This window comes from Macaca thibetana, chromosome 8 (genome assembly GCF_024542745.1).
Source record: "Macaca thibetana thibetana isolate TM-01 chromosome 8, ASM2454274v1, whole genome shotgun sequence".
Lineage (NCBI taxonomy): Eukaryota > Metazoa > Chordata > Mammalia > Primates > Cercopithecidae > Macaca > Macaca thibetana.
The window spans coordinates 96,652,537-96,774,432 of NC_065585.1; the positions used below are offsets into that span (position 1 = coordinate 96,652,537).

The 121,896-nt window shown below is 43.2% G+C and overlaps 1 protein-coding gene across 1 annotated transcript; it reads right to left on the bottom strand.

Annotated features, from left to right (window-relative positions):
• Positions 1–53,983: 53,983 nt before the first annotated feature.
• Positions 53,984–109,375, bottom strand: UBE2V2 (ubiquitin conjugating enzyme E2 V2). Its single transcript, XM_050800185.1, has 4 exons — positions 109,305–109,375; positions 75,771–75,919; positions 67,993–68,118; positions 53,984–54,878 (listed from the first exon to the last, which is right to left on the bottom strand). Exons 1-4 carry the CDS (start codon positions 109,318–109,320, stop codon positions 54,732–54,734), a joined length of 438 nt encoding a protein of 145 aa, XP_050656142.1. The 5' UTR covers positions 109,321–109,375; the 3' UTR covers positions 53,984–54,731.
• Positions 109,376–121,896: the final 12,521 nt, after the last annotated feature.

The window sequence follows — 121,896 nt, forward strand, 5'->3', positions numbered from 1 at the left end:
GCTCCAGAATCACACTCTCTTCCCTTTCCCTCAATGACATTCAAGTAGCATTGAAATTGGTCCTGTGTAAGTATTTTGGAAAACTTTATTTCTATAAAGGTAAAGGCTTAAATAACCTCAGTAAATGTTGAGCACAAGTTTCACATTTTGAAACTTAAATTAAAAACTAAAACCAGCAGAATGATCAAACAATGACACATAATATCATTAGAAAATATATGTAGCATTGGCCGGGCGCAGTGGCTCACGCCTGTAATCCCAGCACTGTGGGAGGCTGAGGCGGGTGGATCACCTGAGGTCAGGAGTTTGAGACCAGCCTGGCCAACATGGTGAAATCCCATCTCTACTACAAATACAAAAACTAGCTGGGCATGGTAGCAGGTGCCTGTAATCCCAGCTACTTGGGAGGCTGAGGCAAGAGAATTGCTTGAACCCAAGAGGCGGAGGTTGTAGTGAGCTGAGATCATGCCATTGCACTGCAGCCTGGGGGACAAGAGCAAGACTTTGTCTCGAAAAAAAAAAAAATATGTAGCATCCTAGCCGGGTGCAATGGCTCATGCTTCTAATCCCAACACTTTGGGAGGCCATAGAGGGTGGATCACTTGAGGTCAGGAGTTCAAGACCAGCCTAGGCAACATGGTGAAACCCCATCTCTACTAAAAATACAAAAATTAGCCAGGCATGGTGGTGTGTGCCTGTAGTCCCAGCTACTCGGGAGGCTGAGGCAGGAGAGTCGCTTGAACCTGGGAGGCAGAGGTTGCAGTGAGCTGAGATCACACCACTGCACTCCAGCCTGGGTGACAAAACAAGACTCTGTCTCAGAAAGAAAAGAAAAGAAAAGAAAAGAGAAAAGAAAAGAAGGGAAGGAAGGAAGGAAGGAAGGAAGGAAGGAAGGAAGGAAGGAAGGAAGGAAGGAAGGAAGGAAGGAAGGAAGGGACATATATGTAGCATCCATGATCAACTTACTTTGAAGTCATTTTCCCTCTGTTAACTAAGATTATTTAACCAGCCTCCAAAGTAGATGACCTAAGTACTAAAATGTTAGAACCCGAAACCTGGACAGTCCCATAATTTTCAGAAGGACAAAAGGGTCCTTGTGCTTGCCTTACTGCTATGGTTTCCTGAAGTCACTGCCTGGGCAAGGAAAGGATGTCTCATGTGCTGTGCACTTAAAGGATATGGGCGAGTGGCTGTTCATTTCTTCTCTGTAATAAAGAAGTGATAAGAGTGGAACTTAAGTCCTAATATCGGTGGTAGCCTGGACAAGGACAAGATCATAACATGAGAGAAACAGCCTTCACAGCGACCTTTCCTTGAAACTCACATCTGTGCCCCTGCACACAGTGTGCAAGTGTACACACACACACACACACACACACACCCCTGAACTAACCCCAAAACAGAGATAGAGAGATCTGAGCAGAACTAAGTCAGACGCACAGCTCCAGCTGCAGCATGCCCTGGAATCAGGCTCATCCAAGTCATAACAGTTTGTTCCAGAAAAGAACAAGGTTTGACTGTAGCTATTCACGTTCTCTACAGTCTTTCCCTCAGATCCCAAGCTCATTTTGTCCATCAATTTGAGCATCAGTTTTGGAGGTAAAAACGTTGAGAAGCAGGACGGCACTACACGTGCGCTCTCGGGACAGCCGTGATTCTGTAGGGAGGGAAAGACACAGAAGAACAGTGAACATTATCTGTGCCATGTGGAGGACTGAGGCTTGCTCTACTAATTCCAGATGAGGAATCTAGCAGGTTGACTCTCAGATTTAAACAGTAAACAAAGAGTCAAAAACTTAAATAAAAGAGTAACTGTGACTGGATCAAGGCGACATCTGCCTTGCTAGGCTGATGACAGTGAGAAGCTCCTCCCTACCCATCAGAGATGAACAAATGAGTAAAGGAGAGTGCTGTGGACTGAACTGTATCTCCCCCAAATTCATATGGTGAAGCCCTAACCCCAAATATCATTGTATCTTTGGCAATGGGCCTTTGGGAGGGGTTAGGGTTAGATGAGGTCATGAGGGTAGGCTCCTCATGAGGGTTGTCTCTCTCTCCTCCATGTGAGGACACAATGTGGTGGCTGGCTGCAAGCTAGGAAGGGGTCCTTGCCAGATAGCAAATCAGCCAGCACCTTGATCTTGGATTCCCAGCTTCCAGAACTGTGAGAAATAAATTTCCATTTTTAAGTCACCCAAACTATGCTATTTTGTTATAGAGACTCAAGAGAATTGATACAAGCAGCAATCACAGAGCTGGGTCTTAACTGAGCCCTATGTGTCTTTTCCTACAGATTTGCAGAGGAATGATTGGAAGCACTGTCACTTTCATGGGACTACACCGTGTGTGTGTGTGTGTGTGTGTGTAAATATGTGTAATGGCTCTGATCTTAAAAAGGTCAGGACTCCAGCCTAAGCAACATAAGAAGACTCCAGTTCTACAAAAAATTTAAAAATTAGCACAATGGTGCACAGCTGTAGTCCCAGCTGTTCAGGAGGCTGAGGCAGGAGAACCATTTGAGTCCAGCAGGTTGAGGCTGTGGTGAGCTATGATTGCGTCACTACACTCCAGCCTGGGCAACAGAGTGAGACACTGTCTCAAAAAAGAAAAAAAAAATAGAGGTTAGGACACGGCAAAGAAGGATATCAATATAAAGTAAGAGTATTATCCTACCTTCCATTTTCTGTTATTGCAGATGCTGAGACACATACAATAATCACACAGTCCAGCAGGAAATACTTGCGAACTTACAATTATCTTACTAATAGGACATGCTAACCTCACAAAAATTTCCTAGAGGCATTTTTATAGCACATATATTTTCATAGCAGCATTTCCCAGTGGATAACACTATTGTATAATCAATCTTATTGATACTTTGAAGATAAATGTAACATGGACCATGGGAGTCTATAAGTTACTTTCTCGTTGGGAGCACATCAATCTAGAGAAGGAAAGAGTGTCCCAAGATGTCTGATTAGAGTGTTTTAGACCAGCAATTTTCAAATCAGTTGGTGCAGAATTCCTCACTGCTTTAGGGAAGTGGAGCCCTGGGGTGGGAGGTCAGGGGAACGGCTCCATGCTCCTCCAGCACCGCCCCTCACTCACAGCTGAGCCACTTGCATCTGGTTCACATACTGGACACAAAAATTGTGGGGTTTATGTGTATCTTACATTGTATATACTTTATCTTTTCATGTTACATATTTATATACTTATATCTCTGCTAGAACTCATAAATTGACATAAAATACTATTTATAATAGGATAAAAAACTAAAAGATTGGGGGTACACTGAAACTACTAAATATTGTTGACAGAAATCAAATAAAACAAAAACAAATGGAAGGCCGGGACTGGTGGCTCATGCCTGTAACCCTAACACTTTGGGAGGCTGAGGCAGGCAGATCACTTGAGGCCAGGAGTTCAAGACCAGCCTGGACAATGTGGTGAAACCCAGTCTCTACTAAAAATACAAAAAAAAAATTATCCAGGCATGGTGGCACACACCTGTAATCCCAGCTACTCAGGAGGCTGAGGTGGGAGGATTGCTTGAACCCAAGAGCCAGAGGTTGCTGTGAGCCGAGATTGCATCTCTGCACACTCCAGCCTGGGTGACAGAGCAAGACTCCATCTCAAATAAATAAATAAATGGAAAGATACTATATTAGGGTTCTCCAGAGAAACAGAATATATATATATATATATATATTCTAAAAACATATATATTCTGAGAAAGGGAGAGAGAGAGATTTATTATAAGGAATTGACTGGGCCGGGCGTGGTGGCTCATACTTGTAATCTCAGCCCTTTGCCCACAAAAAAGAAAAAATGAAAAAAAGAAAAAAAAAGCTATTGGCCTGTGTGATTCTGGAGGCCAGCCAATCTGAATATCTGCAGGGTGAGCCAGCAGGAAGGAGAGCTGGGACTGAGAGCTTCAGGCTGAGGCTGGGAGGCGGAAGACCCAGGAAGAACCAGTGTTTCCGTTTGAGTATGAAGGAAGAAAAAAGCCAATGTCCCAGCTCGACGGCAGGCAGGAGGAACCTTCTCTTACTTGAGGAGCCCTTGTGTGACTCTTTTTCCTCTTGGTGTTTCATTGTGGATTCTTTCTATTGCCATGTAGTTAACTTCACTACTACTTATTCTGCAGTGTCTAATCTATTAATCCCATTCGGTTAGGATGAATTCCTAATCCTATCAATTCTACTTTTCATCTCAGACATTGTGGTTTTTACTTCTAGAAGTTCAACTTGAGTCTTTTTTATATTTTCTATGTCACTACTTAACATGTTCAATCTTTCCTGTAGCTTCTTAAATGTATCAAATGCAGTTATAACTGTTTTAATGTTCTTTTTTTTTTTTTTTTTTTGAGACGGAGTCTCGCTGTGTCACCCAGGCTGGAGTGCAGTGGCCGGATCTCAGCTCACTGCAAGCTCTGCCTCCCGGGTTTTTACGCCATTCTCCTGCCTCAGCCTCCCGAGTAGCCGGGACTACAGGCGCCCGCCACCTCGCCCGGCTAGTTTTTTGTATTTTTTAGTAGAGACGGGGTTTCACCGTGTTAGCCAGGATGGTCTCGAACTCCTGACCTCGTGATCCGCCCGTCTCGGCCTCCCAAAGTGCTAGGATTACAGGCTTGAGCCACCGCGCCCGGCTTTTTTTTTTTTTTTTTTTTTTTTTTTTTTTTTTGAGAGGGAGTCTTGCTCTGTCGCCCAGGCTGGAGTGCAGTGGCCGGATCTCAGCTCACTGCAAGCTCGGCCTCCCAGGTTTACGCCATTCTCCTGCCTCAGCCTCCCGAGTAGCTGGGACTACAGGCGCCCGCCACCTCCCCTGGCTAGTTTTTGGTTTTTTTAGTAGAGACGGGGTTTCGCCGTGTTAGCCGGCATGGTCTCGATCTCCTGACCTCGTGATCCGCCCGTCTCGGCCTCCCAAAGTGCTGGGATTACAGGCTTGAGCCACCGCACCCGGCCTTGTTTTAATGTTCTTGTTTGCTCATTCTATACCTATGTTATTTCTGGGTCAGTTTTGATGATTTTTTCTCCTCATTGTGGATCTTATTTTCCTATTCCTTTGCATGCTAGGCACTTTTTTTATTACCAACGTGATTGTCAGGTGCTAGACTTTTTTGTATTCCTAAAATAATCTTGAGTTTTGGATATAGCTCGTTTCTTTTTATTATTTATTTATTTATTTATTTATTTATTTATTTATTTATTTTGAGACAGAGTCTAGCTCTTTCGCCCAGGCTGGAGTGAAGTGTCACGATCTCGGCTCAATGCAAGCTCCACCTCCCAGGTTCACGCCATTCTCCTGCCTCAGCCCCCTGAGTAGCTGGGATTACAGGCACCCACCACCACGCTTAGCTAATTTTTGTATTTTTAGTAGTGACGGGGTTTCACTGTGTTGGCCAGGCTGGTCTTGAACTCCTGACCTCCTGATCCGCCTGCCTCAGCCTCCCAAAGTGCTGGGATTATAGGTGTGAGCCACCACGCCCAGCCATAGTTTATTTCTTAAAAACAGTTTCATCCTTTTAGATCTTGCTTTTAAACTTTGCAAAGCAGGACCAGGTCAGCATTTAGTCTCTGGTCAATTTATCCTCATAACAAACTGGCTTTTCCCCGTTTATCCAGTAGTCTTTCAAGATTAAAAGTTGGGGTTTTCAAGGCAAAAATTATCTTCATGACTGAGGCAACACCCTTCTGTGTGTTCCGCCTGACTGCTGGGGGAACAAGCTCTGTCTCAGGTCCCAGGTGAGCTCTGAGGAGTGGGCTTCAGATCATCCCAGGTGTCTCTTTCCCCAGTCTCAGGTGCTTTTCTCACACTCGTGCTCATCTGTACCGAGCTGGATACTCAATGCGGACATCTGTAGACCTCCAGAGTTCTTTCTTACTGTGCAGCTGTCTCCTCTCCAGCACTCTGCCCTGCAAAATCCAGCCATCTTGGCCTCGCAGATTCCCAGCTCTGCCTCCCAAGTCAGGGAGGCTGTGGGCTCCTCCTGGGTTCTCCCTCCCATGCCACAACCTGGAAACTCCCTGCACGCAGCAAGCTGGGGCAGCTGCGGGACTCAGCTCCCTGGTTTCCCATCTTCATTGCTTGATATCCGTGGTTTTATATCTTCTGTCTGGATTTTTGGTTCCTTCAGGTAAGAGAATATATTTGGTCCCTGTTAAAGAAATGTCTGTCCTTATCTGTGCAAGTACCCTATAGCGAAACAAGTGAAAATTATGAACAACTATTTCATCATGAACTTTTTCATATTGTTGAAGCAACTGCCAATATGATGCAGGAGATTCAAACCCCTACAAAGAGAAAATACGAGGACACAGAAAATATTTGATAAGGAAATAGTGTATTTTTTTAATGACTGGCAGACCTTGGAAAAGAAGTAGAAGGAAAGAAAATCACAAAAATAAAAGCAAATTGGAAGTAACACAAGGGAGACTAAGCATTGCCAAAAACCCAGGAAGAGCCGCAGAAGAGAGAATTAGGAAAGCAGGAAAAAGAAAATGGAAGCAAATAACTAGAAAAAAAAAAATCAGAGAGAAACTAACTGCTACGGATAAATGGCAATGGTGGCCCAATTTAGGTATAAGATGAAAACAAAAATAATAAGACAAACTAAATGTTTAAAAATATAACTCAAGAAACTGTTCCAGAACTAGGAGAAGACATAAATCTACCGAGAAAAAATTAACACAAAGCATTCAACACTGAGGCATATTCCGAAAAGCCTGTATAGCTCACGCCTGTAATCGCAGCACTTTGGGAGGCCATGGCGGGTGGATCACCTGAGGTCAGGAGTTCAAGACCAGACTGGCCAAAATGGCGAAACCCCATCTCTACTGAAAATACAAAAATTAGCTGGGCATGGTGGTGTGTGCCTGTAATCCCAGCTAAACAAAAGGCTGAGGCAGGAGAATAGCTTGAACCCTAGCTAGGAGGCAGTGGTTGCAGTGAGCTGAGATCACGCCATTGCACTCCAGCCTGGGCAACAAAGTGAGACTCTGTCTCAAAAAAAGAAAAGAAGAAGAAAACAAAAAGCCTGTGTACATCAAGGTAAAAAGTTCAAGTCACCCATAAGTAGAGGCAGCAGGGAGTGAATGAGGCTGACGCCAAGGCTCTGCCCATCAGTGTTCAATGCTGGAAGACAGTGGAGTAATGTATAAATGTGCTCAAGGAAAGAACAAATAGCCTGAGAACTTTATATACAGCCAAGCTGTCATTCAGGAGCTAAGGTAAAAGATTAAAAAGCCTCAGCTTCCTGTTTTCCGTAAGTTTGTCTTTAGAAACTACCAAAGAATGAATGTCAGCCAACCAAACATAACAGGAAAAACTATTGCAAAAAAGAAGCCGGTTGTGGTGGCTCACACTTGTAATTCTAGCACTTTGGGAGGCTGAGGGCAGGAGGATCACTTGAGCCCAGGAGTTCGAGACCAGCCTGGGCAACATAGTGAGATCCCATATCTACAAAAAAAATACAAAAATTAGCCAGGTGTGGTGGCACACACCTGTAGTCCCAGCTACTTGGGAGGCTGAGGTGGGAGGATCAATTGAGCCCAGGAGGTTGAAGCTGCAGTGAGCCATGATCAAGCCACTGCACTTCAGCCTGGGCAACATAGCAAGACCCTGTCTCAATAAAAAGCAGGGGTGGGCTGAGTGTGGTGGCTCACGCCTGTAATGCCAACACTTTGGGAGGCTGAGGCAGGCAGATCATGAGGTCAAGAGATCGAAACCATCCTGGCCAATATGGTGAAACCCCACCTCTACTAAAAATACAAAAATTAGCCAGGCATGGTGGCACGCACCTGTAGTCCCAGCTACTCAGGAGGCTGAGGCAGGAGAATCGCTTGAACCCAGAAGGCAGAGGTTGCAGTGAGCCAAGTTTGCACCACTGCACTCCAGCCTGGCCACAGATCAAGACTCAGTCTCAAAAAATAATAATAATAATAAGCGGGGGTGGCAAGAATAGGACTAACATTAAAACAAATATTATTACAGAATAATACAAATATTATAAATACTGGCAACTAAATATAATAATCAAAAATTGGAAAGGGAAGGGAGAGAAGTTGGCAGCTGACAGCTTTCACATGAGATCCCCCTGCCTGAGGTTAAGTCCTTTCCGGGGGCAGTCCACATGCAATGCTAGTCCGTGCATGGGTCCGAGGGCCCAGTGCCCTCCCTGGATCCGCAGCACTCTAAAGGGCCTCCCGAGCTTCAGAGCACCTCAGGGACTGGCCGCAGCTTCTACTGTGACCACCTCACATCTCAACCCTCTTCTAGGCTGCAGAGGCCCTGCCACTTGGGCCACACAACTCAGGAAGCCTATGATATTAGAGGTATCTGCGGTGAGGAAAGACAGCGGGTGGAGCAGTGTCTTAAGGCAGGTCCCCAGGCCTTAAGCAATGCCCTGTTGGCAGGAGCAGACAATTACACATTTTGAGAATGGCTCTTGGTGCACTACTGGCCCTGGGAGACAGAGTGTGCGTGATCATAGCCAACCAGGTGGCCCAGCAGCCAGGGCTGCCACGATGGCAGGCTCTGTCAGACCTACCAAGCCACAGGTCCAGTGAGCCCATCACCTCACCTTGCAGGGAGCAAGCCACTAGGAAGAGAAGGGGTGCCCGGGGTCGGGCACAATCCGGACCTGAAGGGGCAGCGAACCCACAAGCCGGTGCTCTGAACATCACACCACCCCCATCATCACCTCAGTGTCCTCCTCCGGTGCACACCTGTGGCCACACTGGGAAGCAGGAAGTCTCTGGAGCAGCTCTTCATGGAAGAGCAAGGCCACACAGCTCCAGTGCTGGTCCCTGGCGTGTCATGCACCACAGCCCCACCGAGGACAGCCCTGCGAGGCGGCAGCCCCTGGCCCACACCCACCGTCCCTGCGGCCTGAGGTTGGAACACACAGGGACTTGTGGAAGAGGCAGCAGGCTCGGCTGGCAGGGAGCAGCCTGAAGGAAAACACGGGAAGCCAGAGACATGGAGGACGAAGGAAGGGGCCACGGCGGCCCTGTGGGAGTGGCACAGAGCGTGGGTACCATGCCCACCACAGAAGAGACACCCAACACCCAGGCAAGCAGAGCAGTTCAGCAGCCAATACCAGCGGGTCTGTCATCAGCCACCTTGGAGCCAGCATGGCAGGCGCATGCAGAGAGTGTCAACAGTGGAAGGAAAGGTGGAGGCCGCAGGGCCACAGCCTGGGCTTCCACTCCCCAAGGTCACTCTTCCAACCACCGCTGTTCAGTGTCCCACCCACTTGTGACAGCGACCGACACAGGGCTCTGTACACCACCACTCCAGAGATGGTCAACCAGATCCCTGGGGCACAGAGGGTCCGCTGGAGCCCTTCCCCTGGGAAGGGTGGCTCCACCCCGCCTGGAACAGATATCCCCTTGGGATGGGTCACCCCTTCCTGCCTCACACCCTGTTCCTAGCGGCAGCCAGGACCACGGCTGTCTCACGGACATAAAGGCCCAGGTCCCTAAATTCGGACGGTTCTGAAGGGCCGTCCCTCTGTCGTGACTGCATCACAGCTCACATTCTCCCTCTGCCCATTCCTGATCTTTTTACTCCCAGGAGTGTTGCTCCCGGGAGCAATTCTCAACAACCTCCCTGCATGAAAAGCTCCACCTCATAGCCTGCGTCCTGGAGACTGACTTGCCACAGGAGGCCAGGCTAGAGACAGAAAGATCAGACGAGGCCAGTGTGTGTGGGTACCTCACTGTTGGTCTGGACCAGACAGCTAGGCATAGTCTAGTGTTAGGTTCCCAAAGACAAAGCAGTTGATTCTGATCTCTCAGTTTCCATCAAGGGATCCAGGCAGCCGCTCACAGACCTGAAGGTACATCCAGAGCCTGGATCTCTGGCTTAGAGAATCAGGATTCCAAGAGAAAATAAGAAGAATTCTGTTAAACTGGCAAATACACTTAACAACAACAAGGGCCCCATTTGCAGCCACAGGCTGTGATGTAACTTGCATTAAGTAAATAAAAATCATAAAATAAAATGCACCCGGCCGGGCGTGGTGGCTCAAGCCTGTAATCCCAGCACTTTGGGAGGCCGAGACGGGCAGATCATGAGGTCAGGAGATCGAGACCATCCTGGCTAACACAGTGAAACCCCGTCTCTACTAAAAAAATACAAAAAACTAGCCGGGCGAGGTGGCGGGCGCCTGTAGTCCCAGCTACTTGGGAGGCTGAGGCAGGAGAATGGTGTAAACCCGGGAGGCAGAGCTTGCAGTGAGCTGAGATCCGGCCACTGAACTACAGCCTGGGCGACAGAGCGAGACTCCGTCTCAAAAAATAAATAAATAAAAAATAAAATAAAATACACCCTGTGTGAATTTTAAAACAACCAGAACAGAGGCTGGGCATGGTGGCTCACACCTATAATCCCAGCACTTTGGGAGGCTGAGGCGGGCAGATCACCTGAGGTCAGGAGTTTGAGACCAGCCTGGCTAACATGGTGAAACCCTGTCTCTACTAAAAATTCAAAAAATTAGCTGGGTGTGATGGTGCATGCCTGTAGTCCCAGCCACTCAGGAGGTTGAGGTAAGAGAATCGCTTGAACCTGGGAGGTGGAGGTTCCAGCAAGCTGAGATCGCACCACTGCATTCCAGCCTGGCAGACAGAGCAAAACTCTGTCTCAAAAAAAATAAACACTGAACGGCTTGGCTTGAATATGGCAGCAAGGATGAGAACATTAGTCTTCTGACTTGGAAAATGGGTTGTGTCTGGAGGAGAGCGTATTATTAAATGGGATTAAACCACACTAAAATAATGTCTCTGCAGTCAGCTAGGTGATCCCTATCAACAGCCTTCAGTGAGTCGATCCATAGTGACACAAAGCAAGGTGCTGTTTTTATGGTGCTATTCGCAAGGTACTATTCTTAATCCCCGCAAAACATGAAAATAGGCAGTCATACAAATCCTGAAATGACTTAAATATGGCTAATATGGCTCACTAAGAAAACTGCCAACTCTGATAAGTCAAGGAGAAATAGAGATTTAGTTACTGTATCCCCCTTTCCATTCCGCTTTCCCTTTCTTTCCTTTTTTTTTTTTTTTTTTTTTTTTTTTTTTTTTTTGAGATGGACTCCAGGCTGGAGTGCAATGGCATAATCTCGGCCCACTGCAACCTCCATCTCATGGGTTCAAGCAATTCTTCTGCCTCAGCCTCCTGAGTAGCTGGGATTACAGGCACCTGCCATCACGTCCGGCTAATTTTTGTATTTTTGTAGAGACAGGGTTTCACCATGTTGGCCAGGCTGGTCTTGAACTCCTGACCTCAGGTGATCTGCCCACCTCAGCCTCCCAAAGTGCTGGGATTACAGGCATGAGCCACCGTGCCCAGCCTCTTCCCTGTTTTCTCAGAGGTCTCTTTTCCTGCCACAAAAGCCAGAAATTACCAAATAAAAACAAGTCCTTGAAATCATATAAGGTATTTGCAGGGCCTGACACAAAAAGATGATTCTGATATCTGTCTTCCTAGAACTTTAATTTTTATACATGCCATAGTTATAAACGTCACGTTAATCCTAATATCTCTATTCAATTTATCAAATGAGTATAACAAGATATCTAAGCAATTCAATATTGCAAATTTTCTTATAATTTTATCACACTTCATTAAATGACCTTCAATATATTAAAACAAGATAAATCCTGTAGCTATAAAGACATAGCCAAATCCCTGTTGAGACATAACCAAATAAGGTGGCAAAGGTGGTAAAATCATAATTTAGGGCCCTAGAGAAAATATGGGTTCTAATTCAATACTGGAAATACTAGAAATTCAATCAGAAAGCAGATAACAGCCCTCCTGGCGTTTGGTTTTCTCAACCAATATTCTGATATTAACCAACAGTTTTATGTCCCTGGGTAACTCTGGTACATTCTCTGTTTGCTTGTCTAAGATCAGTCTCTGTTTACAATGGGTATTCCTTTTTTTTAAAACTGCCAGGGGCCAGACACAGTGGCTCATGCCTGTAATCTCAGCACTTCGGGAGGCCGAGGCAGGCAGATCACCTGAGGTCAGGAGTTCTAGACCAGCCTGGCCAACATGGTGAAACCCTGTCTCTACTAAAAATACAAAAATTAGCCAGGTGTGGTGGTGCGTGCCTGTAATCCCAGCTACTCGGGAGACTGAGGCAGGAGAATCACTTGAAACCAGAAGGCGGAGGTTGCAGTGAGTTGAGACGGCACCACTGCACTCCAGTCTGGGCGGCAGAGCAAGCTTCCATCTCAATCAATCAATCAATCAATCAGTCAATTAATAAAAATAAAACTGCCAGGATCATTTGAGGAAACTCTATCCATAGTTTCTCTGAACATGGTTGCCACATATTGAAATGGCACATAGCATTCCATAAAAAGAAGTATGGGCATGCTCCTCTCACAGGTTTCTGAACCCTCATCCCTGCCTCCCACAGCCAGGCTGGCTCCACCTCGCCCTGTGTCTTCTGCCAACAGACTCAGAACTAGAAGGGAAGGGAGTCATACTCAAGGTAACCTACTTTTTTAAGAGCAACAGAGGAAGACAAAGGGCTTCAGAACTATGTAGGTTTCACTTATGTGTTCACAGCACGATATAAAAAGTGAATCTTCAGGAGAATCAAAAAAGAAAAGCACCTTCATGCTCTAAGGACATGCATTTGGTTTCTGATGAGTCTCTCTAGAGACCTGTGTTTTTATGCACACACTCGTCTCACCCAAGCTGGACTCCCTCCATGTACACAGCGCTGAATGCTATGGTGGGCTCTGATTTCTATTGTGTCACATGAAAGGCAATTGCAATAAAACATATATGCACATTTTTACATTTATAAAGTGCCTGATACTAAACAAGTCAGGTATTTGCAAACTTTCAGCTTTTACTTAGCAAAACCAAAAGTAAAACAAACAAATGCCCTGTTTCTCTTAGGAACTGCCTACTGGCAAAACAGTTCTGGTCAAACACAGGAATTTTTGCTCCCAGAAGGCCAAGATAACACACGTGCCTATAAATAGCAAATAAGCTGTTCTGGAAAGTAATACATGAAAACGGGCTATGTCAAGCTTCTTTCTCTCTGAGTCTTGCATCAGCCGCAGTGAATTTCCTCAAATGGCTGCCTTGCTGAGCCTGCTTATTTTCAAGTCAGTCTGAAAATAAGTCACCTCCAGCTATTACATTCACTACCAGGTCAGAAGAAACAGATGGGCTTTTTGCAGGTAATCCTTTATCCAGAGCGCTGCCAAGTAACACCATTACTCACCCAGATTAGTACTGTTTTTCTCTGAATCGTAAAGGCTGTTAACCGTAACAATAGAATAGAAAGCACTATGTTATTCAGATGTTCTTTATTTAGCTTAAGTTTGAGATGTCTCCACTGCTTCCCAATTCAGCTGGATGGGAAGTGACAACTTACTTGATGAGCTGGCACTTCAGAATTCAGTCAGCTCCAGTTTTAGCAATATTCCACTCCTTTCTTTGCATACTGCCAACCAGGAAAGTTAGTCCTGGAAAAACCAAGGAGGCAGAGTAAGATGGTAGAACAGATGGCTCCACCAATCTTCCTTCCCCTGCAATGACACCAGTTTAACAACCGTCTACACACACACACACACACACACACACAACCTTCGTGAGAACCAAAAATCAGGTGGACACTCACAGTAGCTGGTTGTAACTTCTTATCACTAAAACAGGCACTGAGGAGTTAAGAAAAACAGTCCTGAATCGCCAATGCCACCCCTCCCCAACCCCTAGCAGTGGCTGCATGGTGCCCAGAACATCTCTGTGCACTGGGGAGAGGGAGAGCACAGCAATTGTGAGGCCTCGAACCCAATGCTGCCCTGTTATGTCAGAAAAGAAAGCCAGACCAAACTCAGCTGATCCTCACCCAGGAAGGGAGCATTTAAATCAGCCCTGGCCAAAGGGGAAACGCCCATCCCAGCGATCTGAACCTGAGTTCCTACAAGCCTTGCCACCATAAGCTGAAGTGCTCTAGCACCCTACATCAACTAGAAAGGCACTCTAGGTCACAAGGACTGCAACTTCTAGGACAGTCCTAGTGCTCAACTGTGCCCAGAGCCAGAGGACTGGGGGGCAGAAGACATACTGAGACATCAGCCAGGGCAGCTAAGGGAGTGCTGGCATCACTCCTCCCTTAAACCCAGGCTACACGGCTCGTGGCTCCAAACAAGACCCCTTTCGTTTGCTTGAGGAGAGAAGACAGATGAGTGGGGTGGACTTTGTCTTGTATCTTAGATGTCAGCTCAGCCATAGCAGGATAGGGCACTGGGCAGAGTCTTGAGGCCCCCTTTCCAGGCTCTAGTTCCTAGATGATATTTCTAGACACACCCTGGGCCAAAAGGAAACCTGCTGCCTTGAAGGGAAGGACCCAGTCCTGGCAAATTCATCACCTGCTAACTGAAGAGCCCTTGAGCCCTGAATAACCAGCACCGACACCCAGGTACTGCAACAGGGCCTTGGCTGAGGCTCTGAGACTCAGCACATTCCCAGCTGTGGTGGTTATGGGGCAAGATTCCTTCCACTTGAGTAAAGGAGAGGAAAAAGTAAAGGGGATTTTGTCTTGCACCTTAGGTACCAGCTAGGCCACGGGGGAGTAGAGCACCAAGTGAGCTGTTGGGGTCCCTGATTCCAGGACTTTTCTCTTGGACAGCATTTCTGGACCTGCCTTGGGCCAGAGGGGCGCCTACTGCCCTGACGGGTGAGTCCTTGGCCAGACAGCTTTCACCACAAGCTGAATGAAGAGCACTTGGGACTCAAGGGAACATTGGCAATAGTCTGACAGTACTCCCCATGGGCCAGTGGAGGTGGTGGTCATGGGGTGAGGCTCTGCTACCTTGGAAAGGGGAAGGAAGAGTGGGAAGGATTGCATCCTATAGGTTCAGTGCCAGTTCAGCCACAGTACAATAGAACACAAAGTAGACTTCTAAGGTTTTTTAATCTAGTTCCTGGCTCCCAGACAGCACCTTTAGACCAGTCCAGGGCCTGGGAGAACTTGCCACCTTGAAAGGAAGGTCACAGGCCTGGCTGGCTTTGCTACCAGCTAATTGTAGAGTCCCAGGGCCTTGAGAAAACATAAGCAGTAGTCAGGGAGTGGCTACAGCAGGCCTTGAGCAAGACCCAGTTCTGTGCTGGCTTCAGGTCTGACCCACCACGGTCCTAGTGGTGGTGGCCACAGGGGTACTTGTGTCACTCATCCCCAGGTCCATGTAGCTCAGAACCAGGACAGAATTTTCATCTGGGAGAAAGTAAGGGGAAAGAACAACAGTCTCTGCCTGGTAATCCAAGGAATTCTTCCAGATCTTGTCCAAGACCATCAAGGCCATACCTCTACAAGTCTACAAGAACCACAGGGGCTTGGGATGACCCCTAATGCAGATACATCTTAGATAAAAACACTTAAGTCCTTTTGAATATCTGGAAAGTATTCCCAAGATGGACAGATTCAAACAAGCGCAGACTGAGAAAACTACAATAAATACCTAACTCTTGAATGCCCAGACACAAACAAACATCTACAAGTATCAAGACCATCCAGGAAAACATAACCTCCCCAAATGAACTGAATAAGTCACCAGGGATGAATCCTGGAGAAACAGAGATATGTGACCTTTCAGACAGAGAATTCAAAATAGCTGTCTTCAGAAAACTCTAAGAAATTCAAGATAACACAGAGAAGGAATTCAGAATTCTATCAGATAAAGAGACTGAAATAATTTAAAAGAATCAAGCATACTAAAGAATGTATCAGAGTCTTTTAAAAGCAGAACTTATCAAGCAGAAGAATTAGTGAGCTTGAAGACAGGCTATTTGAAAATGCACAGAGAAGGTTGGGCATGGGGGCTCATGCCTATAATCCCAGCACTTTGGGAGGCTGAGGCAGGTGGATCAACTGAGGTCAGGAGTTCAAGACCAGCCTGGCCATCAGGATGAAACCCATCTCTACTAAAAATACAAAAATTAGCTGGGTGTAGTGATGGGTGCCTGTAATCCCAACTACTCAGGAGCCTGAGGCAGGAGAATTGCTTGAACTCAGGAAACGAAGGTTGCAGTGAGCTGAGATCACACCACTACACTCTAGCCTGGGCAACACAGCAAGACTTCATCTCAAAAAAATAAAAAGAAAATACACAGAGGAGACAAAATAAAAAAAGATTTTTTTTTAATGAAGCACACCTAAAGGATTTAGAAAATAGCCTCAAAAGGTCAAATCTAAGACTTACTGGCCTTAAATAGGAGGTAGAGAAAAAAATAGGGGTAGAATTTATTCAAAGGAATAAAAACAGAACTTCCCAAACCTAGAGAAAGATATAAATATCCAAGTAAAAGAAAGTTAAAGAACACAAAGCAGATTTAACTGAAAGAAGACAACCTCAAGACATTTAATAAACAAACTCCCAAAGGTCAAGGATAAAGAAAGGATCCTAAAAGCAGGAAAAAAAAAAAAAAACATGCAATGGAGCTCCATTACGTCTGACAGCAGACTTTTCAGTGGAACCCTTACAGGCCAGGAGAGAGTGGCATAACATATTTAAAGTGCTGAAGGAAAAAAACTTTTACCCTAGAATGGTATATCTGGTGAAAATATCCTTCAAACATGAAGGAATAATAAAGATTTTTCCCAGACAGACAAAAGCTGAGAGATTAAAGCTGAGAGATTTCACCAATGCCAGGCCTGTCCTACAGGAAATGCTAAAGGGAGGACTTTGATCAGAAAAAATAAAGGACATTATGAGCAATAAGAAATCATCTGAAGGTTCAAAACTCGCTGGTAATAAGAAGTACTCAGAAAAACACAGAATATTATAATACTGTAACTGTGGTGTTTAAAGTACTCTGAAGTAGAATGACTAAATAATGAACAAGAAGAAAAATAATAATAATAATAACTACAACTTTTGAGACATGGACAGTACAATAAAATATAAATAGAAACAACAAAAAGTTTAAAAGTCAGGAGATAAAGTTAAGGCATAGAGTCTTTATTAGTTTTCTTTTTGCTTGTTTCTTTATGCAAACAGTGTTATCAGTTTAAAATAATAAGTTATAAGATAGTATTTGTAAGCTTCATAGTAACCTCAAATAAAAAAAAAATACAGTGAATACACAAAAAATAAAAAGCAAGAAACTAAATCGTATCACCTGAGAAAATCATCTCCACTAAAAGGAAGACAGAAAAGAAAGGAAAAGAAGAACACAAAACAACCAGAAAGTAAATAACAAAATGGCAGGAGTAACTTCTTACATATCAGTAATAACATTGAAAGCAAAGGGAATAAACTCTCCAATCAAAAGATATAGAGTGAATGAATGGATAAAAAAGTTAAAAAATTTTTTTTAAAACACACAATGATCTGTTGCCTACAAGAAACACACTTTACCTATAAAGACACACATAGACTGAAGGGATGGAAAAAGATAAAATTCCACGCCAATGGAAACCAAAAAACAACAGTAGTAGCTGTATTTATATCAGAAAAAAATAGATTTAAAGACAACTATAAGAAGAGACAGAGAAGGTCACTAAATGATAAAGAGATCAATTCAACAAGAGGCTGTAACAATTTTAAATATATATGCACCCAACACTGGAGCACCCAGATATATAAAGCAAATATTAGAGCTAAAGAGAGTCATGGGTCACAATACAATAACTAGAGACGTTAACACCCCACTTGTAGCACTGGACAGATCTTTCAGACAGAAAATCAACAAAGAAACATTGAACTTAATCTGCACTATAAACCAAATGGACCTAATAGATTAATAGATATTTACAGAACATTTCATCCAATGGCTGCAGAATACACATTCCTTTTTTTTTTTTTTTTTTAAGATGGAATCTAACTCGATCACCCAGGCTGGACTGCAGGGACACGATGACACGATCTTGGCTCACTGTAACCTTTGCCTCCCAGGTTCAAGCAGTTCTCGTTACTCAGCCTCCCAAGTAGCTGGAATTACAGGAGTGCACCACAATGCCCAGACAAATTTTGTATTTTTAGTAGAGACTAGGTTTCACCATGTTGCCCAAGCTGGTCTCAAACTCCTAAGCTCAGGTGATCTGCTGGCCTTGGCTTCCCAAAGTGCTGGGATTACAGGCATGAGCCACCACACCTGGGCCAGAATACACATTGTTTTCTTCAGCACATACATCATTCTCAAAAATAGACCAGATGTTAGGTCACAAAACAAGTCTAAAAGCATTCAAAAAAAATGAAATAATATCAAGCATCTTCTCTGACCACAATGGAATAAAATTAGAAAAATGACAAGAAGAATTTTGGAAACTATACAAATACATGGCAATTAAACAATATGCTCCTGAATGACCAGTAAGTCAATGAAGAAATTAAGAAGGAAATTGAAAAATTTCTGGCAACAAATGATAACCAAAACACAGCATACCAAAATCTTAGTACTGTAAAAGCAGGACTAACAGGAAAGTTGATAGCTATAAGTGCCTCTATCAAAAAAGAAGAAAAACTTCAAAGAAACAATCAAAGAATACATCTTAAAGAATTAGAAAAGCAAGAGCAAACTGAACCCAAAATTAGTAGAAAAAAAGAAATAATAAATATCAAAGAATAAATAAATGAAATTGAAATGAAGAAAGCAATACAAAAGATCAACGAAACAAAAAGTTGGCTTTTGTGGGAAGTTAAACAAAATTGGCAAACCATTAGCCAGACTAAGAAAAAAGAGAGACGATCCAAACAAATAAAATCACAGATGAATGATGATACATTAACAGCTGAAATGATACATTAACAGCTGATACCACAGAAATTCAAAGGATCATTAGTAGCTACTATGAGCAACTATATCCCAATAAATTGGAAAATCTAGAAGAAATGGACAAATTCCTAGACACTTACAACCTACCAAGACTGAACCATGAAGAAAACCACAATCTGAACAGACCAGTAACAAATAACAAGATCAAAGCCATAAAAAAAAGTCTCCCACTAAAGAAAAGTCTGGCACTTTGGGAGGCTGAGGCAGGCAGATCACCTGATGTCAGGAGTTCAAGACCAGCCTGGTCAACATGGTGAAACCCCATCTCTATTAAAAATACAAAAACTAGGCCAGGCGCAGTGGCTCAAGCCTGTAATCCCAGCACTTTGGGAGGCTGAGAGGGGCGGATCACGAGGTCAGGAGATCGAGACCATCCTGGCGAACACGGTGAAACCCCGTCTCTACTAAAAAATACAAAAAACTAGCCAGGCAAGGTGGCGGGCGCCTATAGTCCCAGCTACTCTGGAGGCTGAGGCAGGAGAATGGCGTAAACCCGGGAGGCGGAGCTTGCAGTGAGCCGAGATCCTGCTACTGCACTCCAGCCTGGGTGACAGAGCGAGACTCCGTCTCAAAAAAAAAAAAAAAAAAAAAAAAAAACACAAAAACTAGCTGGGAGTGGTGGCACACACCTGTGGTCCCAGCTACTTGGGAGGCTAAAGCAGCAGAATTGCTTGAACCCAGGGAGGTAGAGGTTGCAGTGAGCTGAGATTGCGCCACTGCACTCCAGCCTGGCGCTGGATGACAGAGCGAGACTCATCTCAAAAAAAAAAAAAGAAAAGAAAAGAAAAGAAAAGAAAAGAAAAAGAAAAGCCCAGAACCCAATGGCTTCACTGCTGAATTCTACCAAACATTTAAAGAACTAATACCAACCCTACTCAAACTATTCCAAAAAATAGAGGAGGAGGGAATCCTTCCAAACTCATTCTATAAGGCCAGTATTACCCTGATAACAAAACCAGATAAAGGCACATTAAAAAAGAAAGAAAGGAAGAAAGAAAACTACAGGTCAATATATCTGATGAATACTGTTGCAAAAATCCTCAACAAAATACAAGCAAACTGAATTCAACAATACATTAGAAAGATCATTCACCATGACCAATGGGATTTATCTCTGGGATGCAAGAATGGTTCAACATACAAGAACCAGTCAATATGATACATCATATCAACAGAATGAAAAACGAAAACCATATGATTTAAAAAAAAGAAAACCGGCTGGGCGCGGTGGCTCACACCTGTAATCCCAGCACTTTGGGAGGCCAAGGCAGGTGGATCACGACGTCAGGAGATCAAGACCATCCTGGCTAACACGGTGAAAACCCATCTCTACCAAAAATACAAAAAATTAGCTGGGCATGGTGGTGGGCGCCTATAGTCCCAGCTACTCGGGAGGCTGAGGTGAGAGAATGGCATGAACCCAGGAGGCGGAGCTTGCAGTGAACCAAGATTGTGCCACTGCACTCCAGCCTGGGCAACAGAGCGAGACTCTGTCTCAAAAAAAAAAAAAAAAAAAAAAGAGAAAACCATATGATCATTTCAATTGATGATGAGAAAGCATTTGATAAAATTCAACATCCCTTCACGATTAAAAACTCAAAAATGGGATATAAAAGGAACATATCTCAACATATTAAAAGCCATATAAAACAGACCCACAGCTAGTATCATATTGCATGGGGAAAAACTAAAAGCCTTTCCTCTAAGATCTGGAACATGACAAGGATATCGCTTTTACCATTGTTATTCAAGAGAGTACTGGAAGTCCTAGCTAGAACAATCAGAAAAGAGAAAGAAATAAAGGGCATCCAAATCAGAAAAGAAAAAGTCAAATTATCTTTGTTTGCAGATGATATGATCTTATATTTGGAAAAACCTGAAGACTCCACAAAAAAACTATTAGAACTGATAAATTCAGTAAATTTGCAGGATACAAAATCAGTAGCATTTCTACATGCCAACAGTGAACAATCTAAAAAAGAAATTTAAAAAGTAATCAACGTAAAATAGTCACAAATAAAATTAAATACCTAGGAATTAACCAAAGTAATAAAAGATTACTATAATGAAAATTATAAAATGCTGATGAAAGAAATTGAAGAGGACGCCAAAAAATGAAAAAATATTCCATGTTCATGAATTGGAAGGATCAATATTGTTAAAATATCCATACTACCCAAAGCAATCCACAGATTAAATGCAATCCCTATCAAAATACCAATGACATTCTTCACAGAAATAGAAAAAAAAGAACCCTATAGTTTATATGGAACCACAAAAGACTCAGAACAGCCAAGGCTATCCTAAGCAAAAAGAACAAAACTGGAGGAATCACATTACCTGACTTCAAATCATACTACAGAGCTATAATAACCAAAACAACATGGTACTGGCATACAAACATTCACATAGGCCAATGGAACGGAATATAAAACTCAGAAACAAATTCACACATGTACAGTGAACTCATTTTTAACAAAGGAGCCAAGAACATACACTGAGGAAAAGACAGCTTCTTCAATAAATGGTGCTGGGAAAACAAGATATCCATATGCAGAAGAATGAAAGTAGACCTCTATCTCTTACCATATTAAAAAAAAAACATCAAATGGATTCAAGACTTAAATCTAAAACCTCAAACTATGAAACTACTATAGGAAGACAGCAGAGAAACTCTTCAGGACATTGGTCTGGGCAAAAATTTCTCCACAAGCACAGGCAACCAAAGCAAAAATGGACAAACAGGATCACATAAAGTTTAAAAGCTTCTGCACAGCAAAGAAAACTATCAACAAAGTGAATAGACAACCCACAGTATGGGAGAAAATATTTGCAAACTACCCATCTGACAAGGGATTAATAACCAGAATATATAAGGAGCTCAAACAACTCTATAGGAAAAAATCTAATAATCCAATTTAAAATGGCCCAAATATTTGAAATAGCCATTTCTCAAAAGAAGACATACAAGTCCTCGCGCAGTGGCTCATGCCTGTAATCCCAACACTTTGGGAGGCCGAGGTGGGAGGATCACTGGGAGGCCAGGAGTTCAAGGCCAGCCTGGGCAACATGGAGAAACCCTGTCTCTACAAAAAATACAAAAATCTGCCAGGCATGATGGCATGTGCCTATAGTCCCAGCTACTCAGGGAGCTGAGGTGGGAGGACTGCTTCAACCTGAGAAGTGGAGACTGCAGTGAGTCAAGATTATGCTAGTGTACTCCAGCCTGGGTAACAGAGTGAGACTCTGTCTTTAAAACCTACAAGCAAATGGCAAACAGGCATATCGAAAAGTGCTCAACATCACTGATCATCAGAGAACAGAGAAATGCAAATCAAAACCACAATAAGGTATCATTTCACCCTATTTAAAATGGCTTTTAATCAAAAGACAGGCAATAACCAATGCTGGTGAGGATGTGGAGAAAAGGGAACCCTCATACGCTGTTGGTGGGAATGTAAATTAGTAAAACTACTATGGAGAACAGTTTGGAAGTCCCTCAAAAAGCTGAAGAGAGAGCTACCATATGATCCAGCAATCCTACTGCTGGGTAGATACCCAAAAGAAAGAAAATCAGTATATCAAAGAGATTTCTGCACTCCCATGTTTGTTGCAGCACTGTTCACAATAACTAAGATTTGGAAGCATCCTAAGTGTCCATCAACAGATGAATGGATAAAGAAAATGTGGTACATGTACACAATGAAATACTATTCAGCCATAAAAAAAAGAAAAAAGATGAGATCCTGTAAATTGCCACAACACGAATGGAAATGGAGGTCATTATGCTATTGAAATAAGCCAGGCACAGAAAGACAAACATCTCATGTTCTCACTTATTTGTGGGATCTAAAAATCAAAACAATTGCCTGAGGTCAGGAATCCGAGACTAGCCTGGCCAACATGGTTAAACCCCATCCCTACTAAAAATACAAAAATCAGTCAGTCATGGTGGTGTGCGCCTATAATCCCAGCTACTGGGGAGGCTGAGGCAGGAGAATTGCTTGAACCCGGGAGGTGGAGGCTTCAGTGAGCTGAGATTGCACCACTGCACCCCAGCCTGGGCGACAGAGCGAGACTTTGTCTCAGAAAAAAAAAAAACAATAATAATAATCACATACTCTTTCAAAATAAACAAAGGCAGTACATATTCAAGACAGTAGGAAATAAAGTCATACTCAAAGGAAAACTTGTAACAATGATTTCATGAAAAACAAGAGTGAAAATAAATTAACTCATCTTCCACTACAAGAAAGTGGTAATAACAATAGTAGCTAACATGCATGGAGGGTTCGTATGTTCTAAGTGTTTCATGTGTATTACTTCATTTAATTCTCATCCCACACTACAACACAGGCATGATTATATTGTCATTTTACTGATGAGGGCACTGAGGCTCAGTGTCTACTAAACATACTGGTACAACAAACTGAGAGGAAGCTTCCACAGCCCAAGCTGTTAACACTGAACTGTCTATGACTCTAATAAAAACAGCAAACAAAGCCAGAGCAAGCAGAGAGCAGATAATACAGAAAAAAACAGAAGCGAATGAAATGGAAAATATAATTTTCAAGAAATACAGAAAGAACCAAAATATATTTGACAAGTAGTATAAATACTAAAGAAAACAATAACCTCAGAAGTTTAAGGTTAATTCCCAAATAGGTGATATATTCTGAATGCTCTAAGGGAGAATTATACCATAGCTTTAATGAGCCTATTATTATTATAAACTGTCCAACAGAGCAGAACTTGTTGGGAAGCTTCTAAATTCATTATATTACTACCACAAATCCTAGTATAACCCTGATAACCAAATTATACTATAACAGAACAATTAAGAAAAACTCAAAAATGCCAAAAAATCAACAGGTAAATGTCCCTATGAATAAAACTGCAAATATTTATAAAAAGTAGCATACAAAAGCCATCAATATATTAAAATTATTACAGTACAGCAGTAATGCATGGGAAATTTATCATTACTACATTAAGCAATATAACTCGCCTTATTAATAAATATTGCTTTCTAGGCTGGGCACAGTGGCTCATGCCTGTAATCCCAGCACTTTAGGAGGCTGAGGCAGGCAGATCACCTGAGGTCAGAAGTTCAAGACCAACTTAGCCAACATGGTGAAACCCCGTCTCTACTAAAAATACAAAAATTAGCCGGTCATGGTGGCGGGTGCCTGCAATCCCAGCTACTTGGGAGGCTGAGACAGGAGAATCGCTTCTTTGAAAAATATACAGAAAGAGTTCATACATAAGATGAATACCTAAACAGAAAAAACAAACAAGGAGTAAATAGCAAGGGAAATACAAAAGAATAAGCTTATTAGAAGATGACCAGGCAGGGTATGGTGGCTCCCACCTGTAATCCCAGAACTTTGGGAGGCCATGGCAGGAGGATCACTTGAGACCAGGAGTTTCAGATCAGCCTGGGCAACATAGCAAGTCCCCATGTATACAAAAAAAAAAAAAAATGAGCCAGGTGCAGGGGTGCATGCCTGTAGTCCCAGCTACTCGGGAGGCTGAGGTAGGAGGATGACTTGAGACCAGGAGTTCCAGGCTGCAGTGAGCTCTGATTATACCACTGCACTACAGCCTGGATTGAGGAAATGGATTATGTTGTCTACTCTTGGTTCAACCTTTGAAAAGAAAATTCGGCAGCTTTCTCTTAAATTTTTGGGTTTGCCATTTCTAGGGAATGATCCTACAGAAACACACATTTATAAGAGTATGTACGAAAGCTGTTCACTGCAGAATTATTAAGAAAAAAATAGATATTCACCAATAGCAGTTTATTAACCTGATACACCCATAGCATGGAATGCTGTGAGCAATGAAAAAGAATAAGGTAATTTATATGTATAAACATGGAAAGATCTCCAAGACAATGTAAAAAACAACAAAAACATGTGCAGAATATATAGTCAATATGGTACCACTTAAGTAAAAACACACAAACTCCCAAACTCTGTTTCTAACCTTACATAAATATGTATGTAAATATATAGAAACCAATCTGAAATAACAAAGGCAAAATTGTTAAAGGTGGTTATTTTGGGAGAGAAATGGAATTAACAAGGGAGAGGAGGTTGATGTAGGAATAGGGGCTTGCATTTTAACATTTTTCTTAAAAATAAGCAAATATTATCTCATATATATATATACACACACACACACACACACACATATATATATATATATATAAAATTTAGCAAAATGAGAAAGTCCTAGAAATATGCAGACATTTAAAAAACACTATTGGCAAAATAAAGGCTCAAACCAAAAGAGTGACAGACCAATTTTTGGTTCAAATAATGGTTCTCAACCCAGGTGCCATAAAGTGAAAACTATGAATTTTATAGCATATTAAAATTAAGACATATGGCAAATGACTGGGGGAAATTATCCTCAATACATATGACAGATAGCAGCTAATTTCCTTAGGAAGGGATGGTCACAAAACAGTGAGGGGGGACAAATGAACGACTGAAAAATGGGTGAACAGCCAGGCATGGTGATGTGCACCTGTGGTCCCAGCTACTCAAGAGGCCAATGCAGGAGGATTGCTTGAGCCCAGAAATTGGAGGCTTCAGTGACCTATGACTGTGCCACTGCGCTTCAGCCTGGGTGGCACAGAGACCTTGTCTCTAAAAAAAAAGTTTTTAATTAAAAATTTAGGCCAGGTGAGGTGGCTCATGCCTGTAATCCCAGCACTTTGGGAGGCCGAGGCAGGCAGATCACCTGAGGTCAGGAGTTCAAGGCCATCCTGACCAGCATGGAGAAATCCTACCTCTACTAAAAATACAAAATTAGCCGGGCGTGGTGGCGCATGCCTGTAATCCCAGCTACTCGGGAAGCTGAGGCAGGAGAATCACTTGACTCAGGAGGCAGAGGTTGCAGTGAGCCAAGATCACACCATTGCACTCCAGCCTGGGCAACAAGAGTGAAACCCTGTCTCAAAAAAAAAAAAATTTAGAAATCAAAAAATGAGTGAAATATTTGAGAAGGCTATGAACAGAGAAATGACAAAAAGTTATCAACTATGATCACCTTTATTTTTAGCAATGAAATTACAACCGGCTGGGTACAGTGGCTCATGCCTGTAATCCTAGCACTTTGGGAGGTCAAGATGAGTGGATCACCTGAGGTCAGGAGTTCAAAATCAGCCTGGCCAACATGGTGAAACCCTGTCTCTACTAAAAATACAAAAATTAGGCAGGCATGGTGGCATGCACCTGTAATCCCAGCTACTCGGGAGACTGAGGCAGGAAAATTGCTTGAACCTGGGAGGCAGAGGTTGCAGTGAGCTGAGATCATGCCACTGCACTCCAGCCTGGGGAACAGAGTGCAACTCTGTCTCAAAACAAAAAAAGAAAGAGAGGAAAGAAAAAGAGAGAAAGGAAGGAAGGAAGGAAAGAAGGAAGGAAGGAAGAAAGAAAGAAAGAAAAAGAAAGAGAGAGAGAAAGAAAGAAAGAAAGAAAGAAAGAAAGAAAAGAAAGGGAGAGAAGGAGGGAGGGAGGGAGGAAGGAAGGAGAAAAGAAAGGAAAAGAAAGAAAGAAAGAAAGAAAGAAAGAAAGAAAGAAAGAAAGAAAGAAAGAAAGAAAGAAAGAGAAATTAAAACCAACATCCTTTTTACCTATCAAGTTGACAAAGATGATACATTTTTATTATAAGTCCAGTGATCCTCAATATGTGAGAAAATAGGCCTTTTTACATTATAGGCTGAGTGGAAAAAAACAAAAACTTTTTCCTCTGCTCTCACACCACAGTAATCAACACAGAAGACTCTATGACCACACATGTGGGGATTTCTCTCCATCAAACAAGCACACAATCAATTCTTCGGTGGACACCACCTGGGTGTCCTCCAATTCAACTGGAACACTATCTACCTGGACATAGCATCAGGTCCCAGAGGCCCACAAGACTGGCCTCCACTTCCAACGACAATGGCAAGCCCCAGTTTGTTTTACCTGTGCTTCTGACAGACTAGCTATAAACCAGGTTTCCACCACCCCCTCTTTGAATTCCATTAATCTGCCTAGAGCAGCTCACAGCACTCAGGGAAACACTTACATTTACCAGTTTATTATGAAGGATATTGCAAAAAGTACAGATAAAGAGATGCATAGGGCCAGGTATGGGGGGAGCCAAGCACATCTTCCAGGAAGTTCTAACCAGAAGGTCTCTAAATCCAGTCCTTTTGGGGTTTTTATGGAGGCTTCATTACATAGGCATGATGGATTAAACCATAGGCTACTGGTGATCAACTCAACCTTCAGCTTCTCTGCCCTCCATGGAAATTGGGTTTGGAGCCGAAAATCTCACCCCTCTAATGTTGCCTGGCTCTTTCCTGTGAGCAGCCCCATCCTGGAGCTACCTAGGGGCTGCCAGCCACCAGTCAGCTCATTAGCACGTATCCAAAAAAAGACATCACTTTAAAGATTGCTAGGATTTAGGCCATGTTGCCCAGCCTGGTCTCAAACTTCTGGGCTCAAGAGATTCTCCCATCTCCAACTCTCAAAGTGCTGAAATTACAGGTGTGAGCCACCATGCCCCGCCACGGGACTGCTTTTTCATAAATCATGGATATACTCCATGATTTTAATCGCATTAAGTCCAAGCATTTATATGACCACCCCTCCTTTGAAAGTTACAATAAAATATTCAAAGTAATGAATGATAAAAACATTGTTATCAGTACCGGAAAATACAAGAGTTACGAGCTTTGAGACATTTCTGCTGCATTGTAGAGATGCGCATGGTTCTCAGTCCCAAGGGAGCAGCACAAGGTGTAGTAATTACCAATCCCAGAGGATGACTCTAAATGCGTCTATCCATTGTATCTTGGTATAGCATTCACCAAGTGAACATAATGCAGACAAGCACTGGATGGAACGAGGCTTTACCTACATGCAGAGAGAGGAGACAGTGGAAGCGGAATATCAGCTTCAGTGGCGTCCGTCAGTCCCCCATGGTTAGCAGCCAACCCTAACACCACTCCAGGACAGACGGCAATTTGGCTGCTCATACCCCTCTCCTGCAGCAGCTCCAGAAGGACCTTGACTTCTGTCAGTACAGTGTGAAATACTGAACGCTCGGGGTACACCTGGGAGTCATTGATGCACACTCTGAAGCTAAATAAAGGAACAATGAGTCTGAAACAGGGCAAGTGTTACTTGGAGCGGAAGTATTCTGGGCTCCAGGTCCAGTCTTACGTGGCCCAGTGGGGTCAAAGATTGCACACATGAGACTGTTTATCCCAGGCAGTTCGACGAAGTTCTGAATGAGTCAAACTTGTTTTGCACCATTTAAGAGTAAAATATGCTCAAATTTAAGCTGACATATTATTTATACAAGTCATATAAAGGAAGAAATGATGCAGTTGAATGTTAGATTTGCTGGTTTAATGACAATTTCAGTGTTGTACAAAAGCCATGGATATCCCTCATAAATGCCTATTGATGTAATGTAAAATTAATCATCTACTAATCAGCAAAGAATATTACCAACATTGGCCAGACGCAGTGGCTCACACCTGTAATCCCAGCATTTTGGGAGGCCAAGGGAGGTGGATCACCTGAGGTCAGGAGTTTGTTGGCCAGCCTGGCCAACATGGTGAAACCCCATCACTACTAAAAATGCAAAAAAATTAGCCAGGTGTGGTGGCGTGCGCCTATAGTCCCAGCTTCTTGGGAGGCTGAGGCAGGAGAATCACTTGAACCTGGGAGGCGGAGGTTGCAGTGAGCCAAGATTGTGCCACTGAAGTGCAGCCTGGGCAACAGAGTGACACTCTGTCTTTAAAAAAAAAAAAAAAAAAGGAATATTACCAACATCTGAACAAAATATTCATGATTCATCAGCCGGACTTGAAACATAAGTAAAGTTCTTAAAATAGCTAGTGGGTTCATTGAAGGAAATGAGAATATCCTTCAAATTTAGAATAGAGTGAGAGTCACCAAAATTTATTTCAGATGTAAATCATTTAGAAAAAGAGAAGATGAATTAAAGTCATAAGTTATCTCAGGAGGCTTGGAAAAAAGGAAGAATTGTAATGAAAGGAGAATGTAATATATGTATAAAACAAATGTCATTTTCTTCACAAAGCAACAAAGAATGAAACAGTGTCAGAAATCCTTCTCCCCTCACCCTCAGTGTCCCTAAAAGTCCTTGGAATGAGACATCAACTCTGGGAACGGAAAGCTGTTGACCCTTAATGAGGCCATCAGGCAAACGAAGGTAGAAAATATTTATGTTCTGATGTAAATATTTATGTAAAATCAGGTATTTGTCACACCTGAGCAGTGTCAGTCTCAGTCTGATTAATATAATTATTCAGAATCACCCTCCTCCAATCAATGCTCTCCCCACCTGGTCCTGATTTCTCCAGATGACTCCAGAGCAGAATAATATTTAAACAAAAGACATTCCAACTTTTTCTTAAAGATCTTTTGGCGAACACGCGTGGTTCTTAAACTGCCATGCATCGGGGCAGGGGCAAGGCTTCTTACAACACAGATTTGCAGATCTCTGGGTTGAGGGTTACAAGGATGCTGCTGGTCTCAGAGTCACAACGTGAGAACCACAGAGCTAGACGGTTTTCAGGGTTAAGTGCTATTAATTCATCATATATTTGGCCAACAAAAGTTCTAAGTTTTTAGACTGTCCCAAATGTTTCACCTGAAAGCAAATCAGGAAAGCATCTTCCTATGCAGTGGAGCCTAGTAAAGCTGGGTGAGGCTTAGGGAAAAAGGCATAAAGCTCCGCCCTTTCCGCTGTCAGACCCCGCCCATGGATACTTAAGCCCACCCTGGCCTGATGGTGCTCAGATCCTTGCAGAGGACAGCAGTGGTTAGAGTCTGCTGCTGGTTCTGGGTGCACCTGGGAGCTTACCGCATCCTATGACCTGGGAGCGGATTCAGAGGACAGGACAGAACACTTGGGTAAGTGAATCTCTGTCTGTCTCATTTGTTTATTCCCACTTTCCTAAGGAGCACACACTTCTCACCACCCACACATACTCACTCACTCTACCCTTCATATTGGGGGTCAGAAAAGAAGTAAGGGACCCTGGGAGCTCCTGGTTTCTAATCATGTCTGCATCTAAGAATAGTGGGGTCTCACTTGGCTCCTTCTGTGAGCAGTCCCCCAGCCTGGTCTCAAGATCCATGCCAGCCTCACCCAGCTTCTCTCTCTCCCCTCCCAGAAACTCAGACCCAGGAGGGGGCTCCTGGGTCTACTAGGACCCTGGGGCTACTTTTCATCATCCCCTAAGGCTTCACTACACTCACTTCCTCCTTCACCAAAATCCCACAATATCCCATTTCCCTTTCCTAACCATGAGGGACAATCACAGAAGCCACTGGGCTCTGCCCTTCCCTGGGGCTTCTTCACAGCCACCACATGCATCAGTAATATACCACATGTTCTTACTGCCATGGCCCCACAGCTCACCCCCAGCCCTCAGGGACTCTCTCCTGTGTCTCCCAGCTACTCCTCAAACCACCGACGATTTCTGACACAGTCAGCCCGTCACACCCAAGAATTACCTAGAGACTCACAGACCTCACTGGGGTCCTCCCCTATGACTCCCACCCCTTCAGCTCCAGCCCTCAGGGACTCTCTCATGTCTCCCAGTTACTCTCTAATCATCCCCACATGTCTCCAACTGACTGTTGCCCCCCAACACTCAAGAATCACCTGCAGACGCAAATCTGAGTGCCCTCCTCCACGCTGTCTCTCAACTCTTCTCCTGCAGCCCTTTGGGACGCTCCAGTGTGTCCCAGCTCCTCTCTAGCCATCCCCAGACTTCTCCTGGGGGCAGCCCCTAACACCCAGGAGACCCCTAGAAACTCACAGGCCTTCCTGGAATCCTCCCCCATGTCTCCATCCCAGCCCTCAGGGACTCTCCGGTGTCTCCCAGCTCCTCTCCAACCATCCCCGCATTTCAGCTGGAGTCAGCTCCCCACACCCAGGAATCACCTGGAAACCCACAGACCTCCCTGGGATCCTCCCCCATGTCTCCGCACCTTCACCCTTTGCTCTCAGGGATGCTCCTGTATCTCCCAACTCCTCTCCAACCACCCCCAGATTTCTGCAATAGTCAACCCTACACATCTAGGAAACACCCAGAAATTCAGAGACCTCACAGGGCTCCTCCCCAATCTCTTTCAACTCGTCACCCCCAGCCCTCAGAGACTCTCCCATGTCTCCCAGCTCCTCTCCAGCCGTCCCCAGATTCCAAACGCCCCACATCCAGGAATCACCTAAAAACTCACAGACCTCCCTGAGATCCTCCCCTCTCTCTCTCACTTCTTCACCCCCTTTCCTTAGGGACTCCTGTGTCTCTCAGCTCTGCTCCAACCATCTTCAGTTTTCTGCAGGAGCCAGCCCCAGGCACCGAGGAGACCCCTAGAAACTCACAGACCTCACCAGCATATTCTCCCACAACGTCCATCTACGCAGCAGTAGCCACCACATATTCCCCAGTGGCTCACACCCATCTCCTTTCACACTCAGACACTCCCAGGGCCTCACAGCCACTCCCCATTGTTGTCCTTCAGCTCATAGTGCTGGCCAATCTACCAGCCAGCATGATCCGCTTACCTGTCCATTCCCCACATTCCTACTCAGGGTCCCACATCCAGCCACAGAAGAGCCCCTGCTGCGTTCCACATAGGCCTGTCCTTCTTTCTACTGTCACACACTTGCCAGCAGAAGAGGCCCCTCTGATGGCCGACATCACCACCTAGGCTATCATTACCCTTCAGCTGGGCATCGGGACCCTCCTGCCTCCCGATGTGGCTGCCAGCGCCATTGCCAGTGTGAACCCCAGTCTGTCTGCAGCCCTGCGGGCGACCCTCCTGTCTGGCAGTGACACTATTGGTGTGAACCTCCATTTTCAGATCTCTGATTTGTAAATATGACCATGTTCCCTTCTCTCTATTTCTTCCATTCACAGGACGTCTCATTCTCTCTGTTTCTGCCTCCATTGCAAACATTTACTCGTTTTTTTTCCCTTTTTCACTACATCTGCCCCAGTTTCAACATAGATGCCCTAGATAAGATTCACCCATTTAAGGTGATGGATTGAATGGCTTTTAGTATATTCATAATTGCGCACAGTTGATTTTAAATCACAGTTTTATAACACTTTATCCCCCCTCCCCCAAGGAAACCCTATAAACATTAGTCATTCCTCATACTGTCTCCAAGCCCCAACCCCAACCACAACCTCAGCCCTAGGTAACAGCTCCATAGAGAGCTCTCCCCTATCTCCATAGATTTGCCTATTCTGGGTATTTCCTATAAACAGATAACACAATATGTGAGCCTGTACAACTGTCTTTTTACTTAGCATAATGTTTTCAAGGTTCATCCACATTGTAGCATTACCCACGGTTTCATTCACTTCATGGCCAAGTGATACTCGACTGCATGAATATGCCCCTGGGGATGCTAATGAGTTGATGGGCATTAGGTTGTTTCTACTTTTTTGCTTCTGTGAATAATGCTGCTATGAACACTCCTGTACACTATTTGGTGTGGACATCTTTTCTCTTGGTGCATACCCAGGAGTGGAACTCTTGGGTCATATGAAGACTTATGTGACGTTTAACATGTTGAGGAACTGCCAGATTTTCCAGCATGGCTGTAGCATTTGACAGTCCCACCAGCAATGCAGGAATGTTCCAGCTTCTTTGCATCCTCATCAGCATTTGTCATTATCTGCTTTTTCATTCTGGCCATTCTGGTGAGTGTGAAGTGGCATCATTGTTGTTTTGACTTGACTTGAGGATACAGAGAATCATTTCATGTGTTTCTTGTCTATTTGTGTATCTTCTTTGGAGAAATATCTACTGCAATCCTTTGCCTATTTAAAAATTGGATTATTTTTCTTCTTTTTATTGAGTAGCAAGAATTCTTTTTGTAATCTAAATACAAGTTCCCTATCAGGTGTATGATTGCAAATATTTCTCCCATTTTGTAGTTGTCTTTTCATATTTGAAACACAACAGGTTTTGCTTTTTATAAAGTACAATTATTGTATTTTCGTTTGTCACTGGTGGTTTTGATGCCACATCTTAAAAACTTTCACCTGCAGTGATATTTTCTTCTAAGATTTTATCTTTTTTTGTTTTATTATTTTTTATTTTTTAAGATTATTTATTTATTTATTTATTTATTTATTTATTTTTCTTTTGAGACAGAGTTTCACTCTGTTGCCCATGCTGGAGTGCAATGGCACAATCTCAGCTCACTGAAGCCTCTGCCTCCCAGATTTAAGCAATTCTCCTGCCTCAGACTTCCGAGTAGATGAGATTACAGGCACGGGCCACCACGCCCGACTAATGTTTGTATTTTTTTTTAATAGAGACAGGGTTTCGCCATGTTGGCCAGGCCTGGTCTGGAACTCCTGACCTCAGGTAATCTGCCTGCCTCAGCCTCTCAAAGTGCTGGTATTACAGAAGTGAGCCACTGCGCCCAGCCAGATTTTCTCTTTCTAGCTCTTAAATTTACATCCATAGTCACCTTGGAGTTAATTTTTGTGTGTGGTCTGAGGAAGGTATCCAACATTATTCTTTTGTATGAGGGTATCCCATTGTGCAAGCACCATTTGATAAGAAGAGGATTCCTGGCTGGCAACGGTGGCTCATGCCTGTAATCCCAGCACTTTGGGAGGCCAAGGCGGGCAGATCACCTGAGAGGTCAGGAGTTTGAGACCAGCCTGGTCAACATGGTGAAACCCCATCTCTACTAAAAGTACCAAAATTAGCCGGGTGTGGTGGTGCCTGCCTGTAATCCCAGCTACTCAGGAGGCTGAGGCAGGAGAATCACTTGAACTCGGAGGCAGAGGTTGCAGTGAGCTGCGATCATACCACTGCACTCCATCCTGGGCAACAGAGTGAGACTGCATCTCAAAAAAAATAATAATAATAGGATTCCTACCCACAATGAGTTTTCTCAGCACAGTCTGAAAATCAGTGGACTGTAAATGTAATGGCTTACTTCTGGGCTCTGTTTATTCCCCTCATCTATATCTCTATGTCTGTATCCCAGTACCATATGGTCATGATTATTGTATCTTGCAGGATGCTTTAACATAGGGAAGAGTCTTATAATTCTGTTTATTTCTTTGAAGATTGTTTTAGTTATTCTGGGTCCTTGATATTTCCTGTATGAATTTTACAATCAGCTTACCAATTTCTGTGAACTTGCCAACTAGGCTTTTGATGGGAAGTATGTGGAACCGACACAGGAATTTTCTCAGTTACTTTGTCAGTCGGGACCTCTAGCCAGCAATGCCCCTGCAACCCTGGGCCTTGCTCGGCCCTGGGACTGCCACTGGTGGTGCCCCAGCTCACCTGTGTTACATCTTGGTGGTTCCCGAGTTCTTGTCCTATGTCCAAGAAGAATGAGGATACACTGACAGTTGAAGGGTAAGGATAGGCAGAGAATTTTATTGAGCAATGGAATAGCTCTCAGCGGAGAGGGGGTGCAGAAGGATGGGGAAGGGGGTCCCCCACCTCCGCAGTCGGGTGGTTTTTTTCTCTCAGCATGGCTGGGCCCTTTTTATGAATTCAGAATGGGGAGTGTTTGCTGATTGGCTTGTGAGTATGCAAAAAAGGTTAAAGCAAAGACACCACTCAAAGGTGGACATGACAGTGTAGAAAATCAATTAGGAAAGATTAGGTATATGTAAAACAGGTGAAGGGTGGGGATCAATCAGAGGAGAAAGCGTGCCAAATGGGAAGACAAGTTCTCAATCCAGTCCGAAGATTTAACTTGTAGCTTGGCTTTCAGGCTTTAAACTGCCTTCAGCTTGTAGGTGGGGTTTCACCGGGGACTCGCCCCTATCTGCCTGGGCATTTGGCTGCCTCCTGTCACTATCAGAATGTGTAGAACACTTTGGGAATTATTACCATCCCAGCAATATGAAGTCTTTCCATCCATGAACGTTTTTTGTCTTTCCATTTATTTATGCCATCTATAATTTCAATAATATTTTGTAGTTTTCAGGGTATATGTTTTGTATTTTTTGGTCAGGCTTATTTCAAGTTTTTTTTTTTTTTTTTTTTTTTTTTTTTTTTTTTTGAGATGGAGTCTCACTCTGTCGCCCAGGCTGGAGTGCAGTGACCGGATCTCAGCTCACTGCAAGCTCCGCCTCCCGGGTTTACGCCATTCTCCTGCCTCAGCCTCCTGAGTAGCTGGGACTACAGGCGCCCGCCACCTCACCCGGCTAGGTTTTTTTTTGTATTTTTTAGTAGAGACGGGGTTTCACCGTGTTAGCCAGGATGGTCTCGATCTCCTGACCTCGTGATCCGCCCGTCTCGGCCTCCCAAAGTGCTGGGATTACAGGCTTGAGCCACCGCGCCCAGCCTATTTCAAGTATTTTTATTCTTTTTGATGTTATTGTAAATGGAATTGTTAAATTTCATTTTCAGATTATTCATTGTTATTGTGTGGAAATTTAATTGATATTTGTATATTGATCTTGTATCCTGAAACCTTGCTGGACGCATTTCTTAGTTCTAATAGTTGTTTTAATGGTTTCCTTAAGATATTCTACATGTTGGATAATGTCTGCAAGGAATAGAGATTGTTTTTCTTCTTCCTTTCTTATCTAGATGCCTTTTATTGCCTAATTTCCCTGGCTAGAAACTCTGGTACAATCTTGAATAGAAGTGGCAAAAGTGGACATCTTTGTCTTTCTTATTCATGATGTGAAGCGGAAGGCATTCAGTATTTTGCCATTAAACATTGGTTTTTTGTGGGTTTTCTTTTGTGTGTGTGTAGCTGTTCTTTATCAGGTTAAGGAAGCTCCCCTCTGTTTACAGTTTTTTAAGTATTTGTGTTATGAAGTGTGTTGTATTTTTTCAAATGCACTTTTTGTGTCGATTGAGATTGTCATGTGGTTTCTGTTTTTATTGATATTGATAATTGATATGTATGTTTCACATTTAGTTCTCCAAGAACTCTCCTTCAGGACTCATCTTTGTAGTCATGATGAAAATATCTTTGTGTTTTTGCTCTGTCTGGAGATATTTCTTCTATTTGACATTCAAGTCCACACTATAGTTAAAATATGCCAAAATTTCCCTTTTTATCTCCTATTTCAAATGTTTAAATTTGTGAAACTGATTACGTTTCTGCTTTTAGTACCACCAAGCGTCTTCCCCTTCCTCCCTTCCTTACTCCTCCCCCTTTCCTTCCTTTACTTTCTTCCCTCCTTCCCTTTCTTCCTTCCTGTATGTTTCCATGTCAAATCCTTGAGAGTTCTCAGTACAATTTCACTGTTGTTATGTATCAGTGTCTTTCTTCCATGGTTCCCCATCAATTGTAAACATCTACTGGTTTCTCTCAAGTCACTTAGTATCCTTTCATTAGTTACACCTTTTTTGCCTTATACAGCTACTCCTGGATTTTCAATGGTGTTATGTACTGATCAACCCATCATAACTCAAAAATGCATTTAATATCCCAATGAACCAATTGTAAAGTTGGGGGAAAAAGATAATGGAACAGCAATTAGACAAGAAAAAGAAATCAAAAGTATTCAGATTGGAAAAGGAGAAAAACTATTTGCAAATGATAGGATCTTATATATAGAAAAGCCTAAATAGTTTATGCAGAAAAGCTATTAGAGTTAATAAACTATTTCAGCAAAATTGCAGGATACCAGACCAATACACAAAAACCAGTTGTAGCAATCATCCAAAACTCAAATTAGGAAAACAGTTCCATGTATAATAGCATCAAAAAGAGTAACATATGTAGGGATAAACTAAAATGGAAGTGCAAACTTATATGCTGAAAACCACAAAATATTGTTTAAAAAAACTAAAGAAGATATAAGTAAATGAAAAGATATCTCATGTTCATGTGTTGGAAGATGTAATATTAAGATGGCAATACTCCCCAAAGCGATCTACAGCTTCATTGCAATCTCTACCAAAACTTCAACAGCCTTTTTTTTTTTTTTTTTTTTTTTTTTGGCATAAATACAAAAATGCAAGGAACCCAGAATAGCCAAAACAGTCTTGAAAAATAAAACTGGGCCTGAACAGAACAAAAAGAGGAGGATGGGAAAACTTGTCCCTTCTGCCTGATGTTTCAGCTGGGACATCAGTCTTCACCTGCCCTTAGACTAAGACTTACACCATCAGCTCTCCCAGTTCTCGGGTCTTTGAACTCAGACTTTCCTGCATCTCCAGCTTACGGACAGCACATGGTGATATTTCTCCACCTCCATAATCACGTGAGCCAGGTCCTCATAATAAATTTCTATCAACTGATCTATTGGTTCTGTTTCTCTGGAGAACCCTCTATAGTGACCTTGGACTAGGCAACAGTTTCTTAGATAAAATCCCAAAAGTACAAGTCACCAAAAAATATATAGAGAGAGAGAAAAATTGGGCTGCATCAGAATTAAAAACTTTTTTTGCATCAAAGGATAATATTAAGAAAGTAAAGAGACAATCCAAAGAATGGGAAAAATATTCAAAAGCTATATATTTGATAAGATCTAGTATCCAGAATACATATATAAAAACTCTTACAAGTCAACAAAAAATGGGCCAGGCACGGTGGCTCATGCCTGTAATCCCAGCACTTTGAGAGGCCATGGTGGGTAGATCACCTGAGGTCAGGAGTTCGAGACCAGACTGGACAATATGGCAAAACCCTATCTCTACTAAAAATACAAAAATTAGCCAGGCGTGGTGGCACACGCCTGTAGCCCCAGCTACTCAGGAGGCTAAGGCAGGATAACTGCTTGAACTCAGAAGGTGGAGTTTGCAGGGAGCCAAGATCGTGCCACTGAACTCCAGCCTGGGCAGTAGAGCAATACTCCATCTCAATTTAAAAAAAAAAAATGACAAATAACCTAAATTTCAAAATGAGCAAAACAGCCGGGCACAGTGGCTCACGCCTGTAATCCCAACACTTTGGGAGGCTGAGGCAGGTGGATCAGTTGAGGTCAGGAGTTTGACACCAGCCTGGCCAACATGGTGAAACCCTGTCTCTACTAAAAATACAAAAATTAGCTGGGCGTGGTAGCACGTGCCTGTAATCCCAGCTACTTGGGAGGCTGAGGCAGGAAAATCACTCAAACCCAGGAGGCGGAGGTTGCAGCGAGCCGGCCGAGATCGTACCACTGCACTCCAGTTTGGATGACAGAGCCAGACTCCGTCTAAAAAAAAAAAAAAAAAAAAAGGCCAGGTGCACGGTGGCTTACACCTGTAATCCCAGCACTTTGGGAGGCCGAGGCGGGCAGATCACCTGAGGTCAGGAGTTCAAGACCAGCCTGACCAACATGGAGAAACCTCGTCTCTACTAAAAATACAAAATTAGCCAAGTGTGGTGGCACATGCCTGTAATCCCAGCTACTTGGAGGCTGAGGCAGGAGAATCGCTTGAACCCAGGAGGCAGAGGTTGTGGTGAGCTGAGATTGTGCCATTGCACTCCAGCCTGGGCGACAAGAGAGAAACTCCATCTCAAAAAATAAAATAAGATAAAATAAAAAGGCCAAGTGTGGTGGCTCACGCCCATAATCCCAGCACTTTGGGAGGCCAAGGCAGGTGGATCACTTGAGGTCAGGAGTTTGAGACCAGCCTGGCTAACATGGTGAAACCCTGTCTCTACTAAAATACAAAAATTAGCTAGGTGTGGTGGTGCATGCCTGTAACCCCAGCTACTTGGGAGGCTGAGGCAGGAGAATCGCTTGAACCCAGAAGGCAGAAGTTGCAATAAATCGAGATCATGCCACTGCACTCCAGCCTGGGCGACAGAGCAAGACTCTGTCTCAAAAAAAAAAAAAAAAAAAAAAAATCAAATGAGCAAAGGAGTTGGACAGGATTTCTCCAAAGTTATACAAATAACCAATAAGCAAAAGAAAAGATGTTCAGCAGCACTAGTAATTTTAAAAAACACTGTGAAACTCCGTCTCTACTAAAAATACAAAAAAATTAGTGGTGGCGGGCGCCTGTAGTCCCAGCTACTCAGGAGGCTGAGGCAGGAGAATGGCGCAAACCCAGGAGGTGGAGCTTGCAGTGAGCCGAGATCGCGCCACTGCACTCCAGCCCAGGTGACAGAGCGAGACTCCATCTCAAAAAAAACTAAAAATAAATACACAATGAAATACCACTTCACACCCACCAGGAAGGCTAGAATTTAAAAGACGAGCAATAACAAATGTTGGTGATGACAGGGAGAAATTGAAACTCTCATCCACTGCTGGTTAGGATGTAAAATGGTACAGCCACCTTGGAAAACATGCTTTAACAGTTCCTCAAATGGTGAAACAGCTTCTGTATGACTCAGCAATTCCACCCCTACCCAACAGAAATGAAAACGTCCACACAAAAACTTGTACACAAATGTTTATAGCAATATTATTTAAAATAGCTAAAAGGTGCAAACAGCCCAAATGTCCATCATTCTGGAATGTTCTGGAATTAGTGGTAATGGTTACACAATCTTGTGGCTATAACAAAAAACACTGAATTGTACAATTTAAAATGGCACATTTTATAGTATGTAGTTTGTATTTCAGATAAAAAATAAATAGAAATGAAAAACCCATGGAAACAGAGGCATGACAGAACCTCACCTCCCAGCCATTCCTGTCCTCCGAGCTCAGCACCACCAAGGTTAGAACTGAGTGGGCCTCATGGAATGGCAGGGCCACATTCCAGCACTGGCCAACATGACTTCAAGTCCAGTGACCACCCTGGGCACACAAGTCATTCATGCTTACAAGAGTAAAGAGCCCACTGGGGCCGGGTGCGGTGGCTCACACCTGTAATCCCAACACTTTGGGAGGCTGAGGCGGGTGGATCACCTGAGGTCAGGAGTTCAAGACCAGCCTGACCAACATAGCCAGGCATGGTGATGCATGCCTATAATAGCCCAGCTACTCAGGAGGCTGAGGCAGGAGAATTGCTTGAACCCAGGAGGCGGAGGTTGCGGTGAGCCAAGATTGCACCATTGCACTCCAGCCTGGGCAACAAGAGCCAAACTTTGTCTCAGAAAAAAAAAAAAAAAAAGAAAAAAAAAAAGAAAAAAAAAAGCCCACTGGGCAGTGTTTCATATGAAGTTAACTCAAAGGTGGACTGGCTTCCTCTACATGCTCTACCTCCGCATGTCCAGGGTGCATCTGACACATCCAAAGGGGACCTGTCTACCCCCTACTTGGTTACCTTGGAGACTGAAAGGTCTATATTTCTGGTGGGCTGCACCAACCAGCAGGGCATGTGCCAATACATGGGCTCCAGTAAGCACTTGATAAAGACTGACTGAAGCATGAATAAATTACACCATGAACAACACTTCCAGATTCCATCTGCAGCTTGCATTAGGACAGAAAAGCAAGGCAAACAATCATAAACCTACTCATAGCTCACATGATCATGGAAAAGGCAGGCATGGAGCTGGGCTTCAGAAATCACAGGAGCCAGCCCTGAATCACAGCACCTTCCCCTCTCTCCAACCTCACATCTGTCTCTGTGGGCCAGCTTGTCCTCTCAGACTGCTTTCACCCTCACATGGGGAATTATGGCCCCCAGCATCCCCTCTCTCCCATATCATACACATCTGCCCTCAGGGGGCACTAATCAACGTCCACCTCTCAGATGAAAGCAAAGAGGCCAGCAATGGGTATCTCCCACACTGCTTTGCAAACTGTTTTTCAAATTATACAGAACTCATGAAAATTTCATTCCAGGCTACAACATAAATATTTAGAACCTGAGCTGACAAAAAATGTTCTGAGTCATCGTGGGGGATTATTTGTACCTTTACTGTTTGCCTAGAGAAAACGATTCCAAAAAGCAGTACATCTGTTGCCAAAAAGAGGCATACTTCTCAGTGATGAAAATATTTTCAACACAAAGGCTGCTCGTGATGAAACTATTCCATCTTTGGTTCTGGCAGGATCCACCTATAACATAGCTGATCCTTGACAAGTAGCTGACTTCTTCCTGGCCCAGGGAACACATCTTGAAACTCAGTGGTAACCAAATAGTTAGAGCCACCATTCAATGAGAAATATTCTCAAAAGAAATTATTTCGGCCGGGCGTGGTGGCTCACGCCTGTAAGCACTTTGGGAGGCTGAGGTGGGAGGATCACCTGAGGTCAGGAGTTTGTGACCAGTCTGACCAACGTGGAGAAACCCAGTCCCTACTAAAAATAGAAAATTAGCCAGGAGTGGCTGGGCGTGGTGTGGGCTTTTGTGTGTTCATATACACACAAAAGCTCTGAAGTTTGAAGTAGTTGAAACTCAGCTTGAGAATATGTTTCTTTACATCTTAAAGGAAAAAAAAAATGATTTCTATGGTAGAGATCTTGGAAAGCTCCCTACCTAGCCCCAGGGTAGATCGCTAGGAGGTAGATATGCAGGGGCAGAGCCCAGCAGGGATTCAGCCTGGGTTTGAGTGAGCTGACTCAGGTTTCTCTAATGCTGGTGGGAGGGATGGCATTTGAACTCGGACAGTCTAAAAGGCTTCCCCCCATCCCTCACAAGCCAGGCCAGAGGATGAGCCCTGGTGTGATGCCATAATTCTTACTCATGTCTAAAAGAAAGTATGCATTTTATCACTGTGGCCTTTTAAATCAAGAATACAGTGCTTTATGTGTGGTAGACATCCGGGTATCTGTCGCTGAGTTCTGGGGTGTGGTTTCCATGGGCAGAAGGATATTCCTAGTAAAACTGTGGCCAGTGTAGTTTTGTTGTTTCCATTATCTTCTCCCAGCCCATGGTTGGGAAAGAATCATGAGTTTTTTAAAACACTGATGTCCTTGTGTTAAACTATGCTTCAACCCTCCTCCACTAGCACAAGTCTTCAATAAAATTGGCCAAACCCAAAAAGCTGATATCACTTACAGGATATGAGCTTTCATTAGTGGATTAAGGGATCAGAGTCCTGTCCAATTGGGTGGGGAGGGAAAGGTGTGAGTAGCAATCACAGGAGGCAAGATTCAGAACAGAGATCCAAGGTTTCAACAGATGCAGGATCCTGGAACAACGATGACCCTGTGAGTGGTCACTGCTCCATGATTTAAAGGATAATTAGGGGAAGTGTGCCATTCACAGTACACAGGCTACAGGCTCAGCTGCTCTGTTCAATAGTAAAACATGGGAGAACCCAAATAGACTGCAGAACTAAGAGCTATTCCAGGAGTTTACACTTGGCTTACAGGATTTTCTTCTTGTTGTTGTTAATTCTTTAAAATAAGTAGCTGGTGAAGGTAGGGGGAGGGAGAGTATAGGGATAGATTTGCTCATGGATACAAAATTACAGCTAGATAGGAGGCATGAGTTCCAGTGCTCTATATGACTATAGGATGACTATATAATAACAATGATATATCATATAGGCCAGGCACAGTGTCTCATGCCTATAATCCCAGCCCTTTGGGAGGCCAAGGCAGATGGATTACCTGAAGTCAGGAGTTCGAGACCAGCCTGGCCAACATGGTGAAACCCTGTCTCTACTAAAAATACAAAAATTAGCTGGGCGTGGTGGCAGGCGCCTGTAATCCCAGCTACTCCGGAGGCTGAGGCAGGAGAATCGCTTGAACCCAAGAGGCAGAGGTTGCAGTGAGCCGAGATCGTGCCGTTGCACTCCAGCCTGGGGGACAAGAGCAAGACGTTGTCTAAAAAAAAAAAAGAAAAAAAACAGAAAGAAAGAAAGAGAGAAAGAGAGGAAGGAGAGGAAAGAGAGGAAAGGAAGGAAAGGAAATTAGCCAGGCGTGATGGCGCATGCCTGTAATCCCAAACTACTTGGGAGGCTGAGGTGGGAAAATTGCTTGAACCCAGGAGGCGGAGGTTGCAGTGAGCCAAGATCACGCCATTGCACTCCAGCCTGGGCAACAAGAGTGAAATTCTGTCTCAGAATAAAAAAAGAAAAGAAAAGAAAAGAAATTATCTCAAAATTAGAGAAAAGTCATATTCTACCAAAAGTGCTACCAGAGGCCGTAGGTAAATAACAACATAATCTCAGAAGAATGTTTGTAGTGCTTAGAACACATTACAAGGCTTTCTACCTCACAAATTGACAAATATCTACTATCTATTTGTATCAATCTGTCACGTATCTATTGGCCCTGGTCATTTAAAAATTTTTCAGGAGTATATACTGAGTTAAAGCCCCCCCACAGTTCTGCCGTGCTGAGACCTGAGCAAGGGGCTGCGCTCTTCCACTGTACACTGGCGTTTCTACCTCACCCTACAGCTTATTTCTGCCCGCCCTGACCCTCACACCCAGGTGCTCTGCCGGCAGCAGGCAGGGTGGCTGGTGCTGGCGAGCATGGCACACACACCACGACAAACACTTTGTGACTTCCATCTCATTATTTGCCTTAATCAATACAGCTTGAGGGAGAGACAAATAAGCATGACCTGCAATTTTTTAGTTGAAAAGGTAACATTTAAACTTGGCCTTAACAGATGGAAGGACACTTTTGGGATATAAAACCTACCTACTATGTTTTTCCCTGAAATAAATTTCATTCGTTCTGCAACAGGAAGCAGTCATGTGCCTGGAACAGGGATGAGGAGGAGAAGCTTCCCAGGCCTGGGGAAAGGGCAAGCGTGCCCGGAGATGAAGGTTAGAATCTGTGAGGTGGCACCAGGAAATGCCCACCAGGTGAAGGGCCCTGCAAATACAGCCCAGAAGACTCAGTGCTGCAGGTGCACACCCACAGGTCATCTACAAAGTGCCCAAGCTCAGCAAGGGGATGTGCCAGAGACATCATAAAGATTATTGTACACACAGCCCAGATGGGAACATTTAAAAGGAAACTGATTTTCGTGATGTGGCAATGTTAAAATTTAAATATTTGCGGTGAAATTGCCCTCTATGCCCATCCCTGCACACACACAAATATACCAAATACACAGGCTCTGAGAGTCATAAGGTCTCAAGTCAAAAGTATGGGGCCAGAGAGGAAGTTCCAGCAGAGGGCCATGAAAAGTGAGTGGGCAGGGAGTTAGGGAGACAAAACCAAAACAGCCAAGGACACCATGGTGAGACCGTGCTTGCTCCTCTGTAAAGAGAATTTAAGTATATGCACCCCAAACATGGTCTGCATTTCCTACTCCACGGATGCCCGCCAGACACACATCCATTAAGCCTCCTCCCAAACCACTGTTTATTAAGCCCTTTGCTCCTCAAAGTGTGGTTTACCAACCAGTGGCCATCATGAGAAGCCTGTAAGAAACAGAACCTCAGGTCCCACCATAGACCTACTGAATTAGAATCTGCACTTTAACAAACCCTCAAGAATGCCATTAAAATCTGAGAAGCACTGGTCTATACCAAAATGATGTCCTTTCGAAAGACAGACTGTACACTACATGTGAATAAAACTATACTTCTGTGTGTCTCCCATAGGACCAGCAAGGTTCCATACACCATAAAGCATTCTATGCTCTTAGAATACACAGTGTAGGCCAGGCACAGTGGCTCATGCCTTATACCCAGCACTTTGGGAGGCCAAGAAAGGAGGATCACTTGAGCTTGGGAGTTCAAGACCAAACTGGGCAACATGGCAAGACTCCATCTCCACAAAACCCGCAAAACTTAGCTGGGTACAGTGGCTCATGCCAGTAATCACAGCACTTTGGGAGGCCAAGAAAGGCAGATCACTTGAGTTCAGGAGTTCAAGACCAACCTAAGCAGCATGGCAAGACCCCATCTCTACAAGAAATGCAAAAATTATCCGGGCACAGTGGCTCATGCCTGTAATCCCAGCACTTTAGGAGGCCAAGGCAGGTGATTATTTGAGCTCAGGAGTTGGACACCAGCCTGGGCGACATGCTGAAACCCTGTCTCTACAAAAAATGCAAAAGTTAGCTGATCGTGGTGGCCTGTGCCTGTAGTCATAGCTATTCAGGAAGCTGAGGTGGGAGGATCACTTGAGCCCAGGTGGCAGAGATTGCAGTGAGTTGAGATACCGCCACTGCACTCCAGCCTGAGTGACACAGTGAGATCCTGTCTCAAAACACACATACACACCACACACATAGATTAAATGACTGAGAAATTAAGTTAGCACCAAAGGTGTCTAAGAAATTGACTACTCCAGTTTCCATTTTGTCAAGACTAAACTATTCGCGAGAATGTGTGGGCTGTCCAGAGTCTAAGAGGTAAAGCTCAGTATCACTGATCATTAGAGAAATGCAAGTCAAAACCACAATGAGATACCATTTCACACCAATCAGAATGGCTATTATTACAAAGCCAAAAAAACAACAGATGCTGGCGAGGTTGTGGAGAAAGGGGAACACTTATACACTGTTGCTGCGAGTGTGAATTAGTTCAACCATTGTAAAAAGTAGTATGATTCCTCAAAGAGGTAAAAGCAAAACTGCCATTTGACCCAGCAATCCCATTACTGGGTATATACTCAGAGGAATATAAATCATTCTACCTTAAAGACACATGCATGCAAATGTTCACTGCAACACTGTTCACAACAGCAGACATGGAATCAACCTATACGCCCACCAATGACAGACTGGATAAAAGAAAATGTGGTACATATATACCGTAGAATACTATGCAGCCATCAAAAAAGATGAGATCATGTCTTTTGCAGGAACATAAATGGAGCTGGAGGCTATCATTCTTAGCAAACTAACAGGAATAGAATACCAAATACAACATATTCTCACTTATAAACTGGGGCTAAATAAGAACTTGTGAACACAAAGAAGGAAACAACAGACACTGGGGTCTAGAGGTGGGATGGTGGGAGGAGGGAGAGGAGCAGAAAAGATAACAATTGGATGCCAGGCTTAATACCTTGGTGATGAAATAGTATGTACAACAAAACTCTATGACACGTTTACTTACGTAACAAACCATCACATGTGCCCCCAAACCTAAAAGTGTAAAAAACTTTTTTTTTTTTTTTTTGAGACAGGGTCTCACTTTGTCACCCAGTCTGGAGTCCAGTTGTGCGATCACAGCTCACTGCAGCCTTGCTAACCTCCTGGGCTCAAGTGATCCTCCTACCCCAGCTTCCCAAGTAGCTGGGATATGCCCAGCTATTTTGTATTTTGTGTAAAGACAGGGTTTCACCATGTTGCCCAGGCTGGTCTCAAACTCCTGGGCTCAAGTGATCCACCCACCTCGGCCTCTCAAAGTGCTGGGATTGTACAGGCGTGAGCCACTGCGCCCAACCAACAATATAACTTTTTTTTTTTTTTTTTTTTTTTTTTTGAGATGGAGTCTTGCTCTGTCGCCCAGGCTGGAGTGCAGTAGCACCTGGCCTGCCAGGTTCAAGCGATTCTCCTGTCTCCGCCTCCCAAGTAGCGGGGATTACAGGCACATGCCGCCATGCCCGACTAGTTTTTTGTATTTCAGTAAAGATGGGGTTTCACCATGTTGCCTAGACTGGTCTCAAACCCCTGAGCTCAAGCAATTCACCTGCCTCGGCCTCCCAAAGTGCTAGGATTACAGGCGTGAGCCACCGCGCAGGGTTTAACTTTTTTTTTTTTCCTGAGACAGAGTCTCACTCTGTTGCTGGGGCTGGAGCGCAGTGGCGCAATCTCGGCTCACTGCAAGCTCCGCCTCCTGGGTTCACGCCATTCTCCTCCCTCAGCCTCCCGAATAGCTGGGACTACAGGCGCCCGCCACGACGCCCGGCTAATTTTTTGTTGTTGTTGTTATGTTTTTAGTAGAGACGGGGTTTCACCGTGTTAGCCAGGATGGTCTCGATCTCCTGACCTCGTGATCTGCCCACCTCAGCCTCCCACAGTGCTGAGATTACAGGTGTGAGCCACCGCACCCGGCCTCGGCTAATCTCTTTAACAGTTACCAAACACCAGGATAAGGAGTAAACTCGTTATATGTAGGTGTAGTTTATATTCTCCTTAAAAGACAAGCTATTAATAACACTTGTTGTAGCGCTTTTCAACAACCTCAGAAATCTAGTCCTGGCTGGGCATTGTGGTTCACACCTGCAGTCCCAGCTCTTTGGGAGACCGAGAAGGGAGGTTGACTTGAGCCCAGCAGTTCCAGACCAGCTTGGGCAAGAAGACAAAACCCCGTCTCTATTAAAAATACACAAAATTAGCTGGGCGTGGTGGGGCACACCTGTAGTCTCAGCTACTCAGGAGACTGAGATACGATAATCGCTTGAACCCAGGAGGTAGAGGCTACAGTGAGCTGAGATGGTGCCACTGCACTCTAGTCTGGGTGACACAGCAAGACTCCATCTTAAATAAATAAATAAAGAGCCTATCTCTTAAGTTCCACCACATTGTACATGTGAGAAAAGAGGCTATGTATCTTCAGCATCTAACAGTGCCTGCCCAAAGGCAAGAATAAGACAAAAGCCCTAGTCTCAAGATTTGCTGGAAGCACCACCCACTGATGCTTATTAAAAGTAGAAATCGACTTTCTTTCACAATTCATATTACTTCACTATGATTATATTCACAAGTGACTAGTGGAAAAAGGTAAGCTTAAAATGTAATCTCCCTTTCCTAATTAATCAAGTTACTTTACATAGGTTGCATATATGAAGAATTGAGTTTTCTATTATAATGTAGTTAAACCATGGACTTTTCAACCCAAGCTTTGTGAACCTGGCTTTCCATTACCAGTAAGTTACCTCTTTCCAACGGACCTCATCTTAATGGCCTGCTGCTGGTACCAAAGCAATTGTGCCCAACCTGGGATGCATCCACCAGGGCCCCTGCGGCAAGACGTGTGGGGGCATCCTCTCAGCAGTGTGGGGGCATCAAGAAGCCTATCACAAACATCCAAAAGCCTATCTGTTCACCTTTGACCATGGGCAGAAATTAACTGAATTCAGAATGCACAAATGCCTTAATGGCGTCCCATATGACCTCTTTCAAAAAACCAACCCATTCTTTACATAGAAGTACAGGCTTGATGCAAATGTATATTTTATTTTATTATTATTTTTTGAGATGGAGTCTCATTCTGTCGCCAAGCTGGAGTACAGTGGCATGATCTCAGCTCACTGCAATATCAGCCTCCCGAGTAGCTGGGACTACAGGCATACGTCACCACGCCCAGCTAATTTTTGTATTTTTAGCAGAGATGGAGTTTCACCATGTTGGCCAGAATGGTCTCAATCTCTGTACCTCATGATCTGCCTGTCTCGGCCTCCCAAAGTGCTGGGATTACAGACATCAGCCACCGTGCCCGGCCACAAATGCAAATTTTAACATAGACTAAGCGTTCTTAGATTAATAATATTAAGAAATATTACCATTTATTGATCACTCTGCATCAGACTGTGATTAAACCTATTCATGTTATTTCATTACACGACAACTCAGAGGCAAGCACAGCCTTTACAGAATAAACTAAAGGTTACGGGGCTAACTGCCTACAGTCACAGGGCAGAGGGCAAAATAGGTGTTTTCCCTAGGATTTGCAGTAGATTCCTCTGGACTTCTTTTCATTTATCCATATTACTATCCAGTACCAATTAGAACATTGTGATAATTGCTTCATTTATCCATATTACTATACAGTTAAGCTGAGAACATTATGCTAATGGCTTCATTTTGCATATTACTATCCAGTTCAGTTTAGAATATCATGCCAATGGCTTCACTTATCCATATTACTATCCAGTTCAGCTTAGAATATGATGCTAATGGGTAGTTAGACTCTACCAGATAGGAGGTGCCAGATGAGGGACCAGCAGACTTGATCATCATCTCTGTTACGAAGAGTTGACAATAATGTACATATATTTACCTATGAACTCAATATTATCATCTACATGCAAGTACCAAGTAAGTAGCCTTTTATAAGGACTTCATATAGGGAGGGTTTAATAACAAGCATGCCAACATGTTCGATAAACAGAACTCAAAATTTTCATTTCATAAAAAACTACCTAGTTTTTAGCAATAAAGCTTTTTTTTTTTTTTTTTTTTTTTTGAGATGGAGTCTTGCTCTGCTGCCCAAGCTGGAATGCTGTGGCATGATCTCAGCTCACTGCAACCTCCGCCTCCCAGGTTCAAGTGATTCTCATGCCTCAGCCTCCCAAGTAGCTGGGACCGCAGGCACACACCTCCATGCTCGGTTAATTTTTTTATTTTTAGTAGAGACAGGATTTTACCATGTTGGCCAGGCTGGTTTCGAACTCCTGACTTCAGGTGATCTGGCTGCCTCAGCCTCCCAAAGTGCTGGGATTACAGGTGTAAGCCACTCCGCCGGGCCCACTTTATAATTTTAAAAGATCTTGCAGTTTTGTTACAGGTCTAAAGAAGAAGAAAAAAAAAATCTAAGAGCCTAAGTTCAAACAATGTATGCATTAAACAATAGTTTAATAAAAATAATTCAAGACAACACTAAGTCCACAAGAATTTTCCTTCTCAAAGGGATCCATATGTTACTAAAATTTAAAAACCGATGCAATTAATTTACTCTTCTTGTGAACTCAATTATTTTCACTTGAGTATTAGGTAACTGAAAATGTGCCCATCATACCCACTTTGAATTTGTCTGAATAATCATTGCAATTATCCAGATTTTTTTACATTATAGCAACAAAAAGATAATTTATAATAATGGATGGAATCAGAACATTTGAGCACCATTACTTAAGTGGCTAATGTGGCTTGATAAGGAATGAAACAATATCTTTATCTTTATCAATTATCAACTGTGGAAAAAATCTGTTCAAGTTAAAGGCTGATAAGCTTCAAAGGCTATCAAATGTAATAAAGCATTTGCAAGTATCAAGTATCATGTTTATTAATTATAAATGAATGAAAGTCTTTAAATGAAAAAACAGGATATTCAGTATTAAAACTAATTTTACTACATTTTAATATGAGGATGTCCTGTTAAAATCTCATTTCATGATAATGTGAATTTTTGATATTACCTTGTAATCTATTATTAAAAGGGGGGAAAAAAACTGAGCTGGGCAAGGTAACTCATGCCTGCAATCCCAGCACTTTGGGAGCATGGCTCGAGGCCAGGAGTTTGACACCAGCCTGGACAATATAGCGAGACCGCCGCTACAAAAAAATTTTTAAAAATTAGCCGAGTGTGGTGGTGTGTGCCTGTGGTTTAGCTGCTCGGGAGGCTGAGGCAGGCAGGAGGACTGCTTGTTTAAAAAACAAAACCAAAAAAAAAAAAGCCTCCTTGTAATCTTTGAACAGTGTTTTTCTTTCATTACTCAACTACTGTACTGAACAAGCAATGCAAAGTATTCACTACAGATAAGGTCAACAATTTGCTTTTCTATTTACCACAGGTTTCTTTTGACTATTGGTTTCTTAGTGCCAACTAATAACAACAACTCTGGTTTTGTATAATCTTTTAACTGCCAAAATTTCTAGATAAAGTAGCTGCTCACTACTGACGAGGACAAGATAAAAGAATTCACACATTGAGTCTATATATTTGGCAGCAAATGGATCATTGCACAACACTTATATGGTATTTGGTCAGTTAAACACTGGAGAAAGGATAATCCCTGGAATCTTCATAAGAAAACAAGATCTATCAGCCTTTATCATTTATTTCACAAATTAACCTGAAACAAAAACTTTGAGATGGTTGTATAGACTACACAGAAATATGAGATGCCAGCCAGGGGTGGTGGCTCATGCCTGTAATCCCAGCATTTGGAAGGCTAAGGCAGGAAGATCACTTGAGGCCAAGAGTTTCAGACCAGCCTATACAACATAGTGAGATCCTGTCTCTACCAAAAACAAAAACAACAACAACAAAAAAAAAACCCAGACATGGTGGTGTGCACCTGTATGTAGTCCCAGCTACTAAGGAAGCTGAGGCGGGAGGCGGGAGGACCACTGGAGCCTAGGGTATCAAGGCTAAAGTAAATCATGATTGCACTAACGCACTCCAGCCTGGGTGACAGAGCGAGACCCTGTCTCTAAAAACAAATAAAAAAAAATTTTAATTTTAAACATGAGATGGAGCAGATTCTTAGGAATTTTTTAGATGAAAAGATCCTACTAAGGATATAAACACCACAGTAACTTCCTCGTATCCAATGATTTTTTTCAGTCATGTAACTCACTCCTTGAGTTTGCACAACTCCTTTATTGCAACAAAATGGACTTTAACTTGTCACTTATTTCCTATATCATTAAATACCTTCATTAATTTTCTCTTCAGAAAATACTTATTATGTATCTTTATTTTCAACACTCCACAATACTTTTTAAATAAACATTTTCAGTACGAACTATGGTAAGATTTCATCATTCTATAAGGCATATTATTTAAGAGGTATTCCTTCCTATGCAGTAAACTCAGTATCAGGTAAAAATTAACTGCTAATGTTCCTATCAACAATTCATCCATTCCTTTTTATGACACTTTTATCTTGTATAGAAAAAAATACACTTTTCCCAAACCTTGAGTTGAATTTTGTGTGTGCGTGACAATAATTAAAAGCCAGTCAAGTTGGTACTAGAAAATTATTTTGATACTTATCAGAAAAGTAAAAGCAGTGCCTTTCAATCCATCCCAGCAATAAATGATACCATGACATTACACATACAGATGCCTAAAAAGCATACTATAAAAGGAAAATTCCTGAAATGCCTCCAAAATCCTATTATGCATATTAGACTTTATCATCAATACTTATATTCCTCAAAATGTACCTAATACAGTCACATGCTCATTAAAAGAGTTGATACAGTTTTGATGGCAGGCTACAGTTCACTGCTGTCTTTCCATGATGCATCAGCAGAACCTAAGCCACACACACCAAACCTATTAAGAAAAAAGCATTCATAATTCCCAGCTGTGTCCTCTACATTTTCAAAACAATATTAATTTCACATGTATTTATCAATATTATATATTTAGTGGGAATTAACATTAAAATCAACATATTGTTCTTAAGTAATCCAGACTAATAAACCATGAGTCAAACAAATCTACTCTGCGAAAACCTCAAATCACTAAGTGTGATAAATTATTTTAATAACATAAAACTATAAATTTTCTCTATTTTTATATCCAAGACTAAATACCATTGACTATCCTTCAAAATATGTTCCAAAATCCTGTAGTTACACATAAATCCACAACAAAAGACATTACTCTAGAATGCTAGAAAAAATATTTTTTAAAATTATCAATTCTTAAAATTGGTTAAGTAATTAAAACCATTAAATCATAACACTGACCTAACAGGACAAGACGTTTCTTTTGGTAATCTTTATTAATATATGATCACCCTCAAGGGTCTCACTTGCTAGCCTTTTAAACAAATTTCTAAGGCAATTTTACAGTTCATTTAAAAGGTAATACCACACACTCCTACAACCTTAGCCACTTTACAAAACAAAGGAAAAATTTCTTCCAAATGTTACTATAATTAAGAGCTTTTCTATATTAATTCCTCTTACAGTCTCCCAGTGTGTCTTAGATTGCCAAGTACATCTTGATTGTGACATGCAAAATGGATTCAGCTTTAGAAATGGGTTAAATGGCATGCAAATGTCTGCAGAGATCCATAATCTCACAACCAAGGGGGGAAATGAACATTATAGGGCTGACTCTGACAACATGTACTTGGCAGGAGAAGGGGGCGGGGGTTGGCAACTTCACAATCATAGATTTGGGGGAAGGAAAGAGGACAAGAGACTGAGGTACCCAGACCCTCATCCTGCCAACAGCATTCAAGTAGTTACTAGCTTCCATGTATAATAAGACACATTTTCGAAATGGAAAGGAGGTTATCAGAGAGATGGATTCAGATTATCAGTTACCATTAGACTACAGTGTCAGTTCATTCAATTTAATCTTCTTTAACCATTAAAAATTTTTAAAGACTATATTTCAAGGTAATAGTTCATTTCAAATTTAACAAATTATACATGCACTAATTTGTATGTATGTGTATGTTCTCTATGTATCATCTTAAAGCATTTTAAGTATTTTTGGTAAATAAAATGGAACAGCCATGTTGAAATTAATGTTTACATAAAGTGACTTTAATGTACTATTGGCCAAGAAAAGGTAGCTCAAAGCTTTAACTTTATATGAGCTTGATAAAAGCCTTTCAGGGCATGTTTGAGAAATGTGCCCTACTATAAAAGTAACTATTTTAATATACAGCCAAGGTCAATTATTAACATATATTTTTTTGAGACGGAGTCTTGCTCTGTCGCCTAGGCTGGAGAAGTGGTGTGATCTCGGCTCACTGCAACCTCTGTCTGCCAGGTTCAAGCAATTCTCCTGCCCAGCCTCCCGAGTAGCTGGGACTACAAGTGCCCGCCACCACACCTGGCTAATTTTTTGTATTTTTAGTGGAGACGGGGTTCCATCATGTTGGCCAGGCTGGTCTCAAGCTCCTGACCTCAAGTGATCTGCCTGTCTCAGCCTCCCAAAGTGCTGGGATTAGAGGCATGAGTCACCACATGGCCAATACTTTACTTTATAAGCAAACTTTGAACATCTAATTTAATATTTGATAAGGTTTTGGTTTGCCTATATATACCGGGGTAAAGTATGAGACAAATTATTAAGCTTGACAAAATAAAAGGAGACTTTACCTGACCACTTTTCTATATTCTTCAGTGAATTCATCAAACAGCATTTTCAACAAAGCTTTGTATCCAGTACTTTGAAGTGAAATAGTGACCTAACGCCTCATGTCACTTTGGTAAAAGCAGAACATAAATGAATTTTCAACTTCAGAGTTCATATTTGTCAGAGTAGAGAACAGTGGAATGAATAAAGTTATCCTTGTTAGTATTAAAAGCCCTAACTGGAAGATAAAAGTCTCCAATTAGTTCACCCTATTTATTAACCAAAAGCTTCACAGAAAAACAACTAAAAAAGATGTTATGATTTTAAAAATGGGATATGTATTTGGATAATTTGCAACCTATAATCCTAAAAGAATTGCTAGACTGCAAAGATCTTTTTAATAATATTATTTCTGGTGAAATCAAACTCAAAATATAATACCTAGGACTCCTCCTTGTCCAAAGAAGAAATTAAACTAGGTAATTTCTTTTCTGAAATAGTCTGCACATTATAATTCACAAGTAGTATACAAAATAGGGTAAATAAAAGTGTGTATACAGAAAAAGCTACATAATTCCAATTTTTGCTTCCCTAGCATGGTACTGTACATATACTACATCAACATAATAGAAATGGCACAGTCTCTGAGGACACGTTCCACATTTTATTTACATTTTAAGACTAACTTTAATCTCCAAATCACATATCCATACACCTATTTCCGTTTTGTTGACTTCACTTAAACTTAAATGCATGGTTAAACAAAGACTGTAAACAAATATTTACCATGTCTGTTACATGTAACACACAAGAACAGCTTTTAACAGAAATTCATCAACTTCCCCCAACATTTTTTATTATAAATACAGGTATCAAAACAATCCTGAACATATTTTTGATACTACTAGTAGTCAGCACCCACACTGCTTCAAAAATTAACACATCTGTGACAATATTCGTTGTACCTGCTACTTTTTAAACAATTTCAACTGCAGCTCTCTTTCACTAAGCAAGATGGGTAAAGCATGCCATTTCTGTTTTCTTTCTTGAGATTTTCACTTTTTAGAAACACACATGCTTCCACTGCCATCTGACACTTCTCCACACGCTTTCATCTTGTAAACCTGAATTCTACTTTGAGTACTCCAGGTTTATGTTTAAATGACAGTGCCTTAACAAGAGAAAAAAAATTGTGCTGCATTTTTCCTCCTGTTACCTGAAAACATAATGGGTGTACATGTATTAAATATATTCTTACAAATGTCCAGGTCATGTTTACCAGCTGGAATTCTTTTACTTAATGTGTGGGTATTTTTCATTGTGATATTTAATCAAGACATTAACATGAGTAGAAGGTTGTTGATTTAAGACAAGTTTGAGATCCACTAAAATTAATTGTTGTATGTTTGTCCTTCTGGTGGCTGTGGAAGCTTCATATTTTCTTTGGACATCATTAGACGTCTTAGCTCTTGAAGTACAACTTTAATGCTATATGAATTTTGCCATTTTGCTAACACTGGTATGCTCCGGGCATCCACCTGAAAGGGGAGGAAAGAGTACAGTTAACTAGCAAGTTTAAAGTACTATGGCATCAATTTGTTAAGTGTATTTTAATAAGAATGATTTTGAAAATTCATAGCTTGCCTCTATTTTCACAAAACATACACTATGAAATTACTAATACCATAATTAGTATATTTTATCATAATTAGTGTAATATCTTGGGAAAATATAAAGATATAAAACATATAGTGAACTTTGGTCATCAGAAATAAATGTTATATTAAATAACTACTTTGTAAATAAATTTACCAATTCCTTCTTAATGGAGTAAGGTCAAAAAGTTCCTCTCCATTTCCAATGCCACTACCCAAAATCTGGGGAATTATCTCACACTGAGATTTAGACGAAAGCTACTAAGCTGATCTCTGCTTTCAGATTTTTCTTTCCAATGTATTCTATGCACTATTCCTAATTATTATTTTTTTTTTTTGAGAGAGTCTCACTCTGTCACCCAGGTTGGAGTACAGTGACATGATCCCAGTTCACTGCAACTTCCGCCTCCCAGGTTCAAGCAATTCTCCTGCCTCAGCCTCCCAAGTAGCTGGGATTACAGGCACCCGCCACCACGCCTGGCTAATTTTTCTATTTTTCATACAGACGGGGTTTCGTCATGTTGCCCAGACTGGTCTCGAACTCCTGAGCTCAAGTGATCCACCTGCCTCAGCCTCCCAAAGTGTTGGGATTACAGGCATGAGCCACCGCACCCGACCCAAATCAAGCTTCTGTGAAAGAGCAACAGAATGGGGATGGAGCTCCTTGCAAGCCCATTCAGTTAACTGTCAGCATTTGACCTGTCCTGCAGTTCCCTGGAAAACTCCACTCACAGAGCTTTCCTTTATCTGACCTCAGAGCTCACCTATCTTCAATCACCTCCTACGTTGGGCATTTGTCAAAAAAAGCTGAGTCAAACAGGAAGGTGGGCCAGATGTGGTGGCTCACACCTGTAATCCCAACATTTTGGGAGGCCAAGGCGGGTGGATCACAAGGTCAGGAGTTTGAGACCAGGGTGGCCAACATAGATAGTGAAACCCCGCCTCTACTAAAAATACAAAAATTAGCCAGGTGTGGTGGCACATGCCTGTACTCCTAGCTCCTTGGGAGGCTGAGGCAGGAGAATCACTTCAACCTGGGAGGTGGAGGCTTCAGTGAGCCAAGACTGCGCCATTGCACTCCAGCCTGGGCGACAGAGTGAGACTCTGTCTAAAAAAAAAAAACACCGGAAGGTAACCAAAATACTTAAGCAGACAAGCTGGGAAATGAGGTGTCTATAGAGGTGTTGAAAAGCCCCAAAACAGGCCTGGGAATCCAGAAGACCACACACATGTGTAGGGCTATGCACTGGCTTATGAAAGAGCTGAGAAGGCCATAAGCTGTCATCTACAGCTGACCTCAAGCAACATATAAGACTATATACAGGCTGGGTGCAGTGGCTCACGCCTGTAATCCTAGCACTTTGGGAGGCCGAGGCGGGCAGACTGCCTAAGTTCAGGAGTTCGAAATCAGCCTGGGCAACACGGTGAAACCCTGTCTCTACTAAAATACAAAAAATTAGCTGGGGGTGGTGGTGTGCGCCTGTAGTCCTACCTACTCGAGAGGCTGAGGTGGGATAATTGCTTGCACCTGGGAGGCGGACATTGCAGTGAGCTGAGATCGTGCCACTGCACTCCACCCTAGGCGACAGAGCAAGACTCCATCTCCAAAAAAAAAAAAAGATTATATACAAGTAGGACCTATCCCAGAAACAGAAGATAGATTCAGTATTTTAAAAATCAGAGTAATATATCATATTAACAGAACAGAGAACAAAAACCATGATCATCTCAATGGATGCAAAAAAGCATTTGACAAAATCCAACAACCTTTCATGATATGAATACTCAATAAATTAGGAATAGAAGGAAACTACCCCTCAACCTAACAGGAATCTACAGAAAACTTAGAGCTAGCATCATATTTAATAAAGGCCAAATATTTTCCTCCTAAGATGAGGAATAAGACAAGGATGTCCATTCTCATCACTTCTTATATTTTCTTTCTTTTTTTTTGAGACAGGGTCTCACTCGTTGCCCAGGCTAGAGTGCAGTGGCACAATTGTGGCTTACTGCAGCCTCGACCTCCCTGGGCTCAGGTGATCCTCCCACCTCAGCCTCCCAAGTTGCTGGGACTACAGGCACGCACCACCACAGGCCCAGCTACTTTGGCTCGCTGCAACCCACACCTCCCCAGTTCAAGCGATTCTCCTGCCTCAGCCTTCCAAGTATCTAGGAAGACAGGTGCCCACCACCACACCCGGCTAATTTTTTGTATTTTTAGTAGAGACAGGGTTTCATCATCTTGGCCAGGCTGGTCTTGAACTGCTGGGCTCAAGGGATCTGCACACCTCGGCCTCACAAAGTGCTGGGATTATAGGCATGAGCCACCACCACCTGGCCCCGTTCTCATCACTTCAACATTGTACTGGAGAGGTTCTAGCCAGGACAATTAAGAAAGAAAGTGAAATAAAAGGCACCCTGATTAGAAAGAGAAGAAGTAAAACTACCTCTATTTGCAGAAGAAATGAAAGAAATGATCTGGTATATAGACAATTCTAAGGAATCCACTAAAGAAATTATTAGAGCTAATAAACAAGTTAATCAAGGCAACAAGATACAGGTTCCATATACAAAAATTAGTTTTTATTTACACTTGCAACAATCTGAAATAAAAAATAACATACCTAAGTATAAATTTAACAAAAGTGCAAAACCTGTGCACTGAAAACTGTAAAATAGCTCCCCTCCCTCTTTCCTACCTCCCCCTTTCCCTCCCTCCCCAGAAAAAAGAGAAAAAAAAATTAAATAGAAATAATTTAAAGGTCGGGTGCGGTGGCTCATGCTTGTAATCCCAGCACTTTGGGAAGGCGAGGCAGGCAGATAGCCTGAGGTCGGGAGTTTGAGACCAGCCTGGCCAACATGGCAAAACCCCCGTCTCTACTAAAAATACAAAAATTAGCTGGTACATGCCTGTGATCCCAGCTACTTGGGAGGCTGAGGCACAGGAATTGCTTGAGCCCACAAGGCAGAGGTTGCAGTGAGCCAAGATTGCGCCACTGCACTCCAGCCTGGGCAACAGAGCTAGACTCCATCTCAAAAAAATAAATAAATGAAAATAATTTTTAAAAACTGTAAAATATAGTTGATAGAAATTAAAGAGCTAAATAAATATACATGGGTCAGAAGACTATTATTACTATGAAGATGACAATATTCATCAAGTTAATTTAGAGATTCAATACAACTCCTATTAAAATTTCAACTGCTTTTTTCTTGCTTGCAGAAATGAAGGCTTATCTTAAAATTCATATGCAAATGCAAGAAACCCAGAGTAGCCAAAACAATATTAAAAAAAGAAGAACAAAATTATGATTTCAAAACTTACTACAGGCCAGGCGTGGTGGCTCACTCCTGTAACCCCAGCACTTTGGGAGGCCAAGGCAGGCATATCAGCTTGAGGCTGGGAGTTCAAGACCAGCCTGGCCAACATGATGAAACTCTGTCTCCACTGAAAACACAAAAAATTAGCCAGGTGTGGTGGCGTATGCTTGTGATCCCAGCTACTTGGGAGGCTGAGGCATGAGAAGTGCTTAAGTCCAGGAGGCAGAGGTTCCAGTGAGCCAAGATTGTGCCACCGCAATCCAGCCTGGGTGGCACAGCAAGACTCTGTCTCAAAAACAAACAAAAAAACTTACTACAAAGCTACAGCAGTCCAGAAAGGCAGGCCAGGTGCAGGGGCTCACACCTGTAATCCCGACACTTTGGGAGAGATAGGTGGGTGGATCTCTTGAGCCCAGAAGTTAGAGACCAGCATGGGCAACATGGCGAAACCCCATCTCTAGTAAAACTACAAAAACTAGCCGGGTGTGGTGGCGCACACCTGTATTCCCAGCTACTCAGGAGGCTGAGGTGGGAGGATCGCTTAAGCCCAGGGAGATCAAGACTGCAGTGAGCCATGATCACCCCATTGCACTTCAGCCTGGATGACAGAGTGAGACCCTGTTTCAAAAAAAAAAAGGCGGGGCGTGGTGGCTCATGCCTATACTCCCAGCACTTTGGGAGGCTGAGGCAGGCAGATCATCTGAGGTCAGGAGTTCATGACCAGCCTGGCCAACACAGTGAAACCCTGTCTCTACTGAAAATACAAAAATTAGCTGAGTGTGGTGGCAGGCACCTGTAATCCCAGCTGCTCGGGAGGCTGAGGCAGGAGAATCACTTGAACCCAGGAGGCAGAGGTTGCAACGAGCTGAGATTGCTCCACTGCACTCCAGCCTGGGTGACAAGAGCAAAACTGTCTCCAAAAAAAAAAAAAAAAAAAAAAAAAAGGGGGTGCTCCCATAAGGATATACAGATGAATGGAATACAATTGAGAGTCCAGAAATAAGTCCTTATGTTTATGGTTAATTGATTATTGACAAGGATGCCAAAACAATTCAAGGGGAAAAGAAAAATCTTTTCAACAAATGGTACTGGGACAATTAGATATCCACATGCAAAAGAATAAAACTGAACTCTTAACTCATACCATTCACCAAAAATATCTCAAAATGGATCACAGACCCAAATTAGGACTTAAAACTATAAAACATTAGAAGAAAACATAGGAATAAATCTCTGTGATGTTGGATTTCACAATGGTCTCTCAGATATGACATCCAAAGCACATTTGACAAAAGAAAAAGTAGATAAATTATGACCGTATCAAAATTTAAAACTTACACTGCTAACAAATGCAAGTAAAAAGAAAAATCAATAGAATGGGAAAAAAATACTTACTAATCATATATCCAATCAGGGATTTTTGTATAGCACATAGAGAACTCTTACAACTGAATAATAAAGGCCAAACAACCCAATTAAAATGTGGGCTAAAGGCCAGGCACGGTGGCTCATGCCCGTAATCCCAGCACTTTGGGAGGCTGAGGCAGGTGGATCTCCTGAGCTCCAGAGTTCGAGACCGCTCTGGGCGACATGGTGAAACCTCATCTCTACTAAATACAAAAAATTAGTAGTAGCGCCTGTAGTCCCAGCTACTCGGGAGGCTGAGGCACAAGAATTGCTTGAGCCCGGAGGCAGAGGTTGCAGCGAGCCAAGATCGCACCACTGCACTCCAGCTTGGGCTACAGAGTAAGACTGTCTCAAAAAAAAAAAAAAAAAATGGGCAAACGCAGACTGCGATAGGCAACTTTTAAAACAGCTCCCAAATATCCCCAACTCCTGATATTCATGCCCTATGTAATCTCTCCTCTTGAGTATGGGCTAGATCTATGACTTGTTTCTTTTTACTTTTGAGACATGGTCTCACTCTGTTACCCAAGCTGGAGTGCAGTGGCACAATCTTCGCTTACTGCAGCCTTGACCTCCTGGGCTCAAGCCATCCTTCCATCTCATCCTCCTGAGTAGCTGGGACCACAGGCATGTGCCGCCATGCCCAGCTAATTTTAGTTTTTTTTTTTAGAGACGGGCTTTCACCATGTTGCCCCGGCTTGTCTCGAGCTCCTGAGCTCAAGCAATATGCCTGCCTCGGCTTCCCAAAGTGCTGGAATTACAGGCATGAGCCACTGCACCTTTCTTTTTTTTTAAATGTTTTTGAGACGGAGTCTCACTCTGTCGCCCAGGCTGGAGTGCAGTGGTGAAATCTCAGCTCACTGCAAGCTCTGCCTCCCGAGTTTAGGCCATTCTCCTGCCTCAGCCTCCTGAGTAGCTGGGACTATAGGTGCCCGCCACCACACCCGGCTAATTTTTGGTATTTTTAGTAGAGACGGGGTTTCACCATGTTAACCAGGATGGTCTCAATCTCCTGACCTCGTGACCCACCGGCCTCTGCCTCCCAAAGTGCTGGGATTACAGGCGTGAGCCACCACGACCAGCCTTAATATTTTTTTTATTCATTGTTTTACGTACAAAGAGTTGTATATAATTAATGTATACTACTGGATAAACTTGGAGATAAGTATACATCCATAAAACCATCACCACAATCTATATCATAAACCTATACCCTACTTCCAAAATTTTCTCTTGCCCTTTTATTATAATTTGTGTGTGTGTGTGTGTTTGTATGACTCTGATTTTTAAAAAGTCTGGCTTCCATCTTGCTCTCTCTTGCTTGCATTCACTGGCCTCACAGACAGACATCACCTGCCTTGTGGTGAACTACCCTATGGAGAAGCCTATGTGGCAAGGAACTGAGGGCGGTCTCTGGGTAATAGCCTGAGAAAAACTGAGGCCCTCAGTCCAGAAACCCACAAGGAACAAAATCATGCCTACAACCATATGAGTGGGCTTGGAATTGGATCCTTTCTTAGTTAAGCATTCAGATGAGATGGCAGCACAGGCTGACATCTGAATTGCAGCCTATGTGAAACCCCAAACCACAGGACCTATTGAAAACTGCACCCATATTCCTGATGCACAGAAACCGAGAGAATGTTTGCTGTTTTAAACTACTTTTAAAAAATGGGCAAAGAATCTGAATATATATTTCTCCAAAGACATACAAATGGCCAATAAGCACATATAAGGTGCTTAACATCATCAGCTATCAAGAATTGTAAATCAAAACCACAATGAAATACCACCTCACACCCAACAGGATGGCTAGAATCAGACATAGTAACAAAGTCCTTGATAAGTCAGGACTTGCTTCTGCCATTTTGTTATTTATTTTCTGGTTGTTCTGTGGTCTTCCTTCCCTCTTTCCTCATTGTTTTCCTTTTTTTGAAAGTGATTGTTCATGTTGTTATGTTTTAATTTCTTGCTTTTTATTTCTGTATTTGTGTTGTAGATTTTTTATTTGGGGTTAGCAAGGATGTGGAGAAGCTGGGAACCTGCATACACTAGTGGTAGCAATGTAAGATGGCCCATTCACTTCAGAAAACCTTTCTTGACAGTTCCTCAAAAACTAAAACATAGATACCATATGACCCAACAATTCCACTCCTAAATATATATCTAAAAGAAATGAAAATATTTGCCCACTCAAAAACTTGTACGCAAATATTCATAGCAACAGTATTCATAATAGCCAAAAGTAGAAAAATAGAAATATCTACCAGGAGATAAATGGATAAATAAAATGGGATCTCCATACAATGGAATATTATTCAACAATAAAAAGGAATAAAGTACCAATACACACTACAAACGTGGGTAAATCTTGAAAACATTACGTTAAGTCACCGAAGAACACATACTTTATGATTCTATTTATATGAAACATCCAGAATGGGCAAATCTATAAAGACAGAAAGTGGATTAATGGTTGTTTAGGGTTGAGGGAGGTGGGATGGAAAATGACAACTGAAGGGCACAGATTTGCTTTGGGAAGAACAAAAATGTTCCAAACCTGGGTCATGGCAGTGATTCCACAATGTTGTGAATACTAAAAATCCTTGAATTTTACACTTTAAATGGGCGAATTGTATGGTATGGTATGTGAATTATATCACCATGAAAGTATTTGAAAGTAGAAAAGAAAAATAATTTGAGTGATATTTATTTTAGAAACTAACGCCAGGTGCAGTGGCTCACACTTGTAATCCCAGCACTTTGGGAGGCTGAGGTGGGTGGATCGCCTGAGATCAGGAGTTAGAGACCAGCCTGGCCAACATAGTGAAACCCCGTCTCTACTAAAAATACAAAAAATTAGCTGGGCATGGTGGCAGGTGCCTGTAATCCCAGATCCTAGGGAGGCTGAGGCAGGAGAATCGCTTGAACCCAGGAGGCAGAGGTTGCAGTGAGCTGAGATCGCACTACTGCACTCTACCCTGGGCAATAAGAGCGAAACTCCGTCTCAAAAAAAAAAAAAAAAAAAAAAAAAGGAAAAGAAAAGAAACTAACTAAAAGAGTAAGAAAAATGTTACAGTGGTAAGGTACATTTAAAATGCTTCCTCTAACACTTTCACTTTAAAGAGTGGCAACCTCATTAGCTTATTTTAAATAGACTCCATAATTGAACAGTTTATAAAAATAAGTAGAGAGAATACCAAGCTATTTCTAAAGCAGACACAAACACTTCCAGCTGTAAATGGTAGTTAAATAAACATAAGTGATTGCAAATCCTGTGAAATACCAACAGGGTGAAAAAAAAAAAACACTGGAGGAAAAGAAAAACAAAAAAGATGAAGAGAGAAGACACAGTAAAGAGCATGAGAAAATAAATATCATGTCAGAATAAAATCTGCATCTTATCAGTCTACAACATACAATGACCTCCAAAATGTGAGATCTCACTGCATAAGACAATGAAATTTACACTTCAGAATGCTAACCACCCACAGGGAATAATTTTGCCTCGTCGTATTAAATACATATAAACTAAAATTACTAAAGCGACACCCACGATCAATGCCTGTGAACTACAATTCATGAGATACTTAGTCTCAAAATATATAAAACTATCCTGGCACAATCACCAGTGTGAAATTCTGTACCATTTACTAGTTATAAAAGTAATAATCCAAACTCTTAGATGTAAATGGAAGAGAAAAACAGATGTCCAATATATTCACCCTACCCACAACCCTCTATACACACATCTACACTCCAATAATGATTAAAATCAGTATTTATTTTTCTATTTCCCAGTCCCCATTCCAGATTGACAGTAAGAAGGGTTGGTGGGAATATACATTCACAGGGTCCTGTTATACGCCACTGGTGGGGCTGACATTGACCTGGCCCTGCGGAGAGCAGCTTGGCAATATTCAAGCTGAAGAAAGCCCCACGCCACGGCACACTTCTAGATGTATTCCGAGAATAGCGCTACTCAAGGTATGTCCATGGAAAGGGGCAGGCCACGAACTGAATTCTACTGGTCCTTGACAAGATAAACATTGCAATTGAGAGTAAGAATTTAGAAAGTTTTACAGCAATCTGACGGAGAACATTTTAATTTAAAAATTTTAAACTTGGCTAGACATAATGGCTCACGCCTGTAATCCCACCCAGCACTTTGGGAGGCCGAGGCAGGCAGATCACCTGATGTCAGGAGTTCGAGACCAGCCTGGCCAACGTGGTGAAACCCCATCTCTACTAAAAATACAAAAATTAGCCAGGCGTGTTGGCGGGCACCTATAATCCCAGCTACTTATGAGGCTGAGGCGGGAGAATCACTTGAACCCAGGAGGCAGAGGTTGCAGTGAGCTGAGATTATGCCACTGCACTCCAGCCCGAGCGACAAGAGCAAAACCCCATCTCAAAAAAAATAGGAAGGGGAAACAAGAGAAAGCCACACACAGAATTAACTCTATTTATAATGTAGTCTTTGTACCAGTAAGAAAAAAATCTGGGCGGGCAGGGTGGCTCACACCTGTAATCTCAGCACTTTGGGAGGCCAAGGCGGGTGGATCATTTGAGGTCAAGAGTTTGAGACCAGCCTAACCAATATGGTGAAACCGCATCTCTATTAAAAATACAAAAAAATTAGCTGGGCGTGGTGGCACATGCCTGTGGTCCCAGCTACTTGGGAGGCTGAGGCAGGAGAATTGCTTGAACCCAGGAGACAGATGTTGCAGTGAGCCAAGATCGCGTGACTGCACTCCAGCCTGGGAGACAGAGTGAGACTCTCTCAAAATAAAAAGAAAAAAATCTGTTACAAATAAGACAAATGTTAACATTTGACAAAGCTAGGTGGAGGACACATAGATGCTGGTTCTATCATTCTCTAAAACTTCCTCTATTATATTAGAAACATTTCTTTTAAAATCAAAAAAATAATAAATTTATAGTAAGTGCAACAAAAGAATAAGAGTGACTATAACAGAGCAATAGAAGGGACATAACTCAAGTTGGAACATCAATAAAGAGTTCTGTTAAAAAGTGGAATTTAGGCTGGGTGCGGTGGCTCACGCCTGTAATCCCAGGACTTTCGGAGGCCAACGTGGGTCAGGAGTCCGAGAACAGCCTAGCCAACATGGCAAACCCCCATCTGTATTAAATTAGCCAGGTGTTGTGGCACACACTTGTAGTCCCAGCTACTTCGGAGGCTAAGGCAGGAGAATCACTTAAACCCAGGAGATGGAGGTTGCAGTGAGCAAGACAGTGCCACTGCACTCCAACCTGAGTGACAGAGCAAGACTCTGTCTCAATAAAAAAGAAAGGGGAATTTACAGTGAGAAATGAAGGACCCATAGGAGTTAGCCAGACTGTGGAGGAAGGAGGAAGAGCAGAAGTGCAAAGGTCTTGAGACCAAACGAAAGGCATGCAAGCCAGTGTGCACCTTGAGCATTCCCACCCAGTGAGCCATGGCAAGAAGCAAGCATGCTGAGGCTGATGCCCCTAAAGGAATCTGAAGTGCAGAAATGACATGACACAATTTGTCTCTTAGGAGGATCCCTCTGGCTGCTAACTTTGGAAAGATTGGAAGGGATTTTAAAAAGCAGAATCAGAGATGTTGTTGCAAGAGTTCAGGAAATAAATGATGGCCAATATTCACTTGGTGGCAATGTAAACAGAAAAATAAGACCTAAATCGAGTTACAGTTGGAACATAAAACTGACAAGGCTTAATGATAAATGGGTTGGGAGAAGGGAGGTAGAGAGGGATGCAAAATATCAACTAATGGACCAAAAGCCCAAGAGATCAGATAAGCTTATTAGAGGTAGGTCTGAAATTTAATCTAAATTTCCTAGCTTCCATGACAATGTAGAACACACCATTGGTTACTTAATTTACAGCAACTATAAGGTAAAAACAAACCAGTAGTGGAGAAAAACAGATACATCTAGTAGCAAAATCTAACAAAGATCTTCTTCATAAAGGCAATGCTGTGCGTCACACAGGACATTCCCTAAATAATATCCTTTCTGTATACTCATATGCTTTATAATCCTGCTCCTATCAAATTTCTTAAAAATAGATAAGTGTACATAATTTCTAGAATAACCACTGAAAGAACACAAACAGAATGAAAGAAGTTGAGAACAACCATTCCAAAAGTAGGCAAGAAACATGCAGAAAAATAGAAACCACCAACTAAGATGATCTATTTAAACCTGAACATGTAAGTAATTATGTATATTAAATGTAAATGGACTAAATGCTCCCAGTAAATCACAAAGACTGATCAACTGAGGACTGTGAGGGCTAGAGAGACTGTCAGGTCCCAGCACTGAGTTGGCACAGGGGTGGGCAGTGGGAGGGGTGTGGGGGGTGTTAATGGCCCAGCAGGTGCAGGGCTAAGGTTTCCAATGACCTTTTCCCACCTTCTTCCTTTCTCAGGGTCATGCTTTATTTGGCCTGGTGCCTCCCTGCTGGACGCACCAGCCAATCTGGGGCCCTGCCTCAGACCTGCGTATTACGTTGGGGATGAGGGGCAGGGAGCTGGCTGTGAATCCAAGATTCAACTTGTTGCCAGAAGTACAGTTATATGAAGGGGAAACTGAGTAAATAAGTAAGTGCATTGGGGAGCATGGGAGCCAGGTTTCTCAAATGGAAAGGAAGAATCACAGAACAAACCCTATAGTCTTAGAATAAAATTAGTGGGAGTTGTTAGTATAAACTCGTGGTTTTTAACAGATGGTAAATAGATGAGAAGGAAAGAGAGAAGGAGAGAAGAAAGGAGGATGAATTTGTGTACATATGTGATACATTTGTAGTACAAAATACACTGGTAGAGAGAGGAAACACAGGGATGGGATGAGAAATCAAGGATACTGAGATCCTATTTCCTAAGATGGATGATACTAATTTTATGATGATGATATGTTATTTTGCTTCCTAAAATGTATTTTTTATGTGGTGTGCTCTCAACATGGCACCAAGAGAGCCTAGGCTTCAAAGACTTATCATGAACTTAACAATCTACTCATATTGGAAATTCAGCTGTTTCTACTAACTAACTTGTGTGGGTCAAGCAGGGCATGTCATTTTGTTTAAAGAGACAATAGGCTGGACACAGTGGCTCACGCCTGTAATCCCAGCACTTTGGGAGGCCAAGGTGGGCGGATCACTTGAGGTCAGGAGTTTGAGTCCAGCCTGGCCAACATGACAAAACCCCATCTCTACCAAAAAATATAAAAATTAGCTGGGCTTGGTGGCATGTGCCTTGTAGTCTCACGTACTTGGGAGGCTGAAGTGGGAGAATCACTTGAGGCCACGGGAAGTGGGGGAGTACCACTGCACTACAGCCTGGGGGACAGAGTGAAACCCAAAAATAAACAGACAGTGATGCTCAGCCATGATTGTTTCAACACAGATACACTTGCTCCTCAAAGAAAAAAACCCTTTATGAATATTCATCCTTTTCATGAATAGTCATCCTTTTAATCCCACCAAGTGTACCTTAAACCTCAGAAAAGTAACATTCAAAGAGAAATAATGATCATCTTTATTTTTGACGGCGTTTCACTCTTTCGCCCAGGCTGGAGTGCAGTGGCACAATCTACGGGAGTGAGCACCATGCCCCGCCCAATAATGGTCATCTTTTTACCAAATAAAGATCAACTGAAATATGACTACTAAGGCAATTAAAACCCTAAGAAAACTTTTGGCCGGGCACAGTGGCTCACATCTGTAATCCCAGCATTTTGGGAGGCCGAGGCAGGCGGATCACCTAAGGTCAGGAGTTCGAGACCAGCCTGGCCAAACACTGTGAAACCCCGTCTCTACAAAAACACAAAAATTAACTGGGCATGATGGTGGGTGCCCGTAATCCCAGCTACTCGGGAGGCTGAGGCAGGAGAATCGCTTGAACCCAGGAGGCGGATGTTGCAATGAGCTGAGATCACACTATTGTACTCCAGCCTGGGCGACAGAGTGAGACTCTGTTTCCAGAAAAAAAAAAAAGAAAGAAAAAAAAAAGTTTTAACCACCACATACATCTATTCCAGGCAAGCACATTAAGGTTTTTAAGGATGGCCTAATTTATATTAATAAAATAAAAACAACATAATGCAACCTTCTTTAGACTTCTGGCTTAACAAAAGTCCTCTTTTAAAAACTTTCTCCTAACTATATATTAATATCTTACACATATTATGCTGTGTGTATGTATAATTAACATATAACTCTATACATTATGTTATATAAAACCAATATGACTATATTAACTTACCATCCCACTGGAATTATTTATTCCATTCATATTAATTTTTGTTACAAATCTAACTGACGGAGGAGCTTCTGGGTATTTAGGTCCACATTCTACTTTCAGGCTATATATTCTGTTTTCATAATTTGTCTGGAAGGCAAAAAACAAAAAGACAATCAAAATAACAATACCTAAAATATTAATGTCTAAGTGCTAAAAAAAAAAAAAAAAAGGAAAAGTACAATATGAATGTACTTGATAAGACACTGTTTATGATTAAGAATTTATTTTTCCACATTCAAATTTATTTCACCTCTATGGTGAGAAAAAATGCAATAAGCATACTTAAAAATTGAGATTTTACAAAATTAATTCCATGAGATCTTACCAAATTAATTCTACAAAGTATTATCAATATGATCACAACTTGCTTTTGTGATAAAAATGATGCCTGTAACAAATTAGAAGGAAGAAGGAAAAAGGAAAAACCAAACCACTTAAATTTAGATTTTGCTAAAAAGTTTACATTGTAGAGGGAGGGGCTACTTGAGACTTGTGTCAAACATATATGAGGTTTCTGTTTTATACAACAGTTCTGCTTATTCCTATTGTTCCAGAATTGACTATTAATAGTGCCTGTTTTCATTCTCAAAAGGGTCTTGTTGGATAACAAATTATATGATCATCCTACTTAATATGGCAATCAATAACTTCTAGCAAAAAAGAAAACCCCACATTATACCATTGTGCAGCAATAAAACATAATTATTTTATGTCTCCTGTTAGTTATACTTACGTTGCTACTTCATTAATTTTGAGGTTCATTAAATCCCATTATCTGAATTCAGAGAAACAATAGCAAACTTTATGTTTACACATCATTTTCAAATAGGTATCAAACTTAAAGCTTCTAGATTATCCAGGGCTTATTTTCATGCCTATAAATTAGCTCTTCTTTCTCCTATGGCTTTTGTTCACTTGGTTAACTTATTAGTGTACCATTAAAACAGCAAAGTAAAAAATAAACGAATCCTTGACCGGGCGCAGTGGCTCAAGCCTGTAATCCCAGCACTTTGGGAGGCCAAGATGGGCGGATCACGAGGTCAGGAGATCGAGACCATCCTGGCTAACACGGTGAAACCCCGTCTCTACTAAAAAATACAAAAAACTAGCTGGGCGAGGTGGCGGGCACCTGTAGTCCCAGCTACACGGGAGGCTGAGGCAGGAGAATGGCATAAACCCGGGAGGGGGAGCTTGCAGAGAGCTGAGATCCGGCCACTGCACTCCAGCCCGGGCAACAGAGCAAGACTCCGTCTCAAAAAAAAAAAAATACCAAAAAAAAAATAAATGAATCCTCACCTTGACTCAGGAGATTAAAAAGAAAAAAATTGTTTTAAAGAGAATTTATAATTATTGAAATTTTAATAAATTTTCTAAATTATAACTAAAATAACATAAAAATATATACATAAATAAATGAAAGTGAAAAATTTAATACCTGCTGGCTGCTGAATAAGACCAGAGAGGGAGGAAGCTAATCAACCATCTACAGATCTCACCTACTCAAACTGATCCCGTCCCCATAAACAAGAGCTATCCAAATGGAGGTCAGATTTGCAGTATTAAACTACTCTAATGTAAAACCTATGCAACAATCTTATATGTATGTTATTAAATATTTCAATATTTTTAAGAAAAAAAGCTATATAAAACTTATCTGAGATTAATAGCAAGCAAATATTAATAATATCCCCAGCACTTTCAATATATAAAAATGACTAAAATCAGATAGATCTAAAGATTATCTTGGCTGTGGTTCTCCAATCTGGATGCATATCAGACACCCCTATGATAGAGCAATTCTTTTTTTTTTTTTTTTGAGACGGAGTCTTGCTGTCGCCCAGGTCGGAGTGCAGTGAAGCGATCTCGACTCACTCACTGCAAGCTCCACCTCCCGGGTTCACGCCATTCTCCTGCCTCAGCCTCCCAAGTAGCTGGGACTACAGGCACCCGCCACCACGCCTGGCTAATTTTTGGTATTTTTAGTAGAGACGGGGTTTCACCGTGTTAGCAAGGATGGTCTCGATCTCCTGACCTCATGATCTGCCCGCCTCGGCCTCCCAAAGTGCTGGGATTACTGGCGCAAGCCACCGCGCCCGGCCCTGATACAGCAATTCTATTCCTAGGCATTTACCCAAACGAAATGGAAACAAACATGTTCACAAAAAGACTTCTACAAGAATGCCCATAGCAGCTTTATTTGTAAAAGCAATAATGTAGATTAAATCCAAATGTCCATTAAAAAAATTGATAAACACACTGTGGTATATCCATATAGTAAAATACTATTCAACAATAAAAAGAAACACACTCCTACTACCTGAGATAACACAACTGAATTGCTCAGACTTCATGCTGAGTAAAGACGAGAACCGTAAGTGTACACACTACATGACCCTACTTATCAAAGCTCTACAACATGCAGATCTCTCAGGTGCAGGAAGCAGGGGTGGGTGTGGGAAAGGGCACAGGGAGCTTTCTGGACTGACGGGAATGTTCTTTATTTCCGTAGGGGTAACAAGCTACATTTGTCAAACTCACGGCACATCTGTGCATTTCACTACATGTAAATTCTACCTCAATTCCTTTTAAGTTAAAAAACAAACAAACAAACAAAAAACCAAAGCTCTTTTCTGAAGGATTTTATGTTAAGAAAAAAAATTTTAGGCTGGGCATGGTGGCTCACACCTGTAATCCCAACACTTTGGGAGGCCGAGGCAGATCACGAGTCAGAAGATCGAGACCACGGTGAAACCCCCTCTCTATTGAAAATACAAAAAATTAGCTCGGTGCGGTGGTGGGTGCCTGTAGTCCCAGCTACTCGGGAGGCTGAGGCAGGAGAATGGCATGAACCCGGGAGGCGGAGTTTGCAGTGAGCTGAGACCGTGCCACTGCACTCCAGCCTGGGTGACAGAGTAAGACTCCGTCTCAAAAAGAAAAAGAAAAAAAATTTAATCCCAAAGCTAGCCTATTAATCTAATCCAATGCTTACAGTAAATATCACCCTAACTTCTGACACCTTTGATTTTATCCCCTCTAAATTTTAAATTAACAGGCTGGGCATGATGGCTCATGCCTATAATCCCAGCACTTTGGGAGGCCAAAGGCAGGCATACTGCCTGAGGTCAGGAGTTCGAGACCAGACTGACCAACATGGTGAAACCCCATCTCTACTAAAAAGACAAAAATTGGTAGCACATGCCTGTAATCCCAGCTAGTCGGGAGGCTGAGGCAGGAGAATCACCTGAACTCAGGAGGTGGCGGTTGTAGTGAGCTGACATCAAGCCACTGCACTCCAGCCTGGGTGGCAGAGCAAGACTGTCTCAAAAAAAAAAAAATTACATTAACAGCCAAGTTTTCCTGTTATCTAACAAAAAGCAAGAGCAAAAAAAAAGAGGAGAAAAACAAACTAATATTTACTAAGTCAAGTACTCAGGTAGTCTCCTATTATGTAATCATTATTTCACTTAATTCTCATACTGTTTCTATTTTAAAGATGGAGACAGTACCTTCATTTACATATGAGAAAACTTGAGAAAGTACTAAACTCTAGTGACAACAAATATTGCTTCAGAAAACTGAACACAGAAACATAGAAAAGAAAAACTGCTAATCATATAAATCCAAATAAATACTAGAACATAAAAAATGAGGGATCTGGCTGGGTGCGGTGGCTCACGCCTGTAATCCTAACACTTTGGGAGGCCGAGCAAGCGGATCACCTGAGGTCGGGAGTTCGAGACCAGCCTGACCAACATGGAGAAACCCCATCTCTACTAAAACTACAAAATTAGCCGGGCATGGTGGTGCATGCCTGTAATCCCAGCTACTTGGTAGCCTGAGGCAGGAGAATCGCTTGAACCTGGGAGGCAGAGGTTGCTGTGAGCCAAGATCACGCCATTGCACTCCAGCCTGGGCAACAAGAGCGAAACTCCATCTCAAAAAAACAGGGACCTTTAGTCAATAAAGTATAAAAAATAAAAAACAACTGGCCAGGCACAGTGGTTCATGCCTATAATCCTAGCACTTTGGCAAGCCAAGGCATGAGGGCCATTTGAGCCCAGGAGTTTGAGACCCATCTTGTCAACATAGTGAGACCCCTGTCTCTACACACACACACACACACAAATTAGCCAGGTATGGTGGTGTGCCCCTATAGTCCCAGCTACTCAGAAGGCTGAGGTGGGAGGATTGCTTGAGCCCAGGGGGTTAAGGCTGTGAGCTGTGATCGGGCCACTACACTCGAGCCTGGGTGACAGAGTGAGACTATCTCAAAATAAAATAAAACAAAAATAAAAAACAACCAACCATGTAACAGTACGTTAAAAGTCTTCCTCCTCTCGACCAGCACGGTGGTTCACACCTGTAATCCCAGCACTTTGGGAGGGCCGAGGTGGGCAGATCACCTGAGGTCAGGCTGAGACCAGCCTGACCAACATGGAGAAACCCCGTCTCTACTAAAACTACAAAATTAGGCCAGGCACGGTGGCTCACGCATGTAATCCCAGCACTCTGGGAGGCCAAGGCGGGCGGATCACGAGGTCAGGAGATTGAGATCATCCTGGCTAACACAGTGAAACCCCGTCTCTACTAAAAATACAAAAAATTAAAAGGGCATGGTGGTGGGTCCCTATAGTCCCAGCTACTCGGGAGGCTGAGGCAGGAGAATGCCGTGAACCCGGGAGGCAGATGCAGTGGCGAGCTGAGATCGCACCACTGCACCGCAGCCTGAGCGACTGAGCAAGACTCCGTCTCAAAAAAAAAAAAAAAAAACAAAATTAGCTGGGTGTGGTGGCATATGCCTGTAATCCCAGCTACTAGGGAGGCTGAGGCAGGAGAACCACTTGAACTTGGGAGGCAGAGGTTGCGGTGAGTCAAGATCACACCATTGCACTCCAGCCTGGGCAACAAGAACCAAACTCCGTCTCAAAAACAAACAAACAAACAAAAAAGTCTTCCTTTTCTTCTGGCGAGATGTAGGTACTCTACCCTGGAGATAAAACTGTTCTCAACATCTCACCTTCTAAGGAGAAAACAACTGTGGTAAGACACCAACTCCTGCCTGTTTTATGAAAAGGCAACTGAATATACCCACTATAACCTCCTGCCTTCAAGAGAACTGAGAGAGAGGGTGATGCAGAGAAGATCATCAGGTGGTGAGCAGAGGCCAGCTCCAGAAGAAGCCTGTGCCTTTGCAGGGCACACCCTCCTACCTCTGCCTGGCACTCAAAGGAAGTTAGCGGGTCTCTGATGAGGTTCAAGACACACTATCCCAAAGTACGGCACCTTGGCACTTAAGAAAACAGCAGAAGCAAGGTTACTCTTACCTTACCTTCGCCCCCTTCTCCTCTGAAGCAGACCCTAAAATCTAGCTGACCTCCCCATGAAGTAGGTCATGAGAACCACTCCAAAGGGGTCTTGTCTTATGCCAAGAAAGGAATGAAATCCATAGACACAGGAATAATCTGAACAAACAGGCCCTGGTAAGTTCCCCCAGTTTACTACCTAGTGTGTTACCATCAGATCCAATCACGCTGTTACATTACTGTCCACTCTTCACCAAATTTAGCATAAAAATACGCAGGTTTTCCTGTTTCTTTGGGTCTTCCTTTCTGAATGTTCCCATGTCATGTAAAACTTAAATAAATTTGTATGCTTTTCTCTGCCTTTTATTATAAGTGCCTCAGCCATGAAGCTTGAGACAAGTGAGGAAAAGCTATTATAACCTTTTCTCCCCTGCAGCTCCAAAACCACCAACCACTGAGAGTGGAGGACCGCCACAGCATCTTGTCAGTGTGCCCTGCGCCCCTTGAGCAAGGAGAGAGTTGTGGAGAAGCAGCCTTCACCCCCATCCCAGTGGATGGAGTTTCCTGAGGTTCAGTGACACCAGGAATGGCAACCAGTTGGAGCATCCTGCAGGGGGCCCCAACCGGGTGAAAGACCAAGCAGGAGCCGGTCCACCACAGCTAGGAACTGTGCTGTGGGTCAGCCCACAAGACCACTGATGAACTCATCACAAGCTCCAAAACATTCTTAAAGAATAAAGTCTGCTGCAGGCAGTGGCTGGAGAAAAACCAAATCTAAATAATTCCAAATTTATATTCTACCAAGTTCTGACTGTTAAATCTTCAAATCAGTAAGTCAGAATGTTCATCAATTATAAGCACTTTTTTTTAACCAAACAGACCATAGTAATAACGTTCACAGGCAGTGAAAATCAAGGTTTTCATTATGCATACCAAGTTATAAGGAACTCTATCCATCAATATTATATTTCCTTCCTCAAATGTCTTTAGGAAAAAATAGAGCAAGGTACACAGGCAGCCTATCAGTTTAGGAGTGTGCATGAATTTTGCAAAGGAACACCAGAAAACAACAGAAAACACACTAATTCATTCTCTATAATTAATGTTGCTAATTACCTGATACATTTTTCTTTTGTAATAATCAGGAGGGGCTGGGTGCGGTGGCTCACACCTGTAATCCCAGCATTTTGGGAGGCCAAGGCAGGTGGATCACTTGAGGCCAGGAGTTTGAGACCAGCCTGGCTGACATGGTGAAACCCCCTCTCTACGAAAACTACAAATATTAGCCAGCAGTGGTGGCGCACACCACCTCAGGAGGCTGAGGTGGAAGGATCCCTTGAGCCCACGAGGCTGAGACTGCAGTATGCTGAGATCACACCACTGCCTGGGTGACTGAACAAGATATTGTCTCAATAATAATAATAATAATCATCATCATCATCATCATCAGAAGGAACTCTAAACTCTACCCAAGAGCAAAACTGTTGAAATGCTCTCATCATAAGGTAGCAACCAGTATACAAAACCAAAGACTTGAAAAACCCTTCAAATGTGTGCTCTTTCTAACAAGCCAAAAACATTACAGGCACACATTTCAAAGATTCGCTGCAAGGAGTGCAGTGGATGGGACCATTAAGTAAGGAATGCAACGTAAAAATAAATAAATAAATAAAAATTTTAAAAAATCCCAAGCTAGATAAAAAGACTTTGAGTAAAAATAAAACTTCATAAACCCAAGACCTAAGACAAAGTACAATGGGCCAGTTGCCAACCATACTAGAAAAAAGTGCAAGAATCATAGACTTTTTATAGATGAAGAAACTGAGACCTACAGCATTTCTATGGCATGTGAAGTGTCAGAGGGCAAATAGCAACGTGCACTCAATGCAAACCAATTTAGAAACCCTCAGGTTCACACCAGAGGTTAGTAACATGTTACGTCAAAATGACTGCTCTCCCCATATACCCCCTCCATTTCCTCACCTTTTGTCCTCTCTATCTGGAATGTTCTCCATCCCCATCACCACCTTCTGAAATCCTACCAGTCAGTCCTTTAGCGCTCATTCCAAAGGCAACTTCCTCCACTGTTCAGCCTTCCTCAATTATTCCAGCTAGAAGAAACATATTCTAAAGTCCTGCAGTGAACTTGCTCTGTCATATTTAGAATCTGTCGATTTGTACTGATTTTTTTCTCCTTTACTAAACTGCAAAACTTTGATGGCAATGACCGTATCAACCTTCCTCCCCGCAATCCTCTACATAATCAAGGATTATATCCTGCACATGGGAAGCATCAATAAATGTAAACAAAATAAATAAAAAGGAACTATTTTAGAAGTTATCATAATTGCTTATTTTAATATCAATAGTATAAAATTAAATGTTAACTCTAAAGTAACAATAAGTAATAGAAAAAATATAATTTATAACACTGACCCTTGGTGGCCCAATAATCATGCCTGTCCACCTTGTAAGTGTCATATCTTCATCATCTTCAAGGCCCCAGCTAACCGTACCATCGCCTACTCCTTTTTGTCCTTCTTCAAGTTCTTCCAACAAGCGAAAATTACGAGGAACTTTAACTCCTATACAAAAGAACGTCAGTGTAAATGTAAAAAGCTCATAATTATAAGAGCTACACATATTTAAATTCAGCTTTTTCCAAATTAACTTTTATAAATTATTTCCCAAAAAGACAAAATTCCCTTTAAAAGGCATTCTGCTCCAGAAAATGCTGGATCTAACAACCCCTCAAAATGAAAACCCTAAAGAAAGCACTGTACCAAACATTAATAGCAGTATACAACACGTGTATAATTCCTCATCCATTTTATACTGACATGTCAATCAATCATAAGGAAATCGTTAGAAAGTGAACGTTTCCCCTACTTGAGGTTTCTGTTACAGTCAAGGACTCTGCATCAAACAAACAGCCATGACCAGAAAGTTAATGAAAGCCAAAGTTCATTAATACATACTCTCTAATGATTTTTAAAGAGTAGAATTATGTTCCATCTTAGAAAGTGCACCAGAAGGTACTGTCTTTTAGAATCCTGAAGCAGTCCCACCCATGTAGGGGCATGTGAAAACAGAATCTGTCAGATCGCGAGTTCGTGACCCGCGTGACCAACATGGAGAAACCCCATCTCTACTTGAAATACAAAATTAGCCAGGCGTGGTGGTGCATGCCTGTAATCCCAGCTACTTGGGAGGCTGAGGCAGGAGAATCGCTTGAACCCGGAAGGTGTAGGTTGCGGTGAGCCAGGATGCCACCATTGCCCTCCAGCCTGGGCAACAAGAGTGAAAGTCCATTTAAAAAAAAAAGAGTGTTTACACAAGTAAAGTGTGTCTGCTTTTTAAGAGTTTATTCAGTTTAGGAAGGGGAGTCAAAATTTGTACTTGATTTCAATTTATTGAAATTGAAAGTATTCCTAACTTTTTTTGCTTTCGTGTATATGCAAAGGTAAATATTTATTAATCAAACCTTATAAATTTGAGGTTATTTTAGCCTGATTTCTCAGAACTTTTAATTTGTCTGTGTAGAAATGGGTTTACTAAATATTTTTAGACAATTTCTTAAGTATCTACTTTTATTTGCATACAGTAAGTTAGGAAAGACATTTAAAGTTCCTCATACACCTGCTGTGTTATTTTGTGTGTATGAGAGTCTCGCTCGTAGCCAAGGCAACCTCCACCTCCCAGGTTCAAGCTATTCTCCTGCCTCAGCTTCTCAAATAGCTGGGATTTCAGGCGTGCACCACCATGCCCGGCTAATTTTTGTATTTTCAGTAAAGATGGAGTTTCACCATGTTGGCCAGACTGGTCTGGAACATTTAATGTTCCAGAGGCAGAGGCTGCAGTGAGCCGAGATTGCACCACTGCATTCCAGCCTAGGCGACAGAGCAAGGCTCTGTCTTTTTAAAAAAAAAAAAAAAAAAAAAAAAAAGGCCGGGCACAATGGCTCACACCTGTAATCCTAGCACTTTGGGAGGTCAAGGCAGGTGGATCACGAGGTCAGGAGATCGAGACCGTCCTGGCTAACACCGTGAAACCCCGTCTCTACTAAAAATACCAAAAATTAGCCAGGCGTGGTGGCGGGTGCCTGTAGTCCCAGCTACTCCGGAGGCTGAGGCAGGAGAATGGCGTGAACCCGGAAGGCAGAGCTTGCAGTGAGCTGAGATCACACCACTGCACTCCACCCTGGGCGAAAGAGCGAGACTCCATCTCACAAAAAAAAAAAAAAAAAAAAAAAAAAAAAAAAAAGACCAGCCTGGCCAACATGATGAAACCCTATCTCTACTAAAAATACAAAATTTAGCCAGGCATGGTGGTGCACACCTGTAATCCCAACCAGCAACATGGGAGGCTGAGGCAGGAGAATCGCTTGAACCCAGGAGGTGGAGGTTGAAGTGAGCCAAGATCAAGCCCCTGCCTGGGAGACAGAGCAAGACTGTCTCAAAAACAAAAACAAAACAAAAAAAGAAAACAAAACAGAGGGGACACTTTCCTAGATTTTAAGACTTCCTCATCAGCTAAAGAAATCATTAAGAAAATACGGAATTAGTGCAGAAATGAACAGACTAATGAAAAAGAAAAGCCCCAAAGCAGACATATCATATATGAAAATGTGCTTTTTAGTAGAGGCAACACTAAAAGTCAGTAAAGAGACTAGAGGCATGACAAGTAAATGCAACCTTGGTTATCAGGAAAAATATTATTGTCATTATTTTGCTTTAAAGAACAGTAGTGGTGAAATCTGAATAGGGCTGGTAAATAACAGTCCTTTCTCAATATTAATTTCCTGGTTTTAACAATTATATTGTAAGAAAATGTCCTAGTTGAAGTATGTAGGGGTGAAGAGACAGTATCTGTTAACTTAACTTACTCTTGAATGGTTCCCCCAAAAAACAAAATCGAATGTGGAGGGAGGGGGGAAGAGAGTACACACAAGAGCAAGCAAAAATGTTAAACATTAATATTTGATGGATCTGCATGAAGGTATATGGGAATCCTTCGTACTACTTATGTAACTTTTCTGCAAATCTAAAGTTATTCCAAAAGAGAACAAACAAAAAAAAAGTAGAAAAGGCTAGGCATGGTGGCTCACACTTGTAAACCCAGCACTCTGAGAGGCCAAGGTGGGCCAATCAACTGAGCCCAGGAGCTGAAAACCAGCCTGGGCAACATGGCAAGACCCCATCTCTAAAAAAATACAAAAATTAGCCAGGTGTGGTGGCTGGCACATGCCTGTGGTCCCAGCTATTCAGGAGGCGAGGATCACCTGAGCCTGGGGAGGTCAAGGCTGCAGTGATCTGTGATCACACCACTGCACTCCAGCCTGGGCCACAGAGTGAAACCCTGTCTTAAAAGAGAAAAAAAAAAAAGTAGGAAAAGTTAATGGTGTTGGAACATTTTACCAATATGGAAAAACAAAATTAGAACCCAATCTGATCTCATAGTATATATAAAAATCATTTATAGGCAGATTAAATGAAAAGATAAGCCACAGACTGAAAAAAGATATGAATAACAAATAGCAGACAAGAATGTTATTCAAAATACAGAAAGAATTCCTCCTAGAAATCAATAAGGAAAAGAAAACCCTAGAGAACAATGAGAACATATTAGGAATAAGGTTTACAGAAAACAGTAATGACCAACAAACATATAAATATGCTCAACCTCATCAGTAATCAGGGAAACGTAACAGCTTATTCTAGCCACCAAACTGACAAATATTAAGTCTGATAATTCTTTATCTGGGCAAAGATGTAGATATTGGAAGTTCATTCACTGCTGCAGTTAGAATACACTGGTATAGAAGCTCTAAACAAATGTAGTTTTTATACGTATATACATATGTAGCAAAAAGTATAAAGGTGTTAGTGGAAAAGATATTTAAAAATCAGGGGTCGGGCGAGGCACAGTGGCTCACGCCTGTAATCCCAACACTTTAGGAGGCCAAGGCAGGTGGATCACCTGAGGGCAGGAGTTTGACACCAGCCTGGTCAACATGGTAAAACCCATCTCTACTAAAAATACAAACCTGTCTCTACTAAAACTTCTCCTGAGGCAGGAGAATCGCATGAGCCCAGGAGGCAGAGGTTGCGGTGAGCTGAGATCACGCCACTGCACTTCAGCCTGGGTGACAGAGCAAGACTCTGTCTCAAAAAAAAAAAAAAAAAAAATCAGGATTATTGGGCCAGGTGTGCTGGCTCATGCCTGTAATCCCAACACTTTGGGAGACTGAAATGGGCAAATCACTTGAGTTCGACACCAGCCTGGTCAACACTGTGAAACCCTGTCTCTACTAAAAATACAAAAAATTAGCTGGGAGGCTGGGCGTGGTAGCTCACGCCTGTAATCCCAGCACTTTGAGAGGCTGAGGCAGGCGGCTCATTTGAGGTCAGGAGTTTGAGACCAGCCTGGCCAACATGATGAAACCCCATCTCTACTAAAAATACAAAAGAATTAGCCAGGCATGGTGGCGTGCGCCTGTAGTCCCAGCTACCTGGGAGGCTGAGGCAGGAGAATCAGTTGAACCCGGGAGGCGGAGGTTGCAGTAAGCCAAGACTGCGCCACTGCACTCCAGCCTGGGGGAGAGAGCAAGACTGCATCTCAAAAAATAATAATAATAATAATTAGCTGGGCATGGTGGTATGCACCTGTAGTTCCAGATACTCAGGAGGCTAAGGCGGGAGGATCACTTGAACAGGGAGCAGAGGTTGTAGTAAGCCAAGATCACGCCACTACACTCCATTTTGGGTGACAGAGTCCGACTCTGTCTCAAAATAAATAAATAAATACAAATAATAAAAAATCAGGATATTGATGACCTCTGGGCAAAGAGAAAGTGGCCTAGGACTTAGAAGGGAAAATAGGACTTTAAATGTACTAGAAATGTTCTATTTCCAAAAAACAATCTGAAGCAAGAATTTATTAGAATGTGAACAGCCAGGGTGAGTACATGTATATTCACATATTTTTCTGGTGTTTGAAATATTTAAAAAGAAAAGGGAGGATTGGGCGGGTGGAGCCAAAAAAAGGCGTGGGGAGGACATTACAAAAGAGAGACAGAATGCTGGGCAATGTTTGGGGACTGCAACTGAGTATGAGAGCAAAGAGTCAGAAATGGCCTGGAAGGGGCACCCTTAGCAATTCAGCCTTTATCTGCAGTAATGAGGATTCAGGGAGGACATAAACTTCACTTTGCTGCAACGTGGGAATGGATTGGGAGGTAAGAGGAGGAGAAAATTATCAGCTGTTATTAAAGGCCAAGAAAGAGGATGAAGTGCTAAGCACTCAGTTGACTGAGAAAGTTGTGGTTCATTTTATTGTTGTAATTATTTGGTTTTATTTATTTATTTCCATTTAAACAGCACCAAATGTCTACTGTGAGCCAGAGAATTGTGGCTAGGCCCCTGATCTTGCCGTGATAGTCGAAGTCCTGCTCTTGTGGAGCTTAATGTTCAGCAGCGCATCAAGACACAGAAACCACGATTAGAGTAGGAGAAGCGAGAAAAAGGAGGTAACAGCATAAAGTGAGAGTTTTGCTCTACTAAGAACCTAACTAGATGACTGAGCAAAGTGTTTTCTTTTTATACTTTGCATACTTTGACTAAACTACATCAGTGATGTTATACAACTTTTTGTCTACCCCAGTATATCTCAATGACCAACACACAAGAGTCTAGCACAGGAAGGCAACCCACTGCCCTGGGTAGAAGAGGCAAAAGAAAGGAGAAATCCTATCGCCTTGCCTCCATCCCCCACCTCTATCCCTAGTCAGAATTCCTGCTGAAACACATTATTTCTAAAGCCTTAGCCTTTCATAAACTGATTCTAAAAGAAACAATCTATCCCTCTGATGCCCAAAATGTCACTTCCTAAGACTTCATAACCCATATATGTATTTTTCTTTTTAGAGACAGAGTCTTGCCCTTGTCGCCCAGGACAGAGTGCAATGGCACGATCTTGGCTCACTGCAACCTTTGCCTCCGGGTTTCAAGTGATCCTCCTGCCTCAGCCTCCGGAGTAGCTGGGATTACAAGTGCTTGCCACAATGCCTGGCTAATTTTTGTATTTTTAGTAGAGACGGGGTTTCGCCATGTTGGCCAGGCTGGTCTCAAACTCCTGACCTCGTGATCCGCCGGCCTCGGCCTCCCAAAGTGTTGGGATTACAGGCGTGAGCCACTATGCCTGGCCAACCCTTATATATATTATCTGTCATGAGTCAAGAATCTGGATACCACAAATACCCTGAGATTTGATCTATACATTCTATGCACACAATGAAACATCACATGTACCCCACAAAATATGTAAAATATTACATATCAACATCACTTGAAAAAATAGTTTTGAGTCGGCTGGGCGGTGGCTCATGCCTGTAATCCCAGCATTTGGGAGGCCGAGGCGGGTAGATCATGAGATCAGGAGTTCAACACCAGCCTAGCCAAGATGGTGAAACCCCATCTCTACTACAGATACGAAAAATAAGCTGGGCGTGATAGTACGTGCCTGTAATCCAAGCTACTCGGGAGGCTGAGGCAGGAGAATCGCTTGAACCCGGGCAGCAGAGGTTGCAGTGAGCCAAGACCACACCACTGCACTCCTTCCTCAGCAACAGACTGAGACTCTGTCTCAAAAAAAAAAAAAAAAATACATATATATATACACACACACACACACTTTTTTTTTGAGTCAAGAATCGTTATACTCTGTACCAAATTAAAGATGGCCACAAATTCTTTGCTTTTCCTCCCACTAATAGGTGAAGTCTGATTTTCCTCCTTTAATCTTCCTTCATTTTATTTGGAACACTACTTAAGAACATCATACATGACCCTATCCTAAGATGTTTTTTTAAAAAAATTGGCCAGGTGTAGTGGCTCACGCCCGTAATCTTAACACTTTGGGACACCAAGGTGGGAGGATCGCTTGAGCTCAGGAGTTCAAGACGAGCCTGAGCAACATGGCAAAACCCCATCTCTACAAAAAATGCAAAAATTAGTCAGGCGTGGTGGCGCACATCTGTAGTCTGAGCTGCTCTGGAGGTTAACGTAGGAGGATCACTTGAGCCTGGGAGGTAGAGGTTTCAGTGAGCCATGTTTGTTCATGCCACTGCACTCTAGCCTGGGTGACAGAGTGAGACTCGGTCTTGGAAAATAAAAAAAGAAATTAAAGGCAAAGGGAGAAAAGTAATAATTACAAGGCACACAACTTTCAATTTTTTTTTTTTTTTGAAATGGAGTCTCACCCTGTCACCCAGGCTACAGTGCAGTGGCATGATCTCAGCTCACTGCAACTGCCTCCTCATGAGTTTAAGTGATTCTCCTGCTTCAGCCTCCTGAGTAGCTGGGATTACAGGTGCCCACCACAATGCCCGGCTAATTTCCGTATTTTTAGTAGAGACGGGGTTTCATCATGTTTCCAGGCTGGTCTGGAACTCCTGACCTCAAGTGATCCACCCACCTTGGCTTCCCAAAGTGCTGGGATTACAGGCGTGAGCCACTGCGCCAGGCACAGGCTAATTTTTTAAACTATTTTTTAAAACTCTGTATCAGCTGGGCGCAGTGGCTCACGCCTATAATCCCACACTTTGGGTGGCCAAGGGGGTGGACCACTTGAGGTCAGGAGTTCAAGAGGAGCCTAGCCAACACAGTAAAAGCCCCTTTCTACTAAAAATACAAAAATTAGCTGGTCATGGTGGCACATGCCTGTATGCCCAACTATTCGGGAGGCTGAGGCAGGAGAATTGCTTGAACCCCAGAGGCGGAGGTTGCGGTGAGCTGAGATAGTGGCACTGCACTCCAGCCTGGGTGACAGAGCAAGAACCTGTCTCAAAAAACAAAAACCCTGCCAGGCGCAGTGGCTCACGCCTGTCATCCCAGCACTTTGGGAGGCTGAGGCGAGCAGATCACCTGAGGTTGGGAGTTCTAGACCAGCCTGACCAACATGGAGAAACCCCATCTCTACTAAAAATACAAAAAATTAGCCTGGCATGGTGGTGCATGCCTGTAGTCCCAGCTCCTGCAGAGGTTGAGGCAGGAGAATCACCTGAACCCGGGAGGTGGACGGTGCAGTGAGCCAAGATCATGCCACTGCACTCCAGCCTGGGAGACAGAATGAGACCCAGTCTCAAAAAAAAAAAAAAAAAGCACACACACATATACACACACACACACATATATATACACACACATATATACATACACATATATGTATACACACACACACATATAAAAAACAAGAATTTTTAAATATGTAGTATGATTTGACTTAAATGCTACTGTGTGAAATTTCCCCTCAGGACAAAACACCAGGGCGCAGAATGTCTGCAGAGTGCTGTGAGCCATCCTCCACCCTCCAGACCCAGGCGCACCCCTCCTCCCCTTGAAGCTGCACAGGCCTTCCTACCTGTTTTATCAATAGAATAGGGAAGCAGTGGCAGGGCGTGGTGGCTCATGCCTGTAATCCCAGCACTTTGGGAGGCCAAGGTGGGCAGATCACCTGAGGTTAGGAGTTTGTGACCAGCCTGTCCAACATGGTGAAACCCCATCTCTACTAAAAATACAAAAAAAAAAATTAGCTGGGTATGGTGGTGCAACACCTGTAGTCCAGCTACTTTGGAGGCTGAGGCACAAGAATCGCTTGAACCTGGGAGGCAGAAGTAGCAGTGAGCCGAGACTGTGCCACTGCACTACAGCCTGGGTGACACAGTGAGACTCTGCCTCCAAAAAAAGAATAAACAGGGAAGCAGCAACGCTAGGCCAGTTCTGGCACTCGCTTGTAAGAGGAATGCTAACTTCTGCTTTCGTTCTTTTGGAAAACAACTGTCATGTAAGAATTCTGAACACCCTGACACCACCAGGATGTGAGGAAGTCCTAACTGGCCATGTGCAGAGGCTGCAGGGAGGGGGAGCAAGGCATCCTAGGCAATAAGCCTATCCCTTCACCAGCTTGATGCAACCACATGAGTGACTCTAAGTGAAACCAGCAGAACCACCCAGTCAACTCCCATATTATGAGAAAAAAATCAGTCATCGTTTGAAGCCACAGAATTTTGATATAATTTGTTACACAGCAATAGATAAATGAAGGGAGGGGGGTTGGAAAAGCAATCTGAACAAAAATGTTTATTTGGCAGTGCAAAAACTTAAAGAAGTCAATTGGTATACATTCAGGCAAACTATGTCACATAATTTAAAACATTATATAAAGTCATTTAAACTACATGAATTATATTAATTGTGTATAAGTTAAAAAAAAAAAAGGGGTGGGGGAGACCTAATAGCAACACATATATTTTGATCATAATTATAAAAAAACTCTCATATATACAACAGTATGGATCCAAAGACAACCTACAATTGACATTTTAAATTCATTGGGACTGTGGAATCTTTCAAAAAAGAAAACAGGACGAGTGTGGTGGCTCACGTCTGTAATCCCAGCACTTTGGAAAGCCAAGGCAGGGGGAATCACGAGGTCAGGAGTTCCAGACCAGCCTGGCCAACATAGTGAAACCCCATCTCTACTAAAAATACAAAAAAATTAGCCAGACACGGTGGCGGGAACCTGTAATTCCAGCTACTCGGGAGGCTGAGGCAGGAGAATCGCTTGAACCCAGGAGGTGGAGGTTGCAGTGAGCCAAGATGGCGCCACTGCACTCCAGCCTGGTGACAGTGCGAGACTCCGTCTCCAAAAAAACAGAGGTCAAATATGAAGACAGAATAAAAACAGTGGTTACCAAGGTTGGGGCTGGAAAGGAAATAGGGAGCTGTAGATCAATGGATACAAAATAGTAGGTATGTAGGATGAACAAGTCTGCAGATCTAATGTTCTGCAGAACAGCCTTGAGGACTTCCTTCTTTTTTTTGCAACAGGGTCTCCCTCTATTGCCCAGGCTAGAGCACAGTGGCTCAATCAAAGCTCACTGCAGCCTCGTCCACCTGGACTCAAGCAATCCTCCCACCTTAGCCTCCCAAGTAGCTAGGACTACAGGCGCGTGCCAACATGTGAGGTAATTTTTGTATTTTTTGTAGAGAGGGAGTTTTGCCATGTTGCCCAGGCTGGTCTTGAACTCCTGGGCTCAAATGATCGGCCCGCCTCAGCCTCCCAAAGTGCTAGGATTACAGATATGAGCCCGCACCCAGCCATGAGGACTTTTAGTAAGAGTTTGCTATGGTCAGGATTTTTGCTCTTGCCACAGGAAGGAAAAACAGGTAACTGTAAGATGATGGATACGTTAATTTGATTCACTACAGTAACCATTTTACTATATGTCTCATAACATGATATATATACCTTAAACACACACAATAAATTTTATTTTAAAAAAACAAGAAATGAGCCAGGTGTGGTGGCTCATGCCCATAGTCCCAGCACTTGGGAGGTCAAGGCAGGAGGATCACTTAAGTCCAGGAGTTCGAGAACAGCCTGGCCAACATGGTGAAACCCCATCTCTACTAAAAATACAAAAATTAGCCAGCGTGGTGGTGAAAGCCTATAATCCCAGTTACTCAGGTGGCAGAGGCAGGAGAATCACTTGAATCCGGGAGGCAGAGGTTGCAATGAGCTGACATCACACCACTGCACTCCAGCCTGGGCAACAGAGACCGTCTCAGGAAAAAAAAAAAGAAAAAGAAAAAAAAAATCACTGAGTCTTTCTGCCTTATAAAGTTGTTAGAATATTTGAAGACACTAAGAAAAGTCAAGTCTTTTCAAGCAAATGAGTCCTTCATGTGATAACTTTATTCTGCCTTGTGCTCTGGATGGTATGCCCCTGCTCCTTTCAAGGCATCCTCGGTGGAATTCCTTGCTGAGTGGGTCTGCCATCCTATCCGCTTTTAACATTCATCCAGCAAAGTAATGAGTGTGAATCATAAGCCCCATCACAGTTCTACACTCAGGAAAACTGTTCCAGAATCCTAACTGGGCCCATAACCCCACTGGCTGTTTCAAAAACATCAGTTACAACCCCACTCTCAAGAACACTATTTGTTGACATTAATAATGTCAATAATGTCAATAATACACAATTATTGACATCAAAGCATATGCTGGGGTGTGTGTGCATGGGTGTCTGTGTGTTTGTTTTGAGACAGGGACTCTGTCGCCATGGCTGAAGTGCAGTGGTGCAATCATGGCTCACTACAGCCTCAAACTCCTAGGCCTTCCATGTCAGCCTCCGGAGTAGCTGGGACTGCAGGCATGCACCGCCACATCCAGCTAATTTTTTAAATATTTTTAGTAGAGACAAGGTCTTGCTAGGTTGCCCAGGCTGGTCGCAAACTCCCAGGCTCAAGGGGTCCTCCTGCCTCAGCCTCCCAAAGTGCTGAGACTATAGGTGTGAGCCCCATGCCCAGCTACATTTTTTCTGAACTTTAAAATTGAAATACATCCATCATTCAGACACTGTGAATTTATACAAATAGATTTAATATTAAAAACTATATTTACATAATTCACCAAAAAACATCAGAAGGTGATATTCTTTTGCTGAAGTGAAGGTTTACCAGATAAACCAATTTTCAACTTTAGCCTCCAAAATATTTCAAAAAATTGTATGAGATTAAAAACATATTTCAATAGAACATATTTAAGTTTAAATTGATCACAACTGTTTAGTATTCAGATAATAAATGAGAACACATGTCAGTATGTTTGTAGAATCCAGTATTTGAAATCTATTATATATTCACCTCAATGTGGGCATCTTAACAGTTTTTTTAAATACTGTCTTTCATCAAATCTAAGATGGCATAACCAATTACATGATACTATAATTTAAAAAAATTTTTAAACTCTACCAATTAAACTATAACACATATATCCATTTTGGATATTTAAATGTTTTAGAATTGATGAAATATAGTAGATAAAAATGTAATTTATAAAAACAAACTTTACTCACACCTGTAATCCCAGCACTATGGGAGGCCAAGGCGGGTAGATCACGAGGTCAGGAGATTGAGACCATCCTGGCTAACACGGTAAAACCCCGCCTCTACTAAAAATACAAAAAAATTAGCCAGGAGTGGTGGCATGCATCTCTACTCGGAAGGCTGAGGCAGAAGAATCACTTGAACTTGGGAGGTGGAGGTTGCAGTGAGCCAAGATCACATCACTGCACTCCACCCTGGGTGACAGAGCGAAACTCCATCTCAAAAAAGAAAAAAAAAAAATTCAAGTCAAACTTTGTACATCTGAAGCATCTGTACTACACTTTCAAACACAAGTGGAAAAACCTCTGGATTAGAGGATTTCCAAAGTATTTCAATGCTGTGGTGTGGAGAACACATTATATACAGGAGAAATTAATCATACTACTGTTATTCTTTAGGTTGTAACCAAAACCACCCTGCCCCTAGCCACTGCCAAAAAATCACCACCTATATGAAGAGTTCATTTAGAATCTATTTGTTAGATACTAACTCAGCTAGATAAGGGGAAAATAAGCAGCTTCATGATTTTAGATTTAATGAATATATGTGACTAAAATATTATTTTAGTAGTTTTACTTCAGAAAAGCAAACTAAAAATAAGACAGTGAAATATTACAATCTACAAAAAGGAAAGGCTGGTTTTTCTAGCAGAGGGAGGGGATTGTTTCTTTGTTTTGAGAGAGAGTCTTGCTCTGTCACCCAGGCTGGAGTGCAGTGGCACCATCTCAGCTCACTGAAACCTCTGCCTCCTGGATTCAAGGCTTCTCCTGGCTCAGCCTCCCAAGTAGGTGGGATTACAGGTGCCTGCCACCACACCTGGCTAATTTTTATTTTTGTGTTTTTGGGTTTTTTTTTTTTTTTTTTTTTTTTTCCAAGACAGAGTCTTGCTCTGTGGCCCAGGCTGGAGGACAATGGTGCAATCTCAGCTCACTGCAACCTCCACTACCCAGGTTCACGTGATTCTCCCACCTCAGCCTGCCAAACAGCTGAGACTACAGGCATGTACCACCACTCCTGGCTAATTTTTGTATTTTTAGTAGAGACGGGGTTTCACCGTGTTGGCCAGGCTGGTCTCAAACTCCTGACTTCAAATGATCCGCCCACCTCAGCCTCCCAAAGTGCTGGGATTTCAGGAGTGAGCCGCCATGCCTAGCCAGTTTTTGTTTTGTTTTTTGTTTTTGAGACAGGGTCTCACTCTGTCACCCAGGCTGGAGTGCACAATCTCAGCTCACTGCAACCTCCACCTCCCAGCCTTAAGCAATTCTCCCACCTCAGCCCCGCAAGTAGCTGGGACCATAGGCGCATGCCACCACATCCAGCTAATTTTTGTATTTTTAGTAGAGATGGGGTTTCGTCATGTTGCCCAGGCTGGTCTCGAACTCCTGGGCTCAAGTGATCCGCCCGCCTAGGCCTCCCAACGTGCTGGGATTAGAAGCATGAGCCACTGCGCCCAGCCTGAAAAGCTAGGTTTTATTTGAGCCATTTATTTTTTCATTATTAAATCCCTGACACAGAAAGACACTGTACCACAGAAAATGATGACACAACAGGCACTCGATAAACACCTGGTGAATTTATGGCAAATGCTTGCTTTTAATCTTTCTCTCAATATATACAAACTGACAGCAGATGTTGCTGATACTGAACACAGAATCCTTTCCCCAGGACATTACTATCTAGTGGGGAAGACAGCCATGTAAATGAATACATTCAAATATAATGCAGCAAGTTATTGCAGAAGATTTCACCTGGATACACTACAGATATCCCAATGAGATAAGCCAATGAATGTAGTAGTTACTTCACATTCTCCAGTAAGGTAGCTAAGAATGTTTATTGCAGAACTATGAAGGGAGACTTCCCTTAGAATACACTAGAGAGTGGAAGAAAGTTAAATAAGCTAATATATTCTGGTTCCTCTCTAGTTTTAATTTCTAAGTAAAATTAGGATGGCATGCACTTTAAAAGATGTGAGGTCTTCTGACAGAGACTATTAAATGGGCATAACTGCTCACCTGTGAGTCCAGGAAGCTGTAACTGGCTTCCAGTCAGAAAGCCATATTAAGCAAAATAAACAGATATCTCTCCATATCACTGTTTATGAGGTAAAAACTTGAGAAAACCAAAGACTTCTCAATAACATAAGTATTTCCTCTGAGGACATAACAATTTACATCAGTACTGTTTCGTAAACAACAATCAATAATTTAGGTAGCAGATGACACTGGCATGAAGAGCAGTACACCAAGCAACGCACTGTCTGTACTTTTCGAGAACACTCCAATCCATAAATTGAAAAACCTCTGGCATAATTATACTACTTCCAAAGAATAAACTGTTTACAGTATGCGTGGTATCTGGCTATTGAACTTTTTTTAGTGAGATTAAATTTCACCTGGCCAGGTGAAGCTCAGACTCCTGCCCTTCTGTCATACAGTAATCATAACTAGAGCATCAACTAGAACTCACAGTATTTCATGGAGTTGTTTTTATTCATTTATATTTTAGTTTCTGACCATATTCTGCATGAAACATGATTCTCTGATGTTTGTGTGTTCATTTTAGAGACAGGGTCTTACTCTGTTGCCCAGGCTGGAGGGCAGTGGTACAAACATGTCTCACTGCAGCCTCGAACTCCTGGGCACAAGTGATCCTCCTGCCTTAGCCTCCTCAGGAGCTGGAACTACAGGCACACACCACTATGCCCAGCTAATTTTTTTCTTTTTTTGTAGCGACAGGGTCTCGGTATGTTGCCCAGGCTGCTCTCGAACTCCTGACCTCAAGTGATCTGCCTACCTTGGCCTCCTACTGCACCCGTCCTGAAACATTATTGTTTTTAAAACAAAGAACCAGTTAGGTGATGAGCTACATACAAAAAGCCAGAATCTGCATTTTAATGAAGTAGAAAAAAATAAAGTGGTCTTCATCAAAATTTTAAACTTTTGGGTTTCAAATGACAACATCAAGAAAGTGAAGACAATCTACAGAATGAAAGAAAATATTTGCAAACCATGTATCTGATAAAAGACTTGTATCCAGAATATATAAAGGTCTCCAATAACTCAACAATAAAAAGACAAACAGGCCGGGCGTGGTGGCTCAAGCCTGTAATCCCAGCACTTTGGGAGGCCGAGACGGGCGGATCACGAGGTCAGGAGATGGAGACCATCCTGGCTAACACGGTGAAACACCGTCTCTACTAAAAAATACAAAAGATCAGCCGGGCGAGGTGGCGGGCGCCTGTAGTCCCAGCTACTCCGGAGGCTGAGGCAGGAGAATGGCCTAAACCCGGGAGGCGGAGCTTGCAGTGAGCTGAGATCCGGCCACTGTACTCCAGCCTGGGGACAGAGCGAGACTCTGTCTCAAAAAAAAAAAAAAAAAAAAAAAAAAAAAGACAAACAGCCCAATTTAAAAATGGGTAAAGGGGTCGGGTGCAGTGGCTCACACCTGTAATCCCAACACTTTAGGAGGCCAAGGTAGGCAGATCACTTGAGGTCAGGAGTTTGAGACAAGCCTGGCCAACATGGTGAAACTCCGTCTCTACTAAAAACTACAAAAAAATTAGTTGTGTTGGTCTGGGCGCAGTGGCTCACGCCTGTAATTCCAGCACTTTGGGAGGCCGAGGTGGGCGGATCACTTGAGGTCAGGCTGAGACCAGCCTGACCAACTTGGCAAAATCCAGTCTCTACTAAAAATACAAAAATGAGACAGGCATGGTAGTGCAGGCTTGTCATCCAAGTTACTTGGGAGGCTGAGGCAGGAGGATCACTTGAACCCAAGAGGCTGAGGTTGCAGTGGACTGAGATCACACCACTGCACTCCAGCCTGGGCGATAGAGCGAGACTCCATCCCAAAAAAAAAGAAAAAGAAGAAGTCTCCCTTTGGAAAACAGCCTAGCAGTTCCTCAAACAGCTAAACATAGTTAACACGTGACCCAGCAATTCCACTCCTAGGTATCTACTCAAACGAAAAAAAACCTTGTACGTAAATGTTTACAGCAGCCTTATTCCCAATAGCCAAATGGTGGAAAACACCACCAAAATGATGAATGAATAAACAAAATGTGGTGTATCCAATGCAGTGGAATATTCTTCACCCGTAAAAACATGTAAATACTGATACATGCTATATAACATGGATGACCCTTAAAAACATTATGCTAAGTGAAAGAAGCCAGTCACAAAAAACCACATAATATATGACTCTACACATATGAAAGTACAGAATGGGTAAATCTATTGAGACAGATTATAGTAGCCAGGGGCTGAGGTTTGGGGGTATAGGACAGTGACAGTTAAAGGGTACAGGGTTTCTTTCTGAGGTGATAAAAATATTCTAAAATGACCACAGTTGTATATATGTGTGAACATGCCAGAAATCAGTGAATTGTATACTTTAAATAGACAACTATATGGTATGTGAATTATATCTCAGTAAAGTTGTTTTGAAAAAACAGCTCCCTGAAACCAAATTCAATATTCATCTATAACTCCATCTACCAAAAGTTCAGCTTTCTTAGGAAGCAACCCTCAAAGGTGTGGTCAAATCCTAGAGGAAACTGGCCCTTTTCTATAGAACTTCAGATTTTAGTAACCACTTCATAAGCCCTAGAGAGAATAAGAAGCCCAGGTTACATAGCTGTTATCCAGTCTTCCCAGTTCCAAAACTCCTCGAACCAAGTTATTCCTACCTGATAATATACAGTCTTATCTAGAGGCAGCCTACTTGGGGAAGTAGGTAAAAGGAAGAATGAAACGAAAAGAAAGAAAAGAAAGAAAAGAAACGAAAGAAACGAAAGAAACGAAAGAAACGAAAGAAAGAAAGAAAGAAAGAAAAAGAAAGAAAGAAAGAAAGAAAGAAAGAAAGAAAGAAAGAAAGAGAAAGAAAGAGAGAGAGAAAGAGAAAGAAAGAAAGAAAGGAACAGTACTAAATGTTCTAAGGGTCACTTTAAGAATAACAGATGCAATACTAAAATGTTTAGGACAACTCATCAGGTTGTAAATTCTACCTCTGATACAGAGGTAAGTTTCTATCAAACACTTACAACACTCCCAGTAACCTCCCTTTCCTTCCCCTCCCCAACCTCAGATAGAAAATCCAGAGCTGGGCGTGGTGGCTCACGCCTGTAATCCCAGCACTTTGGGAGGCAGAGGCAGGCGGATCACGAGGTCAGGAGATCGAGACCATCCTGGCTAACACGGTGAAACCCCATCTCTACTAAAAATACAAAACAATTAGCCGGTGCTGCCCGGCGCCTGTAGTCCCAGCTACTCAGGAGGCTGAGGCAGGAAAATGGCGTGAACCCGGGAGGCGGAGCTTGCAGTAAGCGGAGATGGCACCACTGCACTCCAGCCTGGGTGACAGAGCAAGACTCGTCTCAAAAAAAAAAAAAAAAAAAGAAAATCCAGATTTAGGCCAGGCACGGTGGCTCACGCCTATAATCCCAACACTTTGAGAGGCCAAGGCAGGCCGATCACTTGAGGTCAGGAGTTCAAGACCAGTCTGGTCAACATGGTGAAACCCTGTCTCTACTAAAATACAAAAAAAAAATCAGCTAGGCATGGTGGCGCACACCTCTAATCCCAGCTACTATGAGGCTGAGGCAGGAAAATTGCTTGAACCCTGCACAAGTTGCAGTGAGCTGAGATCACACCACTGCACTTCAGCCTGGATGACAGAGAGTCCATCTCAAAAAAAAAAAAAATCACAGATTTATAACAACCACTGACTGGCCGGGCATGGTGGCTCACGCCTGTAATTCCAGCACTTTGGGAGGCCAAGGCAGGTGGATCATGAGGTTAGGAGAGCGAGACCATCTCCTGGCTAACACGGTGAAACTCCATCTCTACTAAAAATACAAGAAGTTAGCCGGGCATGGTGGCACACGCCTGTAGTCCCAGCAACTCGGGAGGCTGAAGCTGGAGAATCGCTTGAACCCAGGAGGCAGAGGTTGCAGTGAGCTGAGAGTGCACCACTGCATTCCAGCCCGGGCAACAGAGCAAGACTCGTTCTAAAAAAAAAAAAAAAAAAAAAAAAATCACTAAGGGAATAATTAATATATATGTATTTACCCGCAATACCAAATATGTGCTTACAAAAAAGATTGATGTGAATATTGACCAGCATTTAGCCACTAAAATCGCTTTTTCTAAATTTTTGTTACTTATTTCAATACAATCCTTCACACCTTAAAAGAACACGGAGTTTTAATAATCTATTAATGCCTTCAGACTCTATCAAGTATTTTGTCTTGATCCTTAACGGCATTTATCTGTAAAATAACATCTCTGGGTTTCCAGGAAATAAAAACAACCAAGCCATACATAGGACACAGTCTGATACAGAAGCAGTATTTAAGAATTTTTTTTTTTTTTTTTTTTGAGACGGAGTTTAGCTCTTGTTGCCCAGGCTGGTGTGCAATGGCGCAATCTCGGCTCACCACAACCTCCGCCTCCCGGGTTCAAGCAATTCTCCCAAGTAGCTGGGATTACTTGAGAGTACTCATGTGCCACTATGCCCAGCTAATTTTGTATTTTCAGTAGAAACAGGGTTTCTCCATGTTGCCAGGCTGGTCTCAAACTTCCAATCTCAGGTGATCCGCCTCCCCTGGCCTCCCAAAGTACTGGGATTACAGGCGTGAGCTACCGTACGCAACCAAGAATCTTAAATCAAGACACCAGCTCTAGACTCAACATGTAGCTAAAAAATCCTGCAAAAGCCATTTCCTATCTGTATTTCTACTGCTCATCTATAAAATGAACTTGGTCTAGAGTCCAGGCAATCCATAACGTATGTTTTATTAATCTGTTTTTTTCTATTTCTATTTAAGTACCTATACATGGCCACAAGGATTTAGCTCCTTCTAAGGTTTGAAACAGCTGCTGAGTTCCAGCTTACTGAAAATACCATCCGCTCTCACACAAATCAGCTAAGACTTTATAAACAAGAATAAAGCACTCCCAAATACAGTCCCAAAGTCCCATCTTACATATGTCAAAGACTTATTTTATTTATTTTTTTTTTTTTGAGACGGAGTCTCACTCCGTCGCCCGGGCTGGAGTGCAGTGGCCGGATCTCAGCTCACTGCAAGCTCCGCCTCCCGGGTTTACGCCATTCTCCTGCCTCAGCCTCCCGAGTAGCTGGGACTACAGGCGCCCGCCACCTCGCCCAGCTAGTTTTCTTGTATTTTTTAGTAGAGACGGTGTTTCACCGTGTTAGCCAGGATGGTCTCGATCTCCTGACCTCGTGATCCACCCGTCTCGGCCTCCCAAAGTGCTGGGATTACAGGCTTGAGCCACCGCGCCCGGCCCTAAAGACACTGTAATCAGCTCTTTGAAAAAGAGCCTTTGAAAAAGTGAACTACTTTTGAAACAAACTTTCAAACATTGATTTTTTTTGTTTTTTTGAGACAGGGTCTCACTTTGTCACCCAAGTTGTAGTACAGTGGCGCAATCTCGGCTCAATGCAACCTCTGCCTCCTGGGTTCAAGTGATTCTCCCACCTCAGCCTCTCAAGTAGCTGGAACTATAAGCAAGCACCATCATGCCTGGCTAATTTTTTTTTTAATTTTTAATAGAGATGGGGTATCACCATGTTGGCCAGGCTGGTCTCAAACTCCTGACCTCAAGTGATCCTCCTGCCTTGGCCTCCCAAAGTGCTGGAATTACAGGCATAAGCTACTGAGCCCCGCCTGAACACTGAATGTTATTCTAGTTTGCATGCTGCATATCCACTTCTATCAAATTTTATGTTAGGCTGGGCATGGTGGCTCACACCTATAATCCCAGTACTTTGGGAGGCCGAGGCAGGCGGATCACCTGATGTCAGGAGTCCAAGACCAGCCTGGCCAGCATGGTGAAACCCCGTCTCTAATAAAAATACAAAATTTAGCCGAGCATGGTGGCGCATGCCTGTAGTCACAGCTACTTAGGAGGCTGAGGCAGGAGAATCACTTGAACCCAGGAGGCAGAGGTTGCAGTGAGCCAAGATCGCACCACTGCACTCCAGCCTGGCAACAGAGCAAGACTCTGTTCAAAAAAAAAAAAAAAAAAAAAAAGGATATCTAAAGAAAAAGTAGCAAAAAAACCGTACAAATATGGAGAAAGTTGTATATGGCTACAGGTTGAAGGGTCTCCAATCAGACTCAGTCCAAATAAGACTACCCCAAGACATGTTATAACCAAACTGTCAAAGATGAAAGACAAAGAGAGAATCCTCAAGGCAGCAAGAGGAAAGAAGCAAATAACATATAAGGGACTTCCAATATACCTAGCAGCAGACTTCTCAACAGAAACCTTAGAGGCCGGGGGAGAGTGAGATGATACATTTAAAGTGCTCGCAGGGGCTGGGCTCACACCTGTAATCCCAGCACTCTGGGAGGCTGAGGCGGGCAGATCGCTTAAGCCCAAGAGTTCAAGACCAGTCTGGGCGACAGACCTTGTCTCTCTTTAAAAAAAAAAAAAAAAAAAAAGTGACCAGGAGAAAAACTGTCCTTTAGACAAAGCTGTCTGTCCCACGACAAAGCTGTTCTTCAGAAACAAAGAATAAAGACTTTCTCAGGCAAACAAAAGCTGAAGGAGTTTATCACCACAAGACATGCCTTACAAGAAATGCTATGGGAAGTTCTTCAAGCTGAAAGAAAAGGATACTAATGAGTAACACAAAAACATCTGAAAGTATAAAACTCACTGGGAAAAGTAAACACAAGGTCAACTTCAGAATACACTAATACTGTAATGGTGGAGTGTAAATTACTTGTGTCTTTAGTAGGAAGGTTAAAAGACAAAACTATTCAAAGTAACTACAATAATTTGTAAAGGAATACGCAATATAAAAAGATGCAGGCTGGGTGCGGTAGTTCATGCCTGTAATCCCAGCACTTTGGGAGGCCAAGGCAGGTGGATTACCTGAGGTCAAGAGTTTGACAGCAGCCTAGCCAACATGGTGAAACCCTATCTCCACTAAAAATACAAAAATTAGCGGGGCGTGGTGGCAGCTGCCTGTAATCCCAGCTACTCAGGAGGCTGAGGCAGGAGAATCACAGGAACCCAGGAGGCAAAGGTTGCAGTAAACCAAGATCAGACTACTGCACTCCAGCCTTGGTGACAAGAACGACACTGTCTCAAAAAAAAAAAAAATTCAAACTGTGACATTAAAAATTCAAAATGAGAGAGTAGGGTAAAAATATAAAGGATTTTTTAGGCAATCAAGGCTAAGTTGTTATTAGCTTAAAATAACCTTTTGTAACGGTAAGACCTTTTTTGTAAGCCTCATGGTAACCACAAAGCAAAAACCTTTATGCCAGGTGTGGTGGCTCACCCCTGTAATCCCAGCACTTTGGGAGGCTGAGGCAGGTGGGTCATCTGAGGTCAGGAGTTCTGGACCAGCCTGGCCAACATGGTGAAACCCCATCTCTACTAAAAATTAGCCAGACGTGGTGGTGCATGCCTGTAATGGCAGCTACTTAGGAGGTTGAGGTTCAAGGAGAATTGCTTGAACCCAGGGGACAGAGCTTGCAGCAAGCCAAGACTGCGTCACTGCACTCCAGCCTGGGCAACAAAGCAAGACTCCATCTCAAAAAAACAAAACAAAACAAAAAACGAGTTCAAGACCAGCCTGGCCAAAATAGTGAAACCCCGTCTCTACTAAAAATACAAAAAATAAGCTGGGCATGGTGGCAGCTGCCTGTAAGCCCAACTACTAGGAAGGCTGAGACAGGAGAATCGCTTGAACCCGGGAGGAGGCAGAGGTTGCAGTGAGCCGCTATCACGCCATTGCACTCCAGCCTCGGCAACAGGAGTGAAACTCCATCTTAAAAAATATATATGTATAATAGATAAAAAATAAAAAGCAAGGAACAAGCCAGCGGAGTGGATCATGCCTGAAACCCCAGTGCTCTGGAGCCCAAGGTGGGAGGAGCACTTGAGGCCAGGAGTTCAAAGCTGGCCTGGGCAATACAGCAAGACTCTGTCTCTACAAAAAATTAAAAAAAAAAAAAATAGCTGGGCATGGTGGCACATGCCTGCATTCCTAGCTATGCAGGAGGCTGAGGCAGGAGGATCGCTCCAGCCCAGGAGTTCAAAACCAGCTTGCGCAACATGGCAAGACCCCGTATCTACAGGAAAAAAAAAAATTAGCCAGGTTTGGTGGCACACACCTATAGTCCTAGCTACTCCCAAGGCTGAGGCAAGAAGATTGCTTGAGCCCAGGAGTTGGAGGTTACAGTGAGCTATGATCATGTCAGAGCAACACACTGTCTCCAAAAAAAAAAAAAAAAAAAAAAAACAAGTGAGGAAAAAAACATACTACCAGAGAAAATCAACCAGCAAATAAGACCGTAAGAGAGGAAGAAAGAGTGACTGAATGGTTAAAAAAAACAAGACCCAACTATATGCTGCAACAAGAGACTCACCTCACCTATATGGACATATGTAGACTGAAGGTGAAGGAATGGAAAAAGATATGCCATGCAAATGGAAATCAAAAGAGAACAAGACCCTGTAATCCCAGCACTCTGAAAGGTCAAGTAGGGAGAACTGTTTGAGCCCAGGAGTTTGAAAGCATCCTGAGCAACACTTTGAGACCCCATCTCCACAAAAAATATAAAAAATTAGCAAGGCATAGTGGCATGCACCTGTGGTCAACTACACAGGAGGCTGAGGTAGGAAAATCACTGATCTCAATAGTTCAAGGCTGCAGTGAGCCATGTTCACGCCACTGCACTCTAGCCTAGAGAGGGAGACCCTGTCTCAAAAAAAAAAAAAAAGAGAGAGAGAGAGAAAGCCCAAGAATTGCTTCACTTATATCAGATAAAATCATTTTTGTTTTTGTTTTTAGACAAAGAGTCTCACTCACTCTGCCCTGGTTGGAGTACAGTCACAGCATCTTGGCTCACTGCAACCTCCACCTCCTGAGTTCAAACAATTATCCTGCCTTAGCCTACCAAGTGGAATTATAGGCATATGCCACCATGCCTGGCTAATTTTATTTGTATTTAGTTATTTTTTTTTTGAGATGGAGTCTAGCTCTGTCACCCAGGCTGGAGTGCAGTGGCGCAATCTCAGCTCACTGCAACTTCTGCCTCCCAGGTCACGTGATTCTCCTGCCTCAGCCTCCTGAGTAGCTGGGATTACAGGCATGTGCCACCATGTCCGGCTAATTTTTGTATTTTTAGTACAGACAGGGCTTCAGCATGTTGGTTAGGCTGGTCTCAAACTCCTGACCTCGTGATCTGCCAGCCTCAGCCTCCCAAAGTGCTGGGATTACAAGCATGAGCCACCGCGCCCTGCTGGGTTTTTTGGGAGACAGAATCTCGCTCTGTTGCCCAGGCTGGAGTGCAGTGGCGCAATCAAGGCTCACGGCAATCTCCAATTCCCAGATTCAAGCGATTCTCCTGCCTCAGCCTCCTGAGTAGCTGGGACTACAGGCGCCCGACACCACGCCCAATTTTTGTTTGTTCTGTTTCGTTTCGTTTTGAGCAGTTGTGCTGTCACTCAGGCTGGAGTGCAGTGGCATGATCTTGGCTCACAGCAACCTCTGCCTCCCGGGTTCAAGCAATTCTCTGCTTCAGTCTCCCAAGTAGCTGGGGTCACAGGCACCCGCCACCATACCTGGCTAATTTTTGGACTTTTAGTAGAGATGGGGTTTCACCATTTTGCCAGGCTGGTCTTGAACTCTCAACCTTGTGATCCACCTGTCTCGGCCTCCCAAAGTGCTGGAATTACCGGTGTGAGCCACCGCTCCCGGTCCAATTTTTGTATTTTTAGTAGAGATGGAATTTCGCCATGTTGGCCAGGCTGGTCTTGAACTCCTGATCTCAAGTTATCCGCCCGCCTCAGCCTCCCAAAGTGCTGGGATTGCAGGCATGAGCCACCACACCTGGCCCTCAATAAAACAGATTTTTAAATCAAAAACTGTAAAAAGAGATAAAGAAGGTCATCATATAATAATAAAGGGGTCAATTTAGCAAGAGAACAATTGTAAATATACATGCACCCAACATCAAAGCACCTAAATTTATAAAGCAAATATTAATAGATATGAAGGGTAAGATAGGCTATAATACAGTAAAAGTAGGAGACTTTCACACCTCACAATTAGCAATGCACAGAGCATGCAGACAGAAAGTCAACAAGGTAATATGAGACTTAAGCTACACTACAGAACAAATGGACCTAACAGACATATACAGAACATACCATCCAACAGTGGCATAATACATTATTTTAAGCTGCACATGGAACATTCTCAAGGATAGATCATATGTGAAGCCACAAAATAAGTCTTAACAAATTTAAGAAGATGGAAATCATATCAAATATCTTTTCTGACCACAATGGTATAAAACTAGAAATCATTAACAGGAAGATCTTCAGAAAATTCACAAAAACATGGAAGTTAAACACATGCTCTTAAACAACCAATACGTCAATGAAAATATTAAAAAACAAATTACGAAGTTTATTGAAACAAATGAAAACTGAAACACAGCATACAAAACCTATGGAATACAGCAAAAGCAGTTTTAAGACAGAAGTTTGTAACAATAAACACTGACATCATATGTCTTCTGTAAACAGGAACAGTTTAACTTGTTCTCCAATTAAGATGCCTTGTATTTCTTTGTCTTACTGCTCTTTCTAGGACTTCCAGTACTATATTGAACAGAAGTGGCAAAATTGGGCATCATGCAGCTGGGCATGGTGGTGGCTCACGCCTGTAATCCCAGCACTTTGGGAGGCCAAGGCGTGTGGATCACCTGAGGTCAGGAGTTCAAGACCAGCCTGGCCAACATGGCGAAACCCCATCTCTACTAAAACTACAAAACATTAGCCAGGTGTGGTGGCGTGCACCTGTACTCCCAGCTACTCAGGAGGCTGAAGTGACAGCCTGGGAAGTTGAGGCTGCAGCAAGCCGTGGCTATACCACTGCACTCCAGCCTAGGTGACAGGTTGAGACCGTCTCAGAAAAAAAAAAAAAAAAAAAAAGAAAGAAAAAAGGCAATCTATGAAACTACTAGAAAACAGGAAGAAAAGTCAATGGCATTGGTTCTGGGCAATGATTTTTGGAGGATATGACCTCAAAAGCACGCTCAAAAGCAAAAACAGACAATTTGGGTCACATAAAACTAAAAATCTCCTGCACAGCAAAGGAAACAATAAAGAGAGAACTGGCCAGGGGCGGTGGCTCTCGCCTGTAATCCTAGTACTTTGGGAGGCCGAGGCAGGCGAATCAACTGAGGTCAGGAGTTTACAACCAGCCTGACCAACATGGATAAATTCCGTCTCTACTAAAAACACAAAATTAGCAGGGCATGGTGGCATATGCCTGTAATCCCAGCTACTCAGGAGGCTGAGGCAGGATAATCCCTTGAACCCAGGAGGCAGAGCTTGTGGTGAGCTGAGATAGTGCCACTGCACTCCAGCCTGGGCAACAAGAGCAAAACTCCACCCAAAAAAAAAAAAAAAAGAGAGAGAACATACAGAATGGTTCACCACACTTGCAAACCATACATCTGATAAGCGGTTAATAACTAAAATATATAAGGAACTCAGTTCAATACCAAGAAAATAACCCAATGTAAAAATGGGTAAAAAATCTGAATAGGCATTTCTCAAAAGACATACAAATGGCCAAGAGGTATATGAAAAAAATTCTCAACATCACTGATCATCAAGGAAATGCAAAAAAAAAAAAAAAAAAAAAAAACCACATGAGATATCACCTCACTCCCATTAAGATGGCTATGATCAAAAGAATGAAAGATGAGGCCAAGCGCAGTGGCTCACGCCTGTAATCCCAGCACTCTGGGAGGCTAAGGTGGGTGGATCACCTGAGGTCAGGAGTTTGAGATCAGCCGAGCCTGGCCAACATGGTGAAACCATGTCTCTCCTAACAATATGAAAATTAGCCAGGTTGGCCGGGCGCGGTGGCTCAAGCCTGTAATCTCAGCACTTTGGGAGGCCGAGTCGGGCAGATCACAAGGTCAGGAGATCGAGACCATCCTGGCTAACATGGTGAAACACCATCTCTACTAAAAAAAAAAAAAAAAATACAAAAAACTAGCCGGGCGAGGTGGCGGGCACCTGTACTCCCAGCTATTCGGGAGGCTGAGGCAGGAGAATGGCGTAAACCCAGGAGGCGGAGCTTGCAGTGAGCTGAGATCCGGCCACTGCACTCCAGCCTGGGCGACAGAGCGAGACTGCGTCTCAAAAAAAAAAAAAAAAAAAAAGACAATTAGCCAGGCATGGTGGCAGGTGCCTGTAATCCCAGCTACTCGGGAGGCTAAGACAGGAGAATCGCTTGAACCTGGAGGTGGGTGTTGCAGTGAACCGACATCTCGCCACTGCACTCCAGCCTAGGCAACAGAGCAAGACTCTGTCTCAATTTAAAAAAAAAAAAAAAAGGCTAGGCACGGCGGCTCACACCTGTAATCCCAGCACTTTGGGAGGCCAAGGCAGGCGGATCACCTGAGGTTGGGAGTTCGAGAGCAGCCTGACCAACATGGAGAAACCCCATCTCTACTAAAAATACAAAATTAACTGGGCATGGTGGCACATGGCTGTAATCCCAGCTACTCGGGAGGCTGAGGCAGGAGAATTGCTTGAACCAGGAGGCGGAAATGAGCCAAGATCACGTCATTGCACTCCAGCCTGGGCAACAAGAGCCAAATTCCATCTCAAAAAAAAAAAGATGAAAGATAACAAGAGTTGGTGAGTATGTGGTGATAAAGGATAATCTAAGCACGCTGTTGGTGGGAATGTGAATTAGTACAGTCATATGGAGAAAGAACAGTATGGAGGTTCCTCAAAAACTTAAAAATAGAGCTACCATATGATCCAGCAATCCTGCTACTGCATATATAGCCAAAGAAAATAAAATCAGTATGTCAAAGAGAGGTCTGCACTCCCATTTTATTGCAGCACTACTCAAAATATGCAAGATATAGAATCAACCTAAGTATCCATCAACCAACAAATGAATAGGCTGAGCGTGGTGGCTCACGCCTGTAATCCCCGCACTTTGGGAGGCCAAGGCAGGTGGATTGCTTGAGGTCAGGAGTTTGAGACCAACCTGGCCAACATGGTGAAACTCCATCTCTACTAAAATACAAAACAGCCAGGCGTGGTGGCGGGTACCTGTAATCCCAGCTACTAGGGAGCCTGAGGCAGGAGAATTACTTGAACCCAGGAGATGGAGGCTGCAGTGAGCTGAGAATGTGCCACTGCACTCCAGCCTAGGTGACAGAGTCAGACTCCGTCTCAAAAAAAAAAAAACACACACACACACAGACGAATGGATAAAGAACATATGCTATACGTACACGGTGGGATACTATTTCAATCATAAAAAAGAAGTAAATTCTCTCATTTGCAACAACATAGATGAACCTGGAGAACATTATGTTAAGTGAAATAACACAGGCACAGAAAGACAAATACATACTATCTCACTCATATATGGAGTCAAAGTTGATCTCACAGAAGTAGACAGGAGATGGCGTACCAGAGGTTAGGATGGTTAGGATTATGGGGGTGGGGATTGGGAAGATGTTAGACAAAGGATACATAATTACAGTCAGGAGGAACAAGTTCAAGAGCACTACTGTATAGCATGGTGACTAGTTAACGACATACTGTATTACTGAAAAATACTGAGTAGATATTAAGTATTCTCACCACAAAAATGATAACTACGTAAGATAATGTATTTGGTACTTAGCTAGATTTAACCATTCTACAATGTACATATAGTGTCTTTCAAAACATTAGCAAGCATTGTTCAAACTACTTTTAAGTTTTTTTTTTTTGACACAGTGTCTTGCTCTGTCGCCCAGGCAGGAGTGCAGTGACATGATCACAGCTCACTGCAGCCTCAACCTCCCAGGCTCAAGCCATACCCCACCTCAGCCTCCCAAGTAGCTGGGACTGCAGGTGCACATCACCACACCCAGCTAATTTTTGTATTTTCTGTAGAGATGGGATTTTGTTATCTTGCCCAGGTTGGTCTTAAACTCCTAGGCTCAAGTGATCCACCCACCTTGACCTCCCAAAGCACTGGGACTACAGATGGAAGCCACTGCACCTAGTCTCAAGCTACTCGACAAGCTTTTTTTTTTTTTTTAAGATGCAGTCTCGCTCTGTCGCCTAGGCTGGAGTGCAGTGGGGCGATCTCGGCTCACTGCAAGCTCCGCCTCCGGGTTCACGCCATTCTACTGCCTCAGCCTCCTGAGTAGCTAGGACTACAGGCGCCTGCCACCACGCCCAGCTAATTTTTTGTATTTTGGGTAGAGACGGAATTTCACCGTGTTAGCCAGGATGGTCTCGGTCTCCTGACCTTGTGAACAACCCATCTTGGCCTCCCAAAGTGCTGGGATTACAGGCGTGAGCCACTGCGCCCAGCCAACAAGCTTTTTTTAACGAAATAAAACATTTTAATTCTTAATATCTGATACTTTAAATTACGACATACTAAATATTAATTTTATTGTTTTCATTTTCCTGCACATTTCTAAACAGGGAACGTTCTTAATGTTTTGACATTTTTGAAGGTCTCAGAATAACCATAATTTTCCCAATTATTAAGATTGCTTTGAGTTTTTTGCACGGCCATTTTTACCTCTGCAAACTGCTGTTCAAAAGACTGTACAGTGAGGTTGTACCATATTATCAAAAGCATGTTTATCAAGATAATTCAGGCTCCCAAATGACCTAGAAAAAATCAACCAGGCCAGTTATGGAAGCCTCGAGAGGGAAATACACTAGACTACCATAGTTCAGCTCTTCTACTGTTTAGTTCCCAAGTTCTAGATTACGATTTAAACTATGTAATTCTCTTCTATTACCACACCCATGTTCTGTCCATATCCAAGCATCTTCATCTAAAGAAAAGGAAAACAAGATCATGTTGTCCAATCTTTTCACAGATGGGATGAGAAAAGCAATGTTTAGTGATTAACTGACATGCCCATGGTGGCACGGTAGTCTGTCAGGGGCAGCAGGGAACTCAGACCACTGCTAAACTAGTTCTTCCAGTATATACAATGCTACCCACTTCTGAAGAAGGCAATTAGTAGGTTATATTTTGGTTTTGTTTTCTGCCTACGTAGCAGAAAACATATTCTTTAATCAATTTTTTCTGAGTTTCTCATTACTCAAAGACATTTTCCAGGCATCTACAGTCAAAGAGACTAGAGCTTCACTATACCACTAATATTACCTAAGTGATAAATATAAAACATTTCATGTTACAATGTAACGTGGTATCCTGGATGAAGTCCTGGGACAGCAAAAGTACATTAAAGAAAAACCAAGGAAATCTGAACCTTAGTTAATAATAAATGTGTCAATATTGGTTCCTTAATAGTGTACCATACCAATATAAGAAATTAACAGGGAATACGGATGCGGTGGCTCACGCCTATGATCCCAGCACTTTGGGAGGCTGAGGTGGGTGGATCACAAGGCCAGGAGTTTGAGACCAGCCTGGCCAACGTGGTGAAACCCTGTCTGTACTAAAGACACAAAAAATTATCCAGGCATGATGGCGCACGCCTGTAATCCCAGCTACACAGGGAGCTGAGGCAGGAGAACCATTTGAACCCAGGAGGAAGAGGTTGCAGTGAGCCCACATCACGCCACTGCACTCCAGCCTGGGCGACACAGGAAGACTCCGTCTCAAGAGAAAAAAAAAAAAAGGAAATTAACAAGGAAAACTGAATGTGAGGTGCATGGAAACTTTCTGTACTATCTTCACAACTTTTCCGTAAAACTAAAACTATTGTGTTTTTTTAAAACTACTGCACATACATTTTTTTCTTTTTTTTTTTGAGATGGAGTGTCACTCTTCTTACCCAGGCTGGAATGCAACGGCACGATCTCGGCTCACAACTCCGTCTCCCAGGTTCAAACGATTCTCCTGCCTCAGCCTTCTGAGTAGCTGGAATTACAGGTATGTGCCACCACGCCCGGATAATTTTGTATTTTTAGTAGAAACAGGGTTTCTCCATGTTGGTCAGGCTGGTCTCGACCTCCCGACCTCAGGTGATCTGCCCGCCCTGAACTCCCAAAGTGCTGGGATTACAGATGTGAGCCACCCCACCCGGCCTGCATACTTTTCTATCTAAACTAATTGTTATTATTAATGTTGGAATCTAATAAAATTTTGACTCATGAGTACAAAACAGTATCAGATTTCTATTGGCAAAAGTAGCTTCTTAACCTTTGTCCTGTGAAATACTCTTGAATTCCATGGGTGACTCTGTCTCTTGGAAAGGGATAACCTAGCTGGTGAGGGCTACGTTCCCCCTTCATCCACAAGAAGCATATGAGTCTGAAACAAGGACTGTGCTACAAAGGGAAGTGTGAAAGGGAGTAATTAAGATTCATGTTCTGACAAATATTCCAAATTCAGAGTTCTTCATAATGGACAGCGCATCAGACTGAGGGTAAAAGACCTGGATTCTAATCTTGCCCATACTAATAACCACCTATACATAGCCTTTTACTTGTTTGAGCCTCAGTTTTCTCATCGCAAAATAAAAAGACCAGATGGTATGGCCAAAAATGTTTCTGGCCATGCACAGTGGCTCAAACCTGTAATCCTAACCTCAGGCCAGGGCAGGAGGATCACTTGAGTCCCACAGTTCGGACTAGTCTGGATAACATATGGAGACCCTGTCTCTAGAAATAATTTAAAAAATTAGCCAGGTGTGGCAATGTGTGCCTGTGTTCCCAGCTACTTGGGAGGCTGAGGTAGGAGGATAACCTGACTCCAGCAGATCAAGGCTGCAGTGAGCCATGATCACACGCCACTGCATTCCAGCCTGGGCAACAGAGCGAGACTCCATCTCAAAAAGTCTCAAATTAAAAGTTTTTTCCTTCCAAAATTCTCTTCCAGTAAAAGGGTTAAAGGAGCTAAGGTATATGATGCACACTGAACTCAAGATCAAAACATATTTGTCAGGGCTTTTTCTTTTTGGCCTCTTAAACAACTGTTATCGAGATACTTTGGCTTAAATAAAAAATACGTGTATTAGACCAGGCTCAGTGGTTCATGCCTGTAATCCCAGCCCTTTGGGAGGCCAGGGCGGATGGATTACCTGAGGTTAACAGTTTCAGACCAGCCTGGCCAACATGGTGAAACCCCATATATACTAAAAAATATATATACAATAAATTAGCTGGGCGTGGTGGTGCATGCCTGTAATCCCAGCTACTCAGAATGCTGAGGCAGGAGAATTGCTTAAACCCAGGAGGAACAGGTTGCAGTCAGCCGAGATCACACCATTACACTCCAGCCTGAGCAACAAGGCGAAACTCCATCTCAAACAAACACGAGCATCACATCCATGTAGCTCATCTAATTTTAAATTTTAAGCTGTATCATGCTGCTTTCACAAATACACAGGTACTATTTACTTCCCATGTTACCAAAAAGCAAACAAAAGTATAGCTAATAGTAAAATTAAAACTAATTAGTAGGCTGGGCACGATGGCTCACACCTTATAATCCCAGCACTTTGGGAGGCCGAGGTGGGCAGATCACCTGAGGTCAGGATTTTGAGACCAGTCTGCCCAACATGATGAAACCCCATCTCTACTAAAAAAATAATAATAATAATACAAAAAAATTTGCTGGGCGTGGTGGCGTGCGCCTGTAATCCCAGCTACTCGGGAGGCTGAGGCAGGGGAATTACTTGAACCAGGGAGGTGGAGGTTGCAATGAGCCAAGATCACACCATTGCACTACAGCCTGGGCGAAGAAGCAAGACTCTGTCTCAAAAAAAAACAAAAACAAAACAAAACAAAACAAAACAAAAAAACAAACCCAGGCACGGTGGCTCACACCTGCAATCCCAGCACTTTGGGAGGCTGGATCACAAGGTCAAGAGATCAAGACCATCCTGACCAACATGGTGAAACCCTGTCTCTACTAAACATACAAAAAATTAGCTGGGCATGGTGGCACACGCCTGTAGTCCCAGCTACTTGGGAGGCTGAGGCAGGAGAATCACTTGAGCCCATGAGACGGAGGTTGCAGTGAGTCGAGATCCCACCACTGCACTCCAGCCTGGGTGACAGAGCAAGACTCCGTCTCAAAAAAAAAAAAAAAAAAAAAAAACTAGTAGACGGGAACAGTGACTCACCCCTGTAATCCAGCACTTTGGGAAGCTAAGGCAGGCAGATCACCTGAGATGAGGAGGGTGCAGTGAGCCAAGATCATGCCACTGCACTCCAGCCTGGGCAACACAGCAAGACTCCATCTCAAAAAAATAAAAATAAAAAAAAAGACTCCCTATGTACAATATGCTAATAATTTATCAGTAATCTTTATAATTTATATTCAATTTCCAAAACAACTAAAAGTGATTAACAAAAAATATTTGCCATTAATATCAGGTAACCTTTGGTCTTTTCAAAATATTAACATGCACTCATATGTACAGTGTTATGAAAAAATTGTGTTTAATAATGCAATCCACAAAATGAAAATGAAAAGTATTAAATTAAAATGCATTATTTTATTACTAAATTTTCAAAAATCTATAAGAGGTTCTAAGCACAACTGTTAAAAAGATATGGCCCCGTTAACGAGCACATAGATTAGATTTCAGCAAGCACAGTAAAGTCGTTAACACTAAAATTCCACTTTAAAAATAATCCTTGCCTTACTAGTTAGCTCTGACCCAAGTATATATACTATCCCAACACTAGAACTGCTAAAGATCTTAAAACCTATGACACCTATATGTAATAAAGATGTAAAAGACACTACCTAATTAAAATGTATGAAGAATGTATCCTGAGGTATTAAAGTAACAATTACAACATATACTCGAAGCCTTCCATTTCAGTACATACAGATTTGAAAACTCATTTTATTATGCAATGATGACATGAACTATTAAATCACACTGTTCTATAATCCAGTTTCAATGAAGTCTAGAAAAAGGCAGATCAGGCCGAGCGCGGTGGCTCATGCCTGTAATTCCAGCACTCTGGGAGGCCCAGGTGGGTGGATCACCTGAGGTCAGGAGCTCCAGACCAGCCTGGTCAATATGGCGAAACCTCCTCTCTACTAAAAATACAAAAATTAGCCTGGCGTGGTGGCACGCGCCTGTAATCCCGGCTACTTGGGAGGCTGAGGCAGGAGAATCGCTTGAACCTGGGAGGTGGAGATCGCAGTGAGCCGAGATCACACCACTGCATTCCTGCCTGGGCAATAGGGTGAGCCTCTGACTCAAAAAAAAAAAAAAGAAGAAGAAGAAAAAGGCAGATCATACATGTTAACATTTTTAAATGTAAAGTAAAACTTAACATTTTCAACATTTTTGGAATGGTCTAATGTCTAAAACCCCAACGTTAATACTTGTGTGCTCACAGGAAACCAAACATTGTATTCAGCAGGAAAGAGGAGTTGAACAGCTTATCTAAGAAACCACTTGTTCTTCAATTAGCTTTCATCTTGCTCTGGTCTTTTATTTTGTTTGCACTGCAGTTTCCTCATACATAATAAAAAGATAACACGTATTCAGTCAGGTAAGAACGATCCTCTCTCTCTTAAGGAGCAACCGTCCTCTCCTCCCCAACCGAGGTCAAGGAGAGTCCAAGGGAATGGGACCCCTACTCTGATCCAGGTCACCTCTTGGCCTGACCCATCTTCGGTGCCGGAGGTTGACACCCGCCCACCTTGGGCCTCCTCGCCTCCCTCCCGTAGAGCCTTCAGCCTACAATTCGGACCCGCGCCCGCCGCACCCTACGGGTGCGCCCGCGCGGGAGCCACCCCGCCCCCAGCCCGCCGGCGCGCGGCCGACGCGCGAGCACGACCCGCCAACCCGACGGCCGCCGGGGGCCTCGGCGCCGGTCCCACCCGGTCCCAGGCTACGCTCCGCGGAGAGCGCGGCATTCGAGACAGCGCACTCGGGCTTCTCCCGCACGGTCAGCGCTCGGCCGCCAGCAGCAGGCAGAGGGGCAGAGCCGGGTAGGAGCAGAAAATCAGGCAGCCCGGCCCGGGAACCGACCTGTGGAGACCGCCATCTTCTCCTGCAGCCCGACGCAGCCGCCCGCACGCACGCACGAACCGTCGCGCGTCACTTCCGGGAGCGCGCTGCCCTGCCCGCGTCATAGCGGACTCCGCCCCCGGCGGGCGCGGGGCTACCGGAGCCGTGACAGTGAGCACGTGGGCTGAGGGGTCGCGGGGTCTCGCTGCTGTTTCCGCAATTCCCTTGTGACTCCGCTCTCAAAATGAAACACTAAAGAATAAATTCATGAGGGCCGGGCACGGTGGCTCACGCCTGTAATCCCAGCACTTTGGGAGACCGAGGTGATGGGATCACCTGAGGTCAGGAGTTTGAAACCAGCCTGGCCAACATGGTGAAACCCCGTCTCTACTAAAAATACAAAAATTAACCGGGCGTGGTGGCGCGCGCCTGTAATCTCAGCTATTCGGAGGCTGAGGCACCAGAATCGCTTGAACCAGGGAGGCGGAGGTTGCAATGAGCCGCGATTGCGCCACTGCACTCCAGCCTGGGCGACAGAGCGAGACTCCGCCTCAAAAAAATAAATAAAAATAAGTGGGCATTGACAGATTTGCTTTGATAAATGATTCAAAAGAGTTGGACAATAAATTTGAACAGCTAGGGATGCTGAGGTGGGAGGGTCACTTGAGCCCTAGAGGTGAGGCTGCAGTGAGCAGAAATCGCTGCACTCCAGCCTGGGCAACAGAGGGAGACTGTTTAAAAAAAGAAAGAAAGAAATAGGAAAGTAATACAGGCTGGGGGCCGAAACTCACTTCTGTAATCCTAACACTTTGGGAGGCCAAGGCAGGAGGATCGCTTGAGCCCAAGACTTTGAGACCAGCCTGGACAATATAGTGATACCTAGTCTCTACATAAAACTGAAAAAAAAAAAAAAAAAAAAGGTTTTTCACATCCCTTGTAAGTTGTATTCCTAGGTATTTTATTCTCTTTGTAGCAATTGTGAATGGGAGTTCACTCATGATTTGGCTCTCTGTTTGTCTGTTATTGGTGTATAGGAATGCTTGTGATTTTTGCACATTGATTTTGTATCCTGAGACTTTGCTGAAGTTGCTTATCAGCTTAAGGAGATTTGGGGCTGAGAAGATGGGGTTTTCTAAATATACAATCATGTCATCTGCAAACAGAGACAATTTGACTTCTTCTTTTCCTAATTGAATACCCTTCATTTCTTTCTTTTGCCTGATTGCCCTGGCCAGAACTTCCAATACTACGTTGAATAGGAGTGGTGAGAGAGGGTATCTTTGTCTTGTGCCCGCTTTCAAAGGGAATGCTTCTGGCCGGGTGCGGTGGCTCACGCCTGTAATCCCAGCACTTTGGGAGGCAGAGGTGGGTGGATCACGAGGTCAGGAGATCAAGACCTTCCTGGCTAACACGGTGAAACCCCGTCTCTACTTAAAAAAAAAAAAAAAAAAAAAAAAAAATTAGCCGGGCGTGGTGGCAGGCCCCTGTAGTCCCAACTACTCAGGAGGCTGAGGCGGGAGAATGGCGTGAACCCAGGAGGCAGAGCTTGCAGTGAGATGAGATTGAGACACTGCACTCCACTCCAGCCTAGGGGACAGAGCAAGTCTCCGACTCAAAAAAAAAAAAAAAAAAAAAGGAATCCTTCCTTCCAGTTTTGCCCATTCAGTATGATATTGGCTGTGGGTTTGTGATAAATAGCTCTCATTATTTTCAGATACGTTCCATCAATGCCTAGTTTATTGAGAGATTTGGCATGAAGGGCTGTTGAATTTTGTCGAGGCTTTTTCTGCATCTATTGAGATAATCATGTGGTTTTTGTCATTGGTTCTGTTTATGTGATGGATTATGTTTATTGACTTGCATATGTTAAAGCAGCCTTGCATCCCAGGGATGAAGCTGACTTGATCGTGGTGGATAAGCTTTTTGATGGGCTGCTGGATTCGGTTTGCCAGAATTTTATTGAGTATTTTCGCATCAATGTTCATCATGGATATTGAGCCCACATAGCCAAGAAAATCCTAAGCAAAAGGAACAAAGCTGGAGGCATCACACTACCTACCTGACTTCAAACTATGGCTACAAGGCCACAGTAACAAAAATAGCATGGTACTGGTACCAAAACAGAGATATAGATCAATGGAACAGAACAGAGGCCTCAGAAATAACGCCACACATCTACAACCATCTGATCTTTGACAAACCTGACAAAAACAAGCAATGGAGAAAGGACTTCTTATTTAATAAATGGTGTTGGGAAAACTGGCTAGCCCTATGCAGAAAGCTGGAACTGGATCCCTTCCTTACACCTTATACAAAAAACTCAAGATGGATTAAAGACTTAAACGTAAGACCTAAAACCATAAAAACACTAGAAGAAAACCTAGGCTATTAATACCATTCAGGACGCAGGCATGGGCAAAGACTTCATGACTAAAATGCCAAAAGCAATGGCAATAAAAGCCAAAATTGACAAATAGAATCTGATTAAACTAAAGAGCTTCTGCACAGCAAAAGAAACTATCATCAGAGTGAACAGGCAACCTACAGAATGGGAGAAAATTTTTGCAGTCTATCCATCTGACAAAGGGCTAATATACAGAATCTACAAAGAACTTAAACAGATTTACAAGAAAAAAATAAGCCCATCAAAAAGTGGGCAAAGGATATGAACACACACTTCTCAAAAGAAGACATTTATGCAGCCAAACAAACATGAAAAAAAGCTCATCATCACTGGTCATTAGAGAAATGCAAATCAAAACCACAGTGAGCTAGCGTCTCACACCAGTTAGAATGGTGATCATTAAAAAAGTCGGGAAACAACAGATGCTGGAGAGGATGTAGAGAAATAGGAATGCTTTTACACTGTTGGTGGGAGTGTAAATTAGTTCAACCATTGTGGAAGACAGTGTGGCAATTCCTCAAGGATCTAGAACTAGAAATACTATTTGCACGGTCAGGCGTGGTGGCTCATGCCTGTAATCCTAGCACTCTGGGAGGCCAAGATGGGTGGATCACGAGGTCAGGAGATCGAGACCATCCTGGCTAACACGGTGAAACCCTGTTTCTACTAAAAAATACAAAAAATTAGCCGGGCGTGGTGGCGGGCACCTGTAGTCCCAGCTACTCAGGAGGCTGAGGCAGGAGAATGGTGTGAACGCAGGAAGCAGAGCTTGCAGTTAGCCAAGATCACTCCGCTGCACTCCAGCCTGCGCAACAGAGCGAGACTCCATCTCAAAAAAAAAAACAAATACTATTTGACCCAGCAATCCCATTACTGGCTATATACCCAAAGCATTGTAAATTATTCTACTATAAAGACACATGCACATGTATATTTATTGTGGCACTATTTACAATAGCAAAGACTTGGAACCAACCCAAATGCCCATCAATGATAGATTGCATAAAGAAAATGTGGCAAATATACACCATAGAATACTATGCAGCCATAAATAAGGATGAGTTCACGTCCTTTGCAGGGACATGGATAATGCTGGAAACCATCATTCTCAGCAAACTATCACAAGAACAGAAAACCAAACACCTCATGTTCTCACTCATAAGTGGGAGTTGAACAATGAGAACACATGGACACAGGGAGGGGAACATCACACACCGGGGCCTGTCAGGGGTTGGGGGCTAGGAGAGGGATAGCATGAGGAGAAATAGCTAATGTAGATGACAGGTTGATGGGTGTAGCAAACCACCATGGCACGTGTATAGCTATGTAACAAACCTGCACATTCTGCCCCTGTTGCCCAGAACTTAAATTAAAAAAAAAAAACAAAACCTGGCATTCTGGTTTGTGCCTGTAGCCGCAGCAACTCGGGAGGATGAGATGGGAGGATCACTTGAGCTAGGAGGTTAAGGCTTCAGTGAGCTATGATGGCACCACTGTAATACAGCCTGGGCAACAGAATGAGACACTGTCTAAAAAAAAAAAAAAAAAAGCGGGGGGCCAGGTGTGGTGGCTCACTCCTGTAGTCCCAGCACTTTGGGAGGCCAAGGCAGGTAGATCACGAGGTCAGGAGTTCAAGACCAGCCTGGCCAAAATGGTGAAACCCTGTCTCTACTAAAAATACAAAAATTAGCCCGGTGTGGTGGCGGCCACCTGTAATCCCAGCTACTTGGGAGGCTGAGGCAGAGAATTGCTTGAACCCAAGAGGTGGAGGTTGCAGCAAGCTGAGATCTTGCCACTGCACTCTAGCCTGGATGACAAGAGGAGACTCTCTCAAAAAAAAAAAAAAAAGAAAGAGAAAATAAAGAAGAATCATATTCTTATCTACTGTCAAGCCACTCTAACTTGACAAGCCAAAATGAGACTGTTTTTCTCACAAAGGAACCTGACATAACAATCTAACTGAAATTTCTTACCAGTGCAGAGAAAAACTCTAATATTATCATCAAATTATTAAACTTTCCCCGTTTGTCTGCTGAGTTCTAGTGACCTCAGCATTACATACTTAGCAAGTCTCTAGCTGACCTATCCTGAATATCAATACTTCTTAAACACCACATTTATTATGTCCTTACTGATTAAGAAAACCTGCATTTGCTTCCTTTTGTGTACCACCAGATTGGTAGTAAGTTTCATATTGATTGCCAATAATGATTATCTGAAGAGCCATTTCTAAGACCAGCAGAAAAAAAAGTCTTGTCATCCCATATTGATGTAACTACCATAGGGAGTTACAGCAGAAAATGGTCCATTTACCAACCTGGCCAAGGATGCCAAGCCCAAACACCACGGCCTGATTTTCACAACCTACCAGAACCCAACCTCCACTGACATCTCCTGAATGATTTCCCATCTCTCTCCAGTGCATGCCCACACTCAGCCAAGCCGTCTCTCAGGTGCACTATTGCCACTGCCCTGGTTGTTTCTCCACCTGAGATACCGCATTTCTCCTCCACCTTTCAATATCTTGTCCTTCCTTAAGGCCCAGTTGAAATCTCACTTCTCTGAATCCTTTCCTGATTCCTTTTTCTTGTCTTTTCGTTAAACTGATCTGCTCTTTTAGTCTGTACTAAGAAGTTAGTACAGCATAAAAACTGTTATCTCTGTAACATGAAAATCAGATCCATTTTAATCCACTTGACTTTTTGACCCTCAGAGTTGCGGGGCCTCAATAGCCAAGACATTCATGGACTCTCCCACTAACAGGAAACTCAGTACCTGTGATCAAAGCACACTCACACACATGCACGCCCAAAAAAACTCATTATGCGCCCTGGGAACATTGTTGCTTTCTTGACATTTTCATGCTATCTCCCCTGTAATTTCAATTTGGAGCTGAGCTTCTTTCTCCTGCTGGGGACAAAGTTCAACCACTTAAAGTGCTTGGTCTAAAGCTTACTCTTCACTTTCATTATGTTTTCCCTGTTTACTGTGCCATCCAATTATGGAATCTGATGGTTAATTCCCAGTGCTCATCCCACTTGACCTGCCAGCAGCAGCTTCTAGAGCAATCAACCATTCTGTTATCTGAGAACTAAATTCTCTCTCTCCCTTTTTTTCTTTTTTCTTTTTTCTTTTTTCTTTTTTTTTAGACAGAGTCTTGCTCTGTCGCCCAGGTTGGAGTGCAGTGGCGCGATCTCAGCTCACTGCAACCTCCGCCTCCCAAGTTCAAGCGATTCTCCTGCCTCAGCCTCCCAAGTAGCTGGGACGACAGGCGTGCATCACCATGCCCAGCTAATTTTTATATTTTTATCAGAGACGGGGTTTCACCATGTTGGCCAGGATGGTCTCGATCTCTTGACCTCATGATTCGCCTTCCTCGGCCTCCCAAAGTGCTGGGATTATAGGCGTGAGCCACCGCACCTGGCCAATTCTCTCTTTTTTTAAACAACATGATATTTTGAAATATGTATACATTACAGAATGACTAAATCAAGCTAATTAACATATGTGTTACCATACAAATCATATTCTAGTAAGAACATTTAAAATCTACTCTCAGCCATTTGCAAGAATACAGTATGTTGTTATTAACTATAGATCTCCTGAATTTATTCCTCCTGTCTAACTGAAATTTTTAATCCTTTGACCAACATCTCTCCAATCCCCCCACCCCTGCATACCCTGGTAACCACTGTTTTTCCTTTCCTTTCCTTTCCTTTTTCCTTTCCCTTCCCCTACGCTCCCCTCCCTTTTCCTCTCCTCTCAGTTTCACTATATTGCCCAGGCTGGTTTCTTAATTCCTGAGCTCAAGCAGTCTGCCCACCTCAGCTTCCCAAAGTACTGGGATTACAGGTGTGAGCCACCATGCCTGGCCTCCATTCCTTACTTTTGAGTTGAACTTTTTTTGTATTCCACAAGTAAGTGAGATAATGTAATGTTTATCTTTCTGTGCCTGGCTTATTTCACTTATCATAAGGTCCTCCAGGTTCACCCACATTGTCACAAATGACAGTATTTCTTTCTTTTTAAGGCTGAGTAGTATTCTACTGTGTACATATATGCCACATTATCTTTATCTAGTCATCCACTGATGGACACAAGTCAATTCCTTATCTTGAGGCTATTGTGAATAATGTTTGCAGTGGTTTGAATGTGTCCCCCAAAGATCGAGTGTTGGAAACTTAATCCCCAATACAACAATGTTAAGAGGTACGACCTTTAGTTAATGATTAGATCATGAGCCTCTGCTTCTTTTGCAAAATGTCTTTTTGGATCTGTTGCCCTTTTTTTTCTTTTCCTGAGTCGGAGTTTCACTCTTGTTGCCCAGGCTAGCATGCAATGGCGCAGTCTCGGCTCACTGCAACCACTTCCTGGGTTCAAGGGATTCTCCAGCCTCAGCCTTCCAAGCAGCTGGGATTACAGGCATGCGCCACCACGTCCGGCTCATTTTGTATTTTTAGTAGAGAGAGGTTTTCACTATGTTGGTCAGGCTGGTCTCAAACTCCTGACCTCAAGTGATCCACCCACCTTGACCTCCCAAAGGGATTACAGGCATGAGCCACTGTGCCCAGCCTGTTGCCCAATTTTAAATCAGGTTATTTGCTTTCTTGCTTTTGAGTTGTTTGAGTTCCTTATATATTTTTGATATTAAGCTCTTTTCTGATGTATGGTTTGCAAATATCTTCTCCCATTCTGTGGGTTGTTTCTTCTGGAGGACCAATTTTTCACTTGACTTCAAAACTACCACACTTTTTGTAGTCCCAGCTACTCCGGAGGCTGAGGCAGGAGAATGGCGTAAACCCGGGAGGCGGAGCTTGCAGTGAGCTGAGATCCGGCCTCTGCACTCCAGCCTGGGCGACAGAGCCAGACTCCGTCTCAAAAAAAAAAAAAAAAAAAAAAAAAACTACCACACTTTCCTAGTGTTTTTTTGTTTTGTTTTGTTTTTGAGACAGGGTCTTACTCTGTTGCCTAGCCTGGAGTGCAGTGGCACTATCACAGCTCACTGCAGCCCTAACCTCCCAAGCTCAAGTGATCCTTCACCTCAGCCTCCTGAGTAGCTGGGACTACAGACATATGCCACAACACCTGGCTAATTTGTTGTAATTTTTGTAGAGACGGGGTTTCACCATGTTGTCCAGGCTCATCTCAAGATATTGGGCTCAAGTGATTTGCCTGCCTCCCGAAGTGCTAGGATTACAGGCATGTCCTAGTGTTTTAAAGGTAGTAGTTTGGGCCGGGCGCGGTGGCTCACGCCTGTAATCCCAGCACTTTGGGAGGCCGAGGCGGGCGGATCACAAGGTCAGGAGATCGAGACCATCCTGGCTAACACTGTGAAACCCCGTCTCTACTAAAAATGCAAAAAATTAGCCGGGCGAGGCGGCGGGCGCCTGTAGTCCCAGCTACTCGGGAGGCTGAGGCAGGAGAATGGCGTGAACCCGGGAGGCGGAGCTTGCAGTGAGCCGAGATCGCGCCACTGCACTCCAGCCTGGGCGACTAAGCGAGACTCTGTCTCAAAAAAAAAATAAAAATAAAAATAAAGGTAGTAGTTTGGTCAGGAGGCAGGAGCAAGAGGGAAATGTGGGTAACAGCCTTAACTGTATTTTCCATGGGAAGGAACAGGAAAGGGATGATAAGCAGGCTTAGCATTGGCTGCTAAGCAAATGCTAAACAGGCTCTGAGGCATAAGGGCTGTCCCTAATTGTCAGGTTACTTTGTCCTTGAATGATTAAGGTGGGAAAACAGTGGCCAGAGTGTGAGAGCTCAATGAAGAAGGTGGTGAGGGAGCACACTCTGTTGGTTTGTATTTGAAAGGCACAATCCCCAAAGTGCTATTTACTGTCTCTGGGAATTAGCTAACACTGAGAGGGGCCATCCTTCAAGGGTTCACAAGGCCCCAAGTCATCAGTGCATCAAAATACAGAGAAACACCTGGTCCTTCTGCTACTTCACTGGCCATTTATTCTGAGTCTTTCTCTTCTACATGAATTAATAGTATTGAGGACTAGTTCTTTCTTTCTTTTCTTTTTTCTTTTTTAGGCAAAGTCTCCGTCTGTTGCCCAGGCTAGAGTGCAGTGGCCTGATCTACACTCACTGCAAGCTCTGCCTCCCGGGTTCACACCATTCTCCTGCCTCAGCCTCCCAAGTAGCTGGGACTACAGGTGCCCGCCACCATACCCAGCTATTTTTTTTTTTATTTTTAGTAGAGACGGGGTTTCACCATGTTAGCCAGGATGGTCTCAATCTCCTGACCTCATGATCCACCCACGTCAGCCTCCCAAAGTGCTGGGATTACAGGCGTGAGCCACTGCACCCGGCTTTTGAGGACTAGTTCTTAGTGGCCTTATCAGAGCCCCAGCAGCAGAGACTAGTTGGCTTGCAGGTGGTAAAAGAATTTACCGGCCGGGCGCGGTGGCTCAAGCCTGTAATCCCAGCACTTTGGGAGGCCGAGACGGGCGGATCACAAGGTCAGGAGATCGAGACCAGCCTGGCTAATACGGTGAAACCCCGTCTCTACTAAAAAATACAAAAAACTAGCCGGGTGAGGTGGCGGGCACCTGTAGTCCCAGCTACTCGGGAGGCTGAGGCAGGAGAATGGCGTAGACCCGGGAGGCGGAGCTTGCAGTGAGCTGAGATGCGGCCACTGCACTCCAGCCTGGGCGACAGAGCGAGACTCCGTCTCAAAAAAAAAAAAAAAAAAAAAAAAAAAAAAAAAAGAATTTACCAACAACAGGGTAAGTTTGAAAAGGAAAGTTATATTAGATAACACATTGCAGCAGACTGCAACAGGGCGCTTCAGCAAGAGAGGACTGAGCCACATGGTGGATTTTACTCAGGAGTATTTATGGACCTTAAAGTGGGAGCCTAAGGATAATTTGGACCATCTTACCCACACATGTCATGATAAATGATTACGTCTGTAGACATTTTGGTGCCATGATGTCAGCAAGGGTTGCACAATGAGTTTCAACATGCATACATTCCAGAGATGTATAGAAATTCTACTTAAGGGAGGAGACCACCCCTCATATTGTCTTATGCCCAATTTCTGCCTCCAAAGAAAGAAGACGTAAAAACTAAAAGGCAGAAATGAAATCCACAGGCAGACAGCCCGGCACCATGCCCTGGGCCTGGTAGTTAAAGATCAACCCCTTACCTAACTGGTTATGTTATCTATAGATTCCAAACGTTGTATGGAAAAGCATTGTGAAAATCCCAGTCCTGTTCTGTTCCATTCTGATTACTGGTGCATGCAAGCCCCCCTGCTTGCTCAATCAATCACAACCCTCTCATGTGGACCCCCTTAGAATTGTAAGCCCTTAAAAGGGACAGGAATTGCTCACTTGGGGAGCTTGGTTTTTGAGATGTGAGTCTGCCGACACTCCCGACAGAATAAAGCTCCTTCCTTCTTTAACCCGGTTGGTATCTGAGGAGTTTTGTCTGCAGCTCGTCCTGCTACATAGTTACTTATACGTTTTTTGTAAAGAAGCTTGGTACCAGAATCTGGCTTTAGATAATAGGGAAGTCTGGGCGGGGTGCGGTGGCTCATGCCTATAATCACAGCACTTTGGGAGGCCAAGGCAGGCGGATCACGAGGTCAGGAGATCAAGACCATCCTGGCTAATACGGTGAAACCCCGTCTCTACTAAAAATAAAAATAAAAAATTAGCTGGGCATGGTGGAACATGCCTGTAATCCCAGCTACTCAAGAGGCTGAGGCAGGAGAATCACTCGAACCCAGGAGGCAGAGGTTGCAGTGAGCCAATATTGTGCCACTGCACTCCAGCCTGAAAACAGAGCAAGACTCCCTCTCAAAAAAAAAAAAAAAAAAAAAAAAAAAAAAAAAAAAAAGAAGTCTAATTACTCATGAATTCCTCAGATAAGGAGTGTTGCCTCTGGATGGTCCGCTTGATAGCCACCAGGTGATCTTTGCTCTCCTCAGTTCTCAGTCCTTGGATATTGTTAGGGACAAACTGCCCCAAAAAAGCTCCTTGGTGCTGCCCACCCCTCCCCCTAATGCTCTGGAACTCTTCTCTGTGCCGTCCACCCTTCTCCAAGTCTCTTTACCTTTCTAAGTCCTTATCAAAGGCCACGGTGAAGCCAGCCGACTTCACTTATCAGACCTTGCTGCAATAAGCAAACCCCAATTACAAACCATCCAGACCACACAGGGGAAGGTTGTGGGAAGCATAAAGAAACTTTACCTACACCCTCCTGTAATAAACGTCACAAGGTGATATGTGGCAAAATTAACCAGCAAACAATCCCAGGATGCAGCCATACCAAATAACTCTCTCAAGCTCCTCTCCCCAGTATAAACCCCTCATTGTGTAAGCTTGGTGCTGCTTCCCTTGACTGTTAAGGGGGCAGACAGCAGATTAATAAAAACTTGCTCACCTAACTGGGTCTATTTTTCCTTTCTCATGACTGACCTTACATTCTGGTGCCGAAACCTGCGAAGGGGATAGATTCTGGCTGGCTGCCCCCCCCCCTCTCCCTCCCTCCCTCCCCATCACACCTCTCCGGGCCAGTCTCTCCCCCTTCCCTGAACCTGCTGAAGACCCAGAGAATCTCCTAGACTCTCCCATTGCTGGCGACTTCATCCACCATCAAAGCCTCCGCCAGGGTGAGTAAAAAGAGACTGTTGCCGTTCCCCAAAACCCTTGTCTCTCCGTTTCTGAAAGACCCAGCGCTGGGTCAAGGGCTTCCCCTGGCCTCCAGGCCTCTGGTTCCTCTGTTTCAGGGACGCTTGACACGGCGGTTACCTTCTCTATTCCGGACAAGTTACGTGGGAAAGGGGACGCCCTCTTCCACGTCCTTGTCACCGGCAGTCTCTTCTTCCTCTACAGGCCCCCCTACTTCCATTCATTATGGGAGCCTCTCAATCTGCTCCTCCTAAAACTACCCTCCTTGGGTGCCTCCTATGCAATCTCAATACTCTTGGCCTTCGTTCAGAAATCCACCCTAAAAGGCTTATCTTTTACTGTAATACAGCGTGGCCTCAATACAAATTAGACCATGACTCCCAATGGTCCGAAAATGGCACTTTCAATTCCAACGTGCTCAAAGACTTAGACAACTTTTGCCACAGCAATGGGAAGTGGTCTGAGATTCCTTATGTTCAGGCTTTCTCTACTTTCCGTAGTCGTCCTCCCGTCTGCCAGTCTTGCTCTACTTTTCAAATTCTCCTCGCACGCTCCGAAGTCCACTCACCTCCTGCTCCCCTCACCCCAATAGCCCCAGCGGATGACTCCTCCTCCTTTGATCCCGCTGATTTTTCCCCTCCTCCACAACATCCTAATCCTCCACCAGAACAGCATGACCCCCCACCGTATGCCTCCACTCTGGCTCTACCTCCCTCTCTCCAACCATACCGCCTCTGAGTCCTCCCCGGACTCTGAGTCGTCCCCGTCTCCACCCCTTACTCATTCTCGAGCCCAACATGCCCAGCAGCCCGCTCCCTTGCTTTCTCTCCGGGAAGTGGCAGGGGCCGAAGGGATTGTCCGTTTCCACGTCCCCTTTTCCCTCTTCGATCTCTCCCAAATTGAGGAACGTCTGGAGTCCTTGTCCTCCGATCCTGACACTTATATCAAAGAATTTAAATATCTCACTCAGTCTTACTGACTTACTTGGCATGACCCCTATATTATTCTGTCTTCTACCCTCCTTCCGGAAAAGAAGGAAAGAGTGTGACTTGCAGCCCAGGCCCATGCGGATGACTTCCATTGGCAAATCTTACTAGGCCAGTAGGGGCCGCTGCAGTCCCCCCCTCCCCACCGAAGAGCCTACCCAGGAATACTAACCCACAGACCCCAGCCCGGCCTCCGGTAATCATACGATTACTTGCCTCATTGCAGGCCTTAACAAAACTGCCCATAAAGGCTGTACATTCCGAAAAACTCAAAGAAACCTCCCAAAGGCCGATGAAAACCCTGCCCAATTCCTTTCTCGCCTTACAGAGGCTCTCCAAAAATATACCCATGTCAATCCTACCTCCCAGGAAGGAACTATTGTTCTTTTTTTTTTTTTTTTTTTTTTTGAGACGGAGTCTCGCTCTGTCGCCCAGGCTGGAGTGCAGTGGCCGGATCTCAGCTCACTGCAAGCTCCGCCTCCCGGGTTTACGCCATTCTCCTGCCTCAACCTCCCGAGTAGCTGGGACTACATTAGCTGGGACTACAGGCGCCCGCCACCTCACCCGGCTAGTTTTTTGTA

Bases quoted from the DNA above. Each gene is read 5' to 3' on its own strand.
- UBE2V2 (XM_050800185.1), bottom strand. The intron at 68,119-75,770 runs GTCAGTGTTATA...TTTGCCTTCCAG, and splicing joins TGATTATTGGGCCACCAAGG to ACAAATTATGAAAACAGAAT. The intron at 54,879-67,992 runs GTAAGTTAATAT...CTCCCCTTTCAG, and splicing joins TAAATAATTCCAGTGGGATG to GTGGATGCCCGGAGCATACC.